The 144,179-nt window shown below is 34.1% G+C and overlaps 7 protein-coding genes, 1 long non-coding RNA gene and 1 pseudogene across 8 annotated transcripts; 2 read left to right on the top strand and 7 right to left on the bottom strand.

Moving 5' to 3' along the window:
• Positions 1 to 12,654: 12,654 nt before the first annotated feature.
• LOC145640779 (uncharacterized) lies at positions 12,655 to 13,562 on the top strand. Its single transcript, XR_014114972.1, has 2 exons — positions 12,655 to 12,994; positions 13,231 to 13,562. It is a non-coding gene; the product is annotated as an uncharacterized LOC145640779 (long non-coding RNA).
• A 14,586-nt stretch (positions 13,563 to 28,148) lies between these two features.
• LOC145640780 (germin-like protein subfamily 3 member 3) lies at positions 28,149 to 28,824 on the bottom strand. Its single transcript, XM_081692012.1, has one exon. It carries the CDS (start codon positions 28,781 to 28,783, stop codon positions 28,157 to 28,159), a length of 627 nt encoding a protein of 208 aa, XP_081548138.1. The 5' UTR covers positions 28,784 to 28,824; the 3' UTR covers positions 28,149 to 28,156.
• A 22,685-nt stretch (positions 28,825 to 51,509) lies between these two features.
• Positions 51,510 to 60,903, bottom strand: LOC145639856 (auxin-binding protein ABP19a-like; annotated as a pseudogene).
• Positions 60,904 to 71,417: 10,514 nt separating this feature from the next.
• On the bottom strand, positions 71,418 to 72,208 carry LOC145640781 (auxin-binding protein ABP19a-like). Its single transcript, XM_081692013.1, has one exon. It carries the CDS (start codon positions 72,145 to 72,147, stop codon positions 71,506 to 71,508), a length of 642 nt encoding a protein of 213 aa, XP_081548139.1. The 5' UTR covers positions 72,148 to 72,208; the 3' UTR covers positions 71,418 to 71,505.
• Positions 72,209 to 88,962: 16,754 nt separating this feature from the next.
• Positions 88,963 to 89,889, bottom strand: LOC145640782 (auxin-binding protein ABP19a-like). Its single transcript, XM_081692014.1, has one exon. It carries the CDS (start codon positions 89,659 to 89,661, stop codon positions 89,011 to 89,013), a length of 651 nt encoding a protein of 216 aa, XP_081548140.1. The 5' UTR covers positions 89,662 to 89,889; the 3' UTR covers positions 88,963 to 89,010.
• Positions 89,890 to 100,680: 10,791 nt separating this feature from the next.
• Positions 100,681 to 105,541, bottom strand: LOC145638795 (catalase). The gene is made up of 8 exons (XM_081689830.1): positions 105,383 to 105,541; positions 105,082 to 105,178; positions 102,981 to 103,258; positions 101,774 to 102,550; positions 101,595 to 101,684; positions 101,367 to 101,434; positions 101,166 to 101,259; positions 100,681 to 101,054 (listed from the first exon to the last, which is right to left on the bottom strand). Exons 1-8 carry the CDS (start codon positions 105,395 to 105,397, stop codon positions 100,995 to 100,997), a joined length of 1,479 nt encoding a protein of 492 aa, XP_081545956.1. The 5' UTR covers positions 105,398 to 105,541; the 3' UTR covers positions 100,681 to 100,994.
• A 1,931-nt stretch (positions 105,542 to 107,472) lies between these two features.
• Positions 107,473 to 110,264, bottom strand: LOC145639857 (protein NUCLEAR FUSION DEFECTIVE 4-like). Its single transcript, XM_081691184.1, has 3 exons — positions 109,555 to 110,264; positions 108,184 to 108,968; positions 107,473 to 107,959 (listed from the first exon to the last, which is right to left on the bottom strand). The coding sequence occupies exons 1-3, from the start codon at positions 109,888 to 109,890 to the stop codon at positions 107,473 to 107,475; spliced, it is 1,608 nt and encodes a 535-aa protein (XP_081547310.1). The 5' UTR covers positions 109,891 to 110,264.
• A 2,558-nt stretch (positions 110,265 to 112,822) lies between these two features.
• Positions 112,823 to 121,539, bottom strand: LOC145639858 (U-box domain-containing protein 15-like). Its single transcript, XM_081691186.1, has 7 exons — positions 121,183 to 121,539; positions 120,508 to 120,971; positions 119,362 to 119,765; positions 115,354 to 115,694; positions 115,045 to 115,161; positions 114,407 to 114,844; positions 112,823 to 113,899 (listed from the first exon to the last, which is right to left on the bottom strand). The coding sequence occupies exons 1-7, from the start codon at positions 121,537 to 121,539 to the stop codon at positions 112,823 to 112,825; spliced, it is 3,198 nt and encodes a 1,065-aa protein (XP_081547312.1).
• A 14,179-nt stretch (positions 121,540 to 135,718) lies between these two features.
• Positions 135,719 to 139,478, top strand: LOC145640783 (G2/mitotic-specific cyclin-2-like). Its single transcript, XM_081692015.1, has 12 exons — positions 135,719 to 136,196; positions 136,341 to 136,404; positions 136,531 to 136,666; positions 136,803 to 136,859; positions 136,961 to 137,006; positions 137,104 to 137,259; positions 137,359 to 137,505; positions 138,069 to 138,158; positions 138,250 to 138,471; positions 138,560 to 138,658; positions 138,769 to 138,947; positions 139,046 to 139,478. Exons 2-12 carry the CDS (start codon positions 136,350 to 136,352, stop codon positions 139,200 to 139,202), a joined length of 1,344 nt encoding a protein of 447 aa, XP_081548141.1. The 5' UTR covers positions 135,719 to 136,196; positions 136,341 to 136,349; the 3' UTR covers positions 139,203 to 139,478.
• The last annotated feature ends 4,701 nt before the right edge of the window (positions 139,479 to 144,179 follow it).

Raw genomic sequence — 144,179 nt, forward strand, 5'->3', positions numbered from 1 at the left:
AAACATAACCACCCCAATTTTAATCAACCCTAATTTGAAGGCACCCTCAACAACTTTCCTCCTTAACTCTGCTATTTCGTGCTTCAACTCCATTAGCGCAAAAATGTTAGATATACCACCACCCACACCTTGTTCACGCTGTCCTCTCCAAACCATGGTTTCATACCTCACCCATTCGAAAAATCTAACAAAGCTGCACCTCCAATATGTCTTCCTAAGGTTCCTCGTTGAAGTAGAAACATGCAACTTGCAATCCAAAGGAGGCCTACAATTGTGTTTGAAGCTGATAAAATCTCATTCACTGGTTGAAAGAAATGAAGACCTAGAGTTCGCCATTAAATAGAAGAAAAATGGAGAAGAAGAGGGAAGGAGTATACAAGAAATGAATAAGGAAGATCCTTATATAAACCCTAACAATTTTGGACAGGAAAATTGCCTCCATACTAAAGTAATTAACTGCTAACGACACTCCTAATGACGAGTTAACGTTTAGGTCACTGTAATTTTCAAAAAGAATGGGTAAAGCTTAGAATTCAAAGAATCTAAGGGGTTTAGCTTAGAAAAACCCATTAGATCAGATCACACCTTTTTATTTGTGCTTATTTGTTGTTAAATATTTGTACACTATATATTAAAAAAAAAACATTTATAATATAATATGTTTGTTGTTGATATGACTTGGTCAATAAATCGGTCAATAAATCATAATTGCATTAAACCATATGCCCTTGAGTTATTTGTTTATTCACTATATACCCATAATTTTTTTTAAATTCATCATATACCCTTGAGTTTTCACAAAAATACGCTATATACCCTTGATGACTAATGGTTGTTAATTTTGTCAATCATTAGAGTTAATTATGGATTGAAACCACCCTAAATACATTCACTAACCCCTGAAACCACCACGTTCCTTTTCCCAGGCCACCCCCAAAATCACCCTAAATTTCATTTTTCCGTCCTCAAAATCAATCATATAGATATGATTATGGAGATTTTTAGTAGTTTCAGGGGCTTGAAAAAAAAGAGAGGAGTTGTTTTGGGATGAGGGGAAGAGATCTAAGGTGGTTTCAAAATATAATTAACCAAATTCCACTCATCTTATTTTTAGGGGTATATAGTGAATTTCTGTATCAACTTAGGGGTATATGGTGAATTTGAAAATTTTCATGGGTATATGGTGAATAAACAAAAAACTCAAGGGTATGTGGTGAAAAAATCGTAAATGTTTTTTCAATTTACTTTAGGGTTTTGTCAATATTTTTTAATTTCGTGTTTTATATTCCAATGATATATAAAGATGAAGTTCATCACAAATATGGTGGTCGAGTCTTATGCACATTGTTTACCTTGTAGCATTTGAACATCAAGCCTAAATCCAAGGAACATGATTTGAACACTAACTCCAATGATCTTAAACTTCAATGAACATAATAATTATGTTCATTAAGGCATATGCTCTTTTGATTTAGGGCCTGTTCCGATTGACTGAACTCAGTTGAAGTGAACTGAACTGAACTGAACTGAACTTATTAATTAGTAATTTTTAACTACGGATTAGTGATATTTGATTATTTATTGATTATTTATTACTATACATATGTGTATATACAAATGTACATATTATTATTATTATTATTATTATTATTATTATTATTATTATTATTATTATTATTATTATTAATTATTGATTATTATTATTATTATTATTTATTGATTATTATTATTATTATTAATTATTAATTATTATTATTATTATTTATTGATTATTATTATTAGTACTATTATTATTATTATTATTATTATTATTATTATTATTATTTATTGATGATTATTATTATTATTTATTGATTATTATTATTAGTATTATTATTTCAATTATTATTGTTATTATTATTATTATTATTATTATTATTATTATTATTATTATTATTATTATTATTATTATTATTTATTGATTATTATTATTATTATTATTATTATTATTATTATTATTTATTACTTATTGATTATTATTATTATTATTATTATTATTATTATTATTATTATTATTATTATTATTGTTGTTGTTGTTGTTGTTGTTGTTGTTGTTAATATTATTATTATTATTATTATTATTATTATTATTGTTGTTGTTGTTGTTGTTGTTGTTGTTGTTGTTGTTGTTGTTGTTGTTGTTGTTGTTGTTGTTGTTGTCGTCGTCGTCGTTGTAATAAGAGCTTAAAAGAATGAAATTTGGATTTATATCATTAGCAATATCATTAGACGTAAATTAAGAGCTGAACTAAACTGAACTGAACTGAACTGAGCTGAACTGAATTGAACTGAACTGAACTGAATTTCAACGGAAGAGAACAGGCCCTTAGTCTTCATGTTGTTTGGTTTATGCTTGATGTTCATCATATACACTGTGTATAACAGTATATGCCACCACCATCCAATCATTAGATGTTTATTTGTCTATTATTACTTGGTATTTCAACTAAGACGACCATGTTTTAAACATTTGAAATGGAGCATATGTTCTTTGAAAGAAATAAATGGAATATATTCTTTAGGTTTGAACTAGAGCTGTCAATTCGGGTAAATGGGTCGGGTTTTAGTCGGGTTAGTGTGAGTCGGGTCATCTCGGGTCAGGTCAATACAGGTTAAAGTCATAACATATGTAGGTCGGGTTCGGGTTGGGTCATGATTGAGTCAGGTCACGTCGGGTCATACATCTTATCAGGTTTGGGTCGGGTTAAATTCGGGTCTTTACGGGTTTAAACGAGTTAGGGTGGTTCTCGGGTTCAAGTCGGGTTCGGTTCAAGTCAATTATTTACGGGTTATAATCAGGTCGGGTCATTCTCGGGTTCAAATCGGATCAGGTTCAAGTCAATAATTTGCTGGTTATAATCAAGTCGGGTCATTTCCAAGTCGGATCATTCTCGGGTTCGAGTCGGGTTCGGTTCAAGTCAATAATTTGCAGAAAACATGTTTCGTCCATGAAATTCGTCCCTAAAAACATGCTGTGAAACTAACCTCTTAAAATTCAAAGTGAAATATTGAAGGAATAGAGTTAGGATTCAATTTCCGTTCCAACACCAACATGATAACGACCTATACATATTGATTCAATAACAAGTTGGGTGGAATTTGGGTCAGGTTAATAACAAGTCGGGTTGATTCGGTTCGCGTTTGTAACAGGTCGGGTTGAAATTCGAGTCGGGTTTGTAGCAGGTCGGGTTAAATTCGGGTCGGGTTAGGAACAGGTCGAGTTGAATTCAGGTCGGGTTAGGAACATGTCGGGTTGAATTCGGGTTTTGATGGGTTAAAATGGGTTTTGGTCAATTTCGGTTCAGGTTGAGTTCGGTTCAGGTCAATAATTTACAAGTTACATTCGGGTCGGGTCGTCTCTAGGTCGATTAATGTTCGGGTTCAGGTCTTAAATACTCGGGTCAACTCGGGTCTAGGGTTGGTTTCAGGTCGGGTTCGGGTCACCATTTTTTTCGGGTTCAGACGGGTCGGTTAATAGGTCGGGTTAGTGTCGGTATTTCGGGTCGAGTCAGCTTTTGACAGCTCTAGTTTAAACTATGTGTTCTTAGACTGTAGATTTTTTTTTTAAATTAGAAAATATATATGTTCGTATATAAATGTAAACTATATACTTTAGTATACTTTGTATTATTATTAAGTTTTAAACTACGTGTTCTTTGTATATGAATAGTACTCTCTCCGTTTCTTTTTATTTGCTTCACTTTTCTTTTATGAGTGTTTTTTTAAATGCATCACTTCTATATTTTGGTAACTTTATACTACTGCGTATATTTTATCATTTCTCTTTCTTACTTTAAAACCTCACTCAAATTATTTTATCATTTCTATCTCTTCCATGGTCCCCACTTAAATAATAAAATTATCTATCTTCTCTCACATACTTTTTCTTTCATGCTAACCATCTTACTTTTATTATAATAATTTATTCACTCATTCACAATATTTTATTACTCTCCTAAAACTTTGTGCATCCTCAAGTGATGCAAATAAAAAAAAAACAGAGGGAGTATGTTGTTTTTTGCTCTTTTTGTTTCCCGAATATTTACTTGGAGTTTATGGGTCTTTATCTTGAGCAACCCTTTTATATATATCAGGGTTTAAGTTCATCAAATTTAATATAGAGAAACATGTGTTTTATTACTTGTTTTTGTTATAAAATAATTGACACAGTCAAACTTGACACATATGTCAATATACTAATTTGACTTTAAATATATATAATATATACTACTGTAGTAGTAAAAAAAGTTGATATATATTATGTAATTTATATTAATACTTATTTAACAATATATTTCAAAATAAAGTTTGTTTTTAATATAAAACCAATAAATATGGTTAAAAGGGATTAACTCAAGTGGTTTGAACTCCTCTTGCAATTCTAAGATATTCCGAGATCGATTCTTATCAGTCGTCCATGTGGCCTGGTACTTTTGGGGTGTCAATTTGAAATGGATGAACAGTGTGCAGTATACATCCGCCTTCACAATTCAATTATTGTTGGAGGTAGTTTAATAGACAAGATGTCTACTTTTTCAGGAGCGGAAAAGTGTATGTATAGATTGAAAAATTACCATTAATTTTGACTTTGAAATCATGTACAAAACGACAAACATGTTCTAAATTAGTGAAATAAACTGAATCTAGATAGATTTTTGTTATGATAATCAATTGAATCAATGATGATAAAATGGATTTAAAATCATAATAATACAAAAAGAAAAAGTAAAAAAATCAAATCATTTGGGGTAAGAATGACTTTAAGCATTATCCATTAACTAACACTTGTTGATAAAGTTTGCAAGTTGCCCAATAAAATGAGGTTGCCAATTTTGACGGCGTTTTTCACTGGTTCATCCAAAGTCTTTCCCATCTTTGCCCTTTATATAATCAACACGTTGCTCGATTATTATTTTAGTTTTTGATAAAAGTTTTCTTATTATTATTTTTTTTTAACGAAAAAAAGTTTTCTTATTCAAATATGCATGCAATGAATCCAAGTTTTAGGTGATGATTGTTATATTAAAGACGATAAGCAACACTTTCTAAACCATTACGTAATGTTATCACGTTAACATGATCTAATTAATCAATAATACACAAACTAGATGATTCGTGTATATGTTTGATGGTGTTCTAGTTAACATTGTAAAAAAGCTCAATGGCTAGCGACCTAGACCAAAGCATTTGTGATTTGTGAAGTGCAAACTTACGTGTGTTATAAGAGACCGATTAAAATTGCTTAATAATCTTATTTATTTTATAAAGATTATCAATGACATCAAATAATTGTTTTCGGGATTATCCAATTATGCTAATAATCCCATGTAAAGAGGGAAATTGTTTCATTTTATTCAAAGTTGAAATCTCATGAGATTAACACGTCATGTTGAATTAAGGTTGTGAGGGTAGTTGATTCAAATTATTAAAAATTGTAGGCGGATCTCATCACATAAATTTGTGCTGATTAAACAACATCTTATATTGAGAACTTAATTATAATGACTCAACTTGATTATAATACACATATTCCTCCATAGGAGCATTCAATAAACTAAAACAATGTCCCCATTGTATTAGAATTAAAAGAAATTTAAAGAGAATGGATCATATAATTTAGAAATAGCTAACTATTTTTACCCTTTAAAATAACAATGTATGTAAAGTCTTATGAAATTTTATCCATAGAGGCGGATGCACAATGCTCCGTGCATCCGTTTTCTTTTTTAAAAGGCGGAATGAACATTTAGTTGTTTAGTAAAGAACATACAATTATTTTATAAAGAACATCTAGTTATTTTATAAAGAACATCACATATAATTGTATTATATTGTAATGAACATATAATTGTTTTGTAAAGAACATATAATTGTTTTGTAAAGAACATATATTTTGTAAAAAACATCAAACTTTATCTACTTTATATATATCTAAAGAACATCTCTAATATTAATAAAGAACATGTTAATTAGAGGCGGTCAACTTCAGCCTGGCCCGATCCGACCCGAAAATAAGATGGGTGTGGGCAACCCGAAAAAAGCCTGATATATTTTTCGGGTTTGGGCACGAGATATTATGTTAAGACCCGGCCCGGCCCGAATTTTCGATCACCTATAATTATAATTTAATGTAATGAACATTATTTTTATTCAACCACCATAATCTAAAGACAAAATTCAAAGAACATTTCAAAATAAACAATTAACATTATGTCACAAATAAAAGCACATTATACTGACAATCAAAGAACATGAAGATAAAGAACATTATTTAACATTTTATAACATGTTCTTTTTACTTTAACGGAATGTTCTTTACATTTCTATGCAATGTTATTTACAATTCTATAACATGCTCTTTTCACTTTAACTAAATGTTCTTTCTTTCCGCTTTTTTTTTTAAAAAAAAAAAAATGCACCATGCGGATCGTGCATCCGCATGCAGGAACCACGCATTGAAAGTCATAAAGAAAAAGAGAATTAGGTTAGGGAGGAAGTGATATGTAAATTAAATGAACAAAATAACTCTATAGATTTGTTTTTAGATAAATCAACATAACAAAGAGTGGAATAATTTTTTCTTGTCACCTTCCTTTCAAAATTAAGAACTGAAGCTACAGTAATATTGAGTGTACCAAACAAATAATTAGAGGAATGTGACAGCTTACTATTATTAATTTATTATCAATTATATATGGGTCATATTGACATAAGATTAATTCATGAATTATGTACGTATGAGATTATGATAGGTGTTTTGAGTAACCTTGAATTATACACCTAATTACAAGGAGTTATGACGATTTCAAAAGTGGGGAATGAAATTTATGTTGTTAGTCACGATAAAAGATTTCGTACTTTCCTACTCTTCAATTTTACTTTAATTTGTTCTTATTCTGTCGATCATATATGGCAATAAAATAATAATTTTTTCAATTTTCTACTTTAATAGAACCACTTTCATAGGCACGACATATTACTTTAAGATGTGTAAAAATACATAGGCAAATTTGTCAAAAAAAAAACCTTTTAAATGCACTATTTTGCAAAAAAAAAAAAAAAAAAAAAAAAAAAAAAAAAAATTGAAAGCTTTTTTTGTAAAAGAAAACCCAAACCCATCTAATTTTTGTTGAAGACAAGCTGATACCTCTAATTCCCCTGATTAACCATTAATTACTTCTAATTACTCTCTAACTATTTAATAATAAAATTAGTTTATAAATAAGTAAAAAAAAAAAAACATACAAACCACCATCTCCACCACCAGCCAGCCACCCACTCCCTCTCCCCTAGTAGCAGCCCCACCACCGACTAAGTCACCAGAATCGTATCCCCCATCCAAGCCAACCACGAAAACCACCTCAGCCAGAGTTTGCACAATTGGAGGTTGAAGTGCTTCCTCGCGAAAGAGGTCGGGGCGGGGAAAGCTTCCGCAAGGGCCCTCCTCTTCCCGTGAAAGGAGGAGAAAGAAATTCAAGGTGAAATTAAAGTCTTTAATTGATAAATTAGGGTTTTTGTGAGATAATTCGAGGAAATTGAGATGGAGAAGCCATTGATAACCAGGGTCGTCCCAACCTTTTTGGAGGCCCTGTGCAAAAATAGAATATAAAATTTGGCTTATGAATTTTCTCTACTCACGGTATATTTTTTAATACAAGAAACAAAATCGTCGTTCTTCACAAATACGGAATATATAAAGTTTGTAATTATAAAAAATGAAATACTTTGTAATTAGAGTTTAGTCATTTATTATATATGGCAGAAAAAGAAATGCATTAATGGTTTTGGAAATAGTAAACATTAAATAAGCATAGGCATTAAATACATTTTGTAAAAAAGAAAAAAAAAATACATTTTGTAAAAAAAAAGACTTTAGTGAGAATTGAACCAAGAAATGAAATACTTTGTAATTAGAGTTTAGTCATTTATTATATATGGCAGAAAAGGAAATGCATTAATGGTTTTGGAAATAGTAAACATTAAATAAGCATAGGCATTAAATACATTTTGTAAAAAAGAAAAAAAAATACATTTTGTAAAAAAAAAAGAATTTAGTGAGAATTGAACCAAGGACTGCTTGCAAGTGAAGATGGTAGAGCTCATGAAACCACTAAGTCATTATTAATATACATGAATAATTTTACAACATAAATTACTTATATATTTTTAATGATCTGAGGCCCCAACCAAAGTTGGGCCCTGTGCGGCAGCTCATGCTGCACACCCTAATGGCCGGCCATGTTGATAACCATGATTGAGCTAGGAGAGAGAAAGATGAAATTAGGAATTTTTGGAGGAAATTGATGAAGATGAAAGGAGGGGGTAAGGGGGAAAGGGATGTGGATCGCCGGCCGGCGGTATGGGTTCAAGCCGCCAGCTCAAATGGGGGAGGGGGTTGCTGTCAAGGGAGGGGGAAAAGGGGAGGGAGGAGTGGCTGGATGGCTGGTGGTGGGCTGGTGGGGGTGGGGTTTTTTTTTTTTTTTTTTTTTAATTTATAAATTAATTTAATTATTAAGTAGTAAAATGAGAATTAGAGGTTAATTACAAGAGATTAGAGGTTAATAAAGTGTATTAGTAGGACTAGGTTGTTTTAGACAAAAAAAAAAATTAAGTTTGGGTTTTCTTTTACGAAAAAGCTTTTAAATGGTTTTTTTTCGCAAAATGGTGCATTTAAAAGATTTTTTTTGACAAAATTGCCAAATACATAAGATAGGATTATCTATAAAAATCACCAAACATTATGATAATTTTTAAAATCACTTTCAAATATTACAAATACAATCTCTACTTGACAACACTTTTTATTTGTCAAAAAAAAGTATTTAACTCTTATAAATTAATTTCTTGTGATGCATGTTTGAGTCTCTTTTATATGAATAAAATAAAAATTCATTATGATTTTCTATAAATCAATAGAAGGTAAATTTCAACTAGTTTTTACCCCCTTTTTTTTAATTAAAAAAATCTCATTGCCTTACTTTTAGCACATTTAATTGACAATAATCTAAAACTCAAAGGGACTTTCCTAAGATATTGTGTTGGAATTTAATGAAATAACTTTAGTGGTTGTAAAATAACTCGATATTTTGCACATGTTAGGAAATCATATGATCAAGTATCAACCCGTGAAGTTTTTGTTCGAATGATGATTATTCCATCAACAAGTTCATTATTGATCACATATTTTTCGTTATTTTCATCGATAAATTAAATTTATTTTTATGAATAGTCGCTGTGACTCTGTCATTCTGATCAAGTGATCATGGGCCAATTTTATTTATTTATTTATATTTTTAAAAAAATTATTGTTGATGATCCTAATTTTGGAGGTGGTTGGAAAGAAAGGACATGTGCCAATTAGGTGATAGCTACGTGCGAGAAAAAGTTGGAGTAAATGGCAAACATCAAAGATTTTTGATAAGATTAATGGGCCTCCCTATGTTCATCTTAGCCCCATAATTGACATTTTAATACAATTATACCCCATAATATGTTTAATCACAACTTAAAATAGTCTACATAACTTATCTTGTCTAAATTTATACATATATTATGTAGTCCGATTCATAGGATCAAGAATGTATGTATTTGCAAATGCATTAATATGAACTCCTTAATTAGAGTGATTTTTATTGATCAATATTTATAGGGTTACAATGAGAAACCTAATCATATTAGGTAACTATAAGATATGTACAAATATCAAAGATAATCTTATACAAAATATATCCTAAACATGGGATGAGAATATTCTATGCATATTCTCTATCCCACCCCCGCAGTCAGAGCGGGAGAAAATCGGATGCTCAGACTGGATCTGAATCACGCATCGAATGGTAAGGATAGTATAGTAACCCATGATCAAAAGAGAAGTAGTAGACGTGTGCTGGTGATGACGATGAGAAGCAACAACCACGACCTACGTATAGTAGAGATATGCGCTTTTAGGCCGAAGGAGAAGAGTCACACATATACTTTGGCCAAGTTGCAGATCCAGAGAAGAATAAGTTAAGGGATCAAACCATCATCGGGAAGAAGACACTATACACTATTACGTGAAATCACAGTTGAAGAAAAACAAATAAAATTGCGCAAGAAAAGATTAAATTTCACCGCTTGAAATTAATCAATTTTCAAAAGAGAAACCAGGTAGCAAGAATTAATATCCCTAAAGATTCCAAGTGCTGCAACAATAAGAGGAGCTAACTTGATAGCAAAAGAGATGTGCAAAAGTTGACCTTATTGTGATATACAACCACCAAAACAAAATCTACGTGATTATGTGTAGAAAAACCAATGAGGCAATGTAAGAATCATTGTTGGTCATGGGGAGGTGGAAATAGAGTGCGGCACATGGAGTAGGTTGGCAGATGTGGTTACTACCAGTAGTGGGAGACGGTAGTGTATGCGATTGCCACCAATGATGGAGGAGGCTTTCGCGGTTGCTACCGTTGGTGGGAGGCGCAAGCTAAGCTTACATAAAGGTTCTAAGAAAAACTTTGAGAAAAGAAAAAAAAATCTATATGTGTGTTTGCAGAAGCATAAAAAACTTTGTATATCCCGCCGGTGGGTTTAATTTTCTAACCCACCGGCAGGGTGAGAATTTTTGTATATGATCCCAAGATCTAACCTAAGCTGTGATACCATGTCAGATAATATGAACTCCTTAATTAGAGTGATTTCTATTGATCAATATTTATAGGGTTACAATGAGAAACCTAATCATATTAGGTAACTATAAGATATGTACAGATATCAAAGATAATTTTATACAAAATATATCCTAAATCTAAGATGAGAATATTCTATGGATATTCTCTATCATGAACTTATGTTCATTGTAATAGAACTTGATTTGTGTTTACTTTATTTGAACTAATTTGAACCTAGTTGTCTTAACCAACTTAAGATTAAGTTATTGTGACTTGTGATTAGTGTATTAAGGAGTATCTGAGTGTTATTGTTAAATTTATTATCTTACCTTCTTTTGTATCAATGTGAACATTTGTATAGAGTAATTCAAAACATTTAATCATTTACTATAAATATAACAACATGCATAATATTACTTATTAATAATATAAACACTACAAGAAAAATCACTTTTCGTAGCGATTGTACATTCGCCACAATATGCAAGTATGTTTGTGAAATAATTAAGGATGTCGTATCATTTTTACAATCGCCATGGTTTTCCCATATAAAATCGATACGGAAAACGTAATAATATATATCCACACTATTTTTACACATTTATATAATTTTAAGAAATCGTATCATTTAAAATCGCCACTAAATCCTAAAAATCGATACGAAAAGCCTTTTCAACACTAGATATATAAATATTGTTTGACAAAGAATACATAAAATATGTCATAGCTTATTGGTGAAACATTTAATATAAGAGTTTGAGGTTGCATGTTCGAATCTTGTAAAGATCATACGCATATTTTTTTTTTTAAGAAAATGAGTTAAACATTTATAGCGATTGTAATCGCTACAATAATCACCACGATTGGATGTAGTTTTTCGTATCAATTATTGAGGCCAACCCCAGCGATATTGAAAACCACTACTAAAGGCTAAGGCAACGGGGGATATTGTATTGAATGACCATTCGTTGGGAAAGCTTTTTGTTGCAATTACAATCGATACTAAAGGTTAAAATAATCGCTACGAAAAGATTATTTTCTTGTAGTGAAATGAATAATGATCACACTGCAGATGCAAATTCAATGGAGCATGACTCATTTATTCATTCGATCGTGCAGTTTGTTGAACCCATGAGAAAACCCACATCTGAATGCATGGTGTGTTACAACAAAACAGAAGTTGCTACAACAAGTTGATATGCAAGTTGCTTAATTCTAGATAAAATTCAGCTAGTTGTTGCTAGATCAAAGGTTTTGATAAAAAAGGCAATTTAAAAAGATTTTACTTCAAATTCACGGAATACTGTAAATGTTACTCAAGAGTCAAGATCCTAGATTAGTACAGTCTATTACATTCATATATATGAGTGAAACTACAACAACTTCACTTATTTTAGAGAAGTTTCATGGTCTCATGGAGGCAATAATTGTGCACATTGGAAGAGAAAAATAGCATTGGCACTATCAACGAAGAATGAAATGGCATTCAATGATGGAAATAATCTGCCAAAGTCAGAAGAAAATGATCCTCAATTTAATGCTTGGACAAGGTGCAACAATATGATACTTCCATATTTTTTGAGATCATTGGATAACACTATATCTAAAAGTGAATTGTACTGTTATTTTCTACTACATATGAAATTTGGAAAGAGTTTAACGACATATATTTAGGGGTTGTTTGGTTCACACGGGGTAAACGGAATGGAATAATGAACAAAGGGAATCAATGGGAATGGAATGAAACCCTTTCCATATACTATGTTGTTTGTTTCTAAAAATCAAAGGTAATCACTAGGGGTGAGCACAAATTCCGGGTACCCGGTCTTGGAACTGGAACCGGTTAGGACCCGGCGGGTCCGGACCTAGACCCGGTACCACCGGTTCCGGTTCCGGTTCCAAAATTTAGGATCCGGTAGCAACCGGTTCCAATTCCGGGTCCAAATTTTTTGGACCCGGTACCCACTGGGTACCCGGTTAAACCAATTCCGGTACCAGGTACCCGGTACTGGATCCAACAATAACGGGTACCCGGTTACTGGTACTGGTTTTTTTATATCTAAGTAGGATTTTTTTATACCCACTTACCCAGAATCTAGATAAATTTGGCCCATTTATTAAAAAGTCCAATATGAGAAAAACCCTAGTTCATTTCTCAGCCACCATCACTTCATTTCACACTCTCTCCTCTCTCTAGCTATTTCAATTTTCAAAATTTAATCCCTAGATCTCTCAAAATCTCAAGTTTAATCTTTGTTCATCGGCGTCATACACTCTCCCATGGTTATCTAAGCGAATTCGAGGTAATTTTTGTTTAATTATGTTCGTTTTACTTGAATTTTTATGTTTATCAAGTCATTTTCGTTTAAATTTGTTCATCTAATTTTTGTGCGAAAATGTTCATGTGAGATTGATTTTTTTTTTTTTTTTTTTTGATATTTAGTTGTTCACCTTTGTCCGTTTAATAATGTTTGTTCTAATTTATCTCTTAAATTATTAAGTCTCTTACTAATCGTGTTTATAATTTTTATTTTTACAGAGTTGGATGATAATGGGCTTACACAAGTTGATGATATTTTAGGAAACAAATGTAAATGTCTATTTTATTATCTTCTTTCTTATTAAAATTTTATTCTATATTAATTTTTTACTCACTAATTTTGTTGTATTTTTGTTTTACAGGGAGTTAGAATAGTGTGGTTTGTGCTTGGATCCATCATTGGATTAATCAAATGGCTTGGAGCTTGTATTATTACTTTTGTATTGTGTAGTGGACTTTTACATTAGTTGGTTGTTTGTATAAGCTTTTAATTTTATGGAACTTTTTCGAGGAACTTTTAATTTGTAATTTATATGTATTTTTAGCTTTAATGTGTACTCATATTAATAATTATGTGTATAATATTGTGTGTTATAAATTAAGATTATACAGGTTGCGGGTTTTACATTATCATAGAAACATAGCATATCAGCAATTAAGTAGGAACAAATTTTTAAAAAATTGTTAAAAAAAGCCACCGGGTACTCGGTCTTGGAACCGGTTCCATCCGGATCCAATACCAGTTCCAAATATTTAGGACCCGGTATAACCGGTTCCGGTTCCGGGTCCAGATTTTTTGGACCCGGTGTAACCGGTTCCGGGTCTGGGTCCAAAATACCCAACCGGGTACCCGGGTATGCTCACCCCTAGTAATCACTACCACCGTTGCACAACCCCTCTTTCCCACTTCTCCAACCACTCAATCGCCCAGCCACCACCTCACCGCTCGTTGCAGTACCTCCCCCATCATCGAAGCCCGTCGTCGCACCCTCCCTACCTGTTGCCGCCCCTCTATTCCCCCCGGAAAACCTTCCCCCGCCCACGAAAAACCCTAGAAACCCAGCCTCATCCCCTTAAAACCGCCGCCCGTCGCTGCCCTTACCCTCGAAACCCTAGCCGCTAGGGTTTCGAGGGTAAGGGCAGCGACGGTCGGCGATTTTAAGGAGACGAGGCTGGGTTTTCGGGCAAGTTAATTTTTTCCGACGAGGGGAGAATTCTTCTAAGGAAGGTGCGATGGGTTCCGATTTGGAGAAGGGAAGGTGCGACACCTACCAGCGAGGACTGAGCGAGCTCCGGCGAGATCCGCTAGGCCAGCTTCGGCGATGTGGTTTTGCAGTGGGTGTAAGTGGGTAAGGTAGTGGGCTGGTGTGTGTAGTGGTGGATTAGGAAAGGGAATAGGAAAGTCTAGGGGAGGGTGGGGAATCAAGATAGAAGAATTTGAGGTAAACTCAAAAATAAAAATAGGTAAAGGGAATGAAAAAAATGACAAACAAACAGCAACAAAGGGAATGAGGCATGTTCATTCCCTTTCCCTTTGATTATTAACCCCAACCAAACGACCCCTTAGTAATTTCGATCTGGTCCTCAGTTATACTCATCAAGACAATCTTTGAGTCAGATTAATTAGACAATGTTCTACTTAAGTTGTTAAATTTTTCACAAAGATCATATCAAAAGGAATTTAGCTAGGATCAGCTAAGGGTCTGTTCGCATTTACTGAACTGAGCTGAACCGAACCGAACTGAACTAAACTGATTGGAGTTGAACTGAACTGAACTTAAGTGATTGTAGCTGAACTGAAATTAAGTTAAAGTGAACAGGCCCTAAGTAAGAAACAAATGTTTCTCTTCTCTAAAAATTTCCTTTCTTTTATTTGTTTATGCATGATTGTTTTGAATTTTTTTTATTCCATATAAGTGTTTGCTAGTTTAATTCTTATTTTTAATTGTGCTTTAATTTTCTTTGCTTTAATTTTTTTAAAAAAAAGAAGAAAAATTAAAAAATGAAAAAACTTAACCTTCGGCTTTACTTTGTTATCCTCATAAGTTTGCTCAGTTTGTCATCATAAAAAAGGGGAAAATTAGTGACCCTTATCACCTTATGAGGTTTTGATGATGATGTTGATGATTGAGCAAACTTCTGTCTAATAAAAGTAATCTAGTGTTTTGATGTTTGCAGGAAAAGTAATCTTTGGGAGTTGAAGTGAGGACAGGAACAGTGGAACTTTAGAAGACCAAGGATGACAAGTAAAGCTAAAAGAAGAGTTCCAGATAGAAGTTCTCTGAATTAAGCTGGATGAAACTACAAGGTTCTCCTTAACAGGAACATATCAAAACTCCAGTATAATGCTGTAAAAGAGGGACATGTTTTAATGACCTGGTTCTAGTGTAATGCTGGAACGTGACCTCAATAATCAAGAACCAATGCAAAGCTCGAGATATCAACCAAGAGATGGACTTCATAACTTAGGTTGCACTAAACATAAGTTTATTATTTAGGTTGATGCAAATATATGATTGATTGATACGCATGGGACTTATAAGAAATCAGATAAAGCTTGGCAAGCTAATTAATTCGTAAAAGATAATCTTGAGTTTATGAAAAATTATTTTAATTGATTTTATCTTAAACTGTGTCTTACTTGGTTTTATCTTTTTCATATACAACTCTATCTTTCATAAAAACGAATTTGACTGAAAAAAGGTTTTCTTAAAATTTCAAAAGTGATAAGTCTGAATTTCCATTTTATCTTTAGCTTATCATTTTACCAAAACCCTACTTTGTTAGCTGACGATTTCTATAAATAAAGAAGCAGTGCTCCGAAGAAAAGTGAGAGTTTTAAGCGTGAAAACCACTAAGTGCTTAAGAGTAAGTTTGCCAAAAGGTTTAAGCTTTATCATTTTGATTTCAGGTTTCATGTGTAGCTTTCCATTTATATGTTAGAGTGAGTCTTTGTGTATGTTGTAATTGATTTTTGGTGAGAGTTTGAGTTCTTGATAATTCACATTGAGTTAAGGCCAGTTTGAAAGTCTCTAAAATTCGTGTGGTAGTTGTGAGTACATAGTGATAGAGCTTTATCATTTTGATTTCGGGAAGTGCTTAAGAGTAAGTTTGCCAAAAGGTTTAAGCTTTATCATAGTTTTATTTTGGGTTTCATGTGTAGCTTTCTATCTATATATTAGAGTGAGTCTTTGTGTATGTTGTAATTGATTTTTGGGTTGAGTTTGAGTTCTTGATAGTTCACGCTGAATTAAGGCCAGTTTGAAAGTCACTAAAATTCGTGTGGTAGTTGTGAGTACACGGTGAAAGAGCTTCTAATGTGAAGCCGAGTGTAGGCACTTTGGGAGTGCTGAGTGAACCAAGTGTGGGACTTAAGTTGGGTAGGATAGGGTCCTATCAGGTAGCAAGTGTCCACTGAGGAGCTTGTGATGAGAAAGGTTTGTGTGTAATAGGTTGTAACTAGAAGTTTCCCTATTATAGTGAAGTTTGTGTGAAAATCCCGAGAAGTGTCGAGGTTTTACTTCCAGTTGGGCTCTAGAAGGTTTTCTCGTAAAACTTGTTGTGTTCTTTAAGTTCCTTTTAAATTCTGTTTTCATATTCCGCAAAAGATTGACCTAATTGGAACCTACTACAATTAACTCCCCTCTCGTAGTAGTTCATCTAAACTAACACATGCAGACAGTAAATAAAGCATTAAACACATAAGAAGATAAGCAATTACACCCTTGACACGTGCTTGATCTACATATGAGCAGGAACCTCGGATATCTTGGCGACGGCTAAAGAGAAAGAACCTCACTTACGACTCCTCTAACAATATACAGCCCATGCTCAAACTTGGCCGGGATTAGTGGCTAGCTTAGCCTAATACCCAACATGACTCAAGATAATAACGCACTGCAAAGGTTTTCTCACTTTTATGCGGAGATGCCTTTTTCAAGTTTAGAGTTGACATCTTCAGTCCTAAGGTATTCTTTTCATGTGAGACTTTCAATTTAATTTAATTCCAAAAAAAAATAATAATTACATTCACAATCAAATAATCAATCAACACGTGTCAAAATACAAGGGAGAGGGTAGGTGAGGACCACAAGCCTCCTTGCTCCCCAAGCAAAAACTTGCCCCAATAAGAACCGTTCAGCAAGCCGACCTTACCTTGGGCAATAAGGGTGCCTTGTTGGCAACTCTTGTGATTTTGGCTGGGCCAGTCAGCAAGGCTCAAGCTGCTGCCGAAAGCACACCCAACAAGCTTGTGTCTTGGTTCAAGCAGTAGCTAGCGAGGCCCAACGAGCTTGTTAGCTGATGGCCTTCCTAGCGTATCTAGCTTGCTTGCGGGTTTATCTTGCTTGCCCTGCCAGCGCGTACTAGGCTAGAAGTCTTGGTAGCCTAGCTGTATCACCCTAGAAATTCCTTTCCTTTAAAATACATGTTTTTCCCTTTTTAAAATATAAAATTTAAAAATCTAAGACATTACTGCCATCGTGAAAACGGCTAAGGCAATAATCAAAGACACATAGCGGAAGACTATTTTTAAAACCATTCAAAACAAGTCAACTTAAAAGTCAAACAAAACAAAACCAAATTCAAACAAAGTCAACTTACAACTTGGAACCATTGTAAGCCCTTATTAAAACCGGAATAAAACTAAAAACCTTTACGTTAGTCTCACAAGCAAAATATAATAATATAATTAAATTAAGAAACCACATCATATCCCAATGGAAACTAAACATGATTCGCTCTTCACTCATGCCCATCATGAATATGTTTCATTAACTAAAAAGCTTGTCTTTATTTTTCCCCACTACTCGCCATTAGAAATGGGTTGTCATAGGGCCAAGATAAAGACAAGGCTAAACAAACATACAAACACACAATTAGCGATGCTCAGTACATAAGCGTAAACAAAGCCACTAACGTGCTTTGTTCCCATCAACACACAACTTACCTTGTTGCACCTGTATACAAGCATACAACACAATCAACAATATAATAGCTTAATAAATACAATTTCTCATTTAATTTGATTACACATCGAACGAGTTTCCAACCAAATCTTTGTCCTAGATATATTGAGGTAAACTACACCGGGAGCTAACCAATGTCATATGAAGTGACGGACGTCCTACGCATAATAATAATAAAAGAAAAATGCAGCGCCCTATACTCTCAGTAGAATTTATAGTCAAATATAAAGTCGCATAACCCCCCCTACATGTTCATACTCAAGGTATATACCTTCCAAGAGTGTTGGTGCGTAATCTCTTTAACTTTATGTGGTTTACATATTTTTAGGCTTGGTGATGACTCTCAAACCATAACATATTCACACATTACAATCAATTAAGCAATCAATCATACCAATTTAATTCTTGAATAATTAGTGACCACATAATCTTTAATGTTGAACCCATTTTAATGTACCTCGGTGTCAAAGACACCTTAAACGCATAATGCGCCACAAATCCTATCCCTCGGTGTTGAAAACACCTTAAGTGCACATAGGCACCGCAATATATTTTATCCATGTGTACTAAGACACTTAATATCTCAATTCTCATGCTTAAAAACATCAATAAAAATTATATAAACCAATAACCAAAACAAAATTCCCTTTTTATATTCCAAGCCAAATTAAACATTTAGTTTAATCAAACATACTCTCAAATGCTACTAATAAAAGTGTGGTTCATATTCTACATGCCAACATAATTAATTTCAATAATCTATTCACCACAAATAATCCATACTTCACAAATCATTCACCAACATCAATCCATACAACAATTCCAATCAATACCTATCATGATACTACCTTGGAATGAATTAATCAAAGCCTAACATGCTTCTACATACTCAAATAATTACCAAGTATGCGAACGTATCTTGAATATGATCTCAAAATCGCCACGACTAAATAAGTCACTCACTTTAAATTCTCCTACAACCCAAAATTACAAAGAGACATTAATACATATTCAATATAAATTTCCAACAATATATACACTCTTTAAATCACTTATAAACCCTCTATAATAAGCTGAAAATTAGTTTAGAACCCTTAATTTTATTCTCAATTAATGGGTAATTAAAAATCATTTCAAGAAACATAGTTATAACCTTTATATAAAATTTCCAGCTTTATAAAAACATGTTAAATTGTTGTAATTGTGTTTTAAAACACCTAATTTAATAGTTTCAATCACCTACAATCAAATTCCTTCCATCAATATACATAAATTTAGAAAAATAGGGTTTTCAATTTGGGGCTTTTCAATTCAAAACTAAATCTAAAAATTATATACATAATAATTATAATCAAAACATCATAAAAATCATCATACAACCCAAAAACAATAATTAAATCAAGGCCAGGCTAGATTAATTGAAAACAAGAAAGGAGGTTTTTTTATTGCCGCACAACCCGACACACAGCTGGGTTGATGTTCCACACCCGCCTGTGTCGCCGATGTTGCAAGCATTCGCTAGTGGTTGCGGTGGCCGGCCGGTGGTGGCCGGCCACACGTGTGTGTGTGCGTGTGAGTAAAAATTAAGGGGAGGGGGAAATTAAGGGAGACAGGAATATAAGAGGAGAGAGAGGGAGAGTTACCTTTGGATATTCTTCACCTTGGGCAAGGTTTAATTTGCTCATGTGATGGGTATTTATACCCCCTCTATAAACCCTCCTAAACTTAGATTCCCCTTTTTACCCTTAATGATACCTTCTCTTATTCAAACTAGTCTTTTGACTTTCTTTAAAATCCCATTGACTTTAAAATTTCCTTTGATAAAATATATGCCCAAAGCTTCCAAATCATGAAATTAAATATTTTCAAAGGTATTAAACAAATAAAAGTGAACCTTTTAATTAAAATAAACCTTTTAAATAAATAAAATACCATAAATAATTCATTTTGAATTATTTACATACTATATGAAATACTTTTTAAATTAAAATACGTATAAAAATACGGTGCTTTACACTAATCCTCGCATGGCTAGCTGCTTGCTAGGTCATTGTGAGGCTACGCCTAGGTATGTTAATTGACTCCAATGTGTTGTTAGTTTGACTTATTTTCTCGTCGTGTTGGATCCTAGAAACGACTCGACCTATGACGTTTGACTTCGACGCTCTAAGCTCAGAATTCGACATCTGGGTACGAATTATCTTTATTGACGTATATTAAGACCTTTGGCTTAATTCGTTGCCTTAGTTTCGTTGCACGCTTAGTGTGACCCGTAGGGTTTAGTCAAAGGAAAGATGTGAGATTAATATAATTAATCTCACACATCGGAGGTGGTCACTAGACCGACTTTCTGATCACTTGAATTCACTGAATAATTAACTCCGTAATTAATTTGAAACTATGTATCAATATAATACACTTGTTCAAAGGACACATTCCTTTCAATATATATTGTACTCAAATCTTACACAAAACAAATAATAAGCTCGTATTAACTTACTAGGGCTTTTTCTTGACCGTCGGATTAAAAGGGTAAGTTAAATACTTACTTCAAAGTGCCCTGCCATGAGAAATCCTGAACCATTATACTAAAGGAAATTACACTATAAAAATATTTGGTATTTGGTTTATCAATAATGCGTATATTGTATATATGTTCCAAACGATCAACAAATTTAGAATGATCGACATATGATAATCTGAAATTATGTTAGGTTTCAAATTGTTAGAAACGTATATATATATTCTCTAATTCATATTTTAATGAACTATCAGATGGCTAGGAAAAACCCTAAAGGAGCTAGTAATGTAGAAAGTTTGTGTTAAACCCCAATAAGAAAACCACGATACAAATTTTTAGAGTTGTGCGCCCAGCTACATGGTCACGATTGTGTAAAAATTTTAGTCCCATGCTCGCCACACAACTACACGGTCAAGTACCATGAACAATTATCAGGGCCGGCCCGGAGGGGTAGGTCTCGAGTGCGACCGCCTAGGGCCCACGCCAGAAAGGGGCCCAAAAATTCAAAAAAAAAAATCAATTTGCATATCTGTAGAATTTAAACTGTCTAAACTATAGTTTTTACTCGTTAAAAAATAAGCTACTTTAAAAAAAGATAATAAATGCATTTAGTTAGCAATTAATATTAAATTACTTAGATGTCAATTAGGTGGAGATAATTATGCAATATAACCTCTTCTTCTTCTTCTAATCTTCCGATTTTTATGAGTATCTGTTTCAAAATATTATTACTCCAGTATTGTGTATGGAGACTTACTATTTAAATAATTTAAGTTATTTTCATTGCCTTATATTTAAAGCTATTGCGTGTAAAAAAATTTGTTTACGTAAGAGGCCCTTTTCTTACATTATGCCTAGGGCCCATAAATTTCTAGGAACGAGGCTGACAATTACAATTTACTACCATGCGACCATGTGTATCGCAGAGTATAGTAGTACGAGTACCATGAACCAAATGGTCATATACTCATATGTACATATTTTAACAAAGATGTACCAAGTATAACGAAATATTACACAGTGACGAAGATCAAACAAAGATGAAGACACTTTTAATTTATTTGTACTAGAAAAGTAATAAATGGGAAGTATTCTACAATAATATTATTCGATTGTTCTTATCAATTATTGTAGTATCATTCATCACCGTTCAACTATGGCTGCTACAACTAGTACATAAGTCTACGGTTACATCTTACATCAGATCAGTTACATACCCCACCTTCATAAATGGTGAACGTCCTTTTAAGTTGAAAAAAAAAATCTTTTTTGGAATTTATCTTAATTATTTCGGAGTTGCTGATTAGTTCATAGTAGTTGGATGAGGATGGTTTTAAGATTTTTTTGGAGACATACTTCATTATTACTAAAAGTAATAATTATTTTTAGGGTAATGTTATATGTAGCCCTAAGGGATATATATAAGCATTAAATATACTCTTGGAAATTGTATAAAATTAGGAATTCATGACAAAAACACGCGTAAATCAGTGTTATTAGTGTTTATATTTTGATGATTTCTTAACTTTTTACGATTTTCAAGTGTAAATTTAATGCTTATATGTAGCCCTAAGGGTTATGTATAACATTTTCCTTATTTTTATGGCTCATAGTCAATGACTTTAAAAGTTTAGATACTTATTAAGGGCTTAACGAATTTTAAAGCAAATTTTCAATCTTAAACTAGTGTGTAGCCCGGGAGTTGCACCGGTTGCTATTTTAATTAGACCTTGTGATTATAAATTATATAGATTTATTTTCATGTTTATAACATAACTTATGATTGGTTTAAATGGTTAAGTAACTATTATATTTCTTATAAAAGGTTGACAGTTCGAATTTGTATAAAAAGTTAATATAATATAACTATACTATGATGTGAAATCTAACCCAATGCCACGCACAACCACCTACCCACATACACCACACCACACCCATACGGCCATACATACACATGTGCGCACATATTTATATGATTAAAGAGGATCATACGAATTGTGTCAATGTCCAAATAATGCAATACTTCTAAACCAGATTCATTTTAATTTTAGTTTGTAAAGGTGAAAGTCGAACTGAATATAACATGTAAATTGATGTGTGGAACATGTATAGCTAAATTTTACAAATTTATAAAGCTTAAAAGGGACAAATAAAATATAAAAATGTATACATATACTCGTATATATAAAAGAGATTTTCAAGAGAAAAACTTCCTAGACCTAATAGGATATTTAAATCCTCAACAATAAGAAATAATTTTGACTATGACTTTCCACTATATATGCTCAAGTGCTAAACAGCCCCGTTTCAAGTATAAATTATATAACTCGGGCCAATCGAATGCAATTTGGTTTTATCTTAAATTTTTTTTAATGATCATGAAAAAACAATATCACTTTATGAACATAGTATCTCAACACACATTTGACTACTCTTATAATTGTAGTTCTCCTACAATTTGATGTGCACACACCATACTACTCTTTAGCTTAGATCTATTTATAAATCCGTACTACTCGTATATTAAAGTTGATTTTAACTAGGGGTTGAAAACTAATAAATATCCCTACAAGGACTAAGGGCTTACATGCATATTGCATATATTGATATATATTTAACATTTAATAACATGAGAGTGAGACATGCCTCAAGTGGTTAGCTAAGAACTTCGCTCTCAATTTCAGGGGATCCAATATCAATTCTAAATTGGAAAAATTGTCAAAAATAATACAAACTTTGAGCAATCCGCCAAAAACAAGTCAAACTTTTAATTATTTTTTAATAATACAAACTTTGAGGGGTATCCACTTTAAACAAGTGAAAATCGATTAATTACCTCATGAACAAGTTATATGAAACACGTGACGTTGTATTATGTTTTTAAAACTATTAAATAAATTTATAAGATAAATAAAAATTAACCGGCTAAATAAGTCATAGGTAAAATAACTTGTTTAAAGCGGATATCCTTCAAACTTTATATTATTTAGAAATAATTAAAAAGTTGACTTGTTTTTAGCGGACCGCTCAAAGTTTGTATTATTCTTGACAATTTTTCCTTCTAAATTTCTAATCATCCGCTCTAATGGCTTTGTAAACACAACAATTAAATAACAACATTTCTTTTTTGAAAAAAATTTAACAACATAAGTAAATATAGGTGGAAGCTAGAAAGTAAGCCTACTTCTTTATTTTTATTTTTATTTTATTTTATTTTAATCTAAGAGCTTGTTCGGCATTAGCTTTTAAGGTAGCTATTAGTTTTTAGACCTAGTCAAAACACTAACTTAAAATAATATTAGTGTTTGGTGAAGTAGTGTTTTAAGTAGCTATTAGAGGTAGAGGTAGTTTTTAAGTAGCTGTTGGGCGTGTTCGGCAAAATATAGCTGTGAAAGTAGCTGTAGCTGTGGAGGTAGCTGTTAGCTGTCAACAAGCTGTTAGCTGTGAAGATAAATAATTTAGATATGAGTGTTCGGTAAAGTAGTGGTTGACTAGCTGTTACATATAAAAATCAATATTTTATTTTTAAAACTATAGATTAAATTTTCAACAGCTACTTGAAAAGCTACCTCTAATTTCAAAAGCTAATATTTCTAACTTTTCACAAAAGCTACCTCCACCACTAAAAGCTACCCTAACCACTACTTTGCCAAACACTCACATTTTTTGTTGAGTAGTGGTTTGACCAAGTCAAACCACTAAAAGTTACCTAAAAGCTACTCAAAAGCTAACGCCGAACACGCCCGTTGTTGAAAATTAAAAAAGATAGCTTTTAAAATTGTAAAGTAGCGTTTAACTTTTTTTTTTGTTTTTTTTTTAAAAAAAATTATTTTCCGATGAACTTTTTTTTTTAATTTTCTTTTTGACTCAGTATTATTTATTTCGGTCAACCATAATATCAAATTTTCTATTCCATATCCTTTTTTTCCCCTTTCATTATGAGGAGTATTTTTTTCTATCTTATTTTTTAAATTGATTATTTATTAGCAATATGTATTATACTATATAATATTTAAAACTATCAAACATATGACATAACACGTCACACGAATAATAATAATAATAATAATAATAATAATAATAATAATAATAATAATAATAATAATAATAATAATAATAACTATATTTTATAGTTTCAATTGTTACTTTTACTGAATACTCATTGTATGAACCGCTATCTTGACAGTTGACCTCTAACAGTTACTACTTGACAGCTCACAACTACCTCTACAACTCACAACTACTCAAACGCTTATAGCCAACATCTACAACTAGTTTTGCCGAACAGACCTTAAGAGGCAAAAGACGCCTACTTACTCATCATCAATTTGCGCTAGAAGTTTAATTATTGTGTACATTGAATAAAATTAAAGACATTGAAGATATTTCTCAATATTCTTCTTTTTCTTCTTCTTCTAAAAAACACGAACTCAATCGCACACATATCATCTCAACTCTTAAGCCTAGTTACGTATGGTAAATTCAAATAGAGGGGAGAAGAGAATATCGTAATAGAAGACAAACTTTCATATATTCGATTGACTAAATATAGTAGCATTACAAGGTTTTGGATAGACATAAGACTTACACATCATATAACATATTGATAACTACTAACTAGAATTAAGGAAACACAAGATGACTTAATTAGTGGGTAAACATGCATGGATCCACTAAGCTAAGACATACGTACGTACATAACTAATAATGGTAGCATACCAATTGACTGTTGGTGTAGTGGTGATTGAGACTACACTTGGTAGGGAGGACCCGTGTTCGATCCCCCGCAACAACAATTGGGAGGGGACTGAAACCTAACCACCCAGAACTGATCCCCGAATCCGGATTAGCCCAAAGGGTGAACCGGGTAGAACACCAAAAAAAAATATATATATATATATATATATATATATATAATAATAATAATAATAATAATAATAATAATAATAATAATAATAATGATAGCATGCCTTCTACTCTAATAATCTACCAATATACGTCGCACATGTTGCTTAGAACTTGGCACTACTTTGAATCACAATCACTAATCCAACAAATGAGAGTGTGTGTTGTAGGGACAAGGGAGACAACTTGTTTGCGAGCTTCTTTTCTGGGCCAACTTGTAAAGCCCAACAAATTTATAAGAGGTGATGCAGCCCATTGTTGGTACTTTGGATACAAATACTCCCTATATTAGGAAAATCTAACAAGACACCCTCTGTTTTTATCTAAAGTATCAGATTTTGACACATTGACTTATTAAGTGGAATATTAAGTGCTGGGTATGAGAAGGGTGCTGCATCCACACTTTTAGCCCAAATGGGCTCTCGTGTGAGAGGGCGTGATAGAGTATAAAACATACTCTTGGGGCTCAACCATTAGTTTATTCTTTTGGTCGAGTTGATCCTCTAACAACATCACTAATAACTTGTTGATAGCTAACAGCTACCTACACAGCTAACGGTTACCTCCACATCTATAATTTGTCGAACACGCCCATAATAAATTGATTAAACTGCTTTTAATGTAATTTCTAATGTCACCTTATTCGTTGTTATTAGTTAGGCGGCATTTTTTTTTTTGAAAGAGTTAGGTATGTGACTATTGAATTTATTAAATATAAATAAATTATAAATATGTTATCTTACTCGTCACATATTAGGATAGAATCTTTAATGTGAAAAGATTAAAGATTATTTTTTGTTTTTTTTTTAAATAATTTAAATCTTAAATTATTATTTGTTGTTTTTACATTTGTAGTTAAATTCTTAAATGTTATTCATTTTTTTTTGCTTACATGCTAATTGATTTTATTTTAAATTCTAAATAAAGTACAAATCTCTCTCTCTCTCTCTCTTTTTTTTTTTTTTTTTTTTTTTTTTTTTTTTTTGGTTTTTTGGGTTAAAATAAGCTTTTGCTTTGCTTATGTGGGGTGCCGATGGTCCAAAAAATGCACATTTTGTACATTTCTTGTAATCTCTTAATGTCTAACATTTTTCTACGTTTTTACTAGAATTTTTTTCTTTATTTTTTTTAATTATTTGATTAATTTTAATATCTCATTCATTATAAAAAAAATATTATTCTATTAATCGGATATTTAGATAAAATCATTAATATCAAAAGATATTTTATTTTATTTTTTTATTAGTTTTGGGCTAGAAAAGCTGCCCAAACCCGCCCAAAATTAGATTGGGCTACCTATGATCAACTCTAATCCTCTATGATTTTTTCCATTTGGTATCCCAAAATAATCTTTTCATTTAATTTTTTCTATTTTTGAAAACTATAAAAAGACCAATTAAATTGCCTTCATTTTTGTATTCACTCAGCTACCTTAAATACTCTCATATTTTCTATAAAAATTTATGCCCTACTCATGGGCATGTACTTTTTTTTTCCCCACTTTTCATGCAATTTTTATTTATGCCGCAATCACATTTCTTGTACTTAACTTCTTACAGCTGTGAATTCCGAGAGTCAGTGGCCATAGGTTCGAATCCTTCCACCTTTCTTGTGGATCATCCTGTGTTTCATGCTGTACTTCGTCCTCCTGTTTCTTAGTTTCCGTGAAAATTCATAATGTGAAAACAATAAGAGACGAAGGAAGTAATTTTCTAACATCAATCAAAGATGATGCATCTAGTTACTATATATGAATCATATAAGGAGTCCTTATTCAGATTCAACTACAGATCGAGATGAGAAAAGAATCTAGCTAGATTTAATAATAAATAACTTAATTAGAATTTTTCAGGTTTCAGCTAAATTTTTTTTTTCTTTTTCTCTCTTCTCTCTCCTCTATCTTTTAGGGTTTTAGTTTTCTTGGCCGTTTAGGCCGAAAATAGTCTTATTTCTTTGGAAATTAGACTATTTCCGACCCTTTTTCTTTAATTCAATTTAGTTTTTGTTCTGCTTTACGTTTTGTTTTGTTTTGTTCTCTCCATCTGTGATAGTCTGTTCCAAATTTCTGGGATTTTGATTCTCATCTATGGATGAGAATTTTATTTTTAGGGTTCTTATAATAATTGGGAAGGTGATTTGAATTCCTATGGGTATGGGATTTGTCATCAACTGGTCGATCAAAACATCAGCGCGGATTGCGGAGGTCTCAACTTGAAAAGATGCAAAGACATCGAAAATTATTGCTCGCGTCAAGCTTGAAGCGGTGGAGTATGAGTTATGCCAAATATGCAAATTAGTTATGATTTTGATTGTAAAAGTTATGATATTTTCTCTAAATCTGTGATTTACAGATTTTTATTATTATAGATGTCGTATGGCTATTCTTTAATGATATTATTACTTCTCGTTCAAAAAAAAAAAAAAAAAAAAAAGTATATATGTAACAGGGTTGGAAAAAAAAAGTATATAATAGAATGAGGGACGATCAATCTCTTTCAGTAACATCTCAAAGAGGTATATACGACTATACGAGACAAAATAGTAATTTTATTTATTTTTTTTTTTAAAAAAACAAATACCAAAATAAACTTTGGAAGCTTTAAGTAAAATCGGTACCATATGGGAACCTCGCTCTTGTTCTCTATTTGGACACACTTTTATTATTAGATGTTATAAACTATAAATAGCATGAATATAAGCAAAATAAGTTAAAGCATACTACATGTATAAAATTAAACATAATATTGGTATATTAAGCTGTGCCAAATATCTTCTTCATTCGCTTAACTTCTGCATGACTTAGGAGTGTAATTTTTTGAGCTATCTCACCAGGCAAATTGCCGGCAAATAGGGAAGGTGTAGTGAGTTGTAATCCTGGGTTTGCGCCATTCAAGCTAACAAATGCGAGAGCTGGAGTTTTACCCACGTTAACTTGGAAGTGAAGCATCGCTTCTGGAAAGATCATGACATCACCAACCTCGAGGGTTTTGTAATAAGCTTTGTTGTTTGTGTCGATAAATCCTGCAATTATTGTACCTTTTATTACAATAATAACTTCTGATGTTCGATGGGAGTGTACTGGAACGGCTCCACCAACCTTCAAGTCTAACCTTGCCATAGATATGCCTAAACCATTTAAGGCGGGGTAAGCATTTGAAAATGCTAGGGTAACATTGTATCCAAAAGCATTAGTGATTGCTTTTTCACCACGAAATCCAGTGTAAACAAAGTCCTCAATCGTGACTTTAGAAGAATCTTTGCAAGCATAACCTCCTGGTCCTCTAGGAAGACTAAGATCCCCAACACAAAAGTCGAGTTCAATAGCAAGAGTGAGGGATGCTAAAAGAGAGAAAATGATAAAAACTACAAGATTGTTCATGTTGAAAGCTATAGAAAACTAGTAGCAGTAAGTGAGGTAAGGCTAGCTTTAGTTTAGTGGATTCAGATAAACTCCTTGGTTTGGATTTCTTAGCAAGAATTGGTATCCTATTTATAGGAATGCCATAGTAGACTCCGTCAAAAACAATAAAAATAAAAAAATTGCCATAGTAGACTAGGTATAGAAGCACCTCCTTTAAGATTATAAAAATTAAAGTATAATTAGAAAACCCTTTTTCTAGATTATTAGACTTAAATTAGGCCATATTCACTCCAACTTTATATAATAATATTAAGTATAAATAATCTAGTTCTAAAAATAATTTAAGTTCATTAAAAATAAATTTAGTTTAGTAAAAATAATTTTAGTTCAATGAAATTTAGTAACTTAATAAAAGAAATATAATATAAAATTAGTAAAAAAAAAAATAATTTAGTTCAGTAAAAATAATTTATGTCCAACAAAAATAATTTTAATTCGGTAAAAATAATTTTAGTTCAGCAAAAATAAGATGAAGTGAATGGTGCCTTATTGTCATACAATTATATACCCGAGCATGTTTTAACATATCCACATATTTTTTTTTGGTGTTCCACCCGGTTCACCCTTTGGGCTAATCCGGATTCGGGGATCAGTTCTGGGTGGTTAGGTTCCAGTCCCCTCCCAATTGTTGTTGCGGGGGATCGAACACGAGTCCTCCCTACCAAATGTAGTCCCAATTACCACTACACCAACAACCAATTGGTTAACATATCCACATATTTAATTAGCTAAAAGAATTGAAAAAAAAATGTTTGTGTTCATACGCTTGAGGAAATGCGGAGACTAATCTAATTAATTTTGAAAACTTTAAAGTGTAAATTGTATCTTTTTTGATGTGAATTTTATCCTAATAAAATCAATTATAATAGAAGGCCGGATTAACGTTTTACTCGAGCATATGAAGTGTTTTTTTTTTTTTGGCTCCTTTCTTTACTATTGTACAGTGTATATGTCATGAGATATCAATACATATGACGAATTGTACGGGTCATTGTAGTTGTTGAACGAAATCAAATCATGTGATAGTAATGTAAAGGGGGAAGGGGGGAGGGATTTATTAGCAAAAGGTTGAAAGATGCAATGGACGTAGTTGCATTGTAAGATTAGCTACCCATGCAAAAATATTTTTTTACCTTAATTTTCTTTTCTCCTTTTGAGAATTGTAGGCAAACAATTCAACATTATTGATTATATTGATTATATAATCAAGAAATAGGAATTATATTGATTATATAAAGTTCCTCTTCCTATCATAATTACCTAGAAATTAAACGGTAACATAAAAATTTATTGCTCCATATTACTTTAGTAATGAATACATAATAAACTTATTCATGGACTAGTCCACACGATTTGAATTTGCAAAAAAGTTCAAGCAATAGCAGAAGTTGACTTCCGGTAGGAGTGGTTGTAAGAATGGTCCTCCATATGTTGATAATGACCCCACATTCAAATTACATACTCGTATTGTTAAAATTTTAAACAAGGTCCAAGCAGAATTCATACTAAAACCAATTAATAATAATAGGAGTAACTCCTTTACCTTATAAAGTAAAATAATCTCCCTCTTTCTCTAATGTGGAACACTCGTAAACAGGGGCGCGGCGAAGGAAGAGGGATACAAAGGGGGACACTTGTCCCCTCACTTATATAAAAAAATAGTTATTTTATTTTATTTTATTTTTTATTTTATTTTTTAATTTTAATTATGTTATTTAAATCCAAAATTGTAATTTTTTGAAAGTTCTTTTCTTTTTCTTTTTTTTTATTTTTATTTTTTTTTTATTTTTTTTTATTATATATATGTATGAAATAATTTGGATTACTTAATTTGTTTTATTAAAATTTAAATCACTCACTTGTTTTAGTATAGATAGAATCATAAATTGATTACCTTATTGAAAAGTTAGGGTTGTTCAATTGTTAACTTTTTAATTTGTGTTGAATGGTTTTAATTATTATATTTAAAAGAAATATTGTTTATAATTTCAATGTATGACGATATGATAATTGACTTATTAGTTTTATATTTTTCAAATTAATTACGACATGTCAAATGTTCACTAAATTCAAACGATTCCAAGACAACTGAAAAACTATGTGATCTTTAACCATTCATGTTTTAAGATATCCCAAGAAAATGATACTCTTCATTTAGTTTCCCACAATTCTCAAAAGACATTGTCAAACACACAAACCCATAACTCTCACGGCCTTATAGGCAAGTATCCCATTCATTAATATATTTTCAATTTTTTTTTTGGATTGTATGACCAAAATATTTTGGATATTGTTTAATTATCTATATTTCAAGAATTTGTTTGCTACATTCTTGTAAAATAATACGATGTTACTTTATCCCCCCTAATATGAAATTTCTGGTTCCGCAACTACTCACATATAGGCTACAATGAAATTCAACATGTTGATAATGTTAAGATTAAAAAGTATATTTAGGGAATATATCTTATAGTATCTTTGAGATTATGTTGCATTACCTTTTACTATGATACAATATTTCCTAAGCTAAATCTTAGAATCCTACGTGAGTTAGGTTTCTAGGAGATTGTATAAATATTTGATTGATGATGAATGGGAAACTTAACACTTTGAGATTATCTTGACAGATAATTTCAAACTTTGCCTCGTAACTTTATTTTCATGCATCACATATTCATACTAATTATCTATACTCCATAACGTATAGTGACGTTTATTTTTCAAAATCACATCCCGACTTAGCTAAAAGTAAAATGTAAGATAATTCGTTTTTTTTAAAAGAAGTCAATATTAAACAAGTTTATTAAAAAGAGACACTAATACTGACCCATTATATTTAATAAAAAAAATAATAATAATCGAAGGTGCTCTAATTAATTAATTAATTATAAAGTACTCTAAAGAGGAAAAATGGCGTAATTGATGATGTAACCTAGTATAATAAACTGCCTAAATTTAAAAAATTATTATAATCATTTACTTCTAGATCATGTTCATGTATTTGAAATTTTATTAGGAGACCCAAAAAAATCAGAATATGAAATACTACATAAACACAGTGAATACATTATTTTATATTTTTATAAAACATGAATAAGTGTAAATGCTACATAAGTGATATTAACAATACCAAATTCAACTCATCCTAAACTAATGCCAAGTTGTTTAAGAAAAGAATAGTAGAATGGTGGCTGTTAGTTTTTTCTCAAGTGCAAAGATCGAAGCTGGCAAAACAAAAGCAAGATATTCATTTGCATTTAATTAATGCGAAGTTTATCAAAAGTCTTAATAACATAATCTATACGGAGTAATATTATTAAACTTATAGGAACAATATTCTAACACCATGTATCACTGTTCTTTTAATATGACTTGGTGACACAAGTGTGCTAGGTGTTATCCTATGTGTCATCATCCTTCTCTCACCACATTGATTACTACTCCTTAACGTTTAGTTTTTTTTTTTAAAATTCACAGACATTATTTTAATTCTCTATAATAATGTTTAACTAGTGTGTAGCCCGGGCGTTGCACCGGATTACCATTTTGATTAAATTGTTTCATTATGAAATATATTATCATCTTTTTCACATAATGAAATATATTATCATCAATTATGTATGTTATGCATAAATGTTACTCCCTCCGTCCTTAAATTGCATGCCTATTTCTAGCATTTATTCCTCACATAATAGAGAGAAGTAGGAATGTAATTTAGGGACGGAGGGAGTAAAAATTATGTTACTATTTGATAAAGAGTATAGAAAGATATTTTTTAACACTCTATTGTTTGTGAAATGTTAATTTTATTTCTCTTATTTTTTTTTTCAAACTGCTTATCTCGTATTTCCTTTTTAATTGATGCATGTCATTTATAATTATATTTATATGTATTGATGACATCAATTGTTATTGGCTAAGATGGTAATGAATTAGATTTTGTTTTTTTTGAGGTCTAGTGTTCGAAACCCATCAAAAGCTTTTTAACAATAGTTGAAATGATTTGTTATTGGTAATGACATGTCATTAAGTGATGATATGGCACAATTTATGAGAGGGGAATGACGTGCCACATAAACGATTTTAGGAACGCTTTTTAATACTACCTCCGTTAATTGTTATCTGCAACTTTGGAATATTTTATATCTCTCAAATAATACCCCAAAATTGCAGATAACAATTAACGGAGGTAGTACATAAGTATAGATAGATATGTATAAATATTAACCTTCGAAATTAATTTTGATAAAATGTTGTAAATTTATGATGATGTGGGGCATTGCCTAAGCCAATAACTAGTTCACACGTAAAAGCCTTAAAAAAGATGACGATGAAGAGATTATTATAGACTAAGCTGGACCGTTAGCTAGGGATACAATGGGCACGTACTCTTAGTCGCGGTATGTATATATTAATACAAATGGTTTTAAATGGGAACAACAAATAGAAGTATGAAATCGCAAAACTATCCTTTGTACCAAGGGCAGAGTCGGGGGGGGGGGGGTGCTGGTGGAGGCCCGGTCCCCCGTGGCTCAACTAGCAGCCTTTTTATTTTGAAGGCTGGTCCCAATAAATATATGCAATAAAGGTGGATTTATATATAACTTTCTAGTGGTTATAGTGAGATATGATAAATTTAATCACAAATAGGTCTGGTGTTGGATTCTTGTGGGTGTCACTTTCATGTTTTTTTAATTTTTTTTGAGGCATCATGTTTTTTTAATACGACAATCTTTTACTGTTTTTTTTCTCACTTTTTTTAAGGGAATTTTTTTTCTCTCACTTGAAATTACTAATACTATTATTTTTACTCAATATTTCTTTTATCCCTTCAATCTTACTTTTTATTTGTTTATCAATTGTTTTGATTTCAAACTTTCTTTTTTTATTTTTTTCTATATTCTAATTTACTAATTAGTAAACTGCATAACTTTTTTTTAAAAATTATTCTTTATTCTTATATTTATCTTATTGATTTCTCACAAAAAAAAATATTTATTTTATTGATTTTTGTGCAAATGAACCACTAGAGCAATATAAAATATAAACGGGGAGGACATAGGAGGAAATCAAGCGTATACTCTTATATCGTACGTAAATCCTTCGCTTTAACCAATAAGGCAAGACTTCATAGGTTGTAATGTTGATTATTTTGATGAAATTTTTTATGTTGCTTTATAAAAAAAGTCAAATCTAATTTATAATATCGCAAATAGCGCTGTAAATACAATACTATTTTACTTAATAAATCTCGGGCTCCCCATATTTCAATTCCTGGCTTCGCCCCTGCTTTGTACAATTGTATGTACTTTGTATTATCTAGCAAAGAAAACACTTATTCATTAATCTTAATTATAAGACTGATATAGTTTTTATGAAGTGCATTTTACATGCATAAAACATTTACTAGACATTAACACTTTGTTTGGATATAAAGAAATGGAAGGAAAAGAAGAGAAAGGGAGGGAGATAAATTCTCTTATTTGGGTAAGGGATTGGGGGAAGGAAGGGAAAGGAGAGGGAGGGATCCATTTCCCCTCTCTCTTTAATAAGCATAATCCCTCCAAAATTACAGAGATTTGGAGGGAAAATGAATCTCACCTCCCCCTCCCTTTCTTTTCCCTTCCCTTCATCCCTTTCCCCTCCCCTTCCTTTCCTTCCTTAATTCTTTACTATCCAAACAAAACGTAAAGGATGGAAGCATAGGTGATACCAAGCATTTAATCACGTATGTATAAAAAAAGATTCTAAACATATGCGGTATATGAAGCCGTGATAATTCCTTCAAATATCTTGTTCAAGCGTCTCACTTCCTTTGGACAAATGAGGGTGATTAGCGACGCTATTTCAGCCGGTAAATTGCCGCCAAACAGTGCCGTGGAAGTGATTTATATTCTTGGGTTTGCGTCATTCAAGGCAACAAATGCAAGAGATCGAGTTTTACCAATATTGATTTGGAAGTGAAGCAAGGTTTGTGGAAAAATCATGGCATCACCCGCCCTTAATGTTTTATAATTATAATAATATGTCGTGTTGTTTGTGTTTATAATTCCTACAATAACTGTCTCGTTTATTACCACAAGCATTTCTGATGTTCGGTGAGAATGTACTGGAATAACTCCACCCACACCTAAGTCTAAACTTGCCATGGAAAGACCTAGACCATTTATGGCTGGAAATGTATTGTGATTTGCTAGAGTTTGGAATTTTTTTATTGGAAATTTTAGAAAATAACACCACAAAAAAACACAAATTTTGATTATAACACCACCAAAAAACCAAAAAATTTGATTTCACCACCACTTTCTAACGCCATCCAAAAAACCGTTAGTGAGCCCCACAAAGTACACGTGTCAGATGTATATTGGATTAAAAAAAGGAAAAATAAAAAAAAAAACAAAAAAAATGAAAAACCCTAAAATCCAAACCCAGCCACCGTACTGACCATCGGCGTCGGTTTCTACTGCTCACTGCCGCTGCTGGTTCGCCCAGTCAACCACCCTCGACCCCCGACCACCTGAACGACGCACCACCCTAACCCTTAAACGCCATACCCAGCTTGGCCTCACCCACAACTCCGATTTAATTCAAAATCTGGAAACGGGTTAGGGTTCAGGTGAGGGCGGTTTTTGGTTGGTGTGGGTTGGGGTTTCGACGACGGTTTTGGGTAAGAGAGAGGATAATCGGCGACGATGATGGTGTGGGAGAGGATTTTGGCGACGTGGGTGGTTTTTGGGTTGTCCGGGAGTTGATTTCGTTGAAGCTGGTGGTTTTTGGGTTGGTGCGGGTGAGAATTTCGGCGACACGGGTGGTTTTCGGGGAGGGGGAAGGCAAAATACGACAGCGTGGGTGGTTTCGCCGGTTTTGGTGGAGGCAAATGGGTGCCGGTGACCTGGGTTACGGTATTGGCGGCTGAGGTAAGGTGGCGGTGGTGGTGGAGCTAGCTAGGTTAGGGATTTTCTTTTTTCTTTTTTAATTTTTTTTCTTTTTATTAATTTAATTTTTTAAACCTGTAGACTATTGACACGTGTCAAATTATGGCCCCACTAACGGATTTCATCCAAGAATTCGTTAAGTGGTGGTGAAATCAAATTTGTGAGTTTTTTTGTGGTGTTATAAGCAAAATTTTAAATTTTGTGGTGTTATAATCAAAATTTGTGTTTTTTTGTGGTGTTATTTTCTAAAATTTTTCTTTTTTATTTTCACCATGAAATTCAGTGAAAACAAATTCATCACTTGGGACTTTAAAATCAAAGGATCTTTACAAGGATATCCCAGAGGTCCCCTAGGGAGACTATGGTTTGTTGGTAAAATACCTGTTGATTCCAATAACAAAGTAGATAAGATGAAAGGGAAAATACTTGATTGAAGATCTCAAACTCACAGTCGCGCCGTGGAACAAAATCCACTGCCTTAGAAGCGAAATACGCCACCACCGGTACAATTTTCCTAGTGACGCACGCCCCCCAAGTTTAACACAACTCTCTCCGTAATCCGTGCACCCGAACTCGAAGAGTGGAATTGCTCAAGAACTGTTCAGATCTCAAAAGGTAGGTTTGTGTTTTCGGCTAGAAAGTGAATTAAATGTCACAAAAAGGTAAGACTCGTATTTATATGAGTCCTAGAAAAGGAAACACGTAATCAAACCGACCTAGGAAAAAAGGCGGGCCCGATCGGGCGAGCTGCCGCCCGATCGGGCGCGAGATCAGGTTTTTCCAGACGTAGTGTCGCGCTCGGTCGGGCGGACACCGCCCGATCGGGCGATCTGAAATCCCCATTCCGGGCGAGCCATCGGGCGAAGCCGCCCGATCGGGCTCGTCAAAAACTCGAGTCCGCCGCCCGGTCGGGCGAGGGCCGCCCGATCGGGCGCGAGAGTTCTCCTATTTTCCTTGGCCACCTCCGCCCAATCGGGCGAACACCGCCCGATCGGGCGCGAGCATCCGTTTGCATTACCTATTTCCAACAATCCCCCACTAATGCGAGCGGATCTTCAACATGAAATCTGAACAGTAAATGAAAGTCTTAGTACTTAAATGCTAGTATCCAAAGGTTTGAACTAACACATTAGTGCACAAGGTTTTCAACACTTCCCTAGTGAGTATCCTAAGATTTGAACTCCTAGGAGCGAGGAAGGGACCTTGAATACACATACCTTGACTTTAGAGCTTAAGCAACTCCGCCAATCTTGGCCTACACCTTGGGTTCTCATGAGTACTCCAGGAAAACTACACCACAATTTTCCCTTGAAGGAGGCCACCCCTCGTACTCACGTAGGTGTTCCGTCTGTGTATAAAATACACATTCCCAGCACATCTAGGGTCTTTTCTTGCAGGCTTAAAACACATTCAAGCACCTTGCAAACCCAAGATTTTCTGTGCAGTGGAATAAGAACATTAAGAACGAAAAGTTCAACCCTATCAACTCGACGGTGCATCTATCAATCCACTACTCAATGAGCTCTTAGGCTAGATGCATTAAGGGATACTCCCAACCTCAGTCATTCGGTACCACTATCGTGCCCTACTCGAGAAGTATCAGGGCTAGTGATTCTAATTTATTTAAGAATCACTATCGTTCCCACCTCTCAAGCAACTGGGCTAGTAGTATTAAGAGCAAGCAACGCTCAACCTTCCACTTTCGGTGTCATTATCAATCCTACTCTAAGAGCCACTAGGCTAACGGTCTTAAATCCACTTAAGAACCATTATCAATCCCTGCTCAAAGAATAACTGGACAAATGACATTAAGAGACATGCTCAACCTTACTGAATCCACCTGATCAACAAACCACTGAAAAAGGTTATAGATTCAATAAACATAAATGGTGTAAATCCAACAATGAGTCAACCAAAACAAGGCTCCAGACCCATTTAGAAAAAAAGTTCAACAAATTGAAACATTTCTTTGTGTCCATGTAAGCTGTCACAATTGACCACCCAATCTGGGTTATGGACATATTAAGAGCACTTAAAGCTCAACCTGCAAGCATCAAGCAACAAATCTACCAAAGCATCTCATAACCATATAAATTAGAGGGTTATTAAGCCAGATCACTTCAGGATGTAGACTCAATTTTTAAACTTCGTCACTAGAATAATTTAAAATACCCCACAGGATCTTAAATATATTCTCTTAGACAATCAAGAACTCACCTGTGCTTCATCCTAGTATCAGGACCTGCTTGATTCTTCTTTGCTTTCACGTACTCTAACATGAGTATCACCTCCACAAGATCTGTCTAACTTTGTCACTACATCTGTAGTTCCTGACAACATACATAGACACTTGTGAAAAATAATGTAGAGAACATGAGGATCAACTTACCCCCACAATGGACAAACTTCCAGAGATTGATTTTTGCAACAATCATCTTTTTGACCACGTCATCCAATCTAATGAACCTTTGCTTCATAATGGATAGTGTACAACAATTTGTTTTGTAGCTCACTCGAAACAGAGCACCACTCTTCATCATGTAAAAATCATACACTGAAGAGGTTCAATTAATCATCGTTGTTCATTCAATCATTGTCTCTTATAGTTTACTGGATAGGTACTTGAGAAACTTTCTCACTTTAACCTTCATCCCTGTACTAACTGAAACTCAAACAATAATTGAGTAATTCTCTCTTGACAAACAGAATGAACAATATAGTTTACAACAAAACCACTACACGTCAAGAATAGTTTGTTCATCCTTTAGATTGCAAATCATTAGCACATTTGAATCAAACATCAAGGCCAAATCATGAAAATAACTCTGGCTTAGACATGATAAATATAATTTACCAAACCACTTTCTCTACATCACAATAATGAGATTGATGAGTACCTTTGTTAGTTCATCGGCATACTGCCTAGAACCATTCTGCTTATCACATTATCTTGTACTCGTCTTTTGGCTTAGAGACACACATACATCTTTAACTCAATTAACAACATGCATGTGAAGTTATCAACTTATGATCATTCTAGCAAATGAATTCTATCAATGCGAACCATAGTAACATCACACATGCATCAAGAAGTTCAACTCACATGCCAAAAAAAACTTAACATAACAAGTTAGAGTACTCAAATCTAACCCCCACTCACCATACATATCACAAAGGATATAACATCATGAGCAAAAAATACCTCATCTTCTAAGTTGTCACTCGTGCATGCGTTTTAAAATACACACCCTTGATTTACAATCAATCATGCTAGAAAGCTTAAGCAACCTTACTGCAAATCAGACAAGCTTAGAACAAACCAGGTGAATCATAAGAGTTGGTCAGCACCAAACTTATAGAGTAAATCCTAACAACATAGTATCTTACCTTCAGCCCATTTCCAATCAACCATTTTTCAACTCACCTTGAAAGATACTTACAACAGATGGATTTCTAATAGCAAGGCAAGATATACTCTTCTCAAACATATCAGACTCAAAGAGAGTGCACAACTCGCGTTAACATGCTTCTTTCCACAACTAGTCAGACAGGTTTATCCATATGGTTCAGGATTTTTCCATTCACCACTACATGAATATATAAACCACACAACAAACATCTACATACAACTTTCGATCAAGAAAGTAAAACCAAGATGATACAAAACTAGTTTAAGCTTTAATCCAATACACCTTAGATGATGAACTCATCAACTTTACTAGCAGAATAAAGCTTAGGAAGCAAGAACAAATCCTATGAACGAGCAAAACTAGCATGTCATGTCATAGGAAAACATATACTTGAGACATTTCAAGGATTTAACATATCAAGCTCGTACATGATAAACGTAGCAGATATTCAGCATACATATCACCCACAGTCCCACAAGCCTTCATGCTTTACGTGAAACATATATAGAAATCAATTCATCATTATTGGAAACCCCCATATCACAGATACCACATGAAAATAATCATGAATCAGGTAACAAATTAGGGAGTATCAACCAAAATCTTGGGTGAAATACTTACTAAACAAATAAACAGCTGATACATATCTGCAACCCCCACAATACTAACATTCACAGAATATTAATAGTTTTTAAAGACATATAGAATGTTAATTCCCATCCTTACCTCACGTGGGGCACTTACACTTCAAACTTGCACGGCCATTCTAGCTTTGCTAAGTCAAGCCTTTTTAATTCTGCTAATAAGCACGGAAAACAACCCGGTCTCATCTAGACCATCAACAAGAAAAATAATTTCTACCCCTCTAGCCAATTACATACATTTCAAGTTCGTGAACAAAGCTGATTAAGATCACAAGAATTAAAAGAAATAATAATTCTAAATCCCTTTTTAATCTAAAAAAGAGACACTTACAAGCTTATCACATACTCCGTGCTCAACAAAACATTGTCCATGATTAGGAAAAATAACAATAAAAACACTATCATAAGATAGAACACATGTCATCCCTAATCTACTAGGACAAAACACATTAAAGTCCATGAACAAAAATAAATTACCATTGGACGAAACATACATTAGCAGAAATAAATTACTTGCAAAACAACAAGTCAACAAACAGATAGCCACAGATAAACGTCTTTTTTACGGAGACCTTCCTCTTCAAAACCACTCATTTTACAAGAGTAAAACTAACATACTAGTCAGTTACAAGATCTAACTCATCTCATCCCCACATTACATTACAATCGCTCATAATAATAAAATTATGAATATATATACAGGGGCACATAATAATAGACAAATATTATGTAAAGTTAGAAATTGATAAACATTAATATATATATACGAGAAGGAACTTATCTGATTAAGAGCAAATACTAGTCATTGACGAGAGATCAGTCAACGAAATAGCCATGACATACAGTGGCACCAACCACGATGAATCATGCACTCTGGAAAATCTCGTAAATATCGGCGATCCAACCTGAAGACCCATGCGAGTCCCACTCGGGAAATACTAGTGATAATCCACAATCACTAACTTCTTCTTAATGATAAGACAAATAATCTAAGTACCATCTAGATCCAAAATCAAGATCCTCTTGATAACTTGACACACAGAAGGTTATATTCCACTTGCAGACATTGCAGTACATTAAAATATACTTGGCAATTATATTAGAGAACCCCAAAAACGGCAATTAGGTTCAGACGAGTTCGACAATGAGGTCGATTGAACGAATTAATGCTGCAGGAAATTCTCAGTGCCCAAAGAACTCGTAATAATTAAATTAATAATTAGAATTCCCAATAACTTAACACATATAACCCCAGAGACCGAAACCTTCTTCCCGAACCAAATTTTAAATTCCATCCCGATCAAAACGATTTATATAATTGAATAATCCAGGAATCAACAGTATAATAAATTAATACTATTTCGCTTCTAAATTGTTGGTAAAATACCTGTTGATTCCAATAACAAAGTAGATAAGATGAAAGGGAAAATACTTGATTGAAGATCTCAAACTCACAGTCGCGCCGTGGAACAAAATCCACTGCCTTAGAAGCGAAATACGCCACCACCGGTACAAGTTTCCTAGTGACGCACGCCCCCCAAGTTTAACGCAACTCTCTCCGTAATCCGTGCACCCGAACTCGAAGAGTGGAATTGCTCAAGAACTGTTCAGATCTAAAAAGGTAGGTTTGTGTTTTCGGCTAGAAAGTGAATTAAATGTCACGAAAAGGTAAGACTCGTATTTATATGAGTCCTAGAAAAGGAAACACGTAATCAAACCGACCTAGGAAAAAAGGCGGGCCCGATCGGGCGAGCTGCCGCCCGATCGGGCGCGAGATCAGGTTTTTCCAGACGTAGTGTCGCGCCCGGTCGGGCGATCTAAAATCCCCATTCCGGGCGAGCCATCGGGCGAAGCCGCCCGATCGGGCTCGTCAAAAACTCGAGTCCGCCGCCCGGTCGGGCGAGGGCCGCCCGATCGGGCGCGAGAGTTCTCCTATTTTCCTTGGCCACCTCCGCCCGATCGGGCGATTACCGCCCGATCGGGTGCGAGCATCCGTTTGCATTACTTATTTCCAACATGGTTTACAATACAATAATTGATTTCATTATTGGCATTACTGGCGGAGAGAGGCTTGGTTAAAAGAAAGAACATGATAAAAATTGCAAGACTAAATATGGAATGAGACTTTAGAAAAAAAAATATTTTCCTATACTCTCTTTGGGACTACAAACCCCAAAACAAATTAAATCCTACATTTTAGAATCCTTTATACAATAAACAAATGTTTTAAATGGACTCACTTGTAGTTTTCTTAAATTACGTGTCCACTCCAACGTCCTAATTGCAAGTATTATGAGACAGAGGAATTAATTTTTTTTTTTGGCGCTCACAAGGGACGACTAGGCCCCAATAAAAGAAAAATAAAACTAACAAATAGTGAACAATGGTGGGACAAATCGGGGTAGAGCCACACCTACCCTATCCTCATGTAAAATATGATTTAACTCCAAGGCGGGGAACTGAACCAACTCAACTTTACTCCTTGATTGACAAGCCAATCACCTACTTGTTTTGAGATACTCCTTTGTTTATTATTTTAAAGTGTTATGATTTGATTATTTTTTCAGTATTCATGAGAGAATATGAGAGTATTTGTCGTGCCTTTCTCATTGATTAAACATTAATATATATACAAGATTATACTAGGGTTAGGGCTTAGGATACATTAGTAAAATACAACTAATAATATACACTAGAATATTTACATAATCTAACACACCCCCGCAGTCAAAACGGGAGGACTGCGAACGCCGAGACTATCCCGAAAATCATCACATAAAACCTTAGGTATACCCTTAGTGAAGAAGTCTGCGATCTGATAACAGGATGGCACATGTAGGACACGAACTTCGCATTTTTGAACCTTTTCACAAACAAAGTGTATTTCCATCTCTTTGTTTAGTGCGCTAATGTTGAACTGGATTACTGGAGAGGTAAATAGCACTAACCTTTTCACGAATAAAGTGTATGTCCATCTCAATATGTTTAGTGCACTGATGTTGAACTGGATTACCGGAGAGGTAAGTAGCACTAACATTGTCGCAATAAACCAATGTTGCTTTAAAAAATAGGACAAAAAGCTCAAGCAACAGATTACGAACCCAACAGGATTCAGAAACAACATTTGCAACCTCTCTGTACTCTTCCTTAACACTAGACTTGGACAAAGTGGGCTGACGTTTGGACGACCAAGATATAAAATTATCACCAAGGAAAACACAATACCCAGAAGTAGAGCGTCGAGTGTCTGGACACCCGCCCCAATCTGCATCCGTGTATGATAGTAGAGAAGAAACGAATGACTTGTAGAGGTGCAAACCAAAATCTGACGTACCTTGAAGATAGCGAATAATGCGTTTTAACGCAATCATGTGCTCTACATGAGGCGCGTGCATAAATAGACAAACCTGTTGCATCGCATAAGATATATCTGGTCGGGTAAAAGTCAAATATTGCAATGCACCACATAGACAACGGTAAGAAGTGGGATCGTCATATGGAGCACCCGAAATGGAACTTAACTTCTCTTTCGATTCCACCGGAGTAGTAGCAGATTTGCAATTGGCAATTTACCGGCTGAAATAGCGTCGAAAATCACTCTCATAAGTCCCGAGGAAGTAACACGCTTGAAGAAGATATTTGGTGGAATTAGGATGGCTTCATACATCGCTTAGAATCTTTGAAATTTAAGTGCATGGCAGCACCTATAATGTTTAATATCATGTCTCATTTATGTATATGGATGTCAACTAATATATTTGACATTTTGGTTGCAAAATATATATGCAATAAAACAGATTGTATAAGACTAATGAAGAAAAGTATTTGATCTTTTAAGCAATTTATTGATTGATTTTGCTGATCGGTAAACGACTCATTTCTTGTAGTGCATACTACAAATGAAGCACACTTGTAAGTCCCAACAAGACATATAGCTTTATTGCTTCTTCAATCTTGATGTTGCAACATTAACGTGTTTGAGCTTCATGCTTAGAACCACCATTTTATAGAAAAAATATGTAATTAATCAATGTTGTTAATATTTGATAACTTACTTCCTTATTAAACTTCTTACACGTCCACAGATCCACTACACTAGTAATTCTACAAGTCTACAAGCAAGATTAACTAGCTTAGCTTAGGGAAACATAATTTATAAAAGTTCTAGTGTAGTCATATACCTTTTGACTACCATAATTTTTTAAATGGACGACTCAGATTGTTTGTTATTTGATTTATTTTTAATTGGTAATTTTAATTAAAAATCACTTTTTTAATTTTTTAATATATTTTTTTTTTCATTTACAGAATTTTGAAAATATTAAAAAATAATTTCTAGAAGAAAAAGATATATTTAAAATAATCAAAAAATTATTTTCAATTAAAATTACTAATTAAAAATAAATCAAAAAACAAATAATCTCACCCGTCCATTTAAATAAAAATAAATAAATTATGGTAGTCAAAATTCATAAGACTACATTAGAATCCTCCCATAATTGAAGATACTTATCAGTAAATTGTAAATTAAAAATAGGATTTTATTTTAATAGAACAAAAAATCAGATGACAAAAACAGGGTCGACAACTCCAATGGTTGTACTTGCTAGCTTGCAATTTCAATAATTCCCTAGCTACTAAGCAAATTATCTTTGTCAAGCTAATTTGATTGGGAATTAAATTTGCCAAAACAAAATGCTCATTGCACCAATTAAGCTTTTTTCATTTATTTTCTATCCAACGACTACTACTAATAAGCTAATAGCTACCCATTGAAGCAAAAAGAAGAACGATAAAAAAATACGCAGTAAATCAATTTTACTAAAACTTCTCCTAAACCACTAAAATGAGAGAGAGTGCTAGTGAGAGAGAGTCCCGAGTGCCATTCCAATTTCAACCTAAAAAACCACCGGATCCGCCGCCGAAACACCCTGCTACCATCCCTTCTTCTTCCACTACTGCTCAAAATTCCCAGAACCTAGGAAACTTCACAAACTTTTCCATCCAAAAACTCAAACCTTGCTCCTTTAAGGAAGCCCTTCAATCCACTCACCTCCCAAAACCCCCATCGGAAACCCCTGCGTCTTTTCCTCCACCTGAAGCCTTTGATGTTGCAAATGACATATTCATTGCAATCTCCCCTGAGGAATACGCTTCCTTATGCTCACCATGGTCGGATGCGATTATCTCGAAAGCATGTGGCAAGTCCTTTTCGTCTGAGTACTATATTCAGGGAATCTCTCGAATATGGAAACCTATAGGAAAAATCTATTCTTTCCCAATTGGTAAAGGATTTTTTGTATCAAAATTTAGTGACCGTGCAGATGCTGAAAGAATTTTAAATTCGGGGCCATGGTCCATGAATGGAATCTTCATTGCAACTCAAAGATGGAAGGCGGGGTTCAAACCTTCGGAGGAGAAATGCACAATCAGCCCAGTTTGGGTGGAGCTACCAGAGTTACCAATGGAATTCATCAACGACCAATTCCTTAAAAAGATAGGAAACCACATTGGGAATTTCCTAAGAGCGGTCACTTCGAAGATCGAGAATGGTAACCTCCGGTTTGTTAGACTGCTAGTTCTCATGGATGACTTTGTACCTCGAAAACAATGGTTGTGGCTGGGCAACTTGAAGCAGAGCATCATATACAGAGAGGCTATGGAAAAGCAAAGCCAAGCTTCTAGTACTCAGGGGAGAAACCTTCCTTCTCAGATGAACCCCCAGAAATATTCCGGCGTCAATAAGGGTGGAGATAAAGATCTTGACTGGAAGCTTGTCACCAACAAAAACAGAGCATCCCCCTCAATCGCTCAAAAACCCAACAGTCAATTAACCTGCGAAAAATGGGTTCAAAAAATGGGCCCACCAGAAAAAATCCAAAATACCCAAAAAAGAAACCCTTTTGAAATTTTGTCATTAGATAACAGTTGTGAAGAAATGACGTGTCTCACCCCTATTCATTATCCCTCCTCAAAAGAGTTAATTCCCATACCCAAGCTATCAAATCACCATTTTTCCGCTTCCCTTCCTTCTGATTTTTGCTCAGAGCGAAGCCATCACTTTACCTCTTGTCACCTCCAAAACTTTCTCTCCTTTCCCTTGCAACAACTAGAAATGTACCTTTCCAAGAAATATAACTCCCTTAACCTCAGTATAACCATTCCAATTCCTCAAACCCTTTGAACTGACCAAACCTCTTCCCTTCCAAAAGAAATTATGCCGATTCTCACTCTGAGCGAATTTTTGAACCACCGTATGAACGAGGACCCAGACGAGATTCAATCTCAGGGGGGCCTCCTGCGACCCCGATTCTCCCTCCGAAAATCATTCACTTGAAACAATCCCAAACCAGAAACATCATCACAAAAACAAAACCTATCCTAACCTTTCCAGAAACCATGATCAACCTCACCTCCTTTTATGCCCAGGGAATTCTCGGCGAATGGAATGCCATCACCCCGGGGATAATAAGAAACATCCTTCTCCAACCAGACAAAGTTGCTCCCTTGTTCCCAGACCTCCAAATGGAGTTGCCGGATTTTCTGCGAATGCTGATCCCAGCTCACGTGTCATCTCTGTCGGACGTGGGTTTCATCAACAAAGGCTTGGAAATTGTCTTGCGGTGATGGATCAAGCGCCTCCAGGACGAATACTCTCTGATGGTGGTACCATGGGAGCTCCAATTTCTCATCGACCCGGTACCCGTGCTTCTAGTAGAAAGAAAATTCCTGTCGATTACAGACGAATGGCTGGTACTCCAGTCGTTCTCCGGAACAAACAACGTCAAATTGATGCATCTAGTTAGGGAAGCGCAGCAACTCCATCTGGGAGCAGCTTGGGGGATAATGAAAGGGGGAGACACCAAAATGTCGGGCATAAAAATCAGGAAGAACACAACCTTTGTTTACAGCAACTACCTGAAGAGGTATGTAGAACTGAACACCGAAGCGTCCTTTGCATCAATGAAGGAAATGTCCCTACTCCCAACAATGAATCCCGGAATTTCAGTACTACTTTAGAATGCTAGGGGAATTGCAAGGGAAGGATTTAAAAGGAATATCAGGCAATTAATCAAAGCCACAAGCCCGAGATTATCATTCTGACTGAAACAAAAGTGTCGTGATCCAACTGTGAGGAACTCATTGAAAGCCTCCCTTTTAACTCTTTCAAGGTGGTTGATCCAGTGGGTTTATCAGGTGGTAATCTGATCATGTGGAACTCGGGAATCAACAAAATCACAACTGTTACCAGGGAACCTCGTGCAATTCATGTCGTGGTTCAGGTAAACTCTAATAAAAATTTCTTTCTATCAGCTATTTATGCTTCCACTTCTTATACTGGTAGATTAGAAATGTGGGAAAACTTAAAAATTTTGAGAAATTCTATTCATATTTCCTGGTTAGATGTGGCGATTTCAATGAAATCTGTTTTGACCATGAAAAATGGGGGGGGGGGGGGAATCCCCACCCTCTTCACCAAATTCGCGCCTATAAAGAAACCATGGACCATTGCCAATTATTGGACTTAGGATATGTGGGGCATAAATTCACATGGTTCAATAAACAAAAAAAGAAACCCATCTTAGAGAGACTGGACAGATTCTGGGCCTGTAATGATTGGGCTGCTCTTTTTCACCACAATGTGGTCCAAAACCTCCCTAGATTGAGCTCAGATCACAATCCCCTCCTCTTGATACTTAATAAAAATATTGCCTCCCCTAGTGTGTAACCTTTCAGATTTAAGCCTGTTTGGTTGTATGATATGGACTTCATCCCCTTTGTTAAACAAAAATGGCCAACAAATAATGTCTCCCTCCAGCAGAAACTTACCTCCCTTTCCTCCGATTTAAAGTCCTGGGCAGACTCACATTTCAATTCTCGTATCTCCCCAAAAAAAGAAATTGATGGCTAGAATAAATGGGACTCAGCTTGCTTTCCAAAGAAATCCCTCAAATTCCTTTCTTTTTGACCTTGAACATCAACTCCAAATGCAGCTTGAGCAGATTTTGACTCAAGAAGAAATGTTTTGGGCAACTAGAGCTAGAACTGACTGGATCCTCCAAGGGGACAGAAATACTAAATTTTTTCATTCTTCTGCTATCATTAGGGGCAAAACCAATAAAATCATTGCCTTAAAGAATAGTGTAGGAGTTTGGATAGAAGATCCCAATCAGATCCATGATCATATCTGCAATCACTTTAAGTCCCTTTTCTCTTTCAAACATCATATTCCTCCTCCACCTTGTCAATCCCTCCAGTCCATAAATTGCTCTTTTCCTCCATCCCTCTCTGAAATTAAGGAAGTTGTCTTCTCAATTGGTCCCCTCAAGGCCCCTGGTGTGGATAGCTTTCATGCCTCCTTTTTCCAATCCACATGGGACCACATCAACCAAGACTGCAATACCTTTGTTCACAATGTGTTTTCATCTCTAACCATCCCTTCTAAAGCCAACAAAACTCTGATTTGTCTTGTACCAAAATGCCAAAATCCTTCACAGATCACCAGCTACAGGCCAATCAGTCTAGTTAATACTGCCCATAAGATAATTTCAAAAATTCTGGTGAACAGGTTGAGGCCTAAACTGTACTCCATAATTTCCCCAAACCAGAACAGCTTCCTAAAAGGGAGGGGCACAGAGGTAAATTACATTATTGCTTCAGAACTAATGCACTCTATGAAGAAGAAAAGAGGGAGTAGAGGCCTTTTTGCTCTTAAGTTGGACATAGAAAAGGCTTATGATAGACTTGAGTGGTCATTCATCAAGCACTGCCTAACCTTCTTCAATTTTTCATCCAACTCCATTGATCTTATCATGTCTTGCATCTCTTTTGTCTTTTCTCATGTTCTCATCAATGGAAAAATGTCTGCTGAATTCAAACCTACTAGGGGGGGGGGGGTAAGACAGGAGACCCCATCTCCCCTTACATTTTCATCATGTGCCTTGAATATCTGTTTAGAATGATTCATGAAGAGTGTGATACCAAGAGGTGGAAACCCTTTAGGTTTAGGGGGGGGGGGGATCTGAGATCTCTCATCTGCTATTTGCAGATGATGTTCTTCTGTTTGGAGTGACTAACAAGAAAGCCCTTTCTTTCCTTTCTGATACCCTTCATAAATTTTGCTCTATGTCTGGCCAAAAGATAAATGAGGATAAGAGCCAAATCTTCTTTTCCATCAACACCTCCATCCATATCATAGATGAATTTGAGCAAACCTTAAATGTCAAGCACTCTACTAATCCAATCAGCTATGATGGCCATCCCAAATTACCAAATGTCTTGCTTGAACCTGCCCAAGTTCATCACTTCTAAACTGGACTCCATCTGTTCAAATTTTCTTTGGGGGAGGGGGGGGGGGAGTGTTGAAAAGAAAAAGATTACTTGGGTGTCTTGGAGGAAAGTGTGCCAAGAAAAAGATAGAGGAGGCCTAGGTATATATTATCACTCATGAGGAAATGAACAGGATTTCCCTAGCCAGACTCTGTTGGATGATTGACACTAAGATAAATTGGGCTAGAAAAATTCTTTTTGAAAAGTAAATCCAGAATAAAAACTAACCAACTCCTTTTAATAAAGGATCTCACATTTGGAAGGCAGTAGACAAAGGGTGGGAGCTTTTTAGACATAGTCTGAGGTGGGAGATAGGAAATGGTGAGCTAGTTAATTTTTGGGAAGATGCTTGGCTCCAGGAGGAATATATGGGAGAGATCCTTATTGGGCCTCTTTACCACGATCACCATTCCCAAAACATCCAATCCCTTCCCATCCACTCAAAACAAGATCTAGAAGAAAAAATTCATTTCCAACTGCCTGACCAAGTATTCTCCAGAATTGATAGCACTGCTATCTCTGATAACATGGACTTCAACTACAACTGTTGGAGTAAGAAAGGGAAGTTTGACAGCAAAAAGGCAAGGGAATGGGTGATTAACTCCAGAGCTAGCCTACCAACTCATCAAAACCAGAAATGGAGGATCATATGGGATCTAAACATTCTGCCCAAAATCAAATTGTTCCTATGGCAAGTCATCTGGGATAGACTCCCAAGCTCTGCTAATCTGCATTTCAGAAACTGCTCTCCCTCAAATTCTTGCTCCTTCTGTCCAAACCATATTGAAAACAATGACCATATCTTCTTAACTTGCCCCAGAGCTTCTGAGTTCTGGGATGAACTTGCCCCCCCTTCCTGTCTTACTAGAACACAAAATCAATCAGTTTCTGATTGGATCTTTTCAAATCTTTCTTCAAACATTCCCTCACAAAATAACATCCCTTGGAAAATTCTCTTTGCTACAACCTTGTGGTCTATTTGGCTAAGAAGAAACCATTGGATCTTCTCAAAAAAAAAAAAAAAACTTGCCTATCCAAAAGTCTAAATCTCAGTGCATATGGTCTACTAGTGAATGGTTCTACTCTACTGTAGACCCCTCTACTAGATCAAAGCCCATCTCTTCTAACTAAGATCCCCCGGCCCTCCTCCTTCCTTTATCAAAGTAAATGTGGATGCTTCTTTTATAAGTAAGACAAAAGATACAGGGTGTGCAGCAATTTGCAGGGATGAAAAAGGGCAGTGGTTGGGTGGAATTCAATGGAAAGGTTTCTCTTCTACCACCCTTGATGCCGAAGCAACAACAATATCATTGTCTTTACATTGAATTCACTCAAAAGGATGGCATAAAATCAAGCTGGAATCTAACCCCAATTTTACATAAATGCAGGGAACAACTGCAATGCCTTCCTGAGCTGCAATTGGCTATGAAGAAAGAGGAAAAAACAAGGTAGCAGACTTCCTGGCGAAAAAAGCAAGGGGAGACCTAAATATTTTGAATCAGATTTATAATATAGAACAACCCTCAATTGATTGTATCAAACTGTTAAATGAAGACTTGTACTCCCTTAATAGCACAAGTAGATCCCAGGATGTAATTTTGGTCTTACCTACGGGTAGCCAACAAAACAGCACTGTTTGATGCTAACCTCTTTTAATTAATTAACCTCTTTCTTCTCAAAAAAAAAAAAAAAAAAAAAAAAAAAAAAAAAAAAAAAAAAGCAAAAAGAAGCTAAAATGATAATTAGCTCACAAGCTTATGTGTCATGACAAGCTAATTGTCAAATTAGCTTGCCATTGGAGTTATGTGTCATGACAAGCTAATTGTCAAATTAGCTTGACATTGGAGTTATACATTTTTAATGTAAAAGTAAAATAAAAATTGTAAATTTTCTCGTCTGTATACAAAGTCATATCAACCAGATACCACAAAAACAATACCAAGTATGTATGTGCTTTTTATTATCTAAATTATCAATATAAAATCATAAATTACAATCAATATTTTTAAACTTTGACCGCATTGTATGTGTATATTTATCACAAATAACACAAGAGTTCTTTTTTTATTTTTATTTTTATTTTATTTTATTTTTTTTAGTGCAAACACAATAGTCTTTTATAATTATGAAGTAAAATTAAAAAACTTTTACAAATTACTTTTTGATATGCATACTGCACAAGATTTATGCCATTTTTTCACGTAGTAGATGAGAGTACAAAGCAAATAAGTAATGTTATGAACATTACTCAATATTCTTTATTATAAAGCAAGGTATTACAAATATCTTTGACATGCATATGTTCCAAACTTTATAGCTAGCATAGGTGATACCATACATGCAAAACCCAAAGATTTTAAGCATCTTATGAAGCTATGTCAATTTTGCTGAAAATGTTCTGCAAGCGTTTCACTTCATTAGGACTTATGGCGGTGATTTGCGAAGCTATTTTTGCCGGTAAATTACCACCGAACAAGGCTGTGGAATTTATTTGAAATCCTAGATTTGCCCCATTCAATTCAAGGTAACAAATGCTAGAGCTGGAGTTTCACCAACATTTATTTGGAAGTGAAGCAAGTATTGTGGAAATATCACTACATCGCCAGCCTCTAATCTTTTATAATACGCGATATTGTTTGCGTCAATTATCCCTGCGATTATTGTTCCATGTACAAGAACTTGCACTTCTGATGTTCAGTGAGAATGTATTGGGGGAATTCCGCCCACCCCCAAATCTAACCTCGCCATGGAAAGGCCTAGACCATTTACACCCGGAAATTGATCTACTATAGCAAAAGTTGCATTGTATCCAAAACAAATTTGTGGTGTCTCTTTCACCACGAAATCCAGTGAAAACAAAGTCATCTATAGAGACTTTAGTTGGGTCTTTGCAAGGAAATCCTATTGTAATACCCCGTATTTTCATACGTATTTTCTAATTAATTAATTAAGAATTATTTTATAAAAAGGGTATTTTAGTAAATTCATTATTTGGAGCCAAATAATATTTGAATTTTGGCGCCAAATATAAGTATTTAATCATTTGAATAATTAATTATTTTTGGATTTCTAAATTAATAATATAGGTTTAATTATCTTTTTTAAGGTCGGTCCATATTTTATTATACTAACTATTTCAAGAGAAATATCTAATATACATTATGTATTTAACTAATTTTATATTATCTAAAATATTTATTTATTCAATTATTTTATTATTATTTTCGCTTTTATATTTAAAAAAATAATAAAAAAAAATAAAATAAAAATAATTGTGAAACGTGATTTGATCATATTTTGAGGAGTGATTGTTATCACTTTAGTTTGTTAATTATTATATTTTAAATTAACCTCTAATTCTCTTCTTCATTATCTCATTTTGTTCATATCTTTCTTCTCTCAACCATATATGTATATCCATTTAAATTTTCTTATCTTTTAACCCAACTATTAATCTAGACTTAATTTGATTCAAGTACCTTAACAATTCCAAAAACTTATCACATTTTCTAGTAATCATATCACACCTTAATCTCTATCCTTTCTACACCCTCAACACTATAAAGAGACCCTTAATTCTTCCCACTTATTCACACCAATTCTCTACTTTTCTTCTCCTGACCTCTTTTTACACAAATAATCCTGTTTATATTTGAAGCCAATTTTTGGGCACTTATGGTAAGTTTTTGGGGTATTGTTGTTTCCCAAAAGATTGTTCCTCTCAAAAAATTCTCGAGGTTAGGCTCAAGAATCACCAAATTCGGAGTTATATCAAAGGAGTTATAGCCTCTGCAAGTTCTGCCTATTCTTTCCAACGCAAATCCAATTCTTCTCTTTTCCTTATTGGTTTCTTATCTTTTCTTATTCTCTTCTCTTATTCAATTATTATTATTATTATTATTATGGGGGATTTATAAATAATTTTTATGAGTAGTTTTAAGTATATAAAATCATATTTTTTAATAATGTTTTTGTTGAAAGGTTCATGTCCATATAGTTGGGAGGTTTTAATTTAATTATTTGTGATTATTTGTTAACCTTATATTGATTAAGATTATATTTATTTGTAGGGTGTGTTCAATCAAGGTTCTTGAGGTCTTTTTGTGTGGTTTTTCTAGCAAGGATCAAGGTTCGATTAGGTGGCTAGATACCTTTGAAAGTAATTGGTTTGAATAACATGTTTTACATGATTTGATTGGTGATTGAATTAAATTAATTTTGAAATAAATTATGTTTGAAGGTATTTATTTTAATAAAAGTATTTGAATGATTGATTTTTAAATCATGTTTTGAATGGTTTGGATTGCTTATCGTATTTAAATAATATTGAAAACTATTGGATATTAAAAGGATTTATTGAACCATTGAGTTATTATTATTAATGCTTTATAAGCATGTTAGTAATCCCACTATGCGGATTTGGTTTATTGATAAGGCCTTGGACTTTGTATGACCGGGTCTTTCCTCAAGAATAGCCTTGTAATATAAGGAGACTAGCTTAGGAGGTGTGCACACTTGGGTGAGGAATTGGATTAAAAGGAATTGGTTCTTAATAAAGGAATTGGTTCTTAATAAAGGAATTGGTTTTACTAACTATTATTTTGAATATTGAATCATTGGAATCGGTTTTGGAATAATGAGTTTTGAATTTATTGGATTAATTATTGGAATTGGTTTTAAAAGCATGTTTGCAAATAAATTGAGTTTATACTTGTAGACACCCATTTGTGTCTCCCCAAAACCAAACCCAGTGATGAGTACCTTTCGCGTCGAATCATAATCGAATGAAGTGAAAGTGTGGAAAGTTTAGTGTTGCGGACAGTTTTAATTTCTTTTCTCCTCTCTTTGTTTTTGAAAACTTCTTTTAAGAAAACAGCCAATCCAGTTTGGTTGGTCCATGATATGGGTCCAATAGTAGTGTAGTTGGATGAGGCTTGACAAGAGCTTTCCAATGATATATTATAAGCCCAATTCCGATGAATATTGAGGAAGTTATGGCCAATTTACTGAACTGGGCCCGGTTTGAGCCTTATATGCGGCCCAATGATCTAGGGGAGGGCCTAATATGGATTTATCATTCCTAATGCAATTAGGAATGGTTTTAGTCTTCTAGATTCTTCTAGAAGGTTCTTTTCATCCCTAATTCAATTAGCATTGATAAATTGACTTTTGTTGACTTTTCAGAGTTTTAATTAAAATCAAAGAATATTTTTTGAGGGAAATACGATTTTATCCACCTGTACGGCAATTTTTATCTGATTTTAAGAAAACGCGTAGATTTCTGAGTAAGCGCCAAACGCCAGCTGTAGCGCCTAACGCTACGATTGGCGCCTGGCGCTAAGGTCAGCGTTTGGCGCCAACTCAGTTTTTTTTTGCGTCAGAACTCTGTTTTGATATTTTATCTTTTTGGCTGATTTTCTCTATAAATAACGTATTAAAAACTCCGTTTTCGATAATCAGTTTTCACCTACAATCAATCAATTCTCTCTCTCTCTTTTCTAAACTAGCTTCTCTCAAATACAAAATTCCGCATTCATTAGATTTAGAAACACCTAGCCATATTCGAAGTTGCCTTCGCCCTAGACGTGAAAGGTTTAATTTCCGAGGGTTTGGTCCCAAATCCCTATTTCAATTATTTGATTTAATTGTTTTGTTTTATTATTTTCCTTGAAGTTACTAACGTGTGTATTTTGTTATTAGAAAGAGGTACGAGGCATCCAAGTAAGTATTTTAATGGTTTTTATTGATGTTATGATATAGAGTTCATGTTTAGGTTGTTATTATGATATTCCTAGTATCATGTCTAGGGTAAATTTAATATTAAATATGATTGTTATGATGCCTTTTATGATCTTCCTAATATTTATGATTGCTAGTATCATGTTAGGGTTAAAGCTTTGATTTTTATTGTTTAGTGACATGTTAGGATTTGTTATTAATCTTGTTAGTATCATGCCTAGGATCTTGCTATTATTATGCTTTAACATGATTCATGATTATTTTTATAATTGTTTTGATTCATTATTATAATTTTATAATTGTTATAATTATTGAAATGATGATTATTATTATTATTATTTTAATAATTGTTATGATTATTATGATGATTATATATTATGTTGCTTGATATTTTATTGTTATTGCTTGGTCGCACCATTTTATGCATGTTTAAAGGGAATTTGTACTTGTAATCACGCTTAATAAGATAATTAATAATCTTGTTTAGGGTTAATATGATTATAATTCAAGTGATCACCAATAATAGTTTATTTTTGCATTATATTCAACCAATATAGATAAACAGGTTTAGGGTTAATCCTATTGTGTATGTTAGTCAGAAAGCGCACATGAATACGATCTGAATAAAGTAGAGGCCTATTATTAGGGCACGTTCAATCTCTTTTAGGTTGGATTTGTACTTTCATCCCCGAACCCTATTTGGTTCAAGACCTTATGGAGTTGACGATCTCTTGGATCGTTAAGGGGTGTAACCTTCACCTCGTGAACGGTTTACAAGTTCCTAAAACTTGTTGGCGACTCTTTTGCTCTATCTTCTTTCCCTTTGGACGCCACCGTACTGTAGTGTATGATCACAGTGGGGTTCAAGCCAGGGGATTAACGCTTGAAATTTCCCTACAGTTTTTGGCGACACCACTGGGGAGGATTTCTATTTTAATTCCTGAATTTGTTTCGGCAATGTTTTAGAATGAGTGGATGAGACTCGAAACGTTCTAAGTATTTCATGTGCGTAATTTTGATTAACATTATTGTCATATGCATAAAAAAGATATCATTGGAAAGACCATCCGTAATTAGTTAAAAGCATAGGATTTTACACGTAGGAAATTTGAGAAATATCTTTCACACTGTGAGAAACTGGAAAATTTTATCGAGCACAAAAAGCTGCTGAGGCATGTAGGAATTAGCGTCAGCGAACAGAAGCTGGCGCCAGACATTTAACCGTAGCGCTAGACGATAGCCCTTTCGCCAGGCGCTACAGCTAAATCCTGGCGCCAACCTCTGTTTGCTGGCGCCAAATTCTTCCAATACCAAGCTAGAAATATGCGTTCTAATTTCGACCAGTTTTTCGCATTGTTTGCTCGATCCTACTTCCTGATTGACTTTTTCTCACTTTTCTGAAACCCATATGTGTTCTACATATGGACATAACCCTCTGGGAATTCATGCTCCATCTACCTGATTGAACGCTCTGAGCAACAAATGGTACATCCGAGAATGTTGAATTCACCAAACCATGGAAGCGAGATTTTTCTAAAACTCGCGGTGTCCCATCCACTCGCGCCAACCCTTCACGGTTAGGCTTCCGCGCGGTGCATCCGGACAATTAACCATGGACCCTCTATTGACTAAACCATATCCAGAACTTTAGAGAACTAGAGCCATGGTTAGGTTGCAAACTCATTGCATCATATTGTGCCTACTTGACTAATTGTGCATTATTTGTTGTGCATATATATGTTTTCTTAATCGTTTGTTTGACTTGTGTTGAGACTAAATAAATTAATGACTTAAAGAACTTTGCCTAATTAATTAATTAATTAATTTGAGTAAATAAAGTCTAATATTTTAATCAGAATTAACCTAGTACGACTTTAGGCATGCCCCTGTTGATTAATAACACCGAAAACAGTCTCAGACTGAAACTCCAGCATTGGCGCCAAAGTCTGAACTGTAGCGCCACTCTGTGGAGTGTGGCGCCTGGCGATAGCTCTGTCGTCTGGCGCTACACTACAAAGAGAGGCGCCAGTCCTGTCGTTTTGCCGACAGTTCGGATTATTGATCGAGTCATCATCTAGTGTCGAATTAACCAGTTTGCTAATTAATTCGGTTAAATTTCGCTGTCAATAATACATTGTTAAGTCATTAATTGAGTCTAGTCACATAATCTAGCCACATGGTCATGACACGAGTCTTAACATATCACCTACACTCACTAGTCTTAGCACGCACTTTGAGTACATATCACCATGACCATGTCTTAGGTTCATGCATGCGTCGGTTTTTTCCATCATTTGAGTTGGGGGTACATTCTAATCCTAATTCTTCACATACATCCCCCCATCTACATCATTTTTCTCCACATTCTATTCCAATCTTTCTTCACTTCCTCCATCCATTGCATGTTGAATAAAGTTTGAGTCAAATAATTAACAATGAATATCCCCAAATTCCTTTTCCACAGTACTTGGTCGAGGAGAGAAGGGCGATTAATCAAGGACAACCTCTTTATTCAAGTCTCACTTTTTGATAAACCAATTCGTCAAAAGAGGAAGGCTAAAAAGATAATAGCAAGTCAAGAAGAGGTCAATGAACTTAGGAATCAATTAAATGACGTGACTGAGGTGTTAAAGGCTTTAACCCTCAAAATTGATGACCCTGTGAAGCAACAACAAATGAACCTCAGGCAAGAAAGTTTGAGAAAGCTATCTAGTGACTCTTTTGCTCTATCTTCTTTCCCTTTGGACGCCACCGTACTTTAGTGTATGATCACAGTGGGGTTCAAGCCAGGGGATTAACGCTTGAAATATTCCCTACAATACTATCTTGCACTTATCGTTCTTAGCATATTTTGCTAATCCGTATTTCTTATTTATTTTGGTTCCACTACTACAAAAACATGAATATAGAAGCCTAAAACAAGCCATATAGAACGCCTCAGAGGCGTTCTTCTGAGGGGGTGCCCTATAAGTTCTACAAAACGCCTCTTTGAGGCGTTCTATATCTAACATAGTACAGACCACCTATCTGAGAAAGGCGCTTCATATTCTAGGCATAAAGTAAATAAAAAAACAAGGGAAAGAGAGCCGTCATCTCAGGATAAGCGCTCTATAAGTGCAAAAATAGAGAACGCCTACCACAGATAGGTGCACTCTTTTCCTTACTTTTAAAAAAAAAATTATATTATTATTATTATTATTATTATTATTAATTATATAATAATAATAATAATAATAATAATAATAATAATAATAATAATAATATGCATAAATAAAATACCATAACAATAACATTTTATTTATCAAAAACAATTAAAATACATGTATTTCAATTACAATAACTGAATTCGTTGAGGAAAAAAAAATACATTACAAGTTCTTTAACATTACTGATTAATGCAGTACATTACAAGTTAAAATACATGTATTTCAATTAAAATAACTGAATAGATCCATAATCAAGAAGTAAAATTGTATAATCACCACGATCCAAACTAACACCACCACCACAACCCACTGCCCCACCAAAACCGTACCCAAACCACCACCAACACCACGACCCACACCGCCACCTACACATCACACTACCCACACCACCTGCAGCACCCACGACACACACCGCCACCTACACCTCACACTACCCCCATCAGCCCCCACGACCCACACCACCACCTGCAGCACCCACAACACACGAAACCCGCCACACCACACCACACCACACCACCTATAACTTAACCAATTTAAACAAAAATTAACACAAGCAATTATCTCTAAAATAACAAAAAAATAAAATCAGATCTAAATAACAACAAATTCATTATAATCAGAATTTGAATTAAAAACAAATATTAAGAAAAACTAAAATTATATTGTAACCTAAATTAAAATCAAATGAAAAATTGGAAATTTTGACCGATTAAATACTCGGAACGACATCTCATGGCTTGGTGGTGGACGCTCGTGGCTGAAAGGTCGCTCGGTGGTTGATACTCGACAACTCGTGTCTCAATGGTATGAGTGAAAAGCTTGTGAGGTGGTGGACTTATGGGCGTCTGAAGCTTAACCAATCAAAGCGACGAAAACTCTCGCGAAATTCCCACGGTGAAACGACCTCTGACGGTGCTTGGGGATTTGAGGAGAGAGAAAGAGAGGAACAGGGGAGAAGAGGAGTGTTGAACTAAAAGAGAAAGAGCAAAGGAGTGAGAGGAGGGAGAGAGAGAAGAATATGGGGAGGGGCGACTCTCATTTAATATGTTTTACGGTTAGGGGGTTGTGGGTATATGTAAATGACGTGTTCAATTAGTTGTTGTTGTTTTTTTTTTTTTTTTTTTGAATACTTACAGAACGCTTAACAAAAAGAGGCGATCTATCTATATTATTGTATGGTGTAAATTTGGATAATACTTATAGAACGGTTAACTAAAACAGACGCTCTATTGGTTTCAAGATACAAAACGCTTATCTTACATAGGCGATCTGTATAATTCTAGAGATCGCCTATGTAACTTGACAGTTGTGTATTGTGTGTTACTTATTCTCTATTTTGTGGTAGTATTCGTCCGGTTTACCGTAATGGTAAGCAGTGTTGACTATTTTCTGGTGGAGTCATGAATGAGCATATGGGAGTCCAGGGATTTGCTTCACATAGTTTAGGAATGTTGGTCTTGTCTTTATTTTTGAGCAGTCATAACAATGTTACTATTTTTATAAGTATTAATAAAAGAAAATTAAGTTTCCGCTGCAAGTTTTGTTATTGAGTTAAGTACTTTGAGTAGCCTTGCGTAATCACGCGGTAGTAATACGCCCAAGTCTATCTCTACGGTATAATTATACGTATTATACTAGTATTTCTGTAGAGGGAGATTTGGGGGTGTTACACCTGCAGGCCCTCTAGGAAGACTATGATCTGCAATACAATAATCGGCTTCAATAATAGCATAACTAAGAGAAACTGAAACAATGAAGATGAAAAAAACAGAAGACTATTCAGTTTGAAAGCTGAAGATGACTGGCTAGCTACAATCAACAATCTTGCTAATATATATGGTAGTTTTGTTATTTACGTTATTGTATCTCTTAGCAAAGAAATGGTGTTCTATATATAAGATTTTGCTCCACATAAATATGGAGGTAGCCTGAAAAAATAAAGCAAAGGCAAAAATAAAAATCTCCCTTTCAAGACAGTTGATCAGCCGTGTTCTAGTATGACCATATTATTCAAACTAATAATTAACACATCTCCAGTTTCCCACGTAAACCATGCAATGCCGGAAAAGATTTCACATGCATTATAAATGCTATTGATTTTAATTGTTATATTAAATACTGGTCTAACATCTGCACACCAGCTATCGAGAGAGAGTCCACTACACAAGTCCAAAAGGGTTATCTCCCAAAATCATAAGGCGATAAGAGTAGTCCCAAAAGGGTTATCAATGTGAGACACTCACGTGTGTTGTTTGGAAAAGCACATACACTTCGCTTCAACACTCTTCTTCACATGTGAGGTCCTTTTAATTTGTGATCATGTAATGTTTCATGGTACAAACATAGAGTACTTTCACATGCTCTGGATTAAAGCCATTGTAGGGAGTTACTTTTACTATTACCTTTTTACCATTTGGTTTTAGTATTAAACATCTTTGGACAGGGTTAGTAGACCAGCTATATGTCCTCCTCCTTTTTTGGGTTGCCTAACCTTCATAGTATCATAAAATCGTAGAATTGAATAAGCTAATGAGAAAGAAAATAAAATAATTAATAATAATAATAAAAAAAAAATACTAATGACTTTAGATGGAGACTATGTGAAGAGAGATATAGTTAACATTTAAGGGGTTGTTTGGTTAGTACATGGTAAATAGTGGAATGGAATATATATATCAACAAAGGGAAAGATAGAGAATGGAATTAAAATCCCTAAAATTTATTGTTGTTGATTGTTTTGAAACACACAGAAAAACAAGTCACCTTCTCCGACCCAGTTGCGGATTCAGGATTTTCGAGATGGTGAGTCACCATCAATTATTAATCACTTGTAAAAGGACATTTTTTTTTCCAAATCTTGTTCATTTCAATCAATAAATTATATATATCAAAAAAATATATATCACCAAATTGATTTTAATCCAAAAATAGGACACAAAAATCCATTCTATGAAACAATCAGTACTTAAAAATTCAATCATACAAGTTGAAAGTACTACAAATGACATGTTATAAACAAATACTCCCTCCGTCTCCGATTGATAGTCACTTTTGCTATTTTTGGTGACTCAAAATGTTAGTCACATTTGCTTTTTTCAAGTACCATTAATATTATTTTTTTTTTACCAAAATTCTCTAACAATTGCAAAAATATTTGTGCAAATTTAACTTTTCCATGTAAATTTTAATTTCCAATGTACTTTAATTACTTTCTCTCTCTACTTTTTTGCATACCCAATGTAAATTTATTTTTTTTAATGTACTTTCTTTAATTCTCCTTAATTCCCGTGATTTTTCTTCAAAAGTGAATATCAATCGGGGACGGAGGAAGTAGTACTATAAAACTACTCCCTCTATTTTTAAATAATTGCTTCATTTTTCCATACACGGAGTTTTAAGAGAAATTGGAGAAAGAAATATAATATGGAGGTAGTGGGGTTGGTGGAAGAATAAAAAAAAATTGTGAAAAACAAAAGTAGTGGAGAGAAATGGAGGAGAGAGAATACGAAATTAATAAAATATGATTCATGGTGGGTCTACCAGGTGAAAAAAATTAATTAAATATTATACAAATTTTCCAAATAAGAAAATGGAGCAAGTATTTAAAAACAAACGAAAATGAAAAGTGGAGCAAGTATTTTAAATGGAGGGAGTATTACATTAAATTAACTTTATGATTTTTACTTTGATAAGGTTTGTTGGAAAATGTTAAAATTGGTTGCACAAATATAGGATATAAATAGAAAAAAAATTATTGAAAAATTATACAAAAAGTGAGATAACTTAAATATAATTGGTCTCTTTAATGAAAAAAGAAAGCAGCGTAAAAATGATGAAATTCAACAATAGCATCAAATATCTTTGATATTTTAACAAAAGCACTGATGGGTGTGGGGGTCTGATGCGGCGCAAAGGTATAGCAGCATCAAAGAGATCGCCTATCTATAATAAGCAATCTCTTTTCTATTTTTCACATAAATACATCAATCTTTTTTTTTACTGGTGACTTGGTGAGTAACATGCACCACTGTGCACATGAATAGATCTGCCCCTACTCCGGCCACTTCTTCCACTTTCCCAGGCTACCTTCTCTAGCCACCACTGCAACCATCTACCCCACCACCTAGCCACCCCTTACCGCACCTTTCCCACCCTTGCTACCCCTCCCCTCCCCTCCCGGCCCCTCCCCCCAAAAGGCCCTCCCTTCAATTCCCCAAAACACATCCTCCACCACCTTTCAATTCTCGTGAAACTCTCGACTGACACTCGTTCGCCCCGAAACAAAGTAATAAAACAGTAGAAAGTTATAAAATATGAAGGAAGTGGGAATGATGGAAAAATAAAGTACATAGTTGACAAGAGAGAGAATCTAAAAATATTATAGTATAATAGTTGAAGGGCCCACTTATCCACTAGGAGAAAAATATTAGTCAAACATTTTTCAAAAAAGGAAATAGAGCAAGTAATAAAATACGAAGGGAGTATTCTGTCTTTTTAAAAAAAAAATGATGGTAGTAATACAAAAGAAATCAAGATTGGTCATTTTCAATACATTATTTTTCATAAGGCATGTGATATTAAATTTAGAGGCTTTTATTGAATGATTGACTATGGAGACATAAAATAAATAACTTATTTTTGGACTTGATTCAAAGAATTGATTTTTGTTTTATGTAATTGTTTATTGATTGCTTAATCTTTCCCTTTTTCTTTTTTTTTTTTTGTGTTTTTTTGTGAACATCATTGTCACTCTCCTTCACTTATATAATACAGATAATAGAAATTCGAGGTAAGATTTATTTGCTACTTATATTTGGGTTTTTCTAAGCTATGCCCCTCAATGAATTTCTAAGCTGTACCCATGCTTTTTCAAAGTTGTAAGCTATGTCCTCCACCTCACGTTATTTTATCAACAATAACCTTTGACAGCCACAATAGTTAACGGACGTTAGAGAATGTTATGTGGCGTTACTAAAATCGTTTAATTAAAAAAAAATTAAAAAAAAAGCCAAAATTCCCTAGCCACCTTCCCCCCACCGCCAAACCCTAACCCCTCCCTTAAACTCATCGGAAAACCGACCGGCACTCTACCAAACCACCTAAATCGGCCAACCGGTACTCTACCTCCCCATCTGACCCACCCCTGATACTCTCCCTTTCCCTTACCCCCACCGCATCTACCTTTTTTCTCGAAACCCCAACAACCTAACAACGCTTCTACTTCCTTCACAATCTGAAACAATCTCTAACTCCCTTTCCCACACCCTGAAACGAAGAGGGAGGGTTGTTTCGAGGTGGGGGAAAGGGATTGTTGGCTGTTTCGTGGTGGTTTAACGGAGGAATGAGGTGGTCGGTTTTATGCGCTGGGTTGCGTCATGTGTTTGTGTTTGTGGAGTGTTAAGGAAGGACGGAAGGCGAGGGGGAAAGGGCGGGGGGTCGTTGGCAGAAGGTAATGTCTAGGCGAGGGTGGGCAGTCGGTTGCCGACGACGATGACAATATGGGCTGATAGGCTGGGTTGTGGTGGTGGGAGGGGTGGTTGGTTGTTTTTCTAATTAATTCTTAATTAAGTATTAATTATTTTATTTTTTGATTTTTTTAATTTTTTTAAAGTATTAGACCAATTAGAACAGGACACGTGTCAATTAAAAACACCAGTTTACGTCCGTTAACGGATATGATTGTCAAAGAATATTGTATTATTGTTGATAAATAATCATGAGGTGGAGGGCACAACTTATAATTTTAAAAAACATAGATACAAATTAGAAATTCAATGACTGGGAGGACATAACTTAGAAGAACCCATTATATTTTGTTGCCTATTAAGGGACACAAATACACAATGGGTATTTAAGGGACACCACCCCCTGCCCAACCACCGCTTCCACTTAATTACATGATAGAAGTAAACATCTTGACAATAAAATAAAAAATAACTCGACCCAAATTAGCTGTTGATCCAAGATCAACAATCCAACCGTCACCTCTATACATATACACATTAAAGCTTAATGTATATTTTCTAATGAATAGAATAATAGATGTCATAAAGGCTTATATGATTGATTTAATACATTGGCTTAATGTATATTTTCTAATGAATAGAATAATAGATGTCATAAAGGCTTATATGATTGATTTAATACATTGGCTTAATGTATATTTTCTAATGAATAGAATAATAGATGTCATAAAGGCTTATATGATTGATTTAATACATTGTAAGTGTTAAAGTTAAACTACGGATAAAGTTTATGTTAAGAAAATTATAATTTTAAAAGTTAACTTTATACTTTAAGAATAAGTTTAATACACCTTACAAATTTACAATAACTAAATGAAAATCTACCTTAAATAAAAATTTATCTTGTTGTAAAGTAATTGTATCCTAGTTATTGAGCAAAAAAAAAAAAAAAAAAAAAATGAATTCATCATATACATACACAACATTATCCAATGATTTCTTACGATGCAGTTTTAGGCTGCTACAATTACACTCAAATACTCAATCATGGTAACTAATCAGCGACATTGAGATATGATTTCTTTTGAGTTTAATACCCCTTTTCATTTTATTATTTGCTCCATTTTTTTACTATAAAAAAAGTAATATAATTCGAAAAAGTGGGATTAGTGGAACAATATAGTATGATGTTGAGAGGAGAGAATATGAAAATATCAAAGTACTACGTATGATAGTTGGGGATCCACCAGGGGAAAAGAAATTATTAAAATATGGTGAAGGTTTTTTATATAAAAAATAGAGACAATAATAAAATACAGAGCAAGTAAAGAAATACAAAGAGTATTTAGTGTTTTTTAATGAAAGTCTCATCTGAAACTAAACACATTTATAGAATGGTTATACTAGTACTGTCAAAACGGTTTGACAGTTCGAGTTCGGTTTGGTTTGAAATCGGTTCGGTATTAAATCGGGTTGGTTTGAAATCGGTTTAAGTGTCTCGCGGGTCAGTTTCAGTTCGGTTTAAATAGTTATCGGTTCGATTCGGTTTCAGTATATTCTTGAGCGGTTTTAATTCAGTTCGGGTTGTAAGCAGTCCGGGTAGTAAACGGTTCGGTGCATACGGGTAGCGGTTTGTTAACGGTTCGGTGTAAACGGTTTTTATCCCGGTTTAAACAGTTTCGGGTTGGAAACGATTTCGGGTTAGAAACAGTTCGGTTCTTTTTCGATTCAGTTTATAACTAATTCGGTTCTTTTTCGGTTCATACGATGATAATAATTTGGCAGGAAGATATTTTATACTATGATAAATTTTCAATTAATATTAATTTGGCAGGAAGAATTTTTGTACTATGATAAATTTTCAAATTCTTAATGGTTCTTTGTACTATCAATAGTAAGATTATTTTGCTTAATCCATATAATTACATTAAAAAAAATTTGGGAAAAATAATAATGCTCGATCGGTATTAAACATGTGTGCATAATTAAATTTCATTTAAAACACCTTTTAACTTGATTTTAATATTCTCTTTATAGTAAGCAGTTTGTAGCCATTCGTTTATAAGCGGTCTGCTTCATAAACGATTCGGTTTGCAAACGGTTTGGTTTATAAACGGTTCGGTTTATATACAGTTCGGTGCAAACGGGTCGCGGGTTGTTAACGGTTCGGTGTAAATGGTTTTTTATCCCGGTTGAAACGGTTTCGAGTTGAAATCGGTTTCGGCTTAGAAACAGTTCGGTTCTTTTTCGGTTCGGTTTTATTTCAGTTCGGTTTTAAACTGGTTCGGTTCATTAACGGATTCGGTTCTTATTCGGTGTAACGTTATTCGGATCGGTTCGGTTTCGGGTTCATTCACATACAGTTCGGGTCGGTTTTCGGTTTTAAAAAAACGGTTTTTAATCGGTTCGGTTTTCATTTGGGTCGGTTGTTTCGGGCAGTTAAACGATTTTAGTTTGAAATTTCACAGCACTAGTTATACAGAAGAAATTAAGATGGTCATTCTCAATTCATTAGAATAGTTATACAAAAGAAATTAAAAATTGTCATTTTCAATTAATTATTATGGTCATTCTTTTTTTTTTTTTTTTGAAAACTATTGTGGTCATTTTTTTTTTTTTTTTGAAAACTAATATGGACATTCTCAATTCATTAGAATATATAGTTATACAAAAGAAATTAAACTGGTCATCTTCAATTCATTATTTCATTATTTGTGCTAAGTAGAGCTGTCAGTTTCTGACCCGAATCGTTAAACCCGACTGTTTCGAACCGATCCTAAAAGGAACTGAACTGTTTAAAACCACTTTTTTGGAAACCGAAAACTGACTCGACCCAATTTTTTCCAAACCGAAACTGAACTAAACCGAATTTGTGCAAACCGTTACTAACCCGACCCGTTATCAAGCCAATCTGTTACAACCCGAAACTGAAAGCAACCCAAACTGATTACGTTTAAACCCGATAGTAACCCGACCCGTTTTCAACCGAAAACCGTTAAAACCCGATAAAAATCCGATAAACCTAAATCATTCCAACCCGTAACCCGTTGTGACCGAACCGGTTATAATCCGTAACCCGTTGTGACCGAACCGTTTACGACCCGTAGCCCGTTATGACCAAACCGTTTAAAACCCGTAACCCGTTATGACTGAGTCATTTACAACCTGTTACCCAATATGTTTATGATCTAATCTGTTTCAACCCACTACTCGATAAACCCAACTTATTTATGACTTGACTTGATTATAACATGACTCGTTCCTACCCATTATATGACTAATTCGACTCGATAATCATCCGACTCAATTTTAACCCGATATGATTTGATTAGAAACCCGTTTCAAATTGGGTAAACTCGTTTTCAAACCAACCAAGTTCAATCTAAACCGATTATAACCGAAACGATAATGGTTGGACCCGATTTCACCCGATCTATTTTGAACCGAAACCCATTTTCGAACCGACCCAGTTAAACCCAAACTGATAATGACCCGAACCAATTACGACCCGTCCTGATTAAGACCCGAACTGTTTTTAACCGAAACCCACATTAAATGGGCTAAACCCGTTTTCAAACCGACCCAGTTCAACCCAAATTGATTATGACCCGAACCGACTAGAACCCGACCCGATAAGGATCCGATCCGAATAGAAACTGCTATTAAAAAAACCAAACCGAACTGACCCGATAATTTTCAAAACCGACCCAAATCGACCCGTTTATTATTTCAATCCGTTATAATCGACCCGTTATAACCCGAAACTGATAAACCCAACCCAAACCCGAACTGTTTAACCGAATTGACACCCCTAGTGCTAAGGCATGTGATACATCTTATCGTCACCAAAGATAATTTTGATAGTTTTGGAGAAGTGGGGGTAGATATTAGTGAAGGTTTTTTAAACACCATAGATATTAAGAATTTGGATTTTTGTAGCAACCTAGTTAAAAATAAAAATCCTATTTAACTTTGACAGTTAAGGGTTCGTTTGGCATTGCTGTGGTTTTCTGTTTTTTTATTTTTTGTTTTCTAAAAGTATATTATATGTGTCCCATAATGAATCAAAAATTATATAAACTTATTAAAATTATGATAATTTTGAAAACTGACAACAGAAAAGTGGAAACACCTTTTTCTTGTTTCTTGTTTTTGGTTTTTGGTTTAAAAAAAAAAAAACAGAAAACTGAAAACCAAAACTGATGCTAAACAAGCCCTAAGATTAAAAACAAGATTATATATACTTCCTCTATTTTTTTAGTTGACACCTTAGCTTTCGATTATCACACTTGTCAACGCATACTTTTAACAATTAGTATCTCTAATTAAAAACATTGTAAAATTATAAAAAGTGAATATTAATAAAATATACATTGAAACAATTCAAACAAGACCCCATCACATTAATATGTTTTATTGTATCTATAAACACAAAAACAAGTCAAAACATGTTTTGTGAATAGTGTACTGTAAAAGTCAAACATTGTCGACTAAAAAAAAGAGGAAGTATTTAGAAACTCAAAAATCGATGGGTCAGAGTATAGACTTCGTTGGACTGTTGGAGTATCACATGAACACTTCGCTAAGATTTTAGCAACTTTGTGGTGCAGCAGGCCACACCGTGAGGCAGGGGTTACTCGAGTTATGTGGTTAGGGGTTACTCGAGTTATTCAGTCAGGAGTTACTCGAGGGGTTCGGACAGGGGTTACTCGAGGGGTTCGGACAGGGGTTACTCGAGGGGTTCACTCGATCAAGGGTTACTTGAGGGGTTACTCGGCCAGGGGCGGTTACTCGAGTTACTCGGTCAGGGGTTACTCGAATTACTCGGTCAGGGGTTACTCGGTCAGGGGTTACTCGAGTTACTCGGTTAGGGTTATTTAAGGTGTTCGGTCAGGGGTTACTCGAGTAATTTGGTTAGAGGTTACTTAAGGAGTTCAGTCAAGGGTTACTCAGTCAGGGGTTACTCGAGAGGTTTGGTTATGGATTACTCGAGGGGTTACTCGGTCAGGTTTAACTCAAGTAACCCCGCCAACTCGAGTAACCTCTAACAAAAAAACTCAAGTATCCCCGACAACTCGAGTAACCCCTAACCGAGTAACTCGAGTAACCCCTGACGCATGGTACAACAGGTCACATACAAAAAATTGTGTAAAGATTTTTAAAGAACTTAATTATTAAGTCCTCTTAATAGAAGTATTTTCTGTAGGAATTTCACACATCATTTTCCAATTGACTCCTAATTCTTAAAGTGTATTTGTATGTTTATACTAGAGTTCTAAATTGAGTTAGGAATTTAGGGTTAGGATTCGGCTAAACTCTAAAAAAGCGGGCTTTGAGAGAGTCTTAAAAAGCACATATGATTGAGAGATCTATTGTGGGGTCGTTTAAAGGTGTGTTCTAGACACATGATTTTCTTATGTATTTTTAAATTTATATAAACTTATCTGAACTTATTTTAATTACAGCTTGTATTTTGATAACCTTTATCAATCGCAAAACTTATTTTCTTAAACTTATCCTTTCTATCTTAGGGTCTGTTCCGATTTCCTGAAAACAACTGAACTGAATTGAATTGAACTGAACTAATTAGGGCTGAATTGAACTGAGATAAACTGAATAGAGTTGAAATGAATTGTTTATAAGAGAAGAAAATTAGAAATTGAACTGAATTGAACTAGACTAGATCCGAAGTGGGTCGTGTTTTTCTTATTGCTAGACACAAAAAGCTTTCCACCCTAACTTCTCTCGTGCACTATTGAGTTTTTTGAGTTTTAATTTTTATTTCTGCAAAACTACGACTCTAAGTTCCTTAAATTAAACTTGTTTTCTTCAATAAATTCACGCCAAAGATCTGATACCAGATGATGTAAGTCTAAATACACTCACCCGAATAAAGGTTAATGGATTTAAACTTTTTAGAATGGGGTACTAACGAATTAAACTCACGAAACGAGATTGATAACAAAAAACCAACAACACACTCAAAGTTCGGGATATTAGGCAAAAACTCAAGACACTCTCAAAGTTCACCTAATCTTATAACTAAAGAATAAACTCAAAGCTACACTTTAACTCGAGACAAACTAAAAGCAAAATGCTAAAAACACTTGAGTTTTTTTTTTTTTAATTAATAATCAAAATCTATCTTCCTCTTGTTATTACCTCCCTATTTAGCAAAATTACCACTTAATATCTCTTAAAACCGTCACATTAATTCAGTGGTCATAAAATCCGTCACCTATTTAAATGGGCAGTTACAAATTGGCAATTGAGAGTTACAATAACTCCTATAATCACACACAAAATCACGGCTAAATAGAGAGGAAGTTAATTACTTCTTTAAGTCTAATTACAACTTAAATAATAGATAAAGCAAACTTAATTATATAGCCCAAAAAAGCAAATGGGTCATTCATACATAAATAACACTCCTTTGTGTTCTTCAAGTAATCTCCTAATTTGACAAATTCAGGCTTGAGAGCAAATGGACTAACTCCAAGAGTTTCAAACACAAGGGCAACCGGTTATTGATCCATGGAGCTTCTTAGTGGGTTGCTTGATCTTGGATCCCTTCCTTAATAAATACTTAAAACAGAGATTGAGAGCAAGATTAGCCTTGTCTGATCTTAAGATTTTAATTAATTTCCACATCAGATTTTATATATTATTTTTTTAATTTGAATTATGTTAAGACTCCTTAAGACTCAATCAAATTTAATTAAAAAATTGGAAACCTGATTGAAGAGATAAATCTGATTGAGTCTTAAGGAGTACACACTTTTTTTTTTGAAACAACGTACATATCTATAAATTTTTTTTTGAAACAACGTACACACATTTTTTTTTTAAAACAATGTACATATCTATAAATTTTTTTTTTGAAACAACGTACACACATTTTTTTTAAAACAACATACATAGAATATTTTTTTTTTAATGTACATAGATTTTAATGTATTTAAGAAATAAAAAAAAGTTTTTTTTTTAATCAAAACACTGAGTTTTGATGTATATATAGGGAAAACACTGTGTATAGTGTGTAGTGTTGAGTCTTAAGTTGAGTCTTGAGTTTTCAAGACTTCACTTCAGATTTTGTTAAGACTTAGCTTCTTAAATGCATTAAAAAAACAAAGTCTTGTCTTAAGATCACAAAATTTAAAAATGATGATGTCACTTAGAGTCTTAAGACTCAGGGCTAATCTTGCTCTGATGTTGAAAATTTTTTTATAAACAAAACCCTAAAAATTAAAAACCGAAAAAAACAAACAAAACGTTTCAACAAAATTCATTTACGTATATTTATTGGGTATTTTTGAATGGGTGGCTAATCTATGACATGAATAAAAAAACATTGATAAACAGTTTTTATTTTGTGAGTTTTAATTATAAGTATAATTTCGAAAATTAATAAGTATTATAAAAATAGATTTGCATAATTTATAATAACGTATCTCTAAAAAAAAATACATGTATTAAAAAGTTATGCATAATATAAATACAATTGTAATACATTGTAGACATTTAAAATAATTCTAAATGAAAATAAAAATATTTAATATGGGGCAATCGATCAGATTTAATTTTACCATGTGAGCATATTGTGGTGCCTTTTTTAAGGAATTATATTGTAGAAGTTTAATAGTAGATTAGAACAAAGCAAATAAGCATTGTTATAAACATTATTCAATATTCTTTATTATAAAGATATTACAAATATTTCGTAAAATAAAAAAAAATTACAAAATATAATTGACATGCATATATATATATACATACTACCTCTGGTCCAAATTACTCGCAACTTTGGAATATTATTTGTGAGATATAAAATATTCTAAAGTTGCGAGTAATTTGGATCGGAGGTAGTATATATATATGTATATATTCCAAACTTTAAAGCAAGCTAGCATAGGTGATACCATACATGTAAAACACAATGATTTTAAGCGTCTTATGAGTTTGTGTCAATTTTGCTAAAAATGTTCTGCAAGCGTTTCACTTCCTCAAGACTTATATCGGTGATTTGTGAAGCTATTTTCGCCGGTAAACTACCACCAAACAAGGAGGTGGAAGTTATTTGCAATCCTGGATTCGCCCCATTCAAAGCAACAAATGCAAGAGCCGGAGTTTCACCAACATTTGTTACGAAGTGAAGCAAGTACGGTGGAAATATCACCACATCGCCAGCCTCTAATCTTTTATAATACGCGACATTGTTTGCATCAATTATCCCTGAGATTATTGTACCATGTACAAGAACTTGCATTTCTGATGTTCGGTGAGAATGCGCAGGGATAATTCCGCCCACCCCCAAGTCTACCCTTGCCATGGAAAGGCCTAGACCATTTAAACCTGGAAATTGATCCACAAGAGCAAAAGTTACATTGTTTCCGAATAAATTTGTGGTGTCTTTTTCACCACGAAATCCAGTGAAAACAAAGTCATCTATAGTGACTTTAGTCGGATCTTTGCAAGGAAATCCAGCGGGCCCCCTAGGAAGACTACGATCTGCAATACAATAATCGGCTTCAATAATAGCATAACTAAGTGAAACTGAAACAAACAAGATTAAAAAAAATGCAAGACTACGCATTTTGAAAGCTAAAAATGACTAGCTAGCTACAATCAAGAATGTTGCTAATATATGGTAGTTTTAGATTTTTTTTAATTACGTTATTGCATCTCTTAGCAAAGAAATGGCGTTATATATACAGGATTTTGCTGCTCCACATAATTATGGAAGTGGCCTGAAAAATACAGCAAAGACAAAATTAAAGATTTCCTTTTTAAGACAATTGATCAGTCATGCTCATATACAACCATATTATTAATACTACTAGTAAACACATATCTAGTTTTGCACGTAAACCATGCATGCAACGCTGGAAGTGATTTCTCATGCATTAGGAAAGCTAATGATATTATATAATTGATAAATATAGGTCCCCATCTATCACACCTGATATCGAGAGAGAGTTCACTATAAAAGTTCAAAAGATGTTGAAGAATAAACCTCTCAAGTGTCACCACATGTAAGTGTCCCACATTAGTTGAAGAAGAGAGCCTTAAACACTTTATAAGGCTAAGGGGCTACTCCTCCTATATCCATATAGTTTTGGGATGAAACCTCCTTTGATCTTGTGAAGTAAACTCTCTCTCTTGGTTTGAGGGTGCGACCCAGACCCGCGTTTAACAAAAGCGGTATATCTCAAAATCATAAGGTGTTAAGAGTAGCCTCAATCAACCCAATTAGCGTTATAAAGTAACCAATACCATGAAAAGAGAAATATAATATTTAAATGTGGTTGTGTTGCTAAAAAAATTGTGTAACATTAAGAAAATATTAAAAAAAAAAAAAAAAAAAAAAAAAAAGAAAGAAAGAAAGGAACTAGATTTAATATTTAAGACCAAATTTTTAAGAGGTTTTGGCTTCAAATTTTCTCAACTTGGAGACCATAGAGGTTTCTTCTGTTTGATCCAGTTCAGCTAATACATTTTTTCTAGGAAATTTTGCAAAAAACCACCTTTTATAAGCAATTTTTTGCAATAAACCACCTTATAAATTTTCTTTTTGCAAAAGCACACCTTAATCAATTTTTTTTTTTTTTCAAAACCATACCTTTATGACGGAAAATGGGGTCAATCCCTATTTTCCCGCGTTGACTACCCTAACCCCACCCACAAAACCTGCCCCTCCCCAGCCCAATTCACGAAATAACCCCCTCCTTCGCTCCACCCACAAAACCGGCTCCCCTCCTCATCCCCACCAACATAATCAAACTCCCTTCTTTCCACCACCTCACGAAATCTGGATTTAGGGTGGTTCGAGTGTTAATTTATGGTTAAGGGAGTGTGGCTAGGAGTGTCGGCGCTGGCAGTGGAGGGGAGAAGGGTGGCTAGGGCTATAGAGGAGGGTTTAGGGTGGTCAACGTCGTTAAAGGGGTGTGTTTAGGGTGGTCAACGCCGTTAAAAGGGTGTGTTTAGGGTGGTCAATGCCAGAAAAGGGTGATTTTGTGGATGGAGTTGGGGAGGGAGGTGGTTTCGTGGGTGGGGCTGGGGAGAGAGGTGGTTTCGTGGGTGGATTGGGGTAGTTTTTTTGGCATAAAGGTATTGATTTGCAAAAAAAAAATTTGATTAAGGTTTGTCATTGTAAAAAAAAATAAAATTATAAGGTGGTTTCTTGCATAAAATTGCTTATAAAAGGTCTTTTTTTTGCAAAATTTCCTTTTTTTTCTATACCCCTTCAAATGTGTATAAAATACACATAACAATACTTTATACGGAGACAGAGAGAAAATATGTCATTCTCTCCAATCTCTTGCACAGCTTTAAACATATTTTCCATTTGATTCATAGATGACATATGAGTCGGGCATCGTGTCGTGCTGGACTGTCACGGGCCATACATCACCATGCCAGGAGGTGGCTTGTATCGTGTCGTTCCAGGCTTGGTGATGGCGGACCATGTCGTGCCAGGTCACCAAATGACGCACCCCGACCCACGTGCCCAGCCCACAGTACGGCCCACATGCCTCGCGGGCCGGTCCGCGGGTCAAATAAATAATTTTATTATTAATTAATTAATTTTAATATTTTTATCTTTATTATTTATAGTTCTTTATATTATTATGGCTCTATTTATAATTTTATAATATTTCTTTTTGTTGTTTTTATTTTTATTATTTATAGTTTCTTTTATTACTTTTTATTATTGTAGCGGGCCGTGCTAGCTAGCAGACCAAAAGTTCGTGCCGCCCGCGGCTCGTACTTGGTTCGTGCCAATTTTTTTTTTCACGGCACGGCCCACGCCCCACCCCTCGTTCCTCGTGTCGTGTCGTGCAGTTAGCGAGCTCGTGTCGTGTCGGGCCGCTAGCATACTGGCCCGCCCCATGCGCAACTCTACATGACATATACTGATATACACATTAAAGCCTCACATATGTAAAGTAAAGGGTATTCTTAGAATCAATGCAAGGGCCTGTTCTCATGTGATTATTTTCAGTTCAATTCAGCTCTAATAAGTTCAGTTCAGTTTAGCTCCTAATCTCCTTCTATTATAAAATATTCATTTCAATTCAATTCAGTTCAGTTCAGCTCAACTCATTTTCAGTCAATGAAAACAAGACCCGACTACTTCCTCCGTTTTTTTAATATTATGTCACTTGTCTTTTAGCAAGAGAAGTTTCACAAATATTGCACTATTTCTATTTTAAGACAAAAAAATATCTTTATTCACACTTCAAATACCCAACATACCCTTATTTTTTACACTTATTATTTAGGCCCCATTTACGACACCTTATTTTTACTGAATCGAAATTATTTTTGCTGAACTAAAATTATTTTTATTTAACTGAAATTATTTTCACTGAATATTATTTTTCAAGGTGAAGTGAACAGGGTCTAGTCTATGCTACATTACATGGACACTTTTTTATTTTTATCTTTTTTTCGCTTCCTTTTTCCCAAGTCTAACTACAAAATTTATTGTGCCGAACTTGTATGGTGCAATAATAAAAAATATAAAATATAAAAAAAATAGGGGAAAAATTATATATTGCAAATTACAGTTTTTTTTTTTTTTTTGTTAAGTTATGTAAAGGAAAATCTGACTTTACTACCACTAAAAAGCACCACGTACTTTGACTTTTTCAACCTATTTAAAATTTTATTTTATTTTACTAACAAAAAAAAAAAAAGATTTTGCTACCACTTCACGGTTTTCATTCTGGTTCCATATTAACTTATTATTACAAATTAATGATTTTTTTAATTTCTCAATCAAGTTATTAAAAACCATTTAAGAATAAGCTAATGAGTAATGACCATAATTTTTTTTTTTTTTTTTTTTTGAATATTTGGAGGGCCACACAAAAGGCGGAAGTGAGAATCGATCCCAGTATTTCTTAAAATCGGAAGAAAATATATAATCATTTGAGTGTCTCTCAATTTTGATGGACCATAAATGTGGAATAGTAGTCTTCGCATATACTACTCTACGTGCACGCATGTATGCAATGATTAACAAATAATCTTATAAATTTGTGAAGACTAAAATCGTAGAAATTGATATGGAGTGAACCTAAAGTATTAATAAGCATTGGCCCCATTTTGTAAAAAATTAATGAAATTCATGGGTCATGTATAATTTTTAACATTTATTCTAATAGTTTTTGCTCTCCCATTTATATAACTTGATCTTCTTAAAGACAAAACCAAGCAATGAAAATACATTCTAAATATTTAAGCCTTATTATTTCAATTTTCATCTTAATTTTGCCGAGCTTAAATTATTCTCATTGAACTAAAAGTAACACGACCTTCGTAATTTTTCCAAAAAAAATAAAAAAAAATTATAAATATTTTATCTATATAAACAAATTACTCGATATATTACATTGTTTTATAAATATTGTAATGTTTGAACCTTAACACTATGTACATCGCTTTTTGTAACCACAAATTGTGATTTATACGTAAGTAAAAATATAGTCGATTGTTTATTTTTTAGATTTGTACTAATACAAAAGGAACAGAGGATTTATGTAAATAAAATATATAACTAACAAGTAAAATACATTATTCTTTATTTTCTACGCTGTAAAGTTTAAAAATTTTTGCACCCTACAATTGTCAGCCTAATAAGGGTTTGTTCTCTTCAGCTTAATTTTAGTTCAGTTCGCTTCAACTCCAATCAGTTCAGTTAAGTTAAGTTCAGCTCCAAGCAGTTTAGTTTAGTTTAGTTCAGTTCAGTTTAGTTCAGCTCAGTTCAGTAAAACAAAACAGACCCTTAGGTCTTGCATGTATAAGCTAGGTAGACTTAGGGTCTGTTCACATTTACTGAAATGAGCTAAACTGAACTGAACTGATTGGAGTTGAACTGGACTGAACTGATTGGAGCTGAACTGAACTGAACTTATTGGAGCTGAACTGAATAAAGCTGAAATGAATATTTTATGAGAGAAGGAAATCAGGAGTTGAATTAAACTAAAATGAACTGAACTGATTGGAGCTGAACTAAACTAAACTGAACTGATTGGAGCTGAATTGATCGAACTGAAATTAAGCTGAAGTGAACAGGCCCTTACTTTAATTTTAATTTTTTGAAAGACGGTTAATCTGAAAGTAACTTTAAGTAAGTTTTATGGTAACTTCTCTTTCTAGGGATAAGTTGTAACTTTTAATTTGTAATAGGTTTGATTTTATTTTAATATACTTTTTCTAATAAATACATATTATAAAGACTATATGATTAATGTAATATATTATAAGTGTTTTTTCTAAAGATAAACTTTATGTTAGGAAAATGGCACAGAGTAAATTTTAATGGTAACTTTAAATACTTTTAGAGTAACTTTAATCCGTCTTACAATAACTTAATGAAAGTCTATCTCACACAGGAATTTTTGCAATAATACAGTAATTGCACTTTATTAATTACTAGATTAAGTCCCGTACATCGCACGACTCGTTGTTACTAAATTTTATGAAGTACATAGTGACAAAATTGCATTACGAATTCAACAATAATTGTACACCATTATTTTTATACTTATACCAATGTCAAGGTTAAGTTTGTGGGTTTTATATTAATAAAATAAATATCTAGTTTGATATTCCTGTCATATTATTAATACTACTTTTGTAAATGTAAAAAATAAATGTATACATGTACATATATATGTTTATAATAAAAGTAGTAAAGTTGAAACAAAGCTAGGGATAAAATGATAATATTATAAGAATAGTTTTAGATAAAAGTATTAATTCAATATTTACTAATCATTGTTCTTTTTTGCAAAGAAAATAAAAAAAATAAAATATTTGAAGATATGTAAAAATATTCCAGTTGTGTATATGGAAAAAAATATTATTGTCTCTACAAAATAAAAGATATGTAAAAATATTCCAGTTGTGTATATGCACAAGTCATATGTAACATCTTGCTTTGTACATTTCATGACACATATAATGGACCCTTTTGCAGAAGCATAAATACACTATCCTTACGACTCAACTCTATTAGCTTTTGAAGGCACTGAGTTTTACTGAGTGTATGTAATACCATGAGAAATGGGAAGATATCCTTTCTTAGAGTCTTGCATCTTGAACTTGTCAAGAACCTTATCAATATAAGTCTCTTGATTAAGTCCAATCATTATATTCTTCAAGATTCACTTCGTGGATTTTGATTCCCAATATGTACTCAACATCTCCTAAGTCTTTCATATAGAAATAACTCTTTAACCACACTGCTTGACTGATTCAAGCATTAATGTATCATTTCATATGAATTGTATGTCAACTACATACAAGACCAAGAAGATCAATTGCTCCCACTAAACTTCTTATCTCTACAAGATTCCTTTTTGTTCTTTCAAGGAAATCAAACTGTTTGTTTCCCTAATAAAAAAGAATGTTCCAACTCCCTGATGATTACTTCAATCCATAAATGAATTTGTGAAGTTTACAAAACTTTCTAGGAATTTCTGGATTTCAAAACTCTTAGGTTGTATCATATACATACCATCCATCAAGAACATTTCATGAGGTGATTTTGATCTCCATACCTAGAATAATCTGAATATGCTTACACAACTACTAGGTTTGACCCTATATGCATGTAAGACTATCATGGACTAGCACATCTTTACAGACATGGAGTCCATTCTGGATTTCTCGGATTTAAGCCATTTCTTGAGTCGGCACTTGTCCAAAGCTTGCTTGTAGGGCATGGGTTCCCACCATTCTAATAGGAAAATTTTAGAATCCCTTTTTTACTAGAATTCTAACAAACTGTTTGTTTTAATCCTAAGTAACCTACGATATGTATAGGCAATAATAGAATTATTATCTTCAACTCTTTGAAGCCTTTCATTCAAGTGGGACGATAGAAGCCTCGCTAGTTGAATTAGCTTGCTTCGACATATGATTTATCAAATTAGCTGATTTCATATGCCCTTGTCTCTGATGTAGTATTATCCACATCCACTTGTTGCTCGTCTTGAATCTCATCGAGATCTAACTTTACTCCCACTTGGCTTTGTAGGAAGAGATTTCTTTCTATGGAGACATTATCGCGAGCAACAAACACTTTGTTTTCTACGTGATTGTAGGAATAATACCTCAGATTTAGGATCTATTATGTCATTTTTGTAAATATTTTACATAGATTTCATAACCCTCAATCTTCTCTTAGAAAAGATAACTTTGGAACATTTTCAGTTCATAACTCTTATGACATATTTTCTACCGTTTTGGTTAAATTTCTTATTTATTAGTATATTCGCAATTATTGTTGTTCTGATTCATATCCTCAAAACGATATTTGTAAATCATTAAATCTTGGACTGAACCATGGCAAGCAAACATACATTTGTTTTGAGTTAATTGTAATGTTTTTGTATTGTGAATTAATTCAACAATTCCCTTAGATGATCATTTGTTTTGAGTTAAATATTTATCACAACAATCATATTGTGGTGTTAAATTGTTTATCTCAAACTGATTTTACATTTCATTTTGGAATTTTGAGCATTTCAATGATTCCAAGCTTTACTTCATTAAGTAATTATCAATATAGTTATTTAAATCGTTACTAGAAGCAATGAAATAGTTAAATCTCTTTGCTAATTCTTGAACTTATGGTACACACACATCATATGTATGAGTTCCAAAAGGTCATTTTAGCTCTTTTACCCTTTCAACTAAAAGGCAACTTGGCCATATTACCTTATCAAGCATGACTTCTAATTCTCAAGTGATTCACAATCATATAAGAATAAGAGTCCATCCAATTATTACTTTGGATGTGCGAATTGGTTATGTGACCTAACCTTACTTTGTTATAAGTAAGTTTACTTATATCATCTAATTTTATTTTGTGATCTACTTATGTTAATATCATAAAACAAATTTAACTCATATCTAGCATAATGAAAACAATTTATTACCTTGGTCATGGACACTTGTCCAAGCCAAGTAAAATCAATCAGTATTTAAAACAAATAAATAACTGAAATATTGTCTCATTAAAAACGGAAATAGGTCTAAAATCATCATAAATTCAGAAATTAAAACTACGAAGCTTCCTTGGTCACTCGAACACTTCTAGTGCCCCCTTAAGCTTCACTTCCACGCTAGCCTCACTTGTTTGCAATTCCATGCAACATTATTTATAATGTTAAGCACTGCAACTTGGTATCATATACCTAAGTGAAAGTTAAAATGTTTATAACATAATACATGAGGTTGATGCTCCATTCTTCTTGAGGAAGTCAAGGTATTTCTGACAATTGCGCTTCCAATGCCCCTTCTTTTTGCAGTAAAAGCATTCACTCTCACTTGCAGCCTTGGGTTTTAAAGCCGCCTTAGGCTTTTCAGGAGCCTTGGCAACTTGCTTTCCCTTGCTCTTGGAACTAGCCTTTTGCCCCTTCTTCTTGAAACCCCATTGTTGGGATTTGGTGAGTCCGACTCACCGCGGAAACAAACCCAAAAATAAGACCGCACTCGCAATAAATAAAACCATAAACATGATTGAATTAATCACAAGATTAAGATAGAACGATTACCTTTTGGAGCGTGCTTCGTGATAGGCCGTCGTCGAGCCTACCAAAGATAAAAACCTAACTTGGTCTCTCTAATGGGTAGAAAGGGCAAGTAAGGGTCGATCCCACAAGGACTAAGGGGAGCACTAACAAGTATCGATTTGTGATAAGCTAAGTCAAGTATTTTTGGGTTTTGAGTTATAAAGAAAAACTACAAAAAATAATAAAAAAGGATCTTGGGAAGGTATCCACCAATTAAGTCATTCACAAGCTACAATTTAACATACAAAACATAGCAATTTGGGGGTAAATTAGGGGAAGTCATCTAAGGCACCCAACTACTCTCTCAAGCTAGAGGGATTACTTGAGTTATGAATACAACCTACTCTCGTGGTTACAAAGCATAAAACAAGTGTTAAAACATAATCACGATGACATAAACATTCCCTTGACTGGAAATTCCTATTCTCATGGCATTTCAAGTCAATTAAGCATAAGGGAGCTAACTCAAGTTCATCTCTCGATCCTTCGTTGAGAAAGCTTAGATAAATAGTTCTTGCAATGGCCACTTACAAGAACTAACAATGAAACCACTTAAGCTCAACTAATTAACATCCCACATTAACTAAATCAACACATGCAAACAAGTATTTGTGAATTCATCAATGGTTTCAACCATCCCAAGTAAATAAACTACTCACAAAACATTATAAATTGCAAAACTAAAGTAGTAAACTACTAAGAACATGAATCCAAACACTAATTTAACATAAACAAGTAATAAAACTAGAAAAGATACAAAAATAAGTAATTAAAGCAATAAAATAAGAGAGAGAGTAAGAAATTCTCATTGATAATGCAAGAAATAATCAAATCTTCAAGTCTCCTTCCTTCAATTCTTCATATTCCAAGCTTTCAACAAGTTTTTCACACTTTCTCTCTCTAGAAATTGAGAGTTTCTCTCTCTAAAAACCTAACCTAAGCTAAAACTACACTAAGAAGATCCTCCCCGTACAAAATGAGCTAAGAAGAGTATTTATATGACCCCCAAATAAAAAGGACGGAGAAAACAAGAGCCGGGCTCGTCTACAGGTCGGCACGGACGTGCCAAAGGTTGCACGGACGTGCAGACCTGTTTAAATACGAACAGTAGCTACTGTCTGACCTTGCACGGACGTGCTTCATTTGGCACGGACATGCAGTGACTTGCACGGACGTGCCACTTATTGGCACGGACGTGCAGCCCTTTTCTGGCAAAATAGCTTATTTTCGAAAGGTCATAACTTCTTCGTTACTCATCGGAATAAGGCATGTGACCAGTCGTTGGAAAGCTCTTGAGATGAACTTTAATCTCCAATTTGAATAACTTCAAAATGTTGAGTAGAACAAAAGTTATTGTCAGTTTAAGTTGACCTTAGTGCAAAAATCCTTCCAAAACTTTTCAAAAGCTTTTCATTTCTCTTTAAGGCACTCATCATTCTTCCTCCATTGCTCTTTAACCAAAATTTCCCTTCTCCTTGTTCACTCATGCTTGATCACGTCCATATATAGTGCTAAAAATAGCTACATTACATCAAAACACAAACAACCCGTGAAGCATGGATGGTGCAAAATTTGTATAAAAATAGGATAAATAATGAAATTTGATGTCGAATAATCACGAAAACAAGGTTCAAAAGTACCCTAAAATCATATCAAATAACAAGTTATCACTTCGCGCGACCGAATGGGCTCTTACTTGAAAGCTAGCTCTAAAGCCTCCAACGTTGATCCACCCGCACCAACAAATACCGACAAGGTCCAATGTCTTGGGGTTAGCAAGACCCGACTAAAAAAACCCAATTAATTGAGTTCAAAGGCTTTCACTAAATGTAATACCTTTTCCAACTCTTGAGTTCAAGGGTTTTCACTTACTAGTGATGCCCTTTGCAACTCTTACTCAAGCATCATTTCCAATGCCCTTACTTGGGTATATATAGGAAATGATGAGAGTATGATTGTCTCTCCCACTAATGTGGGATAGTGGGATTTTCACATTTTATTTTAAAAGCAAAATAAAATTATTTAAGCAAGCTAGTAATAAATCAACAAGTGTCAACTATTCATGAGAGAGCAAGTGAGGACCACTTGGAGAGGGGGGGACCAAAATTGATCCCCACTCTCTTCCTCTCCATCTGCCACATGTCCTCCCTAAGCTCCCACTTGCTTCTCTTTGCTCACGGCCTAGCTACCCGCGCCATGACCCGCGACATAGCCCTGCTACCCGCACTTGGAGATGCGGGATGCTGCTTGCGGCTAGCAAGCCACGCACTCCGAGTGTGGGCTGCTGCAACTTGCTGCCCTTGGATGCTGCGGCTGCTAGCAATGGTGCGCTAGCATGCACCAGCCAGCCTAGGCTCGGCTTGGTGCGCATGCTAGCCACCATGCTTGTGCATTATGCCCCTAGCACTCGGATTGCTCGGGGCACTCCGATGCTAGGGTATTTTGGGAATTATGTTGATTTATTACTATTTTCACGTCTCGTCTTTTATTATTTCCAACTCGACTTCCGACGCTCGGTTTCGACGCTCTAAGATTGAATTTCCGACGTCTAAATAAATATTGCACGGTCGACTCACTAATTCCTTCCGAATTAATTTGTCGCTTCGGTTCGTTGGCTGCTTGGGTGTGACCCGAAGGGTTCAGTCAAGATTAAGATGTAATATTAATTATGCATTAATATTACTGATCGGAAGCGGCCTCTACCCAGGCATTCCGATCACTTGACCTTACTGAATATATAAGCTTTCTAATAATTCTGAACCCACTATTAGAATAATACACTTGTTCGAAGGACACTATTCTTTCACCCTTTCCCTTTTGGACCATAAGAAATTCCTTCTTAGCCTCCTTAGGGATTTGCTTTTCAGCACTAACCAGCATTGCATGCAACTGATTCATAGTCTTTGTAGTGGCAGTCATGTTGAAGTTCATGATAAACTAGTTAAAACTTTCTGGAAGTTAGAGGAGAATGATGTATGTTGCCATCTCATCACTATATGGGTGCCCCAGTTTCTCCATACTTTGAATGAGGCCGATCATTTTGAAAACATGATCATGAACTGTGGCACCCTTCTCCATCCTACAATCCAGAATCTCACGATGGAGCTCATACCTTTCAACTCTAGCTTGTTTCTTAAACAAAGCTTTGAGTTCTTGCATGATTGTATATGCATCCTGGTCCTCAAAACGCTTTTGAAGACTAGGCTCCATAGTAGCAATCATTAAGCAAGTGATAGGCACAGCTCTATCACGAGTTTCCTTGTGCTTCTTGACTTCTGCCGCAGTTGGATTTTCTAGCAGAGGTCCTGGCAATGGGGTGTCAATGACATCCTCTCTACCTTCAGATTTCATAACAAGCCTTAGCATTCTTTCTCAAGTGGAAAAGTTTTCTCCCGTCAACCTATCCTTCTCAAGGAATGGTCGCAAATTGTAAATGTTGTTGTTATTGTGATTACGACTACCCATCTATGTTAAAATACGGCAAAGTTTAATAATTATGTTTAATTAAAATTAAAGTACCATAAACGAATTTATATGGTAAATTTAAAGCACTTTATTCAATAACTAATTGATCCCAATTGAATTTTAAGTGATTCCAAGACCCTTTATTCGTGCAATAATTGACCGGACTTTGGCCCTACCATCAACCATTACATTTTCAAGGAGAGTAAACTCTTTACTGATTACAACTCTTGTAACTCTTGGTTGAATAATTAATCATCACATGTTTAATTATTTCCCTTTGCTTCAAGGTTCTAAACTCTTTAGGAAACCTTGTTGAGCATAACCAATTAAAATGTAAAATTTGATTTATCCCAACTTCCCAAAGATATAATATGACACCCAGCTTTGGCATGTCCCATCACAAATATCGAATGTTTCATTGGGTTTTTAATTGGAAAAGCAATCTCAAATTTCCGGGACCTAGATTCATTATGTTGTGATTATTAAGTGAACTCTAGCGCATCATCAAGCAACATAAATAAAATCTAACATGCATAATCTACTTATGCATAAAATATAGCATGACGTAGTATGACCCCTTAGTCCTAAGAAAACTAGAAATAAAAATGCTCCCACTTGAATCATCATGGATCTCCATCCACCTTGCTCCTTTGGGTCTTCACTTCATGGCCTTCACGGTGGCTGGCTGCCATGACAGCAGCCACTGCCGCAACGGCAGCAGCGTGGTAGCAGCTTCTGCTGGGCTGCAGGCCACCATGATTGGCTAGCCACGGTGGTTGGGTGCTTTGCAGCAGCCACTTTCGCGCAAGGGAGCAGCAGTAGCCCTGTGCAGCCATGGAAGCAGCTGTGCAACGGTTGCACACTACTGTCCACGGCCACTGGACCTCCGCCCTCCCCTTCCCATCCCTCTGGACTGACCACCTGGTCGGCAGCCGCGGTTGCCGACCTTAAACTGTTTTTTTTTTTGTGTTTTAATTTAATTAAATAAACTTTGATCAAAATTAAATCAAATCAGTCCATTAATTAAAATTAAATCATATTCAACTTTAAAATTAAGGTTTATCATAAAATTAATCCCGATTTAATTTCAATCCTAACTCTTAAAATTAAATCGATGATTATACACAAAACATTTTTATGCATAAATCAATCTGCTTAAAATTATGAATCATAAAATAAATCGAATTAAATCAAAATCAAGCACAAAAATCATATTTTAGGGCTAGGATTTTCGAAAAATTCAAAAAAATAGGGTTAGGGGTTTTTCGAAAAATTCGAAACTAGGGTTCGAAATTTTCGAATGCTCTAGGGCTTAATTCGGTCCTCTTCATGGCTATTTGAGCATAATTAAATCGCATTTAATCGATTCCAAAAGTTTAATCACATTAAAAGTAATAGTTGAACCATAATTTAATTAATTTCTCCCTCTCAATAATTGATTATAAAATCAACATGGACTTCAAATTAATCGTATTAATATGATCAAGCGCGTTCATGCAAGAGGCTAACTGATACCATTGTAGGATTTTATAGGTACTACGCAGCGGAAATAACATGAATCATATTCAATTTAGCACCTAATACCAAGAATCATATGCATAACACACAAGACACATAATCATACCTTTGAAGTGTGAATTCCACGTAGCTATTCAACAGGCAAATTAGGGAGAGAATAGTCCACGAGATTCGAACGAGCCGTCCACCAATACTAGATTGGTCGAGTGATTGAGGAAAACCGCAATCACCACCTTTATGGACAACCGACCACCGCACGAACCACCACCACGAGACACCACGGCGCCGAGGAGTTGAGGAGGAGAGAGTCGTGAGAGAGAGAGGAGTATGAGAGGGTTGGTTTTCGTGTTTGCTAATTAAGGTTTTGATCAAATGATCAGTCAATTGCTTACATGCAAACCCTAGGCACCTAGTCTATTTATAATCCCATTATAATTAGACTAGGGCACGAGGCCCAAAACCCTCTTAATTCCCCTACATGGCCGGCCACCTAGAGAGATGATGAGGCCCATGATGGGTATCGTCCTCTAATTCTCGATCTAGCCCCTTTGTGTGATCTTATAGGATTCGTCCAATTGGGCTTTGGGCTATTTTACTAGCCCAAAGATCGTTAGTACCTCTAGCTATGATAAAACGACGATCCAAATGTACGAACTTAATTATCTCCACAATTTGATCCATTTATATATCTAGTAATTGCACACGACGAAGACATAAATCCTTCATATTTTATCAGCCATTATTTTTATATAATTTTACAATGTTGAGAATTAGAGATATTAATCGTGAACATAGTGTCTTGACAAACGTGATAAAAGAAATGTGTCAACTAAAAAAGCAGATGTAGTATATTATATGCGAATGATAAACGATGGGACAACCTAATAATCCAATCCTGGATCTGCCACTGCACACGGTGTGGCTAGCTACTATAGGAGTTACATCGTCAATGTTATAAAGGTCACTTCGTCAATGTTATAGGGGTTACTCATTCAATGTGAAGGGTATTCGATCAGTATTATAAGGCTTACTCTGTCAATATTATAGGGGTTATTTTGTTGATTTACAATTGGTCACACGGTGTGACCAGTCGCACATAAGACGAGCTGATGTCATTGTATAAAGAAAAATTTTGCCCTACCACCATGTGAAATTTTTAAAATTTGAATGCTACATATTAAATTAAAATAAATCTATAATATTATTAATTCCCATAGGAACAACGTGTTAACGACATGTGTCAATCCATGTCATAATACTCCCTCCGTTTTTAAATACTTGCTCCACTTTACTTTTTCGACAGTTTTTAAATACTTGCTCCATTTCCTTATTTGGAATTCTTTTACAATATATAATTTATTTCTCTCACCTTGTGGACCCAATATAAATCATTTTTTTTTTAATTTCATATTCTCTTTTCTCCAATTCTCTCAACTACTTTTGTTTTTTTACAATTTTTTATTCTTCCCCTACCCCACTACCTTCAAATTTTATTATATTATTCAATTTCTCCTAAAACTCCACGCATGGAGAAATAAAGCAAGTATTTAAAAACGGAAAAAGTAAGACTTAGTACATCGCAGTATGACACCACATGGATGATGACATGAAACCAAATATAAATAATTGGAACATATTTAATCCCTCACAAATCTTGGAATTTTTAATTTTTATGACCAATTTTTGTTCTTTTAAGTGGAAAAACCACATTGATTCCCCGTAAATAAATTTATTTTTACTCATTGTACGTAGTTTTTTTTTTATTCCACAATTAATGTCACTTCATCACTTAGTTAACATTTAATTAACATTTATGAGTTGTAACTTTTCATTAACTTGAATTCCAAAAGTTCTTACTCCCTCCGTCCCCAAAACTTCGACCCTTTTGGCCTGATTTTAGTCCCAAAATGATCGACCTATTTGCATTAAAATACCTACCAATTTACAACAATATTTGTGCAAAATTAGCTTCCCCATATAAAATTTTATTTTTTCATGTATTTTTTAATACTTTATCTCTCTACTTTTTTACAAACCCCATGTACATTTATCTTTCCAATATGTTTTTATTTCTTTTTATTTAAGTTTCTTAATAACCGCGAAATCAACCCAAAAGGGTCAAAGTTTTGGGGATGGAGGGAGTAATAAACATATTATGCAATTCCCTACTTATTAATTATAAAGCATTTACTAGTCCATATCTTTTTTTATCCCTGAATTTTTTTTCTAATTTTTATTTTATTTTTTAAATTTAAGATAATGTTTTTATTTTTTTCAAGATATAATTAAATCTTAAGGTTATTTTTTCTATTTATATTTAACACATAACCTTGGGTATAGCCCGGGCCTTAAACCAGTTACTCTATTAATTTATTTCGATAAAAATTAAACTACATATTTTTAGTGTAGTAAGTGCCATTATGGTGAGTTTGGTTAAAGTTGAATTTTCTTAGTTTAGTACAGTACATGTTTGTATTCACGATTTTAAGGCTTGGCCCAACCCAATATAGGCCTCTAGTTTGGGCTAAACCTGGCTTGATTCATGATCACCTCTAGTAAAGGAGTTAAGAGAAAAAAAAAATTAAATAGATAAGGAATACTTTAGATGACATTGATCATAAATATATACAATAGGTTTTGGACCTTAAACCAGTGTGTGTGTGCGCGTGTGCGTGTGCAGATGCATGTGCGCGCGTGTGCGTGTGCAGATGCATGTGCACGCTGGTGCATGTCTGTGTGGGTGTGCGGGTGTCTGTGTGGGCGTGTGTGAACTGTCCGTATTATCAAATTTTTGCCGAGTTTAAACGGTTTTAGTAAATAAATGAGTTGGTCTGGGTTGTTATCATGTTCGGAGGCCGATGATCGGTTTGAGTTGTGATCGACCTTTGACTGAGAATTCTATGAAAAATTACCTTCATATGAAAATCATGAATTTAAATTGTTTTTATTTTGTTTTTAAATTTAATGACATGAAACGAACTCCATATATTTGACCATACTTGGGTTCGACTCCTCATCCTCTCCTCTGGTGATACGAGGGGGATCCCCTTGTATCTTACCATTAAAAAAATAATAAAAAAAATTTGGCCATACTCTCCTCACTTGATTTATTTTAAATGGACAGCACTTGATTTATTTTTAATCAAAATTATTTCTACTTATTCTAAGTTACTTTTATTGAATGTAAATTATGTTTCTAAACTTATTACTAGTATATTATTTTCATCGATTATTATTATTTTATTTATTTATTTATTTATTTTTGTTGTTCTTCTTGTTGTTGTTGTTAAGAGAGCCACAAGGGATTACTGGTTTTGATATATCTAGCTTAATATTGAGTAAACCGAAGGGGTGGAGCATATAATATCGATCTACACTACCAATTGCAATCAATATTTTAAAACTTTGACCAGGTGTGATTTGCAAATGTGAAGAACAATTAGAAAGCCGCTGGTGAAAGAGTGATATTTGTCTTGTAGAGAATCTTAATTAGGTGGATACCTCTTCTAAGGGCATGTTCTCTTCAGCTTATTTTCAATTCAATTCAGTTCAGCTCCAATAAATTTAGTTCAGCTCACTTCAATTCAACTCAGTTCACTCAATCAGAACAGGCCCTAAATATCACAAAAGTTGTTGATTAATACAAATCAACCACTTACAAATTACATTAGACGTAGTATCATAGTGCACGATATTTGTGCCAAGTTTTTTTTCACATAGAGTACGTACAAAGTAACATTATAAACATTACTCATTGTTCTTTATTATACAGATATTACAAACATATTTGACATACATACAATCCAGACTTTATAGTAAGAATAGTGGTAGTCAAAAGTTATAAGACTAAGGTGTTGATGACATGCATGTAAAACCCAAAGATATTAAGCGTCATATGAAGTTGTGTCAATTTCGCTAAATACATTCTGCAAACGTCTCACTTCTTCGGGACTTATAGCGGTGATTTGCGAAGCTATTTCCAACGGTAAATTACCACCGAACAAGGCGGTCGAAGTGATTTGAAATCCAGGATTTGCCCCATTCAAGGCAACAAACGCTAGAGCCGGAGTTTCACCAACATTTGTTTGGAAGTGAAGCAAGTATTGTGGAAAAATCATTACATCTCCGGCCTCTAATCTTTTATAGTATGCGACATTGTTTGCATCAATAATCCCTGCAATAATCGTCCCATTTATAAGAACGAGCATTTCTGATGTTCGGTGAGAATGTACTGGGATAACTCCACCTACCCCGAAGTCTAACCTTGCCATGGAAAGACCCAAACCATTTACACCTGAAAATTGCTCTACAAAAGCAAACGTTGCGTTGCTTTGAAATAAATTTGTGGTGTCTTTTTCACCACGAAATCCAGTGAAAACAAAGTCATCTGTAGTTACTTTAGCCGGATCTTTGCAAGCATATCCCGTAGGTCCCCTAGGAAGACTACGATCAGCAATACAATAATCGGCTTCAATTATAGCATGACTAAGAGAAATTGAAAGAAAGAAGATGACAAAAAATGAAATACTCTTCATTTTGAAATTAAACTAAAGATAATAAGTAGCAATAATCGTGCTAATAAATGGTAAGAGTTGTGACTTACGTTCTTGCATCTCTTTAGCAAAGAAATGTTATTGTACTTATAGGACTTTGTTACTATCAAATATGGAAGTGAACTGAAAAAATTAAACAAAAACAAAAATAGAAATAGAAATAGAAATCTCGGCTCCCTTTTTCAAGCGATTGATCTGTCTTGTTCATGTACGCTCATATGATAAGTACCACTGCTAAACACATCTCCAATTGAACACGTAAATCATGCTGGATGAGATTTCACATGCATTAAAAAATTAATAGTTTGTTGCGAGTTGATATTTTGTTGGAGCTTATTTGTGAGTTAATAGTTTTTTATTTTTTTATTTTTTATTTTTTTTTTTTAGGAATGTGAGTTAATAGTTTACTACCTTGATTTAATAAAAAAAATAAATAAATTTTCGAGCATTAACTTTATTTTTACATATGTTATGTGTGACTCATATCCAGTGGCGGAGTCACTATAAGTCCCTGGTCGTGTCCTACCAGATTTTTTTTTTTTTTAAAAAAAAAAAAAGAAAAAATAATTTTTTTGAAAATAACACCACAAATTTTACAAAAAATAAATTATAACACCACATTTTTTCAAATTTTTATTATAACACAACAAAAAATAAAAATAAAAAATTGATTTCACCACCATCTAACGGATTTTTGGATGTAATACGTTAAAAGGACCCACGATGGACATGTGTTAATAAGACATGGTTTTTAAAATAAAAAATAAATAATTAAAAAAAAAAACCTAACCTAAACCCAGCCAACCCCACAACCAGCACCCCCTTCTCCAGCCGTGCCAACGCCTAGCCCAAGCCGACGGCGTCACCTGCCCCCCCAAAACCCGGCGAAATTATCCTTTCCGTTCTTTCCCCTCCCCGAAAACCACCCCAACCCTGCTTAATCGCCACAAATCTCCGCATAACCACCACAATTAACATCAACCCCGAAAACCACCCTCCCTTACCTTTCACCCTCAAACCGGCCGAAATCGACCATGACAGCGCTTGATTGGTCGATTTTGGCCGCCAATTTCGCAAAACTGGGGAAATGGGTGTAAATTTCATGGCAGTTCGGGAATTGGGGTGGATTTTGCAGCGGTTAGGGATGGTATTTGCGGTGGTTTGGAGAGCTTAAGGTGGTTTTCGGGGAGGGAGAGGGGGCGAAGTGATGGTTGAGGCAGGTGGTGGGATGGCTAGGGTAGGTTTTTTTTTCTTTTTTTTAATATTTATTTAAACCACTAGACACTTGACACTTGTCTTGTACGGCCCCCACTAACGAATTACATCCAAATCCGTTACATGGTGGTGAAATCCAATGTTTGAATTTTTTTTTTGTGGTGTTATAATTAATGTTTGAGAATTTATGGTGTTATAATCCATTTTTTGTAAAATTTATAGTGTTATTTTCAAAATAATCTTAAAAAAAAAAAAAAAAAAAAAAAAAAAAAAAAACCAGGTAGTAAAAATTTGTTTAAGTAGAATACAAAGTATATCATGGTGTTTAAACTTATTACTAGCGTACTAGTGTTTTTTTTTTTTTTAAACCTACTAGCCTAGGGTTTAAAACACTAACCTTATCTACCATAAAGTCATTGGTTCTAATCCTCTTACTCTCTTATTTTTCTACTTAATGTATTTTTTTCCTCTTTTTTTTTTCCTTTATGTCATTTTTTTTCTCTTTATTTCTTGTTTTTTGGGCTTAATGTCCTTATTTTTTATTCCGTATCTTTATCGTCTTACTCAACATTCATTTTTTTCCCTCTCTTATATTTTTGCTTAATGTATTTTTCTTTTTCCTCTTTTTTTCCCCTTAATGTCCTTTTTTTTTGGCTTAATTTCCTTATTTTTTTTACTCCATATCTTTATTTCTTTTTTTTTTGCTTAATGTCCTATTACGATACGTAGATGTGTCCTAAATAAATCAATTAAGACCTTGATAAAAAAGAAAAAAAAATTATAGTAGTACAGTACCCTATCATTATTGAAATTCTAACTCCGCCAATGTCGTATCCACTCAAAGGTTATTAGCACTCCCCAGTTTTCTTGAACTTGTGCGACCGTGCAAATGAAAGGGTTTTAGACTTGTCAATTCAAAGGGGAGGCAATAGCATTTTCCAAGGATCGGACACGCAAATTAACAGGAGCATTCGTGCAAAACTTTCTCTGTTGTTCTAGTTTTTGCCACGTATTTTGTTCTCTGCGGTTCGATGCTTAGCTAAGATTTTTTTTTTTTGTCATGACGGCTACTTGTGCTTTGCCTTGGGGAGTAATCTAAGGCTTTTTTTGTAAAAAAAAATTAGGGTTTTTAGGTTATAAAGAAAAACATTGAGTTTTAGGTTTCAATAAGCCCATTAATTAAGCTGTAATTGACTCCTTGTATATTCCTCTTCTTTCCTCCCTTAAATTAAAGAAAAGCTCTTGAATCCTCCACTTAAATCCTTGCATGTTTTTGTTTATCTTCTCTATCGCTTTCTCATATATTATTTTCATTAAACTTAAAACCGCTTATTTCATAACACTGTCCATTATATAACTTTTGAACAATGGTGTATGTCAACGTATGTATATAATTATAAATATTGGAGCGCTCCAGGAGCATTAATAAAGAGAACTAAAAGAGTAATATGAATCTAATAAAATCAATATTAATTACACCTATCAACTCAAATTAATATTAATTAGGTCAACTCGTGATTTTGTCATGCAATCCTAATCAACATAATACAAGTAATAAAATATTTTATATAAGTTTTCAAAAAAAAAGAAGCAAACTTAAAATTTATTCTTGCTTTATTTTGAAATTTAGTCGAACATATTTGATCCCTTATTACCATACTTGTAAAGTTAAGAAAACTGATTTTATTGGTTGATTGAATAATTAATTTGTTCAACAATATTCCGTAGGATGTATCAAGTAGATTTGATTATTGTTTCCTGTAAAAATTTTAAGCGCATATATCAATATTGTTTTTTATATTTAACCATTTTTAATAAGTAAAATTTAAGCGTCTTAACAGTAGAGTCAAATTACCCGAACTAAAGTAATCTAATAAATTTGAACCTAAAACCAAATCAAGCAATTCTTAAATTATCTGATATTTCTCGTCCTGAATTGACTTAGGCCCTGTTTGATTCACCTTAACTTAGGCCCTGTTTGATTCACCTTAATTTTGCTGAATTGAAATTATTTTTACCGAACTGAACTTATTTTTACTGAACTGAACTGAAATTATTTTTTACTGAACTTAAATTATTTTTACTGAACTAAAATTATTTTTATTGATTTTGTATTATAATTCTTCTTAAAGAAAACTGAATTTTACTGAACTGAACTTATTTTTACTGAACTGAAATTAATTTTACTGAAGTGAACTTATTTTTACTGAACTGAAATTATTTTTACTTAATATTATTTTTTTTAAGGTGAAGAGAACAGGGCCTTAATATCTTAAGCCAACAACTCAATCAGTTGCGCCTCTATATAAAAGAAATTTTCAATCAGTAAAAATTAGTAGGGAGTAACATTTTAGAACAAATATATAAGTGAATCAGTAAAAATAATTATTTTATAAAGCGAAGAAAATATATAGTGGAAAGATCAAGCAATTACACCATACGGTAGTATTGGACGAGTAATTTCTTACCATGATTATTCAATTAAGGCTGCTACAAATAGTAAACTATATTATAGTAATTGCATGCCCCACACTCAATTTTGGTAACTAATTAGTGGACGTTGTTCTTTTTTATTTCACCAATAAAATTTCATTATTGTATTAAGAGTTGGTACCAATATATGGAGTAGTTATGTGAGGACCCGTTCTTTAGAGTTGCTCTGCTCTGCTCTATTTAAATCTGCTCTGCTCTGTTCTGTCTTACTCTGCTTAAAAATAATATTTAATATTGAATTATTATAATAATAATTAATATTTAATAATAACAATAAATAATTAATATTTATTAATAATAATAACTAATGTTGAATTATTATAATAATAATAATTAATAGTTAATAATAATAATAATATGAAAAATTACTATTTAATATTAACAATAATAAATATTTAATAATTATAATATTATTAAAAATTAATATTTAATAATAATAATAATAAATAATAAATATTTAATAATAATAAATATTTAATAATTATAATATTAATAATAATAATTAATATTTAATAATAATAATAATAATAACGATTATTATATTTTCTTAAAAAATGATAATAATAGTAATAATAATTATTATTATAAATAAAATTATTAATAATAATAATAATTGATTTTTTATAACAAAAATTAATATTTAAAGATAATAACTAATATTTTAATATAAAACTAATTATTAATTTTTAATAATAATAAATATAATAATTAAATAATATTTAATAATAAAAATAATTATTAATAGTAGTAGTGGTGGTGGTGGTAGTAGTGGTAGTAGTAGTAGTAATGATAATGATAATAATAATAATTATCTCGGCTTTCCACTAATTTATTGTAGGTTGTATGACTTTGTTTTTGAGATAATAATAATAATAATAATAATAATAATAACAATAATAATAATAATAATAGTAATAATAATAATAATAATAATAATAATAATAATAATAATAATAATAATGAAATCTGTTCTGCTCTGCTGAAATATGCTCTGTCCAAAAGCTCAAAAGAATGGGGTCTTAGGCCCCGTTCTATTCACCTTAATTTTACTGAACTAAAATTATTTTTTACTGAAATAAAATTATTTTTGCTGAACTTAAATTATTTTTACTGAACTTAAATTAATTTTACTGGACTGGAAGTATTTTTGCTGAACTGAAATTATTTTTACTGATTTTCTATTATAATTCTTCTTTAAGAAAACTGAAATTTACTGAACTTAACTTATTTTTACTGAACTGAAATTAATTTTATTGAACTGAACTTATTTAAACTGAACTGAAATTATTTTTACTGAACTGAAATTATTTTTACTTAATATTATTTTTTTAAGGTAAAAGAACAGGACGTCAGTGTAGTTAAGAAAGTTAAATTATCTTCTTGTTTTACTTGTAGTCTCGTGTCTCCCGCCAATTAGAATTCTAGTCTTCTTTTTCCACTTTGTCAGAAAAAAAATTCAGAATTTAAGAATTTGGAGAAACAAGTTGGTTAAAATAAGAAAGCATAGCTATTTTTTTTTATGGTAAATAATACTCCCTCTATCCCTAATTGTTTGCTCCACTTTTCTTTTTAAGGTGTCCCCAAAAAAATGTCTCATACTATTTTTGGCATGTTTTCCCACTTGCACTCTCTCTATCTCTCTCCTAATTTATATTTGTGTCAACCCATGTGCACCATTTTTTGCCCAAAGCCTTAATAAAGTAGATTTATAGTTTGGGGCAAACAATTGGGGACAGAGGGAGTACTCCTTCCGTTTTTAAATACTTGCTTCATTTCTATTTTTTGTACTATTTATTTGTCCTACTTTGACTGATGTTTGTGATTTATACATAAGAAAAAATATAATCTTGTGGGTACTTGTTGGAATCATCTCAATGAATAGATCATTAATTTTCAAATGTTATTAGAATTTATACTTATTGATAATTAAAGATATTAGTGATAAAAGATTAACATCGACATGCGTGTCCAAGAGAAATGGAGCAAGTATTTAAAAACGGAGGAAGTATAAAAACAATATGATTTGACGGGTTTAAAGTGAACACAACATATGTAGGGCAATTTTGGTCAGCTTAAAGTAAATACTACCTCCGTTAATTGTTATCTACAAATTTGGAATATTTTATATCTCTCAAATAATACCCTAAAGTTGCAGATAACAATTAACGGAGGTAGTATAAAAGAGTGAGGAATAACTCAAGTGGTTAGAGCATTTCTCCTGATTTTAGGATATCTTGGATTGATTCCTCACCCCCGTCGTTGTGCCTCTGTAACCATCAAATATATAATACCTCTGTTAAATGTTATGTGCGACTTTAAAATATTTTATATCTCACAAATAATACCCCAAAGTTGCACATAACATTTAATGGGGGTAGTATATGAGAAAATTTTTGAGGGATATATGAAAATTTTGAGGGATAAAATTTTTATGGGAAATAGAATTGTAATTTAGAGACAAAAAGTAATATATCATTGAAATTATATTGTTCATAGTTCATATCAAATAGAGTTTATTTCCAAATAAATGCAAAGGCCTTGTTTGGTAGTAAGCTTATTGGGGGCATATTAGCTTATTTGACTAACTTTAGCTGATTGACTAGTCAAACAAGCTAATACAAGTGTTTGGTAGTAAAGCTTATTGAAAGAGTTCATTCCACTAAATAAGCTCTTTTTGAAAAAGCTCATTTTAGGAGCTTTTTCAATTAGTTTATTCATTAATTATTGTGAAATGACATTTATAACCTCATTTAATTTAAAATCCTATCTAAACTAGCTACCCCACAACTAGCTTATTGGTCATGTCCTAAAAAAAAAAAAGCTTATTGGTCATTTCACATACTCAATCACCTTTAAGCTATTAGCTATTTACCAAACACTTTTATATAGTCAGTTAATACAATAAGTTAGTCAAATCAGTTAATAAAATCAGCTAGTCAAAATCAGCTAACTCAATCAGTTTTAGCTTTCAGCTTTCTCCCAAACAGGGCCAAAGCATCTTCATATTGGGGAAGAGCATTATGATAAGCTATATAACATATTGGGGAGTTCCTTGTTTGGTCAATTGATGTTAATTTTGAAATATGCATCATATTTGAGATATCAAACAAAATTTATCAATCATGGAAATTAGAAAGTTTTCTATAGTGAAATATATTGACAGAATTTCTCATCAACTCTACTAAACACGTTACAAATAAAAAAACAAACTTATTAACTCATTAGTGTAGATAGCTAAATATTAAGAGAAATGATAGAGAATGGCTATTTGCGACTACAAAAACCTAAAAATTAAGAGTACTACAACAAGAAAGAGAGAGGTTAATTAAGATAAGCCTACCAACTAATTGTTGACTTCTTTCTATCTCATAATTAAAGTTTTTTGTTTTGATAACATGGCCAAAAGCACTAGATATAATTATCTCAAGATAAAAGTTTTGTTGCAAAATTATTAAAGTTTTATTATACAATGTAAAATGTTATTCCGATGTTCCGTGCACCGTATTAATATTTGCTACTCGTATAATTCTCAATTTTTGTTTGACCATCTTTAACGAATGACATTTATGGCAAAATATAGTCAATTTAAAATATATTATATTCGTCTCAGTGTATATTTTTAAAATGCATATAAGCATTTAATATCTTTTCTTTTTTAGTATTAAGTTGAGAATTTATCGATAATTCACGAGTAAATAGGTGTAATAAATGTTTATTTATTGTTAATTCTTTCCACTTTTAGCTTCTTATATACAACCCTTAGGGTTGCACATATCTTTTTCCTTTTTAAAATATCAATTTTTCTTTTTATAATTTTCAAATAAAAACTAAATGTACTTCCTCAGTTTTTCTTTTATTGCATCATAATTAGTTGTTCACTACCATGTCTAAGACTTATGAGGTTTGTCACGGTTACGTGAGGTAAAAGTTCTTATAAGTTATGTAGGATTTAGTTAGATTCGTCTCAAAATCATCTTTTTACATTGCCAAGCGTGAAATCCCATTATCTTAAAATTTGTTAAATGTGGGTTTGGGCCGCACCCGCAAACCAAGAGAGTCCACTTCACAAATCCAAATGAGGTTTTTCATCCCAAAACCATATAACAATAAGAGGAGTAGTCCCTTAGACTTATAAAGTGATTAACTCTCTCTTCTCCAACTAATGTTTTTTTTTGGTGTTCTACCCGGTTCACCCTTTGGGCTAATCCGGATTCGGGGATCAGTTCTGGGTGGTTAGGTTCCAGTCCCCTCCCAATTGTTGTTGCGGGGGATCGAACACAGGTTCTCCCTACCAAGTGTAGTCCCAATCACCACTACACCAACACCCAATTGGTTCTTCTTCAACTAATGTGAGACACTTATATGTGGTGATTCTTGAGAAGTCTATTCTTCAACATAAATTTTTAATCAAAAAATTACCTTAAAAATTAGATCAAACTCTTCCTAATAATAAGTCCAGTTCAGTAAAATTCAGTAATTATAAAGAATAAATATAATAGAAAATCAGTAAAAATGATTTTAGTTCAACAAAAATAATTTCAGTTAAGTAAAATTAATTTTAGTTTAGTAAAATAATTCAAGTTTAGCAAAAATAACTTCTGTTTAATAAAAATATTTCAGTTCAACGAAAAAAAATTTAATTAAGCAAATATAAGGTGAAGCGAATGAGGTCTTACTCCTCCAATTTGTTTAATATTCATTTTATTTTGAAGAAATAGAGGCTTTTTTGAATAAATTAAATATATAATTACAGAATTATAGATTCATTCAAGTGACAATAATTTGAGTGGGCGACAAAGTTGACAAGTTATTACACCAACTTTGATCCTTCTTTGTATCTTCCCTATTTCACTATGCCATGACTGCTTTCTTGATCCCGTTTCTCCGATCCCTTAGTCCCTATAGTGCTCGTCTCTCTTTTCCTTCACAACCGCAAGCCCGGCCCTCAAGGCTTCAACACCACCACGACACCGCGTAGTTACCTGTATTTTCAAGGAAGCGCACGCAGCAAGCGATATCATAGAAAAGGGAGATCGATCTAGCTAGCTGAAAGACCTTAATTCATATCACTTGCTACAAGAAGTGTAGTAATTACAAAAGGTAACATTGTGCACTTAATCTTTCTTATCTTCCCATATTATGCATATATATATATTTTCCGTTCTTCGATCTGTCTATAATGCATGAGCTAATAGCGTGACAACTAAATCTAGAGTATTCTAGCTTAGCTTCAAGTGGCCGGTAAAACACCAAAACTTTTTATGATTGCTTTATTAATGACTTTATTGTTATTATAGTTGTTGATGTTCATCAATATAATTAGGGTACACTTTTGATAAAATTGGTGCCTTGGTTGTCAACCTTGTTTATGAAAGAGCCCAAATTTAACATTAGTTTGGGAACATCAATTGAATTAAATGATGTAATTTGTCAACCTTGTGACCAACTAATGTATGATTTTTGTTTTGCCTCCTTTTGGCTTAAAAAAAAATTGAAATTTAGAAAATAACCGGATTGGATAGATTCTAGTTTAACTTAGACGAATAAGAATAAAGAAATTTTTTTTTTTTTTAATAAATAAGAACAAATACTAGAAAAGGGAGATTATTTGCTTCTAAGACAATGTTTTTCACACGTCCAAATACTCGAGTCTATACTTTTAGACATTATAATTATTTTTGCCTTTTACCATGATTACTATAACTTTCAAATTCATAATACCGAGTATAATTTGTAATCAATTTGAAAATAAGATAGTTTTAAATTTCTAATGACTTTGAGGATGAGAATGATTTATATTTTTTTATACTTGTATAAAATCAATTCATTAATCAAAAGTTATACATACAAATAAAATCTAAATTTCTAATGACTTTAATGATGAGAACGAGAGCATAACAAAATGCATAATGGTGGATCGGTGGGTCCATAAGACCATGACTTAGGGAGCTAGTGATGGTCCCAGTGTTGGTCACAAATTGACATGGAGTGTTTATAAACAACTATATCCACTGATGCAATAATGCTAAGTTCAGATAATACGGACAATGCCTGATCATTTTGCTTCAACATGTTGATATGTAATAACTTTGAGGAAGACTAATTTGTGTCAAATGAACGTAAGTTGTAAAAAGTAACCGACACAGTAACATAGTGCTAAATTTCGTTCCTAACATTTTGGGATAATAACAATAAAAAAAAATAATAATAATAGAAAGTTAATTTGGTTAAAGGAAATTTTGTTTAGAACTACGTTAAATATAGAGTCATTTGTAAACAATTATCGAATTTTTTTTATTTTTTTTAGAACTACCCGAAAGTTATGAAACGTTTGGTAGCATTACACACTAACGTTTTCCGTCCAATTAAGACGTTAATAGGGCCCAATTTTCACTTTTTCCACTTAAGTAACGCTCCTAACTATCTTCTCTCCTCCCTAATTAATTTCCCTCCATTCTCACTCTCTTCTTTCACCTTCCTCATTTCACCTTGAACTCAAAACCTCCAAATTAATTTGAACCCATAAACACTAACCTAAATCACTAATTTAATTGAATTCCATTGATCTCAAAGCCAAAATAACTGAACCAGAACTCAATCAAACCCCCAAATTCTAGAAATCAAAATCCCCAAATTTATTTGAATTTATAAACTCTAATCTGAATCACTAATTTAAGTCCTAATTATATTAATAACATTCAATTAAAACTTGTAAACAAATATAACAAACAATGAATTAAAATAAAAGTGCGAAACATTACCTAAATTACTGATAATTTGCGTTTAATTGCTTGATTATCTTCTTGATCTCGGATTTTGTGAGTGATAATGGAGAAAAAAATTAATTAGGGAGGAAAGAGGAGGAGAGATGGTAATTGGAGAGTTAATTAGGTGGAGGAAATGAAAAAGTTACCCCAATAACGTCTTAATTGCGGAAAACGTTAGTGCCAAACGTTTCATAACTTGCGGGTATTTCTAAGCAAATTAAAAAAAAAAAAAAAATAAAAATAAAAATAAAAGTCACATATGACCCAATCATTATGGTAATTAAAATCTCCTTGGGTAAAAGGATGGTACTAATAAATAATTGTTGGGGATAACAAAAAATGGAAGTGTTTATATAATTAAAACCGAAGAATAGTGGTAATAAAACCACCTCCTAATTATCAAATCTACCATCTTTTGAAAATTTTCACTTGTATTACAAAGTTGGGTCCAAGTTAATATCCCAACATATACGACGACCTACAAAAACCGATTAAGCTGCAGAATTATTGAAGAAAAGATAGTGAATTATGTTCATAAATAAGATGTATAATATTCTCGCTCCGTAGTAGATACGGAACCATATTTAGTAATCCAATAGGGTTACACATCAATAATAGTAGAAATCAAAATGAGATTACAGGACCACAAGCTCATTGTACTGCAAGTCTGTAACACGAACAACAGAAACTTATAGAAAAAACTTATGTTCTATAATCCGATTACTGACAGTTTAAGTATTTAACGAAGTAACTAGATATTACAATTTTTTGCAATGCAATCCTCATCTCGATCTCCCCATATGGAACAATCATCAGATCATGTATTCATGTTGACCATCTTTACATGGTTGGTCTCACATTAAGTCGGCTTGCAACTTTCATACCCAGAGATTTGTCGGCCTGTAGTAGTAATACAGATGCAAAAAAAAGTGTTATTGATATTCGATAAATAGTATTGCAGTAAGAATTGCAACTATGCCAACTGATAATTTGAAATAATTGAACACTTACTTGGGTCCAGTATGAAACCCAGATACTGCGTATCTCATGAGTGACACGAGGGTCGGATAAAGCATCAACCACTCTGCAGATAAATCTCTCTTGCCTGGATGCACCATGAGACAGATATATGAGCACACAAATGATACACATATCAAAAGAAAGCCAAAAATAAGAATGAATTCTGCAAGTGCAGCTAGGAAAGAGTCCAACCTGGCTGGGTCCATTGATCTGTATCGCTCTCCAGGCTGCTTGAAGTTGTTTTCCTTTGTAATGATTTGCTGCATTAATAAAATAACAGTAGTCCAGATTTTCATTCAGTTAATATTCATTTCTAAACCCAAATCAATCAAAATAATATGATTAAATTAACCTAAAGAAGAGAGGTCTATGACTCATGAAGCATCAACAAACACGCAGCAGACAATTAAAAGAACTAACCCTTTCACGCCTTCCATTCAAAATATTTGCAGGAATGGGGTATCTCTCAGCATGACGAACGGGATCATATCTTGATGGAAAGTAGTCCACCTGAAAAACAGCATAAAGTAAGACATGGGAGCAAAATATAAGCAGAAATATTACTAGCAAGAAATAAAAACTGGAATCGCAGCAATTACCTCCTCATCTCTGTGCATAAAGTTCATGAAACCATCATAGTGATTGTTGTGGTGAGCACACTTGGGAGCGTTGACTGGAAGTTGCAGGTAGTTGGGACCAAGCCGGTGCCTTTGGGTATCAGCATATGAGAAAATTCGGGTCTGAAGCAGCTTGTCATCTGAGTAGTGGACACCAGGAACAACAATAGCAGGGCAAAAAGCCAGCTGCTCATTTTCTGCAAAGAAGTTGTCAATGTTCTTGTTCAAGACCATACGACCCACTGGCTGAAGAGGCAAAATGTCCTCAGGCCATGTTTTGGTAACATCTAGGGGGTCAAAGTCGAATTTATCTTCATCAGCTGGGTCAATTGTCTGGACAAACAGCTTCCATTCAGGATAGTTTCCAGCTGCAATTGAGTCAGTAAGATCCTGAGTAGCATGGCTATGGTTAGCTCCTCCAACTTTAACGCATTCATCCTCCAACAGGCACTTTACTCCACAAGTTGGCTTCCAGTGGAACTTCACATAGTATGCTTTTCCAGCCTTGTTGACCAGAGTATATGTGTTAACTCCAGAGCCTTCCATGTGTCTGTAGTTTGCAGGAACACCAATATCATCAAAGAGGAAAGTGAACATGTGTAAACTCTCGGGATGGTGAGAGAAAAAATCCATGATCCTCCAGTTCTCTTGAATGTGGGTTTTAGGATTGGGCTTGAGGGCATGCACCATATCAGGGAATTTCATACCATCACGAATGAAAAACACAGGGAAATTGTTCCCCACTAGATCGAAGTTACCCTGCGATAAACAGAATTTTAGAATATAATATATGCTGTTGGGAAAAAACGAGACTAAAGATTCAGCATCAAAACAAAACTAAAAAGATTTATGATCTAGTCATGATAAGAGCTGAACAATCAAAACGCTAAATCAGTGAGCTACATACAGCAAAGAGGTTATATTCAGCATTATGGACAAGGCCATCTTTCCAGGTACTTTTTAAAGTATTGTATTTGAAACTAGAAAAGCTTCGTAAATTTTTAATGATCAAGAACGTATAAAATAAACTAGGTAGATGGCATAATTCCATTAGTATCAGTATATAGTAGATATTAACAGCGTAGTAAGTGTAATAATGCGACCAGCACTAGCATGGATAAACGCTACCAAGAATGAAAAAGTAACAGAATATAGGCCATTATAACTTTGGTATAGAGTTGGCCCTTACCTCTCTAGTGTAGAACTTCACAGCAAAACCACGAGGGTCCCTGAGGGTTTCAGGACTTCCACGTTCATGAATAACAGTAGAGAACCGAACGATCACAGGTGTCTGGACACCAGGAGCACGCAGGAAATCAGCACATGTGAGGTGTGTAATATCATGAGTAACTTCAAAAAATCCCTTAGCACTCGCTCCCCTGGCATGAACAACACGTTCTGGTATACGCTCTCGGTCAAAGTTAGCAAGCTTTTCCACAAGATGATAGTCCTCCAAAAGAATGGGGCCTGTTCAGAAAGATAAATCAGCATAGCCCATACCCATTACAGACACATCCTCTGTAAACTATATCATCACAGTACAAATACATCACTAATTTGCTGAGGTTAGACCAAAAAAAAAAGAGGAAAGATTAGAAGTGCCTAAGCTGATAGCAGTCTCACTCAGCTACTTATCCTAATTGAAGTAATTGGCTATGTTGGTTTTGGGGTCTAGGTAGTGTACCTAAATAACTAATGAAGCTAGATTAAACCAAATACAGGGCACACATTTCTTTATAATTCAATCTCGAATTCCCTATATGTAGTTTTTCAAAAAGTCCAATTAAGTTGAGCAGAACATAGCCCTATTACTGGTAAAGTATACATGTCTTCTCATGTTACTGTGGATCCAATAAACAACTCTACCACGCAATTTAGCAATCACTAAATTCGCTATTACTTCGATTGGCTAAAACTAATTCACATCTAGTAATATGGTCAACAGAAATAAAACATTTGGAAAAGTTGACCACTTTGTAATTGCAGAGCATGTTCTGACATACATGCCTAAAATGAGATCTAGTCTCTGAGGTCAAATAGTATCTTTATACATTAGAAATCAAAACATTGCACTATATGAATTTTTTTTACATGCTCAACTTCATCTCATTTCCTAACAAATTTAGTACGACAAAGGGTAATCCAACATTAAGCATGAGATGCACAAATTACATATGGCAAAGAATTGTTTTTGAACTCACTTCCCTTAAGAAACTTAATGGACTTGCTTTTAAGTTAAAATTGACAACTCCTAAATCCATCTTTCAATAACTCATATATCCTTTGTTAGTAAGAAACCTCCTTTACACTTATAACACTTAGTCAGCCCGATAATTTAACACCTTCTCTCTTTTCAATAGCCTTTTCTTGGTAACAGCATTGTCAGTTTATTTCTTCCCTCAATACTCTCCACCAAACTCATGACTCTTATCTATATATCCCAACTACTTCAACCCTATCACTACTCGGTACGCAACCATTAACAAACTCGTCTAGGTCAAATCCTTATTAAGTTTTGCAAGTAGTAATAAAGCAGGAAGATATCAACAGTTCATATTAGTTAATAGCAATGCGTAAAAAATGGCATCCATTATCAGTATGCAACTGTTTAGACCATCTTTGTTTTCGTTTTCTCCTTTATTGAGTAAAACTAAATTGCTTCTTGTAGAACCTTACAATCTAATATGATATCTACTAATTGCTTCTTGTACATCCTTACACCCTAAAACTAAGTTGTTAGTACAATATATAATTATCCAAATGATGAAAAAAGCTAACTTTACTCCGTAATTGTGAATACTTATACAACTATGAATTCATTTAGTTAGTCACTCTAACTATGATGCATCTAGTCACTCTAACAAATACTCCTATAAACATCATTTGCTATCTTTTTTTTTTTTTTTTTTTTTTTGACAGAAAACATCATTAGATATATCTATTGTTTGAAGAAATCATCAGATACATCTAACTGTGATTTCAATTAAATTTTTTGAACAATTAATTTCCACACTTTATGGCGGTTCCAAGTTCCCACCAATTTGAACTGGTTTCAACAACTTCGACCCAATAACAATTTCGAACCGTTCCTATTGATTCAACTAATTTAAGATGAATAATAATTAATAATCACAATAAAAATAAAAAATAAAAAATCCTAAAACTAAAACTCAGATGCTAAAATCATCAAAAATTAAAGCAATCAACTACAACGTTTAAAGAAAAATTAAAGCAAAAAATATCCAGTCTAAAACTGATAATGAAACTAAAATCAATAGAAAAGAAATAACCTCTGTTGCCAACAGTCAAAGAAGAGTTGTTGTTCCAAACAGGAGCACCAGAATTTGTGGTGAAGTGTGATGAATTGTGCGCACTTGATGGCCGAAACTACACCACAAATTCAAATTCAAATTCAATCAAACAACAAATTCAAATTCAAAATCAATCTTTAAATCAAACATCAAATTCGAAAACAAAATCAAACCAGAAAATCAAATCAAAAATTAAAATTAAAAAATACTCCAAATACAATAAATCAATGAAATAGAAAGCGTCTGAAATTGAGTATTAAAGCAAAGATTGAGTAGTAACCTTGTAAGGATCCATGGCGGTAGAGAGAGAAAGGAAGAGTTGATCTTGCAGAGGAGAGAGAAAGAGAGAGATTGAAGAGATAAAGATGAAGGAGAAGGGAATGTGGTGAACACACAAATTTTAATTAGGAAATAAAAATAGGAGGTGTATAAATATATAAATAAAAAAAAGTGTGACGTAAAATGAGTCAGAGGTGGATAATATTGATAAGGAAGAGTAATAATTTTAGTTTCTGAAATAAATCCGAAATTATCGTCGCCGCTACTAAATTTCTGAATAATAATCTGACAAGTTAGCTGCTACTCATTTTTGAATAATAAGACAGATCGAGGCCTATTAATATGGGGTTGTTATTACTTTCCCCTCACGATTTTAGTTTTCGTAATCTTCATTATCTCATCTGGTCTAAACTTATATGTAGTAAATTAATGCGTATGATTAGTTGTTTTAGGAAGTATTTGATTACCTATGAACATGTTTTTATTTAATTTATACTCCGTATTAAATTTTTGTTATTTTGAGTTTATTTGGTATATAGTATAATGTTATTTTTCTAATCTTATCTAATTTTTGTTAAATTTGATCTAATTTAAATTTCTTATAATAAAAAATGTTTAACTTAAGAATGATATATAGGAAGTTAAAAAAGGACAAACTGAGAATAAGTGAATAATGAAAAATTAAATACATCAATCTACACATGTTATTGTTAGAATTGAAATAATCCCTTAATAAGAAAACAAATTGATTGATAAGAATGATCAAGATTAAAAATAATGTACCCATATACAAACATTCGTTATATTTTCGAATGTACAGTATATCAAATTACATTATTAGTTACAAATTCATCTATGAGAATTTTATCATATACTAATGGTGGTTATTGGAGATTTAATTTACTAATTACATACACCAAATTATATTACTCCACTTTGATCACCTCAAGTTACCCTTGTGATTTTTGTAATAATTAAGATATACAAGTGAAGTGATGCTTGAATATATGTTGTCTACATGAGTATAGTAGTTTTGACAAAATTGATTTCCAAATAAATTGTTTGGAATAAAAATAAAAAAATTAATTTAGTAAATTATACTCGTACATGCACAATATATTTTTTTTTTTACGATAAATAATTTTGACTGAAAAATAACATGAGAACATCGAGAAGGATGTTTCCCATGGGCCCCAAGGCATTGAGCCATGAAGGTTTATGCGAAGATCTCTGCCAAAAAAAACTGAGAAGAAAACGAGAGCCACTTATCACTCATTGTTAGAACTAAAATGAACCATTACACTAACTCCACGTTAAACAATGTTGTGTGAATTGTGTGCACATTTGACACCTTATTTTTGGAAGTTGTTGCTGACTAGTGTGAAACCTTCAATATACCCCTTCGATGAGATTTTTTATAATCACAATGGGCCTTCCTTTCCTTTGTGTGAGCTTAGCCACACACTCAACGCCACTCGTTACTAGACTACGTACATTTTATTCACTTTATTTTCACTTAATCTAGATGTAATATGTTTAAATAAGTTTAAATATATTGGCCTTATTTAGCAATTGGCTGCTGGCTGTAGGTTGGTTTGATTGACTGGTTTGCTTGGCTGTTTGTATTGGCTTTTTTGTTGGTTGTTTGACTTTTTATTAGTCTAAAAACATGTTTGGTAAAATTGGTTGTTGGATGTTATTAGTAAGTTAAGTAGTCAAAAGCCACTGCAAGTAGTTTTTTCATTTTGGCTTAAAAGCCAGCTTTTCAGTTGGCTGAAAAAGCCATTTATCAAACAAATTTTGAATGTTTGACCCAATGAAAAAGCCAAAAGCCAATCAAGAAGCCAATGAAAAGTCATTTACCAAACAAGCCCATTAAATTAGGTCTCAGAAATTCTGGATGTGTTTCTCATTCATAATATTCGACCACATTACAATATACTACGTATATACAACAGTAGAGTACTTGGAGAACAAGCCCTAATATTCCTTAGTTAATTATCTCAACTAATAAAATAAAGAGAGAGGATGAACCCATTAGTGAATTTTTGTACTTTCAAGTTTTCTTCGATTACAACCACATGCCTTTAATTAAGCTTGTGACTTCGCATAAAGATGAGTATAAACACTCCTAGTCCGTCGAACAACAATCAAACTAAGTACAACACCAATGCAAACAACTCCTGTCAAAATAGCACAAGTGATGGAATAACATATTCTACCTACACAAGTATGTGAACCTTCATCTCCTAATTGCAAATCGAGTTTAGGGTCTACAAGCCCACCTTGTATCTCTGCATAGTAGTCGTAGATGCGACTAGCAAGGATGCTAGAGAAAATAAATGAGCCAGTAGGCATTGAAAGTATAATAAAGTTATATAACGCACCAAAGCATTTTAAACCAAACATCTCTGAAATTGCTGCAGGGGCGATCCCCCAATGTGCTCCGTAACCAAATGAAGTCAACACAGTTAATGTATAAATTGCTGCAGGCCATCCCAAAGCATAGTATAAGAGCCCGATTGCTATGATGGCTTGAACAATCGCCAAAGCCAAAAGCCTAGGGTACGCGTATTTTCTGATAACAGCAGCAAAATCAGTAGCATTATATCAGCAGGATATTCTGATTATGAGCCTAAATGCTTAAGCCAAAATCAGTAGCATTATATTTATATCAGCAGTAATTATGAACTTGATGAAAAACTGAAATAAACTGGTTAATTACTACGTAAGATGAATCAATTAAATATCAAGTGGCATTAGCATGATTATATGATTTTTATGGTGATAAAATTACTGAACCTGACAACTATCTCTGAGAAGTATCCACCACCAACACGGCCAAGAAAGTTGCAGACGCTGATGATTGAGACAAAGATTCTTGGACTGGAATACCCAAGAGACTCAGATATCTGACCCATATTATCAATGATTGTAATACCAGATCCAGAACCCAAGATTAGGGATACAAACGTAAGCCAAAGCTCCGCCTTTCCTAAAGCTTGTAGCAAGGTAAAATTCTCCCCTAGTCGAGGATCTCTTCTTTTATCTTCAGCTTCATTTTCAACCTCGCTAATGATGGTTTCAACAGGTAGCAGGCTCTCTTTGACAGGATCATTCACTTGTGGAGAGAATGACAGCAGAATGGGCACTATTGATGGAAGTAGCAAGATAATGAGCAAGATTACAGAGCAAATTATGATCAAAGGTTGGTTCAAGTACTCTTCAAAGAGCAAAAAACCCATCAAATAAGCAGCCAATATGAGGCAAACACCATAGACAAACGAGAAGCTCAAACTGTCAGAAGGCCTTTTTTGTCGATGACCCTCCACGTACCTTATAGCAAACATAAGAGAAAGAACAACAATTGAGGGAACAATAGCTATCGTTAATATGAGGAAATCACGATTAGTAGTGCTGAAGAAGTGATAAATTTGGCTTAAAATTGCTCCACTCAGGCCATTAAATCCTTTTAGTATCCCCACGACAGGGCCTCGGCTATCAGGGAAGTTTAGCAGACATGATACTAGAGCAGCTGTATTATAATAAGTCTCACCATTTGTTCCCACAAATATAGCAATGAATAGCTGCAACAATTGGGAGGAAGACCATATGTCATACATCATAGTCATAAACTATACTTATGACATGCTCATAAAGTCATAATCAAATCTTGAACATCAAATAGATTATGACAGAAACAGTAATTATTGTCTTGTAATTCAGTTATTTGTCAATCAGTTTTATTGACTAGTTCACTTGACTTATTTGACCAACTCGTTTTGCTGGGCATTACCATACATATTACTCCGTAACAAAATTAAAGTTAGTTACCAAACAAGGCCTATAGTGCTTGACGAAACTAGTAATGATAACTTAAAAAGTTGACTTGTCGTCAAGAACTAAAGCTTAAACCCAAAAGGGGAATAAGAGGAAAGAAAAAAGGAAATGCAGCACTTGTAGATCATAACATTAGATTTCAGCAAACATCTTATTTTCATTGTCATGATTTGTCACATTTGATCACGTCAAATTAAATTTGAGCAAAACATAATTAGGTTACTCAATTGAATAAATAGCAGGACAAAATTGATAAAGAAACAGGTGCATTTGAGCCTAAGTACCAAATGAACCAAATAAGTCATTAAAATGCAGAAAAAACCAGCAACTTACCACCCAAAGAGGCAAATTAGTCAATCGTTTGGCGATAATTAGCCAAAGAAATCCATATCCAAGAAAAGTATGTAGCACCCCAACTGTCAAAACACCCCAAAACGGCAGAATCTGACAGACTGCACCAGCTAAGAATCCGACGCAGTCACCTAAGTTTTTAGCAACACCCAAGTAAGAGAGTTGTTTTTGGTTATACTTCATTGTACTCTTGATCATTGGTGAAATGCTTCCGAACAAATAACCAACTCCTGCAAACGATTGGATCCACATTGATGCTACAAATACCAGCCATCTGTTGTTGAAAAATGTCCTCAATCTCTCTGGTTGTGTCACCATTTTTTATTTTCTTTAGCAATGTAACAGAAGTTTATTTGTAGTCTAGATTATTGTATGCAATGAATTTGAATGTGTGATTAGTGATTAAATTGGAATTGAAATGAGCTGGATTATTGCTGCATTTATAGTTGAATTTATAAACAAAAACAATAAATAAGGTTGGATTGGATTGGATTTGAATGTATAATTGATGAATTTAACGTTGATGGTAAGGATGAATAAATTCATTAATTTGCATTTAAGTTGAGGGAGGTCTATTTGGGGAGGAAAACTACCAGAAGCTTCCATGGATTTCTTTCATGAGGGGATCATCATCATGAACAACGTGATGTTGGTGAATCAGTCTGTGGGGATGAACAACGTGAGTTTGTGGTTATTTATTTATTTATTTTTCATTATTTTATGGATTTTGAGTAGAAATTTGACCCATCTTTTGGTAATATAGTTTTAGAAAACATCTAATACACAATTTTTTTTTTTTTTTTTGGGTGAAGGCTAAAGGCTTGTTCTCATACGTTGAAATTTAATTCACTTCAATTCAGTTCAGCTCCTAATTTCCTTCTCTTATAAAATATTCAGTTTAGTTCAGTTCAGTTCAGTTCAGATCATTTCAGCTCAGTTCAGTTCAGTTCAGTTCAGTCAATAAAAACAGGCCCTAATACACAATATAAGTGTATAACATTATACAAAGTGCAAAGTAATAAACAAATAAAGATCTGGAAAATAATATAATTTGAAACTCCGTAAGACTGTAATTTGATATAGTTTAAGAAATGAGTATTGTGTAATCGATATAACTATTATTAAAGCAAAAATTAACCATGAATAAAACTCCTTGTCAAAAATATAAGTGGTAGTAGTGTCTTCTTGAAGCTGTTGAATGTGGTACCAATTTATGTAGGGAAATATCACAGTACATGACACAAGTATTGAGTAACAAGGATTTACAACTTATTATATGACGAGGAAATATTAGTCAATCAGGCTGATTTACATATTGTGCAAATCAGGGGTCATTTTCGTCTTTTCACTTATATTAGTAAGGGTAGTTTGGTCAGCTTGTGCAAACGTTGATATTCAATGTCGTTACCTTCTGTCATGACGAATCAGTTACAGAACTTCATCATTTTCCCCAATTCGAAACCCTAATCTGAAACCCAAACCCAGAAACTACTTCTTCCTCCATGGCACCACCACCTATGGTGGTTCAAAATGTCGCTGCAAATGAAGGCTTCCCCTAAAGGGTTGATATGGCCCTAATTTACACTCAATTCAAGTAGGGTGTCTTTTAGTTTCGCCGCGAAGCGACCATTGTTGGGGAAGAAGAAGAGGACGACGGGAAGAATAAGAGGACGGCGGGAACTGAAGAATAGGACGAACAGGAAGGCTTTGTGGGTTTGTTCGGCGGAAGGCGTAAAGATGGTGGTGGCTATGGAGGCTGTGATGTGTTTCGGATGGTGGTCCCTATTAGGGGTGAGCAAAAATTCCGGGTACCCAGAATTGGAACTGGAACTGGTGGGTCCGGAACCGGAATTGGACCCGGTGGTTCCAATTCCGGTTAATAAATTAAAGACCAGGTTATAACCAATTCCAATTCTCAACTTTTTGGAACCGGAACCGGTTGGGTACCCGGTTACCTAATATATGCTAAACTAAATAAATTTTAAATAATAAAAATATGTTGAATGTATCTAATTTGTAAATTAAAAAAGTATTATTAATGCCTAACATAAATACAAATAGCTTAATGCATATATAAATATAAGTATTAAACGCTAAAAATGAACCTAACTAAAATAAGAATTATAATTTGTATTATATTTTAACAATTACATACATAAGTGGGTACCCGGAACCGAAACCGGTACCTGGTGGTTCCAATATCAATTCCTAAATTTTAGGACCGGTTGAACCAATTCCAATTTCGGATCCTAATTTTAGGACTCGGTTCCAACCAATTCCAAGTCCGGGTCCTAAAATTTTGACCGGGTACCCGATTTTCTCATTCCTAGTCCCTGTGATGGTGACTATGGTGGTGTTGCTGGTGAAAGATGGGAGAAGATGCTTTAAAAATAAAAATAAAAGAAATCTGTAAAACCAAAACAAACGTTAGTAAGTCTAACGTCTTCAAAACCAAACAATAATATAAAATTAATTTATTTGGTAAGGTTGCCCACAAAAGCAACGGAATCAATCAAGCTGATTGCCTGGGTCTTCCTCATTATATGACCTTGTTTAATTATTTTCTATTCCTTGTTAGTTGTTACTAACACCGTTTACATACAAGTTTGCTTCAACAATTTAAGATATTTTGATAATGAAACTAGACATAAAACATTTAAGGCTCTTCAATATTTTTTTAATTCAAGATACTATATTATTATACAATAAATTCGTCAGATTTAGAAATTAGCTTACGTATTGAAATAATTTATTTTCAAAGATTTTAGCTTTTTTTTTTCTTTTCTTTTTTTTACAAAAGGTGTTTAGCTTAGGGTCTGTTCACATTTACTGAACTGAACTGAACTGAACTGACTGGAGGCTTGGAGCTGAGTTGAACTGAAATTAAACTGAAGTGAATAGATAGGCCCTTAATTAACTTTGAATGAATTCGTTTTAACCCATTAATAACGTACGTAACACAAGTTGACTTAAAAATCTCAAGGAATATTAGTAATATTACCTTTAATTTATTTGTCCAAAATTAGTACAGTACTCCGTATTATTCAATAATCATTGAGCATTACAATATACAAGGAATGCATTCTATATACTATACAAAAAGAAGGCAAAATTATAGTTAGATAATTGAACTGTACAATGACTAACTACTATAGGATCAAACATTATGATATACTACTACTTACAATAGCTAGAATATATGTTTTTTCAAAATCACCTAACATGCATAACTGCATATACAAGTATATAATCAAGGAATTTGTTCGTACTGGCGCATAAGCTGCAAAATGGAACAAGCCTTCCTTTGGCCTCTACTAGTCCCATTCTGTGAGATATCAACCAAACACTCATAAACTCCAAATTGAAGCGCCGCGAGCAAGAACGATGATCCACCATTTAACCCCAACTCGAGCAATATTGCTGCAGCCCCTTCTTTATTTTTAGGTGTACCATCACCCCCCATAAAATCAACCAATGCCTGTATAAACGGAAGCTGTCCGATTTCTTGCCTCCCTTGAGGGTGTGAAACAAGGAGCAACAAAATCGAGAGGGCCTCATCGATCATGCCTAGCTCATTATCTTCAAGCAAAGTTAATAAGGGCTTAACAATCCCTGCCTCGACAGCTCGAGCTTTATTCATTGTGTTTAGGCTTAAGTTAAACAGCGCGGTTGCTGCATCTCTTTTCCCTATGATTGTACCATTAGCTAACAGGTTTACCAACGGAGGTATCCCATCTGACAATCCAATAGTCACCTTGTTTTCATCTAACATCGAGAGACTGAACAGAGTAGCTGCCGCGTTTTCCTTGGATCCTACGTTACCATTTTGCAGGACTTCTATGATTGTAGGGATTGCACCGTGTTCAGTTATAAGCTGTTTGTTCGTGATATCGATTGATAAGTTAAGTAGCGTTGTAACTGCGTGTTCTTTGGTCTTTGAATCCGGGTTTGACAGGAGTTGGACTAAGGGAGGGATCCCTGAACTCTCAGCAATAAGGATCCTGTTTTCAGGGCTTTCCTTAGAGAGCAATCGGAGCTTGTGGACAGCCTCCCGTTGAGCATCTAGGTGAGTCGAGGAGAGATCTTGGATGAGTGGAATGATGGTGGATTTGTGTTCGGGTGAGGAAGGGTCATCGGTTGCTATGTTAGGGGAGGATTGATCTTTTTTTCGCGGTAGTTGAACCTTGTTCTTGTCACACCATTGTATGATGAGATTCTTAAGTGCATAGTTTGGGGCTAAGGATAGGTGCTCTAATACTTGTCCTGATTTTGGACATGTTCTGTGATTTGAGTCTAGCCATTTCTGGATGCTTTCCCTTTCATATGTCTACATTTTTCACAAGAAGAAAAAAAAAACAGCTTAGACAAAAATAACTAAAACTAATATTACACATTGTATTTAGAGATTTTATATTTAACAGTAACACATCATTTTGATCAATTATATAGTACAAACAAAAACATAGTATTTTTTTTTTCATAAATATATGTAAAAGAACTATGTTTTGATTGATTATTACTATATATTGTGTCGAAATAAGACTTCATATTAAAACATAAAACCTTGTTTTCCTGTATTGTATTAGTCCAATCAAGAACGTACCAATTCAACCATATCTAAGATCATCCATATATTTAGTTACAAGTAAAATTGTGTTAATCAATGTTATATATTTAATATACTACATTAGACGAATCTAGAAAGATCACACATGACCGTGTTTTTCTTGCAAGAAAATCATCACATACGAAGTATATATTATACAAGGTAGAGAAAAATTTATGTTTTAAATGAAAAGTAAACAAAATTAAACTAACAAAAAGATAGAATTACCTGTCCAGTGGCAACAATAACAGGATCAGTCATAATTTCTAAAGTGATTGGACAAAGAAATTCTTGGGGAATTTCTGTAGTAGGACTCTTGATAATTTGCTGTTGTTCTAAGGGCTTATTCATAGTTTGATCTTCAAGCATTAAATTGGTTTCTTCAATTCCAGCAATTTGTTTGAATTTATTAAGCACATCTAAGATAATTTGCATATGTTCTTCAGCTCTTTTATCTTTTGCAAGTCTTCTAATAGCTTTAGTTTCTGCCCTTAATTCCTCTGATGTCCCTAATTCGAGCTTTTTTGCTAGCCTCTCTAAGATTGCAATGTCGGCGTTTCGTTCATCATCTTTGCTAAACACAACCATCATATCCATGGACAACTCCAAATCTTGTGTGTCTGTTCTTCTTTTGGCTCTCCTTAGTTGGTGACCCATTAATTCCGTCTGTTCACAGACATATTCAATTTTTTTTTTCTTGTTATTATTTTATCAATGTTTTACCGTACGAAATCATGTAAAGTTACAATTACAAAATTCTTGTTACAAATATATATGGTCGAAAATTCTTTGTCACAAATATAATTTATAGTCAAATTTTGGTATAGAAAAGAAAATTGAACTCTTTGAGGTAGTACAACATTTACCTGTTCTTTCACCTCTTCTGATATATTTAGATCTTGGTAAGGAATGTCATCCAAAGCTTGGCTTAATTTCGAATTCACTGAATGAAATATTCCCGTAATTGCCTCACGTTCAAGGGCCTAACGTACGAGATCCACATTTCAAATTAAAAGAAAACAGTTTTAAATAAGATCAATCAATTAAATATACATGCATTATATATTATGAATCATATATTATGAGACCCCCTCTCATAGCAATATAAAGTGTATGTGCACACGCGTGCATGTATATATGTCGTAGAAAGATAATTAATTGGAATTAGTTCTAACCAGATAAATCTTGCTACCCTCAGAACAAGTTTTCAACAATTTTTTAGCAGATAAAAGAGCCCTTCGCAGATTACAAAAACAGGCATGAGCTGAATTTGAAAGAGGTTCATTAATGTCCCTAATCTCCTCCAAAAGAACGTGCATAATCTTGATTCGTCGAACGAGGTTTTGGCTCTCCTTCCTTTGAGTAACTCTATAATCACCCATTAATCCAAGTGATTCTATCAAAACCTTTAAATCATGAATAATGTCTTTGCCTTCTTTTGGAGTAAAAATCATAAAATTATCCTCTTCGAACATGATAATTTCCGCCGGGCTTACATTTTTCGTGTTTCCGATCCCTAAGATTGGGATCGGACAATTTAATGTTAAATTTGGAGATGACTTACAAAATTTGGGTTTAAACATCTTGTTATTGATATGTAAAACCTTTTGATTGAATAAGTATCAATTTTTTTTTTTTTTTTTTTTTTTTTTTTTTTTTTGGGTAACCATAAATTGAAAGATAAAGAAACTCAAAACCAAATGGATTTTGGCGATGATAAAGCTTAGTTCTTGATGATGCTGCTTGAGAAAAGGAAATTTTCGCGGTAATTTCGGTTAGTTTCATTTAGAGGTTGTTATTATTTTACTTAAGATTGTGAGGCTGAGATGAAAAAAAAAAAAAAATGTTATTTGAAAGTTCGTTATCTTTAAATTGATTTGGATATATGCTACAAGCTTTTGCTCTTTTTTGATGTTATAAATATACATGCATTTTGCTACCCCTCCAACCCTAAATTACTTTCCTATTTCTCTCTATTATGTGAGGGATATATTTCTCTCTATTATGTGAGGGATAAATGTATTTTTTTTGGTGTTAAGAGAGCCACGAGGGCGGGGATGAGAATCGATCACAGGATCTCCTGAAATCGGGAGGGAAGCTCTAACCACTTGAGCTATCCCTCACTATCATGTGAGGAATAAATGTTAGAAGTAGGAATTTAATTTAGTGACGGAAGGAGTATAACTTAGCATCCTTTAATTTTTGTATTTATTCTTTTGTTTTTTTTTTTGAGAATTAAATGTGAAAGTTGTCATCCATTTAATTATATTATGATAACGGTAACTATCAATATTTTAATATAAATGCAATCATCGTTGTCAAATTAGAGAGAAAATATAATTGTGTGGCTTAGCCTTCTCATTGGACCTCATGAAAGATATATAGAGTTACAACTTCTAACCCTAGAATCAAAAGATAATCCTAGGAAATCGAAAGATAACTAAAATATACAAGATAATATTCTACCATATCAAACAATATCCCATCATATCTCAATACCCCCCCCCCCTCAAGTTGGAGCATGCGGGTCATGAATGCCCAACTTGGAACGAAGATTATCAAACTGTGCTTTTTCAAGAGCCTTTATAAAAATGTCTGCAAGCTGAGAAGACGTCGAAACATGAGAAGGAGTAATCGACCCTTCTATAATTGCATCATGAACAAATTAAAGTGACAATCAACCTCAATGTGCTTTGTTTGTTTATGAAACACTATAATCTTATTAGCAAGATGTATAGTTGAATCATTGTCACAAAACAATTTAATTGCCTTTGGATGTTGTTGACTTCATTCTGGAAAAATACTCCATAATTTAGAGAGAAAAATTGAGAGAAGAAGAAGCTTGAGGAAGAAGAAAGAAGTTTATTATTGATTGAATAATGAGAATAATACAACACAAGTTTAGCATTTGTACAACCGTTAGTTACAAATTGTAACAACATTTCTGATGCTATAACAAACTAGAGGCTAAGCTGGAAGTTTGTTGCTGCTGCTATATTATCGAGCTGAGTTGGCTGCTGACTTGAGCTCTGTGTGCTGAGTTGGCTGCTGACTTGAGCAACGGTTAGTTACAAATTGTAACAACTTTTCTGATGTTATAACAAACTAGAAGCTGAGCTGGAAGTTTGTTGTTGCTGCCTGTAGACACCCATTTGTGTCTCCCCAAAACCAAACCCAGTGATGAGTACCTTTCACGTCGAATCATAATCGAATGAAACGAAAGTGTGGAAAGGTCTAGTGTTGCGGAAAGTTTTAATTTTTTTTCTCTTCTTTCTGTTTTTGAAAACTTTATTTTAAGAAAACAGCCAATCCAGTTTGGTTGGTCCATGATATGGGTCCAATAGTGGTTTAGTTGGATGGGGCTTGCAAAGACCTTTCCAACGATATATTATAAGCCCAATTCCGATGAATATTGAGGAAATTATGGCCAATTTACTAAACTGGGCCCGGTTTGAGGCTTATGTACGGCCCAATGATCTAGGGGAGGGCCTAATATGATTTATCATTCCTAATGGAATTAGGAATGGTTTTGGTCTTCTAGAATCTTCTAGAAGGTTCTTTTCATTCCTAATTCAACTAGCATTGATAAGTTGACTTTGTTGACTTTTCAGAGTTTTAATCAAAATCAAATAGCATTTTCGAAGGAATTATATTATTTTATCTTCCAGTACGGTAAATCTATCGGATTTTCGAAAACGCGTTGAAATCCGGTTTGGCGTCCAACCCCTGGCCTTGGCGCCTGGAACTAGGCTTGGCGTCAGGCGCTAGCCACTGGTGCCTGGTGCCTGGCGCCAGCTAGCCAGGGTTGGCGCCAACCTTGTTTTGCGTTTGTCAGACTCTGTTTTGTTAAATTATCTTTTTTGACTGATTTTCTCTATAAATATCGTATCAAAAACTCCGTTTTCATTCATCTACAATCATCATTCACCAATTCTCCTCATTCGCAAGTTATTCATCAACAATCATTAATTCTTTAGCATTCTTTCTTTTTTACTTTCACATACAAAATTCCGCATTCGCAAGATCTAGAAACACCTAGCCATATTCGAAGTTGCCTTCGCCCTAGACGTGAAAGGTTTTAATTTCTGAGGGTTTGGTCCCAAATCTCTCTTTCAATTATTTAATTTAATTGTTGATTATTATTTTCCTTGAAGTTACTAACGTGTGTATTTTGTTATTAGAAAGAGGTACGAGGCATCAAAGTAAGTGCTTTAATTGATTTATTGATGTTATGATGTAGAAATCATGTTTACATTGTTATTATGATATGCCTAGTATCATGTCTAGGGTAATTTTAATATTAACTATGATTGTTACGATGCTTCCTATGTTCTTCCTAATATTTATGATTGTTAGTATCATGTTAGGGTTAAAGATTTGATTTTTATTGCTTAGTGACATGCTAGGGTTTGTTATTAATCTTGTTAGTATCATGCCTAGGATCTTGCTATGTTTATTATGCTTTGATATTAACATGATCATGATTATAATTGTTATAATGATTATGAATATTATTATTATAATTATTATTCATGATATTGATTATTTATTGTGTTGCTTGATTATTTATATTTATTGCTTGATCACGCCTTTTATGCATGCTTAAAGGGAATTTGGTACTTGTAATCACGCTTAATAAGATATTTAATAATCTTGTTTAGGGTTAATATGATTATAAATTCAAGTGATCGCCAATAATAATTTATTTGTGCATTATATTCAACCAACATAGATAAACAGGTTTAGGGTCAATCCTATTGATTGCATGTTAATTAAAAAGCGCACATGAATACGATCAGAATAAAGTAGAGGCCTATTATTAGGGCAGGTTCAATCTCTTTTAGGTTGGATTTGTACCTTATTCCCCGAACCCTTATTTGGTTCTAGACCTTATGGAGTTGACGATCTCTTGGATCGTTAAGGGGTGTAACCTTCACCTCGTGAACGGTTTACAAGTTCCTTAAAAACTTGTTGGCGACTCTTTTGCTCTATCTTCTTCCCTTTTGGACGCCACCGTACTTTAGTGTATGATCACAGTGGGGTTCAGGCTAGTGGGATTTTAAAGGCTTGAAATTATTCCCTACACTGCCATATTATCGAGCTGAGTTGGCTGCTGACTTGAGCTCTGTGTGCTGAGTTGGCTGCTGACGTGAACTTGGTAGGGGTGAGGAAACCGTGCCTACCAAATTTGGACAAAAGAGTATGTTGCCGAAGAACATGAAGTTGTTTAGTGAACACATCTGCAAGTTGTTGTCCTGTAGGAATATAACATAGCTCAATGAGGCCTGCAAGAACCTTATCTCTAGTGAAATGGCAGTCCACTTCAATGTGTTTAGTGCGTTCATGGAAAACTAGATTTTTAGCTATATGAATAGCAGACTGACTATCACAGTGCAATTTGACTTGCTGCAAATTACCCAAGCCTAACTCACCAAGAATTCTGACCAACCAATCAACTTCACTAGCAGCATGGGACATTGCCCTGTATTCTGCTTCAGCAGAGCTTTTAGAAGTTGTACTTTGTTTCTTGGACTTCCATGAAATTAGAGAATTACCAAGAAGCAGCACATAACTAGTGACAGACTTTCTAGAAGATGGACAAGCAACCCAATCAGAATCACAAAAAGCTTGAAGAACAGGCTAATTAGTTGCTTTAAGTATAATTCCCTAACCAGCAGTGCTAGCAACATATCTTAAAGTATGTTTAAAGGCTTCAATATGAGGAATCCTTGGAGAATGCATAAACTGACTCAAGGGCTGAACAACAAAGGCAAGATCAGGTCTTGTATTGGTGAGAAAGTTCAGTTTCCCAACATAGCATCTATAAAGGGCATGATTATCATAAAGATCACCTTGATCATAGTGAAGCTTCAAAGTAGAAGGAAAAGGGGAGTTGACAAGCCTTGAGACATTAAATTCACAATCTTGTAGAAGTTCCTTTGTGAATTTCCTCTGAGATAAAACATAACTATTTGCACACTTACTCACTTCAATACCAAGGAAATAATTCAGCTCACCCAATTAAATCTTTGATGCTAAAAGTCTTGTGCAAATGAGTCTTCAAATCAGATTTCAACAGCTCATTTGAACTTGTGATGATTCAAATCAGAAATCAGCAGCTCATTTGAACCTGTGATGATAATATCATCAACATAAACAACAACTAATATAGTATCATTTGCATCTTTCTTCAAAAAGAGAGAATAATCATTCTTTTACTGATTAAACCCTTGAAACTGTAACTCTTAACTAATCTGGCAAACCATTTCCTAGAAGCTTGTTTAATGACTTTTTCAGTCTACAAACATGACCTGCAGGAGCAGACACACCCTTTTGAAATCTTCATATAGACCTCTTCATGTAAAGTTCCATGAAGAAAGGCATTGTTTATATCAAGCTGGAACAGTTTCCGGTTGTTCTGTGCAGCAAAAGAAATCAAACATCTACCTGTAGACATCTTGACAACTGGGGAAAAGGTTTCTTCATAATCAACCCCATACTTTTGTGTGAAGCCTTTAACAACCAATCTAGCTTTGTATTTTTCAATAGAACCATCTGCATTCTTCTTAATTCTGTAAACCCACTTGTATCCTATAGCTTTCTTCCCTTTAGGAAGCATAATAATATCCCATGTATTGTTTTTGTTGAGAGCAGAGATCTCTTTATCCATAGCATCAACCCAAGAAGGATGTACATCAGCTTCGGCATAACTAGTTGGTTCAACAAGAGATTGATGTGCACAAATTGCAAGCTGCTGCTTAGCAGGGAGAGCATAAAAAGAAACAAGGTTACACTAGTGTTTTGTAGCAGCATAACACTAATAATCAGATAGATTAGAAGGAGGTTTAGTTGGTTTAGAAGATTGTCTGAGTGGAATTTCTGTAACATTTGGTGGAATCGAAGGTGAATTAGAATTTTTGAGAAATTTGAGCAGGGGGAGTAAAAGAAGAAATATCAGGAATAGAACTTGTGGTTGTGTTGTTTGAGAAAGAATTTGAGAAAACTTCAAGAATATTGAAATCAGTTTGTGAAACTGATGTAATAACAGGAAGGAAAAATTTGTTGGAATAGGATTGGTGATGATTAGAAGAAAAATGGAATGGAAAATGTTTCTCAAAGAAAACAACATCTCTAGAAACTACTATTTTGTTTGTGGCAAGGTTAAGGACTTTGTAAGCTTTCTGATTGGGCGGATATCCCAGGAAGACACATGGAACTGCTCTAGGATCTAGCTTAACTCTGTGTATTTTGGAAGTGGAAATATAGCATAGACATCCAAAAACTTTCATGTGTGAAATATCAGGAACAGAACCATATAGCTTCTCATAGGGTGTAGTAAAATCAATGGATTTAAGAGGCATCCTATTAATCAAATAGGCTGCTGCTATCATGCATTCACTCCAAAAACGAGCTGGAACTTTTGACTGAATATATAATTCCCTTCCAATCTCCAAGAGATGCTTGTGCTTTCACTCTACCACCCCATTTTGCTGGGGTGTGTCACTGCAGGATTTCTGCTACAATATGTCATGTTGCAAAAACAACTATTCCATTCCTTCTTCTGTAAGATCTAAGGCATTATCTGATCTCACATCTAAAACCTTTGAGGAAAACTGAGTTTCAACATAGCTAAGAAATTGAGTCATAATAGAAACTGAATCACTTTTATTCTTCATAAAATGAATCCAAGTAATTCTTGAAAAATCATCTATAATTGTCAAGAACTGATTACAACCAGTGTATGTAGTTTGAGTATAAGGACCCCATACATCTATGTGAACCATCTCAAAAGGCTTACAAGATTTAATTGAACAAGTTGAAAAAGAAAATCTAGACTGCTTAGCTAGAGGACAGACTTGACACAAATTTTCAGCTAAGCAACCCTGTACATCAGTACCTTTGATGGTTTTTTTTTTTCAGAAGACATATGTCCTAAATGAAGGTGCCAAATTTTGGCTTCTTCAATGGCAGCAAGACCAAAATTTCCAAGAGCAACAACATTATTTGGAAACAAATGATCATCACATAGATTGTACAGTCCATTGTCCAACTTACCAATCATTATTGGATTGGTTAAAGAAGGGCCCTGAATCAAGCATGTATCATTAGTAAATGATACTGAACATGACATATCTTTTCAGAGTTTTGAAATTAAAACCAAATTAAAATGAAAACTAGGAACATGCATAACATTATGAAGTATAATGCTTGATTTTAATGAAATTATTCCTATGTGTTGAAATTTTAACTTCTTCTCATCTGGAATTGTTATGTATCTGAATATAGAAATGTTAGCACACATATGGTCAGATGCACCATTATCTAAAATCCACTTATGAATTAATGAAGAAGACAGACAGAAAGTACCTGCCAACTGAGAAGTAGCAGCTAAGCCAAGGGAACTAGAACCTCTTGAGAGTTCACCTTGCTCAGCAGAATGGTGCTCATTCAGATAGTGCAAGATATATTAATGCTGATCTTGAGTGACTGGCATATTAATCAAATTTGCAGACTCATAAACATTTGAACTATCAAGCTGAACTGATGTTGCAACTCTCTTTCCTTTGTTCTTGAAATCAAAAGGATAACCATGTAACTTGAAACACTTGTCCCTTGTATGATTTCTCATCTTACAATGATCACAGTATAAGTTGTTCCTTATGTACACAAAATTTCTTGTGTTTGAAATTCCAGAATTAGGCTCAGCTGATTGTCTAGTTCCTCCATTTGAGGAAGAAAATCTGGTGTTAGTGAACTAATTTATGCTGTCATTAAACCTCTTGGCATAAAATGCTGCAGATTCCTGACTATGCCGATTCTTGATATTACTCAGCTTCATGTGAGTTTGCTCTTGTAGCAACAAGTTGTAAGCCTTTGACAAAGTTGGCAAAGGATTCATCATCAAGATAGTACTCTTAGTATGTGAGTATTTATCATGAATTTCCATAAAAAAAATGAATTAACTTCTGATTCTGCTGAGATCTAAATAACTGCTGAGTTAAGGTACAATTGCAACCGGTGCATACACAAGCAAGAAGAGGATCTAAACCATCTAATTGATCCCATAGTTGCTTAATTCGAGTGTAAAATTCAATAATACCTTCATAATCTGATCGAGCAATATCAACTAACTGTTGTTGAATAGTAAACAATTGAGGTCCAAAAGATTGACTGAATTTCTCTACTAAATCCAGCCAAATTAGCCTTGTTGTCTTCAAATATAGAACACTAAGAGAAATTGAAGCATCAACAGAGTTCAGGATCCAAGATATTACCAGATTATCGCACCTGGTCCAGATTTTGAGATTTGGTGAATTACTTGAAGGTTGATTCAATCCTCCATCAACGAAGCACAACTTGTTCCTTGCTAATAAAGCAATTGTCATTGATAGTTTCCCATCGTTGAAACTTGATCCATCAAACACAATGTTCACCAATCTTGTAAATGTGAGATCAGAATTACTCAAGAAATACACAGAATTAGGATTCTGTGAAGGATCAATTTCTTTATTTGCATTAGTATTTGAAGAACTATTTCCAGAATTACGAGGTGCCATTTTTTATGATCAATCAAATCAAACTCAAGAAAAATGATGCTCCCTATGTCCCCGAAAGAACGACCCATTTGGCCTAATTTTAGTCCCAAAAAGAATGACCCATTAGCATTAAAATACCCCCCAATTTGCAACAATATTTGTGCAAAATTAGCTTCCCCATATAAAATTTTGTTTTTCCATAAAGTTTTATTACTATCTGTCGGCGTCGTTTGAAGTGCGCCTACGTTAAAGCATGTATGAATATGCTTGGCACTCATAGGAAGTGGGAATTGACATTACGATTAGGGACAAGGAAAGTAGGGAGCCGCCAACAAGTTTTTAAGGAACTTGTAAACCGTTCACGGATCATAAAAAGGCAACCACGATTAAAGGGACAACGAAAGGCAACAACGATTGACCCGTGAAGGTTACACCTCATTCATAATCCATGAGATTACTAACTCCATATGGTTCGGAACCACGAAAAGAGGATTGGGGATAATGGTACGAAGTGAGTCATGGAGTCACATTCGCCCGTATTGGCCTCTACTCGATTCTTATAGTGAAAAGCATTCCTGCGATCTCAAAGGCATGCAAACAAAGATTCAATTTGCTCCAAACTATTATTAAGCTAAATTGGTTTAATATTAATGCAACATATAATTCTAAAATTTGTGCTCACTTGAATTAATAACTAACAAGATTAAAAAGGAACTTAACCCGGTTGTCCAAATTATCTTATTAGGTGTGATTTTCAATTACATATTCCCTTTAAACATGCAATATGGTGATCATAAAAGATAATAAAATAAACATTAATATTGGAAGCAATTCAACAATAAATTGTTAGTCAAATCAAATATAAAATGACCTAATCATGATACTAGCAATATTAAAATAAAATAAGAGTAATTAAATTAATTAATTACTCACATTACGCGCGTTCCTTAAAATTGCTACATCATGAATAAATTGTTAGTAACTTCAATAAAAAAAAATATAAATTAAATGAAAATTAAATTAAATTAAATTAATATAGATTTGATTTGGTCCAAACCCTTAGTTATTTGTACCTTTCACGCCTTGGTTTAAGGACGGAACCTCGGGTGTCGTATGGACTCCTTGGAGTGCTTAAGGGAAGAATGGTGTAACTAGAAATATAGGTTTAAGGATTAGAATATGTGAGAAAGAGAAAAGAGAATGGTTTTTGGTATAAAAGAGAGAAAGAGAGAAGGATTTCATGCCCCGAATTGCAGAAATGTGGGTCTTATTTATAGGGAAAATGAGCAGAGGGAACACACGGAACCCTAAATAGATAAAAAAAACCCTAAAAATTAACACCGCGACATGGCAGAGAACACCGTGACACAGTTCCAGGCACCTTCAGTCGGGGCACACTCCCACGGTGGAAAACAGTGCGACGCGGGAAATATTTGACCTACGAGAAGTGAAAACGTGTGGAGGGTTTACGCGGAAAAGACATGAGAAAATTTCGTGACACGGAAGTGTCCACCGTGGCACAGTACAGTAAACCGTGTCACGATATGGGAAAACGCGGAAATTACACAGAAAAAGCACCGTGACACGGTGAGAAATATCGTGTCACGACAGCATGTACCGTATCACGGCAACAAGTACCGTGCCACGGGGGAATTTGACGCGAAAAAGCTTCAAAAATAGCATCAAAACACGATGTTCAGTACCGTGTCACGGCACCAGGCACCGTGCCACGTCATCAGGCGCCGTGACACGGTGTTTTTGCACTGTGCGCGGTGATTTCAGTTTTTTTTACCCGTTTATAAAATCATCATAACTTTTGATCTGTAACTTGGAATAAGACATATAATATATCATTGGAAAGATTATCAAGTCTACTTTGCAACCCAATTAGAATCAGATCAAAATGATTTTTAGATTTTAAGATATGGTCGTTTTAGTAGAAGGGTGTTGATTTTGGGCCGAGTTTAGTGTTTTGCTCATATCTTTTTCGTTATAGCTCGGAATTGGACTTATGATATATGGTTGGAAAGCTTATTTCAAGGCCTATCCAACCAAATAATAATTGGATAAAAATTATAAGACCAAAAAATCAGTTTCTCTCGGTTTTGCGATGTGGACATGAAAAGTGGATAACAAGTTATGGTGTAGGGAAATGAGCTAGAAAATGGATTGGTTTATGAAATGTATTGGACAAAACATGGATTTAAGCACTTCAAAGATTAAATACTCAACCCAAACAATAATGACAGTGAAAGGTGTTCATCATCGGGTTTGGTTTTGGGGAGACATTTTTAGGTGTCTACATTATCTCTCTATAATTTTTTATAAACCCCATGTAAATTTATCTTTCCAATATACTTTTACTTATTTTTATTTAACTTTATTAATACCCGCGAAATTAACCCAAAAAGGTCGTTCTTTCGAGGACAGAGGGAGTAGAAAAATTGTTTAACAGAAAACAATCATGAAATCAAAGCGGAATTTGGATCAAAATCAAGCTAAATTCTGCTCTGATACCATGGAAACATACTCCAGAATTTAGAGAGAAAATTTGAGAGAAGAAGAAGCTTGAGGAAGAAGAAAGAAGTTTATTATTGATTGAATAATGAGAATACACCACAATTTTAGCATTTATACAACAGTTAGTTATAAATTGTAACAACTTTTCTGATGTCATAACAAACTAGAGGCTTCTCCGGAAGTTTGTTGTTGCTGCTATATTATCGAGCTGAGTTGGCTGCTGACTTGAGCTCTATGTGCTGAGTTGGCTACTGACTTGAGTTGTATACTTTAACAGATGTTGTACACCAAGAATCAATAACAATGTTTTGAGCCATTTTAGCTCACAAGTAAAGGTAGACATGGACCTATATTCAGCTTCCGTAGATGATGTTGACACTGTGGGTTGCTTCTTGGTTTTCCATGAGATGGGAGACTTACCAAGAAACACTAGCCAACCAGACAAAGAACGACGAGTGAGAGGATACGCAGCCCAATCTGAGTCACACCAACCTTGCAAATTCAAATCACAATCAGAGCGAGCTCAATAAAATACCTTGTCCCGAAGTGCCTTTCAAATAACAAACCACCCTTAACGCAGCATCCCAATGCTCACTACAAGGTTCTTGCATAAACTGAGACAAACATGAATTGAGTATGCTAAATCAAGGCGAGTAACAGTCTGATAAATCAAACACTATTAGAAATAGGCCCATTTCCGACGGAAAATTTCCATCGAAAACACCCTGAAATCCGTCGGAAAAGGTGTTTCCGTCGGAAACAGCATCGTAGGAAAAACCAACTTTTTTGTCGGAAATTCCTTTGGAAACACTTTTCCAACGAAATTTTCCGTCGTTGGATATTTTCAAGCATCGGAAAAGTTTGTCGGAAATTTCCGACGGAATAGTAATTCCATCGAAAAGTTTCATTTATGCAATTAAAAAAAACGTCGCGCCACCACCGGCACGGCGTTTCACCACCTCCAACCACCCTAAACGCCGCTGTCAAGCCCACCCTAACCAACCCACCAGCCCCCACCCAGAACCACCATGTTCGACCCTAACCACAAACTCACCCTTATCCCACCACCACACACCACCACCGAAACACACCACCACCACACACAACCACCACCACCACAAACCTAGTAAATTAAACCCATTAACATGAAAATCAACCCCAAAAAAACGAAAATCCCCAAAAATCGAAAATTAACACCAAAAAACGAAAAATAGCCCAAAAATCTTAAGATTAACAACAAAATCGAAAGATGCCACACCAAAAAAAATCAAAACATGTAGATCTACATATTTGAGCATAATTTCATTTAAAAAAACGATAATTATATTACAGAAAATATATAAATATACAATTATCTAATAAATTCAAAAATTAACATAACAATTGCAAAAAAAAAAATTGACTAGATCTACAATCTAACCTAAATTAAAACTAGATCTACAAAACAAAAACCTTGAGAGTGCGTGGATCGAGACGGTGGTTGTCAACTTTGTAATTGTTGCGTCGTTGTTGTTGCGGTCGATGTTGGTGGTGGTTGACGTTGCGGTCGATGCTGGTGGTGGACGGAAAGAGAAGGGGAGACATAGAGACACAAGAGAAAGATAAGAGGAAAGGGAAGAGGAGAAGAGGAGAAGAGGAGAGAGAAAGAGAAGGAGAGGAGGGGCAGAGGGAAAAAGAGGAAAGAAAAGAGGAGAGGAGAAAGAAAGAGAATGAGAAGGAGAAAGAAAGAGAATGAGAAGGAAAAGGGGATGGTGAAAAGAGGCGGATTATTGTTGTCTAGGGTTTTCTTTTTGAAACAAGTGATTTAAAAAAAAAAACAATTCCGACAGAAATTCCGTCGTAAATTTCCGACGGATACAAATTCCGTCAGAAAATTAAATTTCCAACGACATATTTTTCGACGGAATAATTTTCCGTCGGAAATTTCTGACGGATTTCCAACAGAATTTTTTATTTTGTCGGAAATATACGACGAAATATAATTCCATCGGAAATTATGGTTTTTCCGACGGAATTTCAGGTTCGTCGGAACCTTTCCGTCGGAATTCGACCCAATTCTTGTAGTGAAACGGCCTATTAGTCGTCAGTATGCCTCCGGATTAGAGAAAAGATCACCAGTAGCAAGACTCAACTTGTGGTTCTACTCTTTAGGAAAGCAACTAGGCTTTGCTCCTAAAAGTCCTACTTCAGAAATAATATCCAGTGTATACTTTCGTTGGCACAAAAACAAACCTGCAGAGCTACGAGCTACCTCAATACCCAAATAATATTTCAAAGGACCAAGGTCCTTCATCTTGAAGCAATCACTAAGATAAGCTTTGAAAACAGTTAACGCAACGGAATCATTCCCATAAATAATTAAGTCATTAACATTAACTAAGACTGTAATTTGAACTTTGCCTGTAATGTGAATAAAGAGTAATCAGAATAAGATTGTATGAAACCATACTATTTTAAGACCATGGTAAGCTTTGCAAACCAACATCTACGAGCCTATTTCAAGCCATAGAACGACTTTCGAAGTCTACAAACTAAGAAAGGATCCGAGCTTTCAAAACCCGGACGCAATTCATGTAGACCTTCTCATCAAGATCACCATGTAAGAAGGCATTGTGCACATGCATTTAATGTAGCTCCCAATTTTTTGCATCCGCAATAGCTAGGACAGTGCGCACCGTCGTCATTTTTGCAACTGGAGCAACGATTTCTTCATAATCTACCCCTACTTTCTGATGATTGCCAAACACTACCAAATGAGATTTGAGATACTCTGCGTCTTCATTTGACAAAAACTTGGTCTTGTAGACCCATTGACTCCCTAGAGCTCTTTTCCCTGGCGGAAGATGTTCCAATGTCCAAGTACCATTGTCTTCCAAATCCCGAATTTCTTCCAGCATAGACTTGCGCCACCCATCAAATTTCCTAGCTTCCATGAAACTTTTCGGATCTTTGCTTTGCACAATAGCTGAAATAAATTTTCGATAACTCATAGAATAATTGTCATAATGTATATATATAATGTGCTAAGGGATACAGAGTACCTGAAGACTGATTAGATGGTGGAGATGGACTTTTAGCAAACACTTTGTGAGTCACATAATCACGGAGCAAAACTGATAGGAACTTATCTCGAAAACCGCACCCCAAATTAGGTTGTTGTTGTGCCTCGGTATCTGTGGTGTTAGGAGTGATACTCGTAGCTTGCTGCTGCTGTGAGTGTGTTGTGCTACTGTTGCTAGAAGGCGCACGAGATCTGTCAACCCCCGCAACCTTCCAGCGTGCTGGTCAGTAGTGACCTGCTGCTTTGCTGCTGCTCTGTTGCTGGGCAGTAGCAGTAGCTTCATCATGCTGTTGTGCCGTGACCTGCTGCTGTGTGGTCTGCTTGGCAAAGGCAGTGTACTCCGCAGCCTCCTTGCGGCCATCATCTCGTTGCCGCAAGTTTCCTACAGAATGGGATGGCTCCGTAATACTGTGAGGTGAAGATACATCATTTCCTTCGCCATTAACAATTTCACGCCCAATTTCATTATTGTAAGCAACCAAATTATCATCACTCACAATATAATCTGCAAAATCAACATGGTAATCATACCCTGTCTCACAAAGAGATGGATCAATATTAGCATCTTCGGGGCTACGAAAAGGGAACACATCTTCCACAAATTTCACATCACGAGAGACAAAAAATTCCTTTGTGTCAAGATTAAATAGCTTTCACCCCTTTTTACCGAAAACGCATCTACGACTCCTACTAGCAAACTTACCCCCCCCCCCCCCCCCCTTCGTCTTTTGATTATGTGCAAAACACAAACAACCAAAAGTACGAATAGCACCAAAAGATGGAGGTTTATTAAAGAGTATTTTGAAAGGAGTTTTATTTTGAAGAAGAGGAGTAGGAGTTCGATTAATCAAGTGAGTCGCGGCTAAAACGCACTCACCCCAAAAATAGATAGGTAGTTTGGCTTGGAATCTCAAGGCTCTACCAACATTTAGAATGTGTTTGTGTTTTCTCTCTACTCTCCCGTTTTTTTAGGAGTCCCTACAAACGAGGTTTGAAATAAAATACTAGTTACAACAAAAAACAATTAAATTATGTTCCATTATCACTTTGCACAATTTTAATTGTTTGATTAAATTGCCTTTCGACCATAGCAACAAACGCCATAAACATCTAGAAAAGTTTTGCCTTATCAAGCATCAAATAAATCCAAACAGCCCGGGAATAATCATAAAAAATAGTTAAAAAATAACGAGCACCACACGATAAAACATGTCGATATGGACCCCACAAATCACAATGTATTTTTTCAAAAATTCTAGTAGAATTATTTTCACTTAGAGGAAATTTGTCTCTAGGTTGTACAGCACAAAAACATTCTTCACACCCCTTAGATAAGCCACTTTTATTATTGCTAATACACTACTAGAAAAAAGCTCATTTCCGACGAAAAAATTCCGCCGGAAACACCTTGAAATCCGTCGAAAAACCCATTTCCGACGGAAATCCGTCACAACCGGTTGTCGAAAAGGCTTTTGTAGGAAAAATGACTTCTTCCGACGAAATTTCCGACGGAATTTTTCGTCGAAAGAGGGCTTCCAGCACCGTAAAAGTCCGTCGGAAATTTCCAACGAAAATTACAATTCAGTCGGGAATTGTTCCGTCGGAAAATGCTTTAATGAAATTAAAAAAACGTCGCGCCACCACCGGCACGGCGTATCACCACCTCCAACCACCAAAAAAAACCTTAACCCCAACATCAGATCACCACCACTACCACCCATATCAGACCACCACCACTACACCGGCCCTTAACTAAATAATCCCGAACCCGTTCCACCACCCACAACCACCAGAACCCCTACCCACCTAACCATAACCCACACAAACGAGCCCAGATCTACCACCACACCAAGGCAAACCACCCCACCACCCACCTAAAACCATCATCGTCACCGCCACCGCCGAAACAAACCATCACAACTTAAAATTAACAAAAAAAAAAGAAAAAAAAATTAAAAACCCAAAACCCGAACTCCAATAGCCACCACAAAAGAAAAAAAAAAATTTATTTCTGACGGATTTTTCCGTTGGAATATACTCTCCTACGAAATTTCCGTCATAACTGTTTGAAATCCGTCAGAAATTTCCGAAAGAATTTAATTCCGTTGGAAATTTTGCATTTTGCGACAGATTCGTGTCCGTCGGAATTCGGCCTATTTCTAGTAGTGATATGATCAGGAAGCAACTTAACTACTTTCTCTGAAGGATGTCCTATCTTCTGTGCTAGAGCTCCAATTCTGATGTAGCTTCAACCATAGACACACGTTGCACATCATCCAGTTTGTTAAAATTATATAGTTTGTCTCACCGAAGTCCCGTTCCAATCAGCTGCTTCAGTCGGTCCTGTATAGCACACATATATGAGTTAAATTGGATAACAACATTTAATTGATCACTAAGTTGAGTAACAGAGATTAAATTGCATTGAAGATGAGGCACAAAAAGAACTCCAGTGATTGTGATTTTATCGCACAAACGAACGGAACCCCCCAAGGTAGCAAATACACGTTCACCATTCGGTAAGCCAACCGGACCTTCAATGATGTGTGTGTTAAACAACCAAGAACTATTATCGGTAACATGATAGGTTGCTCCAGTATCAATAATCCAACAAGAATCATCAAATTTATCATGTAGTCGATTTTCAGGCGCCTTCCATTGTGCGGTGGTGAGGGTCGAACCTAGGAGAGAAGTCAAAATATTAGTTTAGCCTTTGAACGCATAATAGTATTATTTTTTCCAATACATCAATAGAGACATGGTTCTTAGGTAACTCAATATTATTGTCAACTAATCTTTCATACTGTAAGTAGAATCATGCAAAGATGAACATGAGAAATTCAAAAAGATGTGAAATGCAAAGCAAAAATGAACATAAGAATTTAAATTTAGCTGAACTGAAAGAACTAATTGGAGCTGAACTGAACTGATTGGAGCTAAATTGCAATGAACTGAACTGATTGGAGCTTAACTAAACTGAACTGAAATTAAGCACAATCTGTAAGTATTATTTCCTCAAAAAAAAAATTAACTTTAAACAAATAAAACCTTTCCATCCTATTTTTCAACCTTTTTTAATTTAGAATATTTCAAGTTCACATACACGGTGATCTTAATTGATTAGCTTTTCTATTTTGTTGCTAAATTTTTCCTTGAATGAATACGTATAGTTATAAATTGAGCGTATGACATGGCATGCATGCATAATAAAATATAGAGATTTGATAGTGGATTGCTAAACACCGCCCAAAAAATGATCACCAACGCCAACATTTGGTGTAAATGGACAACTACGCCCTTACTACTTCACCACCCTTATCCTCCTCTCGGCGACCCACCACCCTACCGACCAGCGACGACCACCATCACCCTAATCGGAAATAAACCCTCCACATCCCCCTCAATGATGACCCACCACCTTCCCTCGCCAGCGGAAAAGTGGTGGTTTTTTTTTTTAATTTTCGGCAACCGTGGTAACCGGAGGCCAAAACCTGTTACCGTGCATAAATTGCTTTAACTAATACTATTTCGGATACTGAAGTTTTTGAGATCTTAGCATGTATGCTGGTCATAACGAAGCATTAAGAGCAACACCAATGGTTGTTGCTAGGGACTTGCTTGCAATATTAAATAATCTCTAGCTACATACTAGCTTAACCATTGGAGCTAGAAAATGCAATTAGCTTGGCCAAGCAAATTAGCTTTGTCAAACTAATATGCTTGGAAAAAAAAAACTTGCTAAAATAAAATAAATTAGAATAAATAAAATAATTAAAATGAATTTTATCAACTTAAATTAAGGAGGTGTGGTCCTCCTTAAAAGCTTAAAATGACAATTAGCTTAAAGGCTTATGTGACATGACAATTAGCTTAAAGGCTTATGTGACATGACAATTAGCTTAAAAGCTTATGTGGCATGACAAGCAAGCTAATTTGATAATTAGTTTGACATTGGAGTTGCTCTAAAAAAAAGGAGAGAGTACAACATTTTAATTAAGAAGGAACATAACACAGAAGAATTGTATAACCCTAATATATTCCAAGCCTAACTTCTAAATTTAGTTTTCTAAACTGCAATTGTTTTTTTAGCGAATGAACTAAAGTTTGGTGTCAAAAATTGTTGTAAATTAAATCTTTACCAAACTCCAAAAGGTCACCTACTTAGGGTCTGTTCTGATTTACTGAACTACGCTGAATTGAACTGAACTGATTGGAACTGAATTGAATTGAAGTGAATATTTAATGGGAGTAGGAACTAAACTAAACTAAATATTTTATGAGTGAAGAAAATTAGAAACTGAACTAAACTGAACTGAGTTGAACTGAAAATAAGCTGAAAAGAACAGGCCCTTAGTTCCTTTAAGCCTTTTAAATAAAGAATTACCCCCTTCATTCCTTTTTGTATGTGCCATTTCAAATCTTCATTTCACTAAGGAAAATTTTAATTATGAATAATCTTTGATAAATATTTTAATTTTTTAAAAATTATTGGTAAGTTTGCATTGATTTTTGTGAAAACTACCTTATAAGGAAATATTTGATTTACATGGCCTTGTTTATAGAAAAAACTGATAGTTACTATTATCATTATTAAAAAATGTATGTCGGTCAAAGTGAAGCATTATAACTGATTTACATGGCCTTATTTAATTCATTTTTTATGTATTTGTTAATTTAGATTTCATTTGTAGATCGATGTCGTATGACTTTTTATTAATGAATTCATTTGTTTTTTTAAAAAAAAGTTCAACGCTTAATATTTTTTATTTATCAATTTACAAAAATTATAAAAAGTTGATGATATGATATATGAAAATTATTATAATATGTAACCGGCCCACATTTCTATGTTTTATCATAATTATAAATAAAAAAAAAACGGCAGTTAGAGTACATATATTAATAGTGTTAAAAGTTACTTCGTATAATATATTTTTCAAGCTAAGTACGAGTAAAAAAAGAATGGAGGAAGAGTATATATACACTAGCGGAGCCAGCACGGGACAAGGGGGGACAGCTGTCCGTCCACTTTCTTTGAAAAAATTTGTTTAAATATGTAAACTCTGCTTAATGTTTTATACCAAATTAATTTTATTTTTTTATTTTTTGTGTTTATTGTTTTTTAAGTTCCTTTTTTAAAGGAAAAAGATATTGTAGTATTGCAATCGTTTTATTTTAATTTTTTATTTTGTTTATTGATCTATTAATTTCTTTTTTAAAGGAAAAATATTCTCCGTAGTATTTATTTTAATTTTTTTTTTCATTTTTTCCCTTAACAATAAGCTATATATTTATTTGGATAATTCTAATTGTAGTTTTGCATGAACAATACCCAAATTACGGTTATAATAGGGAATTATGAACCGTACATTTAATTAGTTACATTATTTTATGTTCGAATTTTTCAAATATCTAAACGCATAAGCATATGGAGAAAGAATTGGTATAAGATGTTGGATTTACTTGACTAAGTACTCCATAGTTTGGAAATTTTGAGATGTAATACTAATTATACATTTATACTATAACTATTTAAGTGTATGTGTGTTCCAACATTTTTGTCAAACTAAACGCGATGCCTACTTGTCCCCCCGGAATGAAATATCTAGCTCCGCCACTGTATATATACATAAAGACACTTTGCACAAACAAGAATATGTTTGTCTTTTCTCAAGACAAAAACTTAACTAACCTATCTAAAAGCTCGAAGAAAATTCATTATTTCAAGGTCAATATCTTGCTGTGGATAGAGAAAAGGTGTAATATTAATATATTTCAAACTTGGTCTAAGAAAATTTTCAAACTTGGTAAAAAAATTAAAACTCACATTTGCGATCTAACCGATCGAGTTCTACACTTTGCGCACAACTCTATATATATAGATAAAACCGTAAAAATTTAAAAGAGTAACTTTTTTTTTTCTTTTCCGTAATCGAATAATCTTAATGCGATTTGCAAAAACTAAAATTTACAATTTCAAAGTACTAAAAGGCAACCAACAATAAAAAAGTTCATTGAATTCTCTTTTTTTTTTTTTTTTTTTTTTTTTTTTTTTTTTGAATGAATTGAATCCTCTACTCCACTTTACTAAGACAAGAATTATGTTAAAAAAAATTAATTCATTAAGGACTTTTAATTAAGACTTTTAGTGGCCAAGAGCGTATTCATATTCTCTAGCCTTTTTTTTTTTTTTTTGATAAAAAATTGATAATTTTGATAACGGATCAATTACACATGGCATTATGGCATGTAAGACCCTAACACACATCGGACCACATGGAAACAATGGTGTAACGCATAACATTAGATCCAATTAGTAGGAATTACGAAGTTTCTTACCATTAAACTTAATCAGAAAACAAAAAAAATAAAGAAAAATAAAAAAGAAAAGAAAGAAAGAAAGAAAACGGAAATAAACCTGAGGGCGGACATTTGAAAGCACATCAGAGATAACCGTTAGAGAAAGGGCACAAGCCCAAGATCAACGGTTCACATTTACTAGCCGTTAGTTTCAAAAATTTATTCGCCGACATAATTTAATCAATTTGCCTTATTTTTCTGTTACTCAATTTCATAATTTTTTCTTCTTCTTCCTTTTTTTATTTTTTTTTTCTTTAATCTCCTCTCTCTCTTTTTTTTTTCCTTCTCGTTTATGAACCCTAAAATTTCGAAAGAGTCTTCCTTATTTGAAAGAGAGAATAGAGTAAGAGAGAGAGAAATCTAGAGAGAGAATAAGAATTACACTCCCAATTTCTTCAATCTTAATTTGATTTTTAAATGGGGTTTGAATTTTTCTGACTGATTTCTTTCTCTCTCTTCTTCAATCAATTCTGGGAAGAATAAAAACGGACTATTTGATTAGAACATTTATTCTTGAACATCATTAATTTGTTATTTTTGGGTGAGTAATTATTTTTCTTAATTTGAATTTTCTGGGGTTTTTGGATTTGTTTTGACTTTTTTTCTTGATTGTATTTTTCTGCATTAATCCCATTTTGCGATCATCATTTTGATTTGTTGGGCGGATTTTTTGATGTAATAGAAGAAGAAGAAGATGGCGGGATCAGATGAGAACAATCCGACAATAATCAATCATTCAATTGTTCAAGGTATTCAAATCAAGTTAAAATTTCGAACTTTACAAAATTTTAATTTTTGTTAAATTCTTGTGATTTTGGAATTGAAAACCCTAAATTTGGCAATTGGGTTTTTCTTGTTCAATGATTTTAATGAAGGAGGCTTGCAAGCAAGAAGTGGAAAGGTAATGCCACCAATTGGGCATAATAGGAGGGCATTGAGGGACATTAATCGCAACATTATTGGAGCTCCACTTAATAATTCTTGTGCAGTCAACAAAAGAACCATTTCTGAGTAATTAATTTCTTAAACCCTAACAGTTTTTAGATTTATTTTTGATTTTTTTATTTTTATTTTGGGGTTTTAGCAATTGGGTTTGTGTTTATTTATTGTTTACTAAATTGGGTTTTTGTCATTTGGGGCAATACAGGAAAGATGATGGTTTTGGAAAGATTCGGGCAATTCCGGGTCACCGCCCTGTTACTAGGTTAATTTCTGACTTCCTAGTGCTTTTGTTTTGCCAATGTGGATTAATCATAGTGTGTAAATATTGATGTTAGTGTTGGTGTTGAATTTTTGTATGTTTAGGAAGTTTGCGGCGGAGATGGCTAATACACAGCATTATGTGATTGAGGTGCCTATTTGTACATCTCATAGGATTGATTACTTTTGATGGTAATTATATTTGAAGTGAAATCTGAATTTGTGGTAATTGATTTGTATTGATAAAGGAGATCAAAAAACCAATTGGATGTGAAACAAGAGCAAGAGAGGAGCTAAGTGATTGTGAGATAATAGATGTGGATGATTATAAGGTGAATAATGATACATCTGTACCAATGTTTGTGCAACACACTGAAGCAATGCTCGATGAAATTGATCGTATGGTATGATCCGACACTCATGTTAGAAAGTGATACTAGTCAACTTATACACTGTATGATCTGACTTTAGATTGGTTGGTCTATTATTTGAATTGATATTAGGATGAAGAAGTTGAAATGGAGGATATTGATGGGCCGATGCTGGACATTGATGGGTCAATATTAGACATTGATAGTGGTGATCAGAATAATCCGCTAGCAGTAACCGAATATGTTCATGATATCTATACCTATTACAAGAAAGTGGAGGTATACAACCTGTTCTACCATTCATTCATTCATTCTAGATCAGTTCTTCTCCGACTATATCGAGATGTGAACATTTGCTGTTAGGATGCTAATGTTGTCTTTAGTTTTCCTTCAATGCTCATAGATCATCCTGTTTTAGGACAAGGTCACTATGGTTACTTCTGATTATCATGTATGTTCTGTTACTCGAAATATTTATTTCAAGTGATGGGATGTTTAACTATTTCAAGTGATGGGATGTTTAACTATTGCTAGTGGAAATAAGGCAGTGTTGTGAAATCGAATGGTATAATTAGCGATCCTATCTTGCACGAGTTCTGACTTAGTAGTTTCTTGCTCAGGTTACAGCCTTAGTCAATCTGTAATTGTTATTTGCAAAGACTATCTACTGAATTCTTCAATTTACTGATTGATTAAGAAATATTATGTATTTTTGGTGGAACAGCAATCTTGTGTTGGTTGAGCATTATTCTGCATTAATGTGTGTTTGACAAAGCTAGTATGGATTTTGTGCTTTCTATTGATGACTGTAAATCAGACTTACTGTTATCTTCATTATGCAGAATACTAGTTGTGTTCCTTCAAACTATATGGACAGCCAACCTGACATTAACGAAAAGATGAGAGCCATCCTCATCGATTGGCTGATTGAGGTAATTTGCAAAGCATTACTTATTTCCCTATAGTCCAGAGGGAGTTGACTATATCTATTGGCCCCACTAACTGTCTGATGTTGAATTAAAGGTCCATTACAAGTTTGAGCTCATGGAGGAGACGCTATATCTGACAGTCAACCTGATTGATCGCTTTTTAGCTCTTAAGCCGGTGGTGCGAAAGAAGCTCCAACTAGTAGGTGTAACAGCTATGCTTCTGGCAAGCAAATATGAAGAGGTATCGGTTCCAGTTGTTGAAGATCTTATACTGATATCTGACAAAGCTTACAGTAGGCAAGAAGTACTTGACATGGTAAGAATATGCAGATTGGTGCTATTGCTGCTGTACATTCTGCATTAGAAGCAAATATATCATTGTTTTTTTCCATGTCTCTTAACAGGAGAAACTGATGATCAACTCCTTACAATTTAATTTGTCGATTCCAACCCCATATGTCTTCATGAAACGGTACCTTAAAGCAGCTGAAGCAGACAAGAAGGTATTTTTCCAAGTGAGGGAACTCAAGTTATTAATGAGCTTCTTGCAATTTTTTATTGGTGATTAATTTCTGACTTTTGGGTTTTCTCCTGTTGGTGGAAATTTAACCAGATCGAACTCCTGTCGTTCTTTTTGATCGAACTTTGCTTGGTGGAGCACGAAATGCTGAGATTCCCCCCTTCTCTTCTAGCAGCAGCTGCAGTATTCAGTGCTATGTGCACTCTGAGTGGGTCTAAGTATTGGAGTAAGACCTGTGAGTGGCACACTGGTTATCCTCTAGACCAACTGATGTAAGCGTTTTTATTCCATTCCTGTTATCTCAATTCTCAAGTTACCAGAGTAAGCCGAGAAATTGTCATGTTTATTGTTTTCTTTTGGGTTACTGCAGGGAATGCTCCAGGCTGATGGTTACTTTCCATCAGAAATCTGCAACAGGAAAACTTACTGGTGTGCATCGTAAGTACAACACATCTAAATATGGGTACACTGCAAAATGCGAACCTGCACATTTTCTCTTAGAGATTGGATTCAACGGGTGGACATAGGACCTCGTGGTTGAGTTGAATAAATCCAACATTATGTGGGAGTCTGGCGCAAGGGCTTCAAAGTCACTGAAGTTACGCCTCTTCTGCTTGAACATATTTTCTTGCTGGATCATTGTGTTAAGTTCCATGTTCCATATTAGAATCGAAATGCTTTCCTCTGAAAGCCATCTTTAAGACAAACTCATCATCTTGTAGTTCATGTCATAGTTATTCACTGTGATTATGTTATAAAATTGTTACTTTGCTCCAAAAGTTCTCTGAATTCAGTTCTCTTTCTTCCCCGTTGCTAATCTTTCATGACTTGGCAGCTTCCCATCTTTGATGTTTCTTGGCAATAACATGTGGTTCAGAAGTAATAAGCTGCAAGAACAACATTCAAATAACATAATCACCTAATTTGTGAATGGGGCTGGACCGGGTTACACTAGTCTTGACTTGACCCGGCCCATTGATGAGTCTATATGTGATCCGCTTAAAACCATGGATTTGAAATGAGAATCTTGAAGTATGAATCCGATACAAAATTAAATATTGGAGGATTCTTCTCAATCCATTGACTTTGTTATACATACATTTGAATTCAAATCTTCTTTCAAGTGTGGATCAAATTGGTGAAGGTTATCAAGGTACTTAATACTTTTGCTAGGTGGGAATGTGGGATAAAATAATGAGTAAACGATTTGGGTTAAATGATTCACAAGGTGTAATGATTTTGGTATGATAACTACAAGGTTTAAGTATTAAGGTAATGAGTTATTATGAGTTAATTTACACAAGTTTTCCTCATGTTAAAATGGGACATATCATAATTTAATGTAATCAAAAAGTTTATCTCTCTAAAAATAGAGAGCATCTCACTCTAGAAATAGAGTACCATTTAAGGGGTTTTGTTACGGTGGTTATCCAAAAAAGTTCCCTTGAAAACCACCCCATAATCATCATTAAGTTTTTTGGGTAAATTGTGCCTACGGCTAATTACCGCCCTATTCCTAATCCCTGTGCTACCATCTGGCTTTCTCAATTGGAGCCCCTCCAAAAGGACAAACACTTTCTACTCAAATAATCATTCCTTTAGCTAACGGGTTTTCATCAATTCCCAATTCTGTTAGCTCTGCCTTACACCATTACTCATCCTACTCTACTTAACCCCCCCTTTCTGAGCAACGGTGTGAATTTCCTTAACGGAATTGGCCTTTTTTTAAATGTTTGGGGTTTCTAAATAGCTATCTAATTACGGCGGTAATGCACATTAACCAAGACTAATTTGCATGCCAGTGTTGCCTTCTATGAGACAGAATTTGAAACGCCTCCTTGGCAGGGTGGCCAGTATAAATAGTACACTCCACCACACAACCACTCCACACCTTATCTCCTTCTTTTAAACACTATTCCGTTTTATCCCTGATTACCTACACGTTTTTCTTTTCATAATGCCTGAAAGGAATTATTACACTCATAATATCAACAGATCAGCTGCATTAGCTGAATTAGAGCCCTACAGAGTCGATGGTAGCAGGGCATTCTGGCAAAAGTGTGTGTATGGTTACCTCATGGACTATCGCACACTGAGTCCTGCTGCTACCCGTGACTTTATTAACCAAAGATGGAGAACAAGGGACTACATTGATGTCTTTAAAATGAATGATTTATATGTTTTCAGGTGCTCAAACGATGAAGACAAACGGGACCTGTTATACAAGACTAAAGCGTGCTTTGATGGCGCGTTGATGGTGTTTGCATGTGAGAGCCAAATTCTGGATTAGAATTTGTGGCCTTCCATGTGAGTATCTAAACTCTCACATGGCAAAAACTGTTGGAAAAATGCTGGGAATGCCATTTCAAGTCGACTTCGAACCCCATTTCGTTCCAAGGAACGACTACTTAAGAATTGAAGTGCTTATTAACCTGGGAGAACCTATCCCAGGTTTTTCCTAAAAGCTAGATGATGACGCCGTCATTTGGATTCAACTAAGGTACGAGAATTTATTTAAATATTGTGTTAGGTGTGGTAGAATTGGGCAAAAGTACTCTAGGTGCAGGAGACACGAGGACCTCATCCTACAGGATATTAGTCATGCAATGATGCAGTATCAATCAAGGGGTATTCCTACCCTTGAAACGGATGAAGGCTTCTCTATGTTCAACCTGGACATGAGAGCTACACCGTCGTCCGAACGCACAACAACACCAAGGGAACAATTTGGTGATGACCCAAATCATCCTCCATCACCAAATTTCAGAGCATCGGACATTATGGTAGACTTTGATCTTGGAATTCAAAGTGGAGGTAGATTGAGCTATTAGACCGGGAGAAAGGTTTGATAGTGGGGGAGTTCCTTTCAGAGGCCCTGTGGTAAATCAGAATGGTGCGCCACCGCAAAATGGTCAGCAACAAACAGGGGTGGATATGGAAACGGATGATCAAGGGATTAATCCCGGGAATGTGGCGGCTGCTGAACCCATGCACACAGGGAATGGTGCCAGAACTGAAGATGCGGGTAATGGAGGGGACCCTTACAGTACGGCAGCTGAGGCGACTCCGATCCAAAGTTAAAACGCTGAAGCGACTGGGAGTAGGGGAAGGCAAGATACAATTCCTAGGTATGGAACGGACATTGAACACCTTATATTCGACTTATTAATGAGCTCAGCAATTGTAACACCCTAGAATTTCCTTTATTTAAATCTTTGTAACACCCTGTATAAAACTTTAAATAGGAATATCTAAGACATTACTACCACCGTGGAAACGGTTAAGGCAAACATCAAAGATTCACAATGGAAGACTAATTTTTAAAACCTTTCCAAAACAAACCAACTTGAAAAGTTATCCAAACGAAAGTAAAGTTAAAACCAAAATAAACGAAGTAAAATGAAAATCAACCTACAACTTAGAACCATTAAAGGCCCTTATTAAAAACCAAACCAAACCAAATTCAAAACTTGATGTTAGCTCCACATATAAATAATTAAAGCAGAAACACATTGTAAACTAATAGAAACTAGCATGATTCGCTCCACTCATGCCCCGTCATGAATATGCTTCAATACCTGAAAAGCTTATCTCTACTTGTCTCCACTACTCTCCATTAAAAATGGGTCATCATAGGGCCAAGATAAAGACATGGCCAAAAGACACAAACACACCCAATCAGCAAAGCTGAGTACATATGCGTAAATAAACACACTAACATGCTTTCACCTATCAACACACACTTACCTCAATGCACCTTTTTACAAGCACACACAACAACAACAAGACTTTTCAACTAGACCACTAAATAATTTATTTAGCGTTGATCACGCATCGAACGGGTTTCCAACTCTACCTCCCCAAATAAATTGAGGTTAACTGACACGGGAGCTAACTGTGCCAGCACAAAACCACACATAGGTGGCGGAATTCCAGCGCATAATAATAATAATAATAATAATAATAATAATAATAATAATAATAATAATAATAATAATAATAATAATAATAAAAAAGGAATGTACAGCGTCCTGTACTCCATTAGAAGTTATGGTTAAATATAAAATCCCATAACTCCCCCCCATATGTTCATACTCAAGGTACATATGTTCCAAGAGTTTTGGTGCGTAATCTCTTTCACTTTACGTTATTTACAAATTATTAGACTTGGTGATGACTCAGAAAGCATAATAATTCAATCAACGATAATTATTCAATCAAACAAACATACCAATTTAAATTCTTGAATAATTAGTGACCACATAATATTTAATGTTGAACCCTTTTTAAATCTACCTCAGTGTCAAAGACACCTTAAACGCATAAAGCGCCACAAATCCTATCCCTCGGTGTTAAAAACACCTTAAGTGCACTAAGGCACCAACATACAATTTGTTCCTCGTGTACATAGACACTTATATAACTCCTTTCCCATGCGTATAGCATCAATAAAAATTATATGAACCATAATAAAATTCCTTTTTAATATTCCAAGCCAAATTAAACATGTAGTTTAATTAAACATGCATTCTAACATGCCATAAATAAAAGTGTGGTCCATATCATCATGCCAAAATAAAATTTTTCCAATCCACAAACCATCACAAATAAATCATGTTTCACATTTCAATCACCAACACCAATAATTCACAATTCCAAACATAGACCTTAGCATGATACTACTTGTAATTGGTTTAAATCAAGCCTAGCATGATACTACATCACCAAAATATGCTAAGTACGCGTACGTATCTCAAATAAGCTCTTAAAATAACCGAGTACTCTATAATAATTCTTGAACCAAGTCTCCTACATAAAGGGACAATAATACTATATTAATTACCCTTGTATACACAATTTCCAGCAACTTAAACTCACTTTAAATAACTTATAATAATCTGAAAATTATTTAAAAACCCCTAATTAAACTCTTTTTTAATGGGTAATCACATCCTTTTATTAAAAATCACAATTATACTACTTTAAATAAAATTCCAGCATTTTAAACTAATAAAAAACCCTTTAAAACTTCATCAAAATACACCTTTATACTTAAAGTATCCATAGAAACATTAAATTATCTCTTACCCTTTAAACTAAAGGATAAAATTTAAAGCATAAAAAAAAAAAAAAAAAAACTTCATTAAAAATTAAAAACTGCCTGAAAATCATATTTAGAGGTTGAATTTGGCCACGAGAGGGTGATGATCACTACCAAAGGTAGTTTGTCTTTCTTATAACGTTGTTTCCACATGAAAAACACTATTTTTTTTTTTAATCAAAATCGGAGGAGTTCAGAACCTGATCGGGATTAAAACGGGATTAATATTAACGAACAGAAATCTAATAATTAAAATACGAATTTACGTGTTCAAAATATTCTAAAATTAAGTTAAACTAATCAGTAGTTATAATCACCAAAATTTCAAAACATCATTACTATAAAATCCCTAAATCAATTGTTCATAAAAGCCCTAAAATCATGATTTTCGATAATTAAAAAC

This window comes from Chenopodium album, chromosome 7, assembly GCF_948465745.1.
Source record: "Chenopodium album chromosome 7, dcCheAlbu1.1, whole genome shotgun sequence".
Taxonomy (NCBI): Eukaryota; Viridiplantae; Streptophyta; class Magnoliopsida; order Caryophyllales; family Amaranthaceae; genus Chenopodium; species Chenopodium album.

Excerpts from the sequence above, each read along its gene's own strand:
- LOC145640783 (XM_081692015.1), top strand. The coding sequence starts at position 136,350 with ATGGCGGGATCAGATGAGAACAATCCGACAATAATCAATCATTCAATT. Across the intron at positions 136,405-136,530 it reads CAATCATTCAATTGTTCAAG|GAGGCTTGCAAGCAAGAAGT; the intron begins GTATTCAAATCA and ends ATTTTAATGAAG. Across the intron at positions 137,506-138,068 it reads CCTATTACAAGAAAGTGGAG|AATACTAGTTGTGTTCCTTC; the intron begins GTATACAACCTG and ends TTCATTATGCAG.
- LOC145639857 (XM_081691184.1), bottom strand. The coding sequence starts at position 109,890 with ATGGTGACACAACCAGAGAGATTGAGGACATTTTTCAACAACAGATGG. Across the intron at positions 108,969-109,554 it reads CTAATTTGCCTCTTTGGGTG|CTATTCATTGCTATATTTGT; the intron begins GTAAGTTGCTGG and ends CAATTGTTGCAG. Across the intron at positions 107,960-108,183 it reads TTCTCAGAGATAGTTGTCAG|AAAATACGCGTACCCTAGGC; the intron begins GTTCAGTAATTT and ends TGCTGTTATCAG.
- LOC145640781 (XM_081692013.1), bottom strand. The coding sequence starts at position 72,147 with ATGCGTAGTCTTGCATTTTTTTTAATCTTGTTTGTTTCAGTTTCACTT.
- LOC145640782 (XM_081692014.1), bottom strand. The coding sequence starts at position 89,661 with ATGAAGAGTATTTCATTTTTTGTCATCTTCTTTCTTTCAATTTCTCTT.
- LOC145640780 (XM_081692012.1), bottom strand. The coding sequence starts at position 28,783 with ATGAACAATCTTGTAGTTTTTATCATTTTCTCTCTTTTAGCATCCCTC.
- LOC145638795 (XM_081689830.1), bottom strand. Across the intron at positions 103,259-105,081 it reads TTTGACTGTTGGCAACAGAG|GCCCCATTCTTTTGGAGGAC; the intron begins GTTATTTCTTTT and ends CTTTCTGAACAG. Across the intron at positions 101,260-101,366 it reads AGATCAATGGACCCAGCCAG|GCAAGAGAGATTTATCTGCA; the intron begins GTTGGACTCTTT and ends TGGTGCATCCAG.
- LOC145639858 (XM_081691186.1), bottom strand. The coding sequence starts at position 121,539 with ATGCCTCTTAAATCCATTGATTTTACTACACCCTATGAGAAGCTATAT. Across the intron at positions 119,766-120,507 it reads TATATGAAGATTTCAAAAGG|AAAGTCTGTCACTAGTTATG; the intron begins GTGTGTCTGCTC and ends TCCATCTTCTAG. Across the intron at positions 114,845-115,044 it reads CAGAAGAGGTGAAAGAACAG|ACGGAATTAATGGGTCACCA; the intron begins GTAAATGTTGTA and ends GTCTGTGAACAG.